Below are 144,179 nucleotides of genomic sequence, written 5' to 3' on the forward strand. Positions count from 1 at the left end.
AAAATGCACACACTGTATGTCATTGACATTGAGAATAAATATTTTGTTGTCAACCTTCTACTTGAGCTACCCCATTAGCTCCAATTAAGAATTCGAAAATGTTTTATGTTTTACAAAGATTTATAATAGTTTTGGTGCAATTTCCTATTGTGGCATCTCAATCCCTTAACTCCCTTAACTTATCAGTACAATCAGGCAATTGATCCAGTTATGGGATTAGGCTCAATTCTGATGAGCTGGTCCTGCGCAGAAATGATCACCAGCAATAACACACGCATGCCGGTTGAATATGTGTCCAACTTGATCTTGGCATGATCTGTGCTGACATGTTGTCAATGATAACCTTACAGCATCAAGCCTGCCGCAGTCTTTACCACCACCTACTGAAAGATCCAGGGCATGATGGGAAATGTCTGGATGTTGCCTAATTGAAAAGCTAATTGGCTCTTAGCTCCCTACATTTCTACCTATATGCATACTAAAGATATATTATGAATAAATGTTGTCTTCACCATAAGTATTTCAAAGATTAAATTGAATAGGCTGTAATTATTTATGTAACTTACCGGATATTCTTTGATGGCTGTTGGAAACTGTCTGACTTTACCTAACCTTAACCTGCTCTCCCCCCCCCCCCACAAGGCAAAGCTTATCTGCAACATGCATATTGATTCATCTGACCTAGAGAAAATACGGGCAGGGTTCGAAATGAAGGGGGTCTGTGGGGGGGTCCCGGATCCCCTATAAGTCATTAGGGACCCCCTATAAGAATTTATTTTCAAATTTTGGGGGGTCCCCGACAAATATTTTAAACATTAAAAATGATTGTGAAAAGGTCTTAAGTGAAGTTTTATATTTCTAACAATAATTAATTAATTTCCTAGCGCGATTGGGCAGCAATCAGGGCAGCCAATAGCATCACAGATTGTTGTTGTGGTCTATGGCGCAGACACGTAGGTTATTGTTGAACGAAGCATCACAAAGATTGAAATCCCTCATGAAAATCCTGTAAGTGCTTCGATTATGTTTATATCTCCATAATAGTTGCTTATTATCGTTAAATATTTGGAGTTGGTGTTCCTATATCAAAAGTTCCATTAACTGACTTAGATACCAAGTGTAACATAATGATTAGAAGAGTGCGTTGGTCAACGTTTCTTGCTGTATGTGTATAAAGCCAAACAACCTGCCAGCTAACAGCAGCACATTCACAAACATATTGCTGAAAATCTACAAAACGCATCACAAATCCATTGCAGCGTTCACGACTGTATAAGTGAGCACTACATCACAACCACGTATGGAAACATATATTCAAGAAAATATATTTATAAAAAGATCGGAACGATCGGGATTTGAACCCCGTGGGTCAAAACATCCTAAAGCCAACAAGCCCACTTCCCTACACAGTGAGCGATAGAGATTTACAGGTTTTCCTATGCGATACAGGTGCCTTAACGGCCGTTATCTACCGGTCGGAATAGCAACTCTGATTTCGGTGCCTTATTTAGATGCAGGAACAGTCTTTATAGACATCATTATTATTCAATCCAGCGGCTAGTTGTTTTACAAATCCTATTAACATAAGGGATGAGAAATGCCAGTTGTATTTGATCAAACCCTTTGAAGGTGCATGGTGCTGCCATAATGAGTACACCTGGTGGATTTAGGTAACTTAGTTAACTTCCTTGCTCAAGGAAAGAATGACCTGTTATCCACTTTGTCATGTCAGAGATTTATATAAGGTGCTGTAACTTTGTTGCTCCAGAATTAAAGGGTTACCTGTTTGATTATAACCAATCCACTTCTCCAGACACCACTACAATACTGGGACTAGCCTAAACCATGAAGAACATCCCAAGACCATTACCCCATCTTCAAAATATGTAAATATAATTTTGCCTGCAGTATAAAGTGTAGCAAGGTAGTCTTCAGTATTTTTTGTAGTTACTTTTTAGGGGACAGCCCAAGAGTCCTAAGTCATTTCGAACCCTGGATACGGGTATACTTTAGCTTACTGCCAACATACTGCATGAAGGGTTTTACAAACTTGTTTATTTAGACCGTGGTATTTAGTACATTAGCGTGTGATTTGGAACTTTCAGTGGTTAGGTTACAGTAATCACCACACAGGGTTAGAGAACTGTGTTCATTTATGAACCAAATGTTAATTATTGCACAGAAACAGGAAATGATCTAATGTTTCATCCACCCTGATCTCCTCCATGTGTGGAGTTTGTGTCAATATAATTACTTTAATTAATGTATCCCTCCTTTGCTACAGACAGTTGAGAGACAAAATGTATTGTCCAGATGAAAATAAATGTGGTTTTTAATTCAGTCCTGTACTGACCTCTGCTGCTGAAAATTAAATACGGCAAATGTGAAGGGCACAGCCAGTACTACAAACTGTAAAAGAAAATTTCCCAAGGGACAGAGACCGAGTGCACCTTCCGTGGCAACTTATGGAGTTGTGGGAATCTGTATGTTGAAGCATATGCAACACATGGTCAGCAAACATTTGAGCTAGTATTCACTAAATCTCACTTACATTTAGCTTACCTTTCTTTATGTTCCCTCTCCAAATGCCGGTTGAAGTTTGACGTGGTCCCAGCTGTCTCTGTAAGCGTTTCTTTGCAAAAACCCCAAAAATGTTGAGAGAAAGAAAAATGTTTGTCTGTCGCGTTGCTAAGGGACATAGACAGCAGATTTTGTATTTGTGCATACAGTGTGCACTGTTCTCGAATCTAAGATTCAATTCAATTCATTTTATTTTATTTTGTATAGCCCAAAATCGCAAATTACAAATTTGCCTCAGAGGGCTTTCTAAGATGACCGTGAATGGCAGCCTCGATGTTGCCTGCTCTTATTTTTTAAGCTTTTAGCAGTTTTTAGCTCTCAGCTCTCTGGTTGCATTCACCAGGGGAAAACTTTTGAACACTCATGCAAACTTTCAACTTAACTTAGAAGAGTATTTAGCCCGCTAGCCCCAGCCCCAGCTAACTTTTAAATTGATTGACGTGTCGGATTCTTCTCATCAACAAACTCTTAGGGATTGAAAATCCCAACAATTTAAATCGTTGTTGTTGGCGGTGTAATGGCAAAATATATTGATGCCATAATGTTTTATAAGATTAATGTCTAAAGCCAATCATGACCGTAATTCTGAGGAAGTTCCAAGACACCACCTGTGTGGGAAGTTTCTGAGCAGATGAATCGCAGAGCACCTCTCCTCTTTGATCCCATTTGTTTTTGCATAACACCGCTGCGTGGAGGAAGGAGAAGGTGTGAATCTCTTCGGACGTAGTCCTAGATCTAATCAAACATCTGTTGTAAGCACCTTGAGTTCTCTTCAGGTCAGGGACCTCCTTGCCTGTCTTAAACTCTATAGCATAACAAAACTAAGGTGTTAACCCTGTCGATGTATAAATATAGCCGTGTTCCTCTCAAACATTAAGAAGAAGCTTGCCTGTCAATGTATAGCTGTTGCAGACCTCTTCTTCCTTGCAAGAAATAAACGGAAAATGCAACTTTGATTCACAAGAGACTTTAAAACTGATTCCCGATTGCATGAGAAAAACAGCGGTGAGGGGAGATGCCACAGAGAAGAAGAAACATGATCTGGTGGAACGTACGGAGCATGCAGTGAGGAAGTCTTCAGGAGAATAAAGTAATTAAAAAAATGCCTATATTCTGTAATTTAAAGAAAAAATAAAAGGTTGTTTTCCAGGTCAGAAATTGGGTGGCAGACGTATCTTCTCTTTTTCTAACATAATTGTTCCGTCAGGCCGGATCTCAAGAACTCTTTCTCCTCTCAAGGTTTGGACCAGTGCACAGGGAGTCTATGACTCTTCTCAAAGTCCTCTGCCCTCATCCGTTACAGGATTAGATTGGTTTTGTGAGGCCAGGATCCTCTTGACTTGGAGGAGAGTGATGATATCAGTTTTACTAGAAAAACTGCACTGATGTTTTAAAAGAAATTGTTTACTCCTTCTAATAGCCCACTTTTCTTACTCTGTGCTACTGAAACAAATACGAATCAGGAGTCCCTGTTAGCCGTAAAAACAAAAGCAGCTTTCTATTAACCAAAATCAGTCGGCGATAATAGTTTAGATAAAAGCGCTAATAGATAACAATAATATATAGAATGCGGTCGCTCCCCAAGTAAAGGATGGAAGTTCTGAAAGTTGATGATGGAAATGTTAAGCATTTAAGGCAATGGGAAGTTTTGTTTTTATATGTTGAAGAGGCGCAGGAGCGCTAGGAGGGAGTAAGAAGAGATGGTGAAAAGTAAATAACAGGAGATATTACATTACATTACACAGAGGTGGAAAGTAAAGAATTACATTTACTCGCGTTACTGTAATTGAGGTTTTTTTTGTGTACTTCTACTTTTTAAAGTATTTTTTGTTTGAAGTATTGTACTTCGCTACATTTTAAATCATATCCATTACTGAGTAAAAAAAAATGCAAAGGAAAAAAAAAATCGCGTCACTGCACTGATTGAGTGATGAGCGGGAGAACGAACGCGCTAAACAAGAATGATGGAGACGGACAAAACAGACGCAAACCCAGCTGAAATCGAATAAAAATACGAAGTGTAGCAGCTAAACCGGAAGTACGTTCGGCACTGCGTTTGACACCGTCCTGACGGACCTTCTCCAGAACCCCTGGGAGCAGAGCATCCAGGGAGAACCACAGAGGACAAAGTGAAGTCTCTCTGGAGGTAAACAGGTCCACCTATGCCGTGCCGAGGTGTCACCAAAGGAGTTCCACCACAACGGGATGGAGTCTCCACAGGCCCCTGTCTCGACAGGGTGTCTGCCCCCTGGGCCAGAGCCCGCAGGCAGCGCCGAGTGACCTCGATCAGACGGCGCTGGTTTCCCCTCGGGGAGAAGCCATTGGCCCTGAGCCACCACTGCATCGGTCTCATGTGTATCAGGCAGCAGAGGATCACGTAGGATGCCGCTGCCAGGAGACCTAGCAGTCTCAGAAACTGTTTCGCAGTGGGTGGCTGGCCTAGCTTGACTGCAGGTAGGGTCGAAACTACTCGAACGGGAGACGGATGTGCCCGCGTAGTGGTCAAATCCCAAATAATGCCCAGGAAGGTGGTCCAATGCACTGGGGACAGTGCGCTTTTCCTGGCGTTGAGTCTCAACATCTTGGTGTTGGGCCGCTAAAATCAACCCGTCGTTTGTGTAGCTCACAATGCGGATGCCCTGGAGACGCACTGGCGCCAGAGTAGCATGCACACATTTGGTAAACATATGGGGTGAGAGGGCTAGGCCGAATGGGAGAACCATGTGGAGGTAAGCTTTGTCCCCAAAAGCGAACCTCCTGAACTCCCAGTACTCTGGAACGATGAGGTAGTGGCTGTAATAGTCAGACTCTCTGTCCGGAGCAAGAACTCGTTCTGAGGCTTCCTTCCACAGCAGGGTCTCTTCTCGCTCGGAGCCGCGGGGAGCGCGACTCAACGAGCTCCCCGGCGAAGAGGGCTCGGCGAGAGACGGGAGCGCCACAACAGGGCCCCTCGAGGGCTAGCTGAGAGTGCTCCACGCCCAAGCAGACGACGCATAGGGCGTGCGAGTCCCTGCCCGTAATAAAACGGGTGCACACTGCACATACCGCTCAGCCATTACTATGAGGAAAAACTTCACACGCACTAGATGAAGGCACAGAGATGAATGGTCCTGTCTTTCGGGTCCCATTATAGCTTCCTGGTCCTGGCGTCGCCCGCCAATGACGTACCAGCTCTCCATTGGTTAGATTTCACACGTGCTTCATGACGCGGTCACGCAGAGGCGTTCCCACCGTGTTTTTACGCAGCTTGAGTTCCCTGAGAGGGAACTACTTTTGCTGTGATAGAATTTGTTGAACCCAGTTGGTGGGGCGTTGCCCAAATCCCCCCTATACACCATCCGCCCCTGCTCGCACCCACAACGAGCCCACACCCTGTCTCTGGCTTTCTGGGGTTCTTGGCAGCGTGTTGTACATTCCCCTCCCCTCACTGGGTGCTGTACATGCTTAACAATGTACCTTCTTCTATTCTTTTTTAGAAATATGTTGGCAGATTTGTATTGCAGCCTATGGGGCTTGGGACAGACTAGGGCCCTTTCTCAATATGCGTTGTGTGGACCTTTGTTCTCGTGGACTCGTGAAACGTCATCAGTCGCAGCCCGAGTACTGTTGCAATTCTAAAGTCCGCATCTGGCCGAGAACGGTCATAATACCCGGATGTGACTCGCGCCGCCGATTTTACCGGGCATGCATCGGAGCAGGCTCGTCTGTTCTTGTGAGAGGCAACTTTTTGAACTTTTTCAGATGAGAATTTAGTTGTTAAAACAACCTTTCTGTTGGTTTATCAACAGTCAACATTCAGCCTTAGTAACAATCTGCTCCGTGGATGGAGATTTGAGGTGTAGTTAACTGACCGCAAGACTCCTCCAGCACCGGGCTGTCAGGTTGGTTCGCTGGTGCAGGCAGAACAGGAAGTAGGACCCAGGCGCAGGATTCTTACAGAGAGTGTTCTTTATTCAACACAACGGAAACAGGAACAGAGGCGTGCTCTAACGGACGGTTGACTAGACAACGACGCGACAAGGGACAACAGGCACACGGGGCTTAAATACACAAGGAAGGTGCAGGTGATTGGACACAAGTGGGAACACTCAGGCAATCACAGGACAGGAAGTGAAGCTCACCCAGAGACACGAGAGACAAGAAAGTACAAAATAAAACCGGCCCAAACCGTGACACCAGGCGGTCAGTTCATCTCAGCTCGGAGAGAGCAGCCTGTTCTCGGGAAGTCTTCTGTGAAATGCTCCGCTGGTTTTCACGTCTCCGTAGCGGTTATACGTGAGATATAACTATACTATAACTGGGCTGAGTCTTCATAACTTTTAATGTGGTGACTGATGTTGTTCACCGGTAACGTGTTTGAGGACAGAGTTTAGATTCATAACTTCATATATTAATGTAACTTTAACGTCTTGTCTGTATCCAGAGTGCAGCTTGATATTGTCTATCATTGTGCACTAAAACTAACAATGTCTTAATTAAAGGACATGAGGAGACCGTCATTGAGACTCTAAACCGGCAGCAGGACTTCAGCTTCAAAGAATCTCTGAAGCTCTGAATTTTAAAATTCCACATATAAATTATTTTATATTTCTCTGTATATTTAATTTCTGGTCAGCTGCTTACATATGCTTGAAAATGTAAATAAAATTGTAGCATCATTGATCCTTGCATCATAGATAATAAATACTTTGTTAATCACTAATGATGTCACCTATCAAACTGTAGCTTCCATGATCACTGTATCATAGATATTAAATACTATGACGTTAATCACTAAGCATCATGTCATCTATCTTACGGTATGTAGCCTCACTAATCACTATATTATATACATACATTACTATGAGGTTAATCACTATTAATGTAGAGGTTCAGGTACATCACCAATTTAATATAGTGATGTTTGTAATAGTGATGTTTGTGCATTTAACTGTACAATGACCACTAAACTGATCATCAGCATCTTGATGTTTGAGTAATATTTGTAGAATATGTTATTATCCAGTAAAATATTTACTATTTAATTGTTGTTACTGTACCCAACGTGCTCCTTTATGAAACCATAAAAAAATAAAGCTAATGCAGTGCTATGTAATACAACAGCCCTAATTTAAATGTTCACCTAACTAAAGTGTTTTTGTTTCTTCCGTCCAATATGATTACATATTAGATATACACCTGTCATTGTAATCCAGTAGAAGTTCAGCAGCTCCAGAACTACAGCTGCTCCTTTTCATCTGCTTTAAAAAGATGTTGGACTGTATAACAACTCTGATCTGATCCATTGAGATATTTTGCTTAATTATTTTATGACTGATTATATATATTTAATGATCAATATAATATATACCATTTCGAATTTTAAATAAAAATGAAACAAAAGCTTCATAATAGAAAAATTCTTAACATTCCAGAACTATATTAAAACGTATTAGCAAGACCAACTGACGTGGTGAAGTCATCAATCTCGGGCTCCTCATGCAAAAAGTAAATAACTGTGGGATTCCATACTCATATGAGTCCGACCAGCACAAGCACGGCATCGTTTTAATGACAGAAATGAAGCCTGAAAAGTGAGTATTGTGGCCGTAAGGAAAAAAGTGCCTTTTTTTTTTTACCGGATTCTGACTTTGCTCACACTCTAGGTTTCCGGAACATTATAAAGCTGCCCTCTAGCTCTCCACATAGAAACACATGTAAAACTAATGAAACATAATTAGTGATTATGAAAAAAGTGGAATAGACATCAACAAGCTGTTTTTTTAAAATAAAATTGTTAAGACTTGCCTCAACATTTTAAAGTTTAAATGGTATATCCAGCTTAAAGATTGGCGAAGCTGAAAAAGTTGAAAGTTCAAGAAGTTTAAGAAGATTTGAATACAAACTCGATTTGAAAACCACGTTAAAAAATGTATGACTTTAATTAACATAAATTAAATTATAAGAGCTAGAAAGCTGTACCCCTCTCCTGAATGAGCTGAACATTTTAATAATTGAACGGTTTTAATAGCTGAAAGTGTGAAGGAGTTGAAAGGGGGCGCAGAAGAAATAGAATAAGTTGAATAAAGATTCGAAGAATACTTGGAATGCATAACTGCAAACAAAAGGCCTCTCTTCTACAAAAGTGTCCAAAGGTAATAGAAATACATTGGTGGCAACAACCCATAACCTAGTCAACTAACAATAGTTTCTGCGTGTATGCATGTCTTACCTCAGTACCACTTCCCCCACCACAAATCTTAATGGACAAAGTCAGCCGTGAGCAAATAGAGAGAGGCTGTAAAATGGTGTCCTGTATCTCTTATTAGCTGAAATGGCCGTAGTGTGAGCCAATCCACAGGCTGCTCTTGAGGCAGGGCCAGCCAATCCTCAGGCAGGACTAACGGATGTGAGAGCAAGAGAGAAACACACATCTCTCTACACTTAACATAAAGTAAAATAAAATAAAAAATATACAAGATAAGATGTAAGAAGTTGAGCCAATTGCCTGCAGGGGATTGCACCGCAGATGACTCAGTTTTGCAGAAATCGGACTCCTCCGAGGCGTGGCTGGCAAACCAGGGAGGTGAGAACAATAAGGTCACCTAGCTGGAACCAGTGAAGAACACAAGTGTTAAGTTGGAAAATTCAGTTTGTGTCATACCTGTGTATGGATTTTGAGCTGGCTCCATCTGCAGCCCTTTTCCTTTACTCCCTTTATCAGTTGAATGATTTGTTGCATTTTGTATTTTTTTTCTATTTATTTGACTGCTATTATTAAGTGAATGGGTTTTTGATCTTTCACCATCATATTGGCATCGGAATTTCAAAGATGGTGTCAAGGGATGTAATTGGCTGCTGAGACTCATCAAAATTATTTCCGCATCAAATAGGCTGGATGGATTGATTAAGGGGAGATGTTGTTCTGGTCACCAACCTGTTGGGCATGGAATTATGCAGGCTTCATGCATACGTCTAGCCTACAGTAAATCACTAAGAAACCAGCTGGAGGCTGAAAAACATCCACTCAATTATACAAAGTCTACTCTTAAGGTATTTTTGAGATGCGTATAGGCTCTTTTAAACTAGGCTATTATGCTCTGCCATCAAAAAAATTTCATATTCAATTCATATGTAAGCACATCGCGTCGCTTTCCCTTTTGAAGCCACGTTAGGGGGCGTTTTCACTGTATTTTCCCCCTCTGCAGCATCAGTAGCACAGTGCCAGCCTCCAACCAGAATACGCGGCTCATGCCTGCTCTGTGGGGGGTTTCCAAAGGTTGGGAAGCTAGAGCACGTACAAGGACGGCTAATAACACCGACCAAAACAAAGCGCGCTGCCTGTCACCGGGGATCCGTCCGTATTCCGTGTAGAAGCACGTCCGACTAGTGCGAACGAGGACGACACAGGTAGAAACTTTGAAGGTTTTTCCTAAAAAAGATTCTAACGTATCCGGATTGACAGGGACGCATTACTTTCCATGTCGGATGTGATTACACACATGCAGAGGATTGGAGGCTAGCTACACAAAAAATAAGGGGGCGGGTGGGGGCTTGTTTAAACAAATAGGCCGTTACGGTCAATGTCTCTATAATAAAGGGACAAGCGAAAGTGACTCGAGGAATGTCCGTCGGATATTTTAGTTTAGCCAAACGGTGACGACCTGGCGTAGCTTGCTCTGACCCTTGGCTTCATGGTTTTGCTCCCGGCTGACATGAACCAAAGACATACATCTCCCCGTTTAACATAGTGCTGCTGCTCTACTATACAAATAACGGATACAGGAGTCGACATTAACGCCTGCGTAGCTACGTAGAGTGTAACGTTCGCTACAGTGTCGCTAGCTAGCTTACGTAGCCCGCGTTCACATTTCAGTCTCTTCAGAGTCTGCTCGTGCACCTTACGCCACTCGCATGCACGCACCGTGTCCTCCACCTTTACCGGTGGTGAGGTTCCGCTGTTCGTTAATGCCTACGTGGAAATAATGCGAGTTCCTGCCGGGTGCTGTAGGCCGCAGCCCGCTACAGCAGTCACTGCCGGGGCTGGTTTACATGCAAACGTCGGAGGGAATAGTGACCTTCCCTCCGCAACATATGTTAGCGGAGAGGAAAATACAATAAAAAAACGACTGGCCTTCATTATAGCACTCAGAGGTGTAGCCAGTGGACATATGTTGTTTGTCCTCCAAGCACGACAATGAGCATCTTTGAGTCTCCCAGCTCTCTGTATGAGGCGGGAGTTTGGATTAGGTTGATATTCCTTACAGTAAATATTTTTGACAAGTAATTAAAAGGTTGAAGAAATATAGGGAGGGAAACACCAGTGAAAAGGGTCTTTATCGTCTCATTTAATTTTACCCTCATAACTCATTTGTAAAAGCATATGCATGAATGCATCAGTGCAACCTAATTGTGATACAAATAAAGAAAATAAGCTTGTCCAGGCAAATGGGTTTGTGGAATCACTAGTTAATTTCCTTACTTTTTTTAGTGCAAACTTAATCATTTGCAATTCCATGGATGCAGAGCACTCAGACAATTTGCCCAATGAGCTACGCTGACATGATGGTTTTGGTCTAATTTGTACATTTTGAATGTTAAAAAGCTAACCTTCAATTAAAAAAGGTGTCTACAGTTTTACTCAAAATACTCTAAACAGAGAAAGGTCCATCTGAAAACTGTCTATGCTGTGTTCAGATAACTGATAACTAAAAATAAAACATGACTAATAACAAAATTCCATGTATCTCCATTGTATTAGGGTGGCAGCAAAACTAAAATGTCACTACAAATATGGACTGAAGCCACTTTCTTTTGGCCTTTCAGGAGGACTAATCTTTTCACAATAAGTATGTTAAACATGTAGCATGGGTTCTGTCAGTCATCCATCCATTTTCCACGGTTGCATTCTGTGTCCTTAGCAGGATGTCTGCCAGAGGAGGAAAGAAGAAGGCCACCAAGCTGTCCCGCTCAGCTAGGGCAGGAGTTATCTTCCCTGTGGGTAGGATGATGAGGTATTTGCGCACCGGCACGCACAAATACCGTATTGGTATGGGGGCACCTGTCTACATGGCAGCAGTCATCGAGTACCTGGCAGGTAGGGAAATCACATGATTTAATCATCATACATACCCACATCAGATGTGGCTTGAACGTACAATTCTAGCTGTAAATATATCAACTTTTGTTTAATGTTCTGTTGCAAGAGTTATGTGTTGAATGCACAATTCTACAGTTCTACTAAAGTGTGCAAAAACATCATTTACATCTGTTGTAAAGTTGCTTTTTAAAACAATTCAAGTAGTGTCAGTAGTAGTCGGGAAAACGGTTCAGCCGACTATAGGTTATATTCAAACTTTTCCACTATTATATTCTTGTTCCTGATGGATTGAGTGTAAAAAATTGAAAAGTAAACCGGTCAGAATACACGCTATGTTTGGTAGGGTGGCAAAATATCCAAAGGAATAAACTGAACATTTTGTGATAATTTAACTGTATTTACTTTGTCATATACGACAAAACATTGTTTTATCAAAAGCAGACATGTATGCAAACATTTCTAATACAAATTTGAATAATTACATGTTTTTCATAAAATGCATAGTATTCTTTCATTATGAGTTTAGAATTATTCTTTCATTGAACAACAAAAACATGAACTTTGAATAAAATAGTGTATTCCCTATGATCACCCCCAAATAGTTCCATTCTAAATGCAAAATTAATTAAGCTTTTGGTTTTAATGTTTTTTCCTGAATCCTTGGGTTTTCAGGTATCAGGAAAGTTGGTTTACAGTAGCTACCTACATCCTTTGCAAAGAAACATTGCATGTGCTGCATTCCATACATCTTTAAAATAACGTTTGGAATTATGTTTTTATTGCTCAGCCTTTCATCTGCAGTAATTATGTTCTTCTGCGACACCTTAGTTTTTTCCGATATGCGCTCTTTCCGCTAGTGAGAGCGGCTCAGGTGTGCATGTTTTGTTGTATCCATCGGGGTGGAACTGCCCTGTTAAATGGTAGGGGAAATTACTGGAGGTACCTTTGTGTGGGCATACACTTCTGTTCAAAAGTTTGGGGTCACCCAGAAAAATGTAGTGTTTTTCATGAAAACTCACACTTTTATTTATCAAATGAGTTGCAAAATGAATAGAAAATATAATCAAGAGTTTGAAAAGATTAGGAATAATGAATTTTATTTGAAATATTAATAAAGTTCTTCAAACGTTGCGTTCGTGAAAAAAAAACTCAATTACACATTGCAGCCATTTGGCATTCTTGCTATACTACACTCACAAACACACACATTCACAAACTCTCACACTCCGAAACCCCCCCACCCCCTCCTTGTGTTCACTTGAAGCTTATTCATTACATTTTTACTATCATTGCAGTGCAAGTTAATTAAATGTATACACCACATCTAAATACAGCTAAAAATGACCAAGTGCTATGAGATTAATTTGAAATGGCATTTGTAAATATATGCATTAGAGGCTTCTTAGTTAGCCGCGCTGGTTTAATGGATTACTGTGTCTCCCTTTACAGGCATAACAAACTACCGTTTAACCCACAGTATATGCGAAGCACACTAGACTACCGTGTATGACAGCATTAAAAAGTACAACACATACAAATATATTTGTCAACAATAACCAAAATGGGACAAAGTACGAATTATATTCAAGACAACAGATTTAAAAATGAATGGTCCAAAAAAGGCGAGTAGATAAAAACGTGTCTTTAGTTTAAAACTTTATTTACTACTATTTAGCCTACTGTATAAAAATAAACTTGGTATGGAAATTAACATGGCTTCAGTTTTCAGTAATCAATATGCTGGGTAATGACAAAGATGTTCAAAAACAACAACGTTTTGTGTTTACGTTTATGGCAGATGCAACTACAACTAGCTGCATCAAGACAACACAAATGTTAGATTTTTTTCCATTTTGTTTTCTCTTAAAGCTGAGATCTTGGAGTTGGCAGGAAATGCAGCGCGGGACAACAAGAAAGGCAGGATCACTCCCAGGCACATTAAGCTGGCTGTGGCCAATGACGAGGAGCTCAACCAGGTAAGAATACTCTTTAACTGGCTGACTGATACATTGGTGTTGACCTTCAGGTTGTCAAAAATGGGCAATCATTTGATACATCTGCCCAAGAAAACACCAATATGTACAAACCAGCCAGCTTCTCACACTCACATTCCAATGTGTTATATTAATAGATCATTATATTCCTACTAACCAGGTGTTTTTATTTTGTTTCTTCATTGTCTTGAATCCAAGAACCTAAGCCGGTAGTGAACAGAGTACCTGAGCAGTTAATAAACAGAGTTACCAAGCAGGTAGTGAACAGAGTGACCTCAACAGATGGTGAAGCGAGTACCTGAGCCTAAGCAGGTAGTGAAGCGAATACCTGAGCTTAAGCAGGTAGTGAAGTGAGTACTTGAGCCTAAGCAGGTAGTGAAGCGAGTACCTGAGCCTAAGCAGGTAGTGAAGCGAATACCTGAGCCTAAGCAGGTAGTGAAGTGAGTACTTGAGCCTAAGCAGCTAGTGAAGCGAGTACCTGAGCCTAAGCAGGTAGTGAAGCGAATACCTGAGCCTAAGCAGGTAGTGAAGTGAGTACTTGAGCCTAAGCAGCTAGTGAAGCGAGTACCTGAGCCTAAGCAGGTAGAGAAGTGAGTACTTGAGCCTAAGCAGGTAGTGAAGCGAGTACCTGAGCCACAGCAGGTAGTGAACAGAGTACCTCAGCAGGTAGTGAAGCGAGTACCTCAGAAGCAATCTAGTCTGTTTTATTCATGCAATATAAGTCAGTACAGTAGGGCGTCCACCTGAAAACAGACTGCTGCTGCCGCTGTTTTTTTTTTCTTCACATTTGAATATTAATTTTCACGTTTTAATATATATTCAAATATAGAATATTCGTTGACAGCCCTAATGATTTATCCTCGGCTACTCTGCTGGTTACACCAGTGACTCCCATCATTCCCAATGCATGCCGTACATTTGATTTATTTTGAGACTCTGAAATGTTAAACTTTAGTGTAACTGCTACCGTTTCCAGGAACGCTAAATATCCCAGGATTATTATCTATCTAATGGATGCAATGCAATTATTTTTTTACTCATCTCATGATAATGTTAAACTTTGTCACTGGAGTGCAAGGCACATTGGGTAGTGATGTTGTCAGGTGACAGCAAATGATGTGTGTAGCAGCTGATTTCTACATGCATGAAGGACACTTTGTTTAGCTTCAGCTGGGAACAACAATATACACTCACCAGCCACTTTATTAGGTACCCCATGCTAGTAACGGGTTGGACCCCCTTTTGCCTTCCGAACTGCCTCAATTCTTCGTGGCATAGATTCAACAAGGTGCTGGAAGCATTCCTCAGGGAGTTTGGTCCATATTGACATGATGGCATCACACAGTTGCCGCAGATTTGTCGGCTGCACATCCATGATGCGAATCTCCCGTTCCACCACATCCCAAAGATGCTCTATTGGATTGAGATCTGGTGATTGTGGAGGCCATTTGAGTACAGCGAACTCATTGTCATGTTCAAGAAACCAGTCTGAGATGATTCCAGCTTTATGACATGGCGCTTTATCCTGCTGAAAGTAGCCATCAGAAGTTGGGTACATTGTGGTCATAAAGGGATGGACATGGTCAGCAACAATACTCAGGTAGGCTGTGGCGTTGCAACGATGCTCAATTGGTACCAAGGGGCCCAAAGAGTGCCAAGAAAATATTCCCCACACCATGACACCACCACCACCAGCCTGAACCGTTGATACAAGGCAGGATGGATCCATGCTTTCATGTTGTAGACGCCAAATTCTGACCCTACCATCCGAATGTCGCAGCAGAAATCGAGACTCATCAGACCAGGCAACGTTTTTCCAATCTTCTATTGTCCAATTTCGATGAGCTTGTGCAAATTGTAGCCTCAGTTTCCTGTTCTTAGCTGAAAGGAGTGGCACCCGGTGTGGTCTTCTGCTGCTGTAGCCCATCTGCCTCAAAGTTCGACGTACTGTGCGTTCAGAGATGCTCTTATGCCCACCTTGGTTGTAACGGGTGGTTATTTGAGTCACTGTTGCCCTTCTATCAGCTCGAACCAGTCTGGCCATTCTCCTCTGACCTCTGGCATCAACAAGGCATTTCCGCCCACAGAACTGCCGCTCACTGGATGTTTTTTCTTTTTCGGACCATTCTCTGTAAACCCTAGAGATGGTTGTGCGTGAAAATCCCAGTAGATTAGCAGTTTCTGAAATACTCAGACCAGCCCTTCTGGCACCAACAATCATGCCACGTTCAAAGTCACTCAAATCACCTTTCTTCCCCATACTGATGCTCGGTTTGAACTGCAGGAGATTGTCTTGACAATGTCTACATGCCTAAATGCACTGAGTTGCCGCCATGTGATTGGCTGCTTAGAAATTAAGTGTTAACGAGCAGTTGGACAGGTGTACCTAATAAAGTGGCCGGTGAGTGTATGTTGTCACAACTCAGACAGGTCACCGTGTCTCACAGTCTTTCACGCTTTCTCCATCAGCTTCTGAGGGGGGTGACCATATCAAATGGAGGCGTCCTGCCTCGGATACACCCAGAGCTGCTCTCCAAGAAGAGGGGGGTCAGGGTAAAAACGGACAGCCAGGCATCGGTCCCTGAGAAGAAGGTTGAACGATCGAAGAGCAAGAAACCCATCAAATCCTTCAAAAAGGTTAAAGGCAAACGAGGACGAAAGCCAAAGGTCAGTTGACTCAACAGAATGGACAAAACACTCGGGGAGGCAGTGATTCCCCTAGGTTTACAACTTCAGGGGGGGTAGTAGAGGCGAGTCGGGCAAACGGTTATTTCAGACTTTTATAGTGGGGAGGGGGAGAATTAGATATGTAGCACATCATGCTCATTTAATTGTGGCAGCCAACATCGTGATTGCTATTAAAAATGGATTCATTTTGCAACCCTATAACAATAGTGAGACCTTAATTCGACAAAGTAACACATCTCAAGCTGACGTGTCCCTAACTTGTTTGAACTGTTCATCAATAAAAAAACATTGATCCCAAACTGATGCGGCTGCATCACCAACTCAAAAACACAGCCACGAAGGTAGAAGCCAAACTGCCATTTAGACGTGACATGCACTGTGTTTTGAACCTCCAGAACGGCTCAGAGCGCAGCAAAGAGGCAGAAAGAAGAGAGACAGAGACACACAGCATCAGAAAGACAGCATATAAGATAGACAAGCAATACACAAAGATGGACAGATTTGTGACTGGTAGCAAGTGCAAATCAGATGGCAACGTGGCCACCTCAACATTGGCCGAAAAAAATAAAAAAGCTAGCGAGTACAATGAGGCTCATCTGTCACTGGGCTACTATGGAAGTAAATCTGTGTCATCGGGGGTTGAAATAAAAAGGTGATTGAACTTCTAGCACTGAATATTTATGCATTGAAATTATGTACCTGAATGTTTTCCTGGGGGGGGGGGGGGGTCAGCGGCTTTAACAGAGCGTGCAGACGCATAAACCCGACAGGACATGCAGGAATAACCGCATGAGTTAGCTGAGTGCGGAAAGTGGTCGGTGGAAGGATCCTTTTTCTGAGCGGCACAAGTCGATCTCAGTTGGGTATTAAGCGGCATTCAAAGTCCACGTAACGTTAAATGAGTATTTTCATGACCATGGGTAAACTTTATTGAGGATCTGGCACAACACAGCGACCTGCAAGTAGCGCAGACTTACATAAAGGGATGTACGTCTTAATGCGAGGCTCTAGAATATATTTGTCGCTATTCACTTTTGACAAAAAGTAGCCAGGAGGGTTTGGAAAGTCACTGAACCAAACTATGAAGGAGCCTGCGTAGGCGATTATATCGAGAGTGATTTATCTCAGAATTTTGATTTTTTGAACCTTTATTTTTTTTTTACTGGCGGAAATGGGCTTCCATAGATATCTTAAAAGTTCTCATTATAATGCAATTAATTCAACAAAGAAGGAATGACTCATTTTTTGTTTTTTTGTTCGGGGGTGACAAATGATTGGGGAATCTGCTTGGGGCATCTGCTAAATCAAGAGCTAGTAAGAGTTAAACTAGAAATTGTGTAATGTTCCATCAAGAATATAAACAAAGGAGAGGCTTTGACAAAGCATTAGAGGCATCTTTTAATAAAGCAATAAGGTACGAGAGGCTGTACTATATCGTCCAATAATGTAATAGTTCAGGGGCGTGGTTAGGCCTGACGCGCAGAGGGCGGGCAACCCTCGAATACAAATACTACATTATTGAAGATAAAGTAGTGCCTCAAGTACTTTATTGCTTTTATAATAAGGTCAAAATCGAACCCGTTACTTTGAGTGTGCAGGGTCAATCTGAACAGCAACTGTAAATTATCACTCAATAATGCACCCTCTGTGACTCACTCGCAGCCAATGAGAAAGCTGCATTTCATCAAACCGTATTATAATCATCTTTATACACTATCAACAAGTACTCAGGTTGGATGCTCAAATGGCTTACATGTGTAACACACACACTGTTTTTTTCATCTGGCAAAGAGCACAAACAACGAGTCTGTACCAAACTCCACATTGGAAGACGGTCCTGGAGATGGATTCACCATCCTGTCAGCAAAGAGCCTGTTCCTTGGACAAAAGGTAACGTAAAGATATTTAATGGCCTGAAGCGGACATTGAAATTATCAGTTGGAATTTATTAAAAGCTCTTCAAGGTGACAATCTCAGCCTAATCTACAGCATTTTACCAGATGAACTAAGTACAGCAGCTGCTTCCTCTCACTTCGTTGTTGACTTTGTTAATCCACAGCTTTCACTAACGGAGAGTGAAATCAGCAAAATTGGAACAATCAAAGTGGAGGGTATAATTAACCCAACAAATGCGGAGATGGACCTCAAAGATGGTGTGGGTGAGGATGAGATGTTCATGTGTACTCTATTCCTTCTTCACAAGTTACAGCGCATTCCTTTTCCCAGCCAGCATTGTATTCACCTGGTGCTGTGCCATTTTCAGGCAACGCCCTGGAGAAGGCTGGAGGCCGAGAATTCCTCGAGGCAGTCAAGGAGCTGCGGAAAGCACAAGGGCCTTTGGAGGTGGCTTCGGGTACAGAACCTTCACACATGAAGAAAAACGGGTCCTCTCTCAAAGACACATTTTTAGAAGAATTTCCATCTGTAGTTTCCTCATTGCTGCTCATACCGTTGAGCGGTTCCTCCCTAAATCCGAAAATTACTGGTTCCATCCCTGGCTCTTCTAGAGCATGTAGAAGTGTCCTTGGGCAAGACACTCAATGCGGCCGGAGGCTCTACCATGATTGTGTGAATGTTTTGAATGATGACATGTTAGGCTGAAGTGCAAACATTTTCATCGATCTCTTAAAGGCAGACAACCATTCACTCCTCCATCTTCTTTTGTTTAAATTCATCAGTTGACCTGCATGTGTTTGGACTGTAGGATGATAACATGCAAACTCCACATACAGGCCCAGTCAGGCTTCTCTTGCTATGAGGCATTTACAAGAGATTACAACACTGCGCCGCCCTATTCACAGTGTGTAGCTGTAGCTAAATGACACTTGAGCTAACGTCATCATCTGTCAGCTAAACATTTGTGAAGAGAGAAAGCCAATGCAGTAAATTTATATTCATTCTCTCAGCACTGCTTAGTGTTATCAGAGGTCACAAGCAATCATTTTCAAACTATCCTTAACAAATGCCACATCACTGAATTTTAAAAAACAAATAGTTTGACAAGTCAATACCATAAATTAATAACAGTAGTATGCGCTATGCTCTTTGGATGATCCAAGTTCTGCATCTAAATGTTTAATTGCATTTGTCTGTTCACACCCTGCAGTGGCAGTGAGCCAGGCCAGTGGAATGGCAGCTCGTTTCATCATCCACTGTAATGTACCTCAGTGGGGTTCAGAGAAGTGTGAGGACCAGTTAGAGAAGACGGTGAAGAACTGCCTCTCGGCAGCAGAGGACAAGAAGCTCAAGTCTGTGGCGTTCCCTGCTCTTCCTGCTGGACGGTGAGCGTTACTCTGCGCTCATCTATTGATCCTCTCCCGAGAGTTTATAGACTGGGGTTGAAAATAAACATGTCCATGCACTGTCCATGCACTGTAAAACAGAGTTGTGTTAATTAGAACCCAGTATCTTCCAACTCTTCCAACGTGTAATGCAGTCAGGTTAGCACAGCAGCACTACGTAGAACATGCAGAGTGCTGTGATCAAAGATATTTTTCATCATCATTAATGAGATTCTTCTCTGTTGAGAAAATCATTATGTGTGCTCAAGTTTTTGATGAAAACTATCCATGGATTCAGTCAGAGGTTTTGGTGATCAGCTTTTGGAAAGAAGAGAGACAGAGACACAGGATCAGGAAGACCACAAAGACCTAAGAAACAAGCAATACACAAAGATGGACAGATTTGTGATGGGTAGCAAGCGCAAAACAGATGGCAACGCAACCACCTCAACATTGGCCGAAAAAAATGTAAAAGCTAGCGAGTACAATGAGGCTCATCTGTCACTGGGCTACTATGGAAGAAAATCAAGTACAAGTACAAAGCAAGTACAATGAGGCGTACCTGTACCTGGGTTCTGTTTCCTCCTTACTGACTGCCACTGAGTACAGCGGAGAGACACACTCCTGGGTGGGTTCCTATTCCTGAGCGACGAACGTGTCGGATAGAGCAGTCAATAGCCCCACGGCGTCTGCCATCCACACAGCGCTGTCATGCCTGCAGTTGGGCACGCAGCTGCCAGAGCCCCAGCTGGCAAGTGCCTTCTTCAGGCGCGTTCACTCCCTGCTACGTTTTCCGTTCCTCCCTTAGATGAATATAATAATAACCCATGCTGGAGAGACACCACAGCTCTGTCCCGCCATACATCAGATGAACGAGCCCTGGCGGCCAGGCAGGACGCAGCGAAATTCGGCCTTTCCCGTATGCCATCCATTGAACCAACCATTGCGTCCCTCATAGTTTCCCCTGAGGAGTTATTGAGGTCTGATGCTAGGTGCCCTTAACCCCAATGTAGGGTCACAGACAATTTTCTATTTAAGGCTTATGATGCCGCAGCCCACATGGGGGGTATTGTAAACTCCCTTTCCCACCTCATGCTTTCAGTCTCGGCTTCTCTCCAGCAGGCTCCTCTTGAAGTTCCACCACCAGCCTCAGGGACACCTCAGTGCAAGCATTTGCCCTAATGTTGAGGTGCGTGATGTCCACCTTAGTTCAGACCAGAAACAGGCTTGCACTTTGCAGGCGAAGGGGGTCCCGCTTTGGCCCCCGAAGGTCAGTCTCAGCCCACAGCTAGCCTCGGTAGCCGCTACCGGCCTGGGCATCCCACTACAAGGCCGGTCCGCTACCTGCACAATCCCTAACGCCCCCTAGACAACCTCCGACTGGCAATCGTCGCCCCCCCCCCCCCCCCCCAAAGCCTCCAGAGGCCGTATGGCCAGTAGATTATGTCTCTGGGCCGTTCGTCGGTCTTCTCTCCCAGCAGATAAGCTACTGGGCAGTTCATGCTTAGATCCCCTGGGTAAATTCCACCCTAACCCAAGGGTACAAGCTTCAATTCCGATGCCGGCCCCCAGCCTTAAACTGAGTCAGAGTTACCAACATTACCGACCTGGCAAGATCCCTAACCCTAAACAAGGAGTTGGCCGCGCTTCCGTCCATGGGTGCCATCGAGAGAGTGGACCCCCCGGCCACCAGTGGTATGGCTCTGGACACAGTCACCATGAGTGCCTGTCCGTCACCCCAGCGTGTGGACAACATTCTCCACAGCCTCTCCTCCTTCCAAGGGGATGCCCTACATTCTTTTTCTCCAGCTATTGGGCAAACTGGCAGTTGCCTCAGTTGTAGTTCCCTTAGACTTGCTGTCGCTACGCCCTCTGCAGAGATGGCTGAACAGCTTTCATCTGGAGGTCAAGGTCAAGGTGTACAGAAACAGGGCAGTTTTCGTTTCAAGAAAGTGCCGGCTCCCTATCTCCATTGAGGGAGAGGGCATATCTAACATCTGGGATCTCTTCGGCAGGATAGAAGTAAATCTATATGCCTCGGAAATGTCAACCCACTGCCCCCACTGGTTCTCACTGATGGAAAGGACCAGTCCTCTGGGTCAGGAGACTCTGGCTCACATGTGGCCAGAAGGGCTTCTTTACACCTTTCCACTGTTTCCTCTGATATTGCCACCGTACCTCAGAGTTCTCCAACATGGCCACAGACTCTAGCTGTTGCCCCCCCTATGGGCAGCCAGGACTTGGTCAACCCTACTACACAGGCTTTGTTGCACACTCTGTCGCCTCCCCAACAGAATGTCATACTTGATTTTCTGCAGTCCCTCCTGTATTGAGGCCGGGCTCCATCTACCCTGAAGGTGTACGTGGCTGCTATTTCAGGGCAGCACACTAAGGTCGACGACAAGACTGTAGGGAGCCACAGAGGAGTGTATTCACGTCATGGGCGGCCCTGAGAGGCGTGTCCGTGGAAGATATCTGTGCTGCGGCATCCTGGGCATAGTCAAGTACATTCACAAGACACTAGAAAGTGAACGTCGCCACCCCTCACCCACTGGGGAGGGTTCTTTGGCCCGATTCCTCTGCCTGAGTAGTACGAGGTGGGTACTTGTAATCATCGTTACTCTGTTGATACAAGTCATCCAGTGTGAAGCACTACCTCTGGCGGTCAGTAAGGATGAAATAGAACAAAACTTACGTATGAAACTACTATGAATCCTGGATGACCACCAGAGTTCTTAGTCACTCGGAATCCTGTGAACTCGCGAGAAAATTCCGTAGGAGTGATCCCAGGATGACACCGGAACTGCAGAGCAGGTCATCCGGGGTCACAGGTGACTTTGTTGGTATAAAGACTCGACCGGCGCAAGCACGAGACAGAAGATAATCCAGTGTGAAGCGCTGCCTCTGGAGGTCATCCAGGATTCATAGAACCGTAGTTACATACGTAACTTTTGCTTTGAAGCACTATGGTCGGTCAGGAAGGGAGACCCTGGTGTGTTGTGTGTCTTAAGATTCTGGCAGCTGAACGTAAGAAGCTTACTAATCAAAGAAACACCCCGATCACGTGAACAAGCCCCTTGAGTTTTTCAAGGTGGGAAAGGTTTTATGTTCTTTCATACTTTGAAACACTGGTGAAAAGCTTCCTGTTTGATGTGGAAATATTATTAAGTTAAGTTTTTGCACTATTTTCATATTTGAAATAGATTTACTTTTTACAAAATGTAATAAAAGTGGGTGATATGTATGAAAGCCCATTTCTGCCACAAAAAAGTGAAGGGTTAGGAAGTCGATATTATAGGATAAAGGTAAAATGATGAGAAGGCAGAAAGTCAAAAAGAATTTCGAATGAAAGTCGAAATGATAACTTTGCGTAGGCTCTCAGAGCGGAGAAACACTCTTTTGCCTTGTCATACAACGCTGCTACTCAGCCCTGTGGCAGGAGGCCTATTAACCTGTTGACCCCCATTGCCCAGATATTGGTACACAACCAGATTTCCAAAAAGTATGTCGGTAGCAAAGGAATCGGACAAAACAAAAAGTAAAATTAGGCAGTTACTTTTCTTCCGAGCTTCCTTAAAGGCATTGCAGAGCAGATGCACTTTTCTTTTTAGCTTTGTCAATAAAAGCTCAGGCCAGTATTTCCCTGTTGTTTGTCACTATTGGTTTGTGTGTGTGCACATCAAGGCGGAACTGTGCCGTGCGCGATACAGAGAGCTGTGGAGAATTGTAAATGCGCAACCCTGTAGAGACAGAAACCACATGCTGTCGTGTAAGGAAGATTAACAGGATAAGCCCCCCACCCCCCCCCAATTTAATGCTAGGGAAACACTGTCATCTCCTGCTGTGAGAATCATCTCACAACCTCAATCTTTCCCACAGGAACGGATTCCCCAAACAAACGGCCGCCCAGCTCATCCTCAAGGCCATCTCCAACCATTTTGTGTCGTCCAGCAGCTCCTCTCTGAAAAACATTTACTTTGTTCTGTTTGACAGCGAGAGCATCGGAATATATCTTCAGGAAATGGCCAAGCTGGACGCTAAGTGAGGATCATTGCTTAAAGAGGGTTTTCTAACTGTTGTTTGTTGCAGGTGGTGTATACTGGGGCAAGGGGTGGGAGGGGGGTTTGATGTGAAATCTATGTTAGTTAAAGACAAAAAAAAAATCTGTGTGAGTTCACATTTATGTCCTACTGTCCCTTGAGATTGTATCCTTTATAGGTTAGATCATTTCACTCCATACAGTTTGCCAATAGGGTCTGTTGTTTTGATGATGTTTTTACATTCCATGTACATTTAGAACTCCTGGCCTCTGTAGTTTCAGATATACTTAGTTTACTAAAAAAACTGTGGTTCTCAGTCTGATTTGAAATAAATTATCAGATGTTTTACACCAGAGACAGACTTGTTATCAGAAATCTCTTCTTTCAGATTCCATATGCAGACAATGTGTCTCACAATACTTTTGACTTCTCCACCTATTGATCTGCTAATCACAATGTAGATGCTCCGCATACACCCACCGGTCACTTTATCAGGTACATCTATTCAGTCGCTTATTTAACACAAATTGCTAATCATGTAAACGTGGTAACAACAACTTGCTGAAGTTCAAGCACCGAATGTGGAAGAAAGGAGATTAAGTTCTAGCATGCAAACGCTCCATTGCGTTGACTCTTACTGTGAAAATATACGTACTTCCGATTTAGCGGCTACGCTTCGTATTTTCGTTTTAAAGGCAAAACCCCAAAAGAAAGTACCGGAGTAAAAAGTTGTTTGTCTTACGTTTTACCAAGAGAAACCTGTGTTTTCATTGTCTTATTTTTACGGTAAAAGGGAATATCAAAAGGTACACGGAGCAGACTATTTTATGCTTGGGCGAGTTTGAATGTGCACTTCCTTGTTTAGATGCTGTCTCAGTTCAGCTAACTGTTAGCAGGCTAAAGCCGCGGAACTTCAGTGACCGATCTGCGTGGACAGTCCGTTACAGTAGTCTTCTCCAAACCAGTCTAAAGCCTAGTTTATGCTTCTGCGTTTTCAGGGAAACGCAAGGACGCACAGACGCAAGAGCCACTGGTGCGCCCCTCGCGTGCCATTTCACCCCATCTTGCGTGCGTCAACCCATTTTTCTAGACTAGCATCAAAAGATAGCAAGCCAAATTCCACCTTTCGTTTAGCCATTTTTGGGGAGAGGGAAGTTGACACAAGTGGTATGCAATACAGACTGAGGCGAATGCGCGACGACACAGAGTGCATTGTGGGATTTGTAGTATTATTGTGATGCGTGCGATATACCGGCGGGCCAGCTCTAATAGTAAATAGATTTGAGCATGCGGGCAAAAGATAATTCATTCACGGCCCAGATGTGGCCCGCGGGCCTTGAGTTTGACACATGTGCTCTAGGTCAGTGGTTCTCAACTGGTGGGTCGCGACCCACTGGTGGGACCCGTTTTTAGTGGGTCGCGGGCCGTTGCATGGGAAAATAAAAAAAATAAAGAATTAAGGGACTTTTTCTAATGCAGCGGAGTGTCGGTTTTTTTGCCGGCTCGTAAAGACGCTAGTCCCCTGAGGGCTGATGACTAACTGCTAGCACCCCCTCGACGACGTTGACACCGCTAGCACCCCCCGTTGACCGATCGATTTGGGTCGCGGCGTGTCATTAAGGGGAGATGGTGGGTCCCGGAGCCAGACCAGTTGAGAACCACTGCTCTAGGTTGTCTTGCAAAAAACGTTTTTTCAACTACGCAGAAGCATAAACTAGGCTTTAAATAATAAACTCCTTCCTTCTGAAGCCTCACGCATTGACCGCGAGACACGCCACATCTTGAGAAGGCGGTGTTAAACCGTCTTGGCCACCATACGTTCGTTCCTAAGCAACATAGATGCGCAAGCATATGTGAGGCTTTTGATAGAACTGCTCAGTGCAAGTGAAGGATGTGGCGGCACTGTTACGCCCGGCCTAGGGGAGCCGCAGCGCCGCATACACGTGTCTCCCCACCACCCGAATTAAGACCAATGCTGCAGCGTTCTCGTTCACAATGGTTATTTATTTCAGTTCGAGGAACTCTTCAGGGTGGGCGTGGCCCAAAACAGCAAACACTCTGTGCAGGTCCCCTACCTTTCTTAGAACACACAAAGAAACAAACCAAAGTGTCTTACCTATCTCCCTACCTAACAGGAGAAAACATGAACAAACAAAAGGGCTTCTCACCCCTACCAACCTCATTGCTAAACCCCCCAAATAATAATGTATTGCACAGATTGTAGGTTAAAGGGGTCTCTTTTGATGGGACAAGCAATTTCACAGTGGAAACAATAAGGGATCGTGAAGTTTCCGTTGGCCATGTCAGCCATTAGTTTGACAGATATAACTTGTACTTTCAATGTACTTTTTTTTGTGCGCTTTTCATTTTTACAAAATAAAACACGTTTTCCTGCATTAAATCCTTCCAAACAACATCTGTTCCTTGAAGAATGAGGTGCTGGAAATTATGTAAAGCTGACTAGCTTTCTTCAAACAACTTTTAGCGAGGACAGCACAATGGCTATTCAAAGTTTTCGTTGACTAAAAATAAGGATTAAAATGACTAAAACATTTTCGATTAAAGACTGAATCCAAAATAGTTGTCAAAATGAACACGGACTTACAAACCATCCAATCCCTGTGCACTGAGGAGTAAACAGCTTTGTTTATGACACATGACCTTCTGGCTTCATCAGTTCATAGCTGCTCCCAGGACCTCTTCAAGCACAAATTTTCAAAACACAAACTTTCTTTACATTATATTTATTACATATTAAAAAGTACAATAACCTTAATCTCTCTCTCATATATATATATATATATATATATAATGAACACACACACACACACACACACACATACATGATCATGTAACTTCCTGTTCATGCAGGACTCAGCAGCTGAGTCACAAAATAAACACACAGCTTAGAAAATGTGTCCCATTGGTGGCTCTGAAGGGCTGAAGTGTCCTGTAAGCAGCTGCAGTGAAAAGTAATTTTCTTCTTTCACAATGCAATAGCATTTGACACCACAGAGGATCCCAGGGCCGTGCTGAGCGGGTTGCTAAGCTCTCTACATCTACACCTTCCTCTACTTGTCATATTTGGCATTAAAAGGGTGAATTAGCTTCCATTAGTTTGTCAGGGTCCCTGTTATTGTATACAAGGCACAGTCAGCCAACAAGAGCAAATGGGAGCAAACAGCAGCGCTCAGTGTGACAAAACAACACTGAATACATACTGCGGAAATTAGAGCACTTGAGCATTTTTAGCATATTAATATATATATCGATAGATCTATCTATAGATAGTATAGATCTATCTATAGATAGATCTATACTTCTAATTACTTAACTGAAACCAAAGCAGTGGAAAACAACCAGTATTCAAGTCAATGGAGATGGCTGATTTTAAAAGTAAAACTATTCCAATGCAATAATTTCAGTAAATATTCATATTATTAATGACATCTAAAGTGAAGGGGTTAAGTCCCTGCTATCATCAGCCAAGAAGTCTAATACGATGAGTGTTGTTTTAGGCCACAGGGATTCATCATGAAAGGACTATTAACATGTGCAAATTACTTCAACACTGGCTACTGAACTATCTTTTGGAATGCTGCAGCTGTGACATGTGTGGCCCATGTGAGGGGCGTCATGTGCACACAGGGCCTCTGTGTTCAGTGGGATATGAACTCACCAGGGGCCAGGAATCAAAGCTTGTTGTTGGGGACAAAGAGATCATGCAGAATAGAGCAGGCCACCGTCTCTGTCACAAAGTGATGGTCAATAAATAAATTATTTTCTGTACCATTTTCAATCAGACACTGATGCAACGGCTCTGTTAACACCGGCTCTTGGAATCTTATTTTATCAACAATGTGCAGTGACTTCAATCCTAATAACATACCCACTGCCCCTGCATGCAATGTCTAGATTCATCTGAAGCACAGGTGTGAAACCTGCTGCTAGTGCTAGACTAAACTCCAGTTTTACACAAGTCATTTATAACACACTTATACACACATCATGTCACACATCTGACTAACATATTCTAAATACATTAACCTGTTGGTAATCACATGAGGAATATTCACACATGATCTTCACACACTGTCTTTAGGAGACACCAAGGCTGGAGCCTGAACAGACCTGTAGAAGTATGAGACCATGGTAGTTTATATCTATCAGTTCCTTCTCCAACCAGACTGCTGCTCTGGATGGTCCTTCATCACTATCAAAATACACTCTTCTCTCACATGTAGATCCATGGGCTGCCTGACTCATTTGTAGCCCCGGTTCCCCAGTTCTTTTCACTGCCTTACATACTACAAAATCTGAATTTTGCTTCTACTCTATTGGTCTAAAATATATATGATGCATTGAGTTTAAAAGACTGGAATCAGCCAATAAAATGGTCACCATTGGTTCTTATCTAGAGGTTAGTCAACTTCAATAAGATTTTTACTTCTAATACCTTTGATTGTATCATTCGATCCTGCATTTGTGGATATCTGGACATCCAGTTTGCACCGAACAATGTCACATGTTTTTCTCCTTTGAATGAAAAGTGGTATAATTGAGGTGGCACATCTATTTTGTCTTCTCAAACATATTACATAATTTACAGAACTTTGTGACAAGCTTGTGAAGCTGTAGTTGAAGTCAGTGGAATCAAGAAGGGGACTGGTCTGGACAGAGCTGGGGGCCAGGGTTGTGTGTGTGTGTGTGTGTGTGTGTATATATATATATATGTGTGTGTGTGTGTGTATATATATATGTGTGTGTGTAGGTAGGAGCCCCCCCCCCACACACACACAAACGGCTCTTTTACTTGACCTCGTCAGATGGGCTTGTAGGCCTGGGACCTGGAAGCAGTGGTACAGGGGACGTGGCCTCAATGAGGGCGGGGTTCAGGATGATTGGCAGCGACATGGGGGGGACTCCCACCTGCAGGGGGGATGCAAGGGGCTGCAGGATGAGGGGGGACTGGCTCAAAGGTGAGGGAGCCTCAAGAGGGGACGTTGTAAATGGCACAGAGGGAATCGAGGGTGGCACCGGAGACGAGCGATCAGATCCTAGAAAACACAGAGGAGAAATCAGAACCTAGCCGAGGAAGTTGTCCATACCTCATCGTTATACTGGCTACGGTACTCAGAAGGTCATGTGGCGCAGTCTCAGGACCTCTTGTACTAACGCTTTTGCGGCTGCTTCAGGCGTTATTTGTTTCGCAATGTGCCCTAAAAGCATGGTGAGGTATCTGCAAACAAGCCACAGTCGCGGGAACTGAAAGAGGCAAATTGCGCTTTATGTGTCATGCATATGCACTCACAGGCGCCTAATTATGTATTTCGCGGTACGTACAGCTACCACCCGTGAAAGCGCACCCTCATTTTGCAGTGAGAATTCTCTGCCTCTTAAAAGCAGGTGTAAACCAGAATGCGGGTTTCCTCACATATGCCTCATGGTGAAATCGCAGCAGTAATCAGAGCCAGACGGCGACATAGGCTAGGCAGACAGGCTGAAAGGATTTTTGCCGTAAGGATCACAATTTTTCAGTTGAGTGAACACGAAATTATTACGAGACAGTACATCTCCTACTCAGCGTTCACATTCCATTCCAGCAGTTGTTAAACTCCTCGCTACATTACAAATATTGGTGTCAGAAGGATTTCAAACGGTCATAGCATCAGCAGTGGGAATATCGCAGTCTGCATTGAGCCGTATCACAGCACAAGTACTTCACGCTTTGCTACAGCGCACTAGTCTATACATTTCCCCACCACTGATGCCAAAATAACATATCGTTCTCACAGAATTTTTGATTTTGCTCTTTTGACTGGCTGATCCATGATAGAAAGAGAGATGGAGGTTCATGCACATGCGGGTTTAATACTCGCAACGTACGATATAGTGGGCGGAGAAAGGCGCTGATTACCTGATGTCACGTAAACTAAAGTATCACAGTGTGCGCTTTCTGCTTGGGCCATGGTGCTGATAACGCTACATTTGCAAATGTACATACAGGAGGCCCTCAGGGTTCTATTACTCCCAACATGGTGTGTTGAGATGCGACTCTGCTGAAACCTGTCAGTGTTTTACCGTGGGCTGCGTCTGGTTGGGGTTGCTGGGGTGAAGCGGGCCGGCTCTGGGGCCGTGTCTCTGCAGGGTTAACTGAGGTTGGCTGAGCAAGTGGCAAAGATCCCTGAGGGGATAAAGGCCGACCTTCCGAGGTGGTCGGCTGCACAGGCTCTGCTGGAGGACTGGGTATTGGCTCTAAAACAAAGATGATTCATGAGAAACAACAGTGTCATTGCATAGAGCTGTTTCACCCCTACGGCACTGGATATCCGATGAGTACCTGGTATGACAGTCTGTTTGAAAAGCTCCTCCCGAAGGTGAGGCAGGAAGCACACTATCCGTTCCCAGGTTATCTCCCACAGGTCTGAGTATCCGGTCCTGGAGTCAGCACTATGGAAGATCCCCGCTGTGTCCATCACCAGCAGCATGTTCTTCAGGGACTCAGGGATGGCTTCCAACTACACAACCACAAGTGGAGGCAGCAAGACTCGGTCATTAAGTAACAGACCTGAATCCTAGGAAAACATCCTCCTTCTTCCACATTTGGTGATCTTTGCATTTCTGGATAACTTGAAGGGTTGAGGCTCCTGCAGCCCTGTTCACACCCAATGATTACGGAGTTCCCACTGCTAGAGTTACATTACAACACTAGATGTTAGTAGAACTATTCTTACCAACAAGTCACTGGAACCTGCATGCATGTACTTGTCCATGAAATCAAGAATTGTGAGCCACAGGGCAGCAAAGGTAGGCAGGGACAGCAGAGGAGACAGGTGCTGGAGGAAGACCTGCAGCAAAGGAAAACAAGTACACATGATGAGTCAGAGGATCTGCTCAGCTGTAGGATGGAAACTATTGTCCACATAGCCACCCTACACCTCACATTAGTAGTAGTAAAACACATTTCAGGTGTTCCCCTTTGTTTTAATTACTGCTCCTGAAGCTAACACTTGATCAGTTGAAATGTTTGGTAACAAAACATTTGAAAATAACTCAGCCTGCAGTTATTTAAAAAAATACATGTCTGTGTATTTCATTTTTCCTCCTTTATACTGTTCCTCCTGCTCAAACAGAAATATGTATATGTGTCTTTGATATTGCAATGCCAATGCACACAAAAAAGGGAACACAAATACAGCACCAAACTACAAGAAGAAGGGTCAAACAAGTTACACTTTTGTGTTTGTGTTAAAATGTGTGACAATTGATGTGAGTACATGTGATACTTGTTCTTGTGTGTGAGTATGTGCTGTGTGCTGTTTAAACCTTTGACAGGAGGGTGCAGGCTCTCATTCTGGTCTCCTCCATACCGCCGACATCAGCTGGGCTTATATTGTCAAGCAGCTTCGTCAGCAGTGGGAAAAGCACCTGCAAACGCAGACAGACACACACACATCAGGAAGTACTTCACATAAAAGCATTTGGATTATCATATTCACAGCACTAGCACATTTGATTGATAGCTTTCTTTCTTTCTGACCTTGTTGAAACAAGACTCCCACTCAGTGGCATCCAGTGTCTGCAGATCATGGACCAGCAGCGCCCTCTGGAGGTAGGTGAGGGCCTGCATACGGACTTGACGTCTGGCATCACAGCACAGCCAAGCTATGCCTTGAGTGGGCAACCATGCGACAAACATGAGCTGCATACATGTATCCGCCACCTTTCATCAATCCCTCTTAATCACTCCAAACGGAAGAACTAACATTGATAACACATTTTTGCTTTATGTGAGTTATGTGTGTTTATGATCTGAAATTCTGCAAAAAGTAAAACAGTCTCAAAAAGATTTCACATTCAAAACTGCACTTCAGTACTTTTTACATTAGATATATCTCTTCCTGCATATTGTGACAGTGGCCTACCTTGTAGCAGAGGACACCAGCAGCTGGTCCACAGAGTCTGGGAATCGGCCTCAATCTTCCTCCCGGCAGCCTCTAGGTGACTCTGCTCCTCTGCCCAGGAGCTATAGATGCTGGCAGCCCGAGTGTGCAGAGTGTGCATCAGGTCCAACAGCTGCACACACCAACAATAATGTTAACCATAACAGCAGAAATAAATAAACACTATTGCTGCTCTTTAATTGTTGTGTGAATTACACAAACATTGGGACTGCAAACAAGAGTTGTGTTCGGGTTCATGAAATCAACCGTCGCCACACACAACTTGAATTTCACCGACTCCTCCAGGAAGTGCGTCTGGATGGATGCGGCTTCCAGCTCTACTTCAGGCTGACCAGCAGCCGGTTTGATGACCTGTTGTGTCGGCTCGGTGCCAGCGTCTCTCGGTTAGACAACAACTAACTTACAAGCGTTCAGTCTCAGCTGCCTGTGTGTCTCTGGTGAGCGGCTGTTTCATAATGTGTCTTCACGCTGTGACAGCAGGACAGCGGTGATGACGAGTGGAGCATCTTAACGCTGATTGGCTTTTGCGACAGCGTCAGGCAAAAAAGTGATTTATTCGCTTCGCTCCTTTCACTTTTTCGTGTCCAACTCGCCACCCGTTTAAAATTCGCCTAATTAACGACCAGCTGTGTCTGTGAATTGACTTTGCATTAAATCTAGCGCAAATAATTTGCTTCACTTTTGGTGTGAACGCAGCATAACTGTCCTACAGGAGACTCATTTTTAACCCTGCTTTGTTTTGTGAAACACTATTATAATTAATATTACTATGGAACCCAGGGGGAGGGACCCAGAGACATGAACTAATCGGAATATGGTGTAAGGGTAGAGAGTTCTGTGGTACTTACATCCTGACTAACCTGTAATGCCACTGTGTGGTAGCTGGCCGGGACGCCCTCATCCTCCTCATCGTCGCTGTGAGAACGGGATGGACGCTGATTGGACGCCCTGCTACCACCTCGCCGCGTTCCCCCTCCTCCTTCTTTATCCCTTCCCCCTGCCTTCCTTCTTATCCGAGACTTAGAAGAGTCGTACTTGTGGCTCTTCTTCTTGTCGTGGTTGCGATAACCTGAGGAAGCAAATCATTGAAAGGGGAAACTAGAATTACTGCTTTGGGGTTGTATAGCTCTCTGTACCATACAGTCAAGGTAGTTTGGGTTTGTGAACAATAGGATCAGTTCATTATTTTTATGCTATCAAGACGTCAACATGAATGCAAATTAATGGGCCCGTCATTTTTTGTGTGGAATGAAAATTCCACTTTGATAGGTCTGTTACTCTTAATGCGGCTGTTCTGCATGTCTACCAACCCCTGGACATGGTGGAAAAAACAACGAGCATTTTTAATGCAAATAAAAACGACTAATAAAATAAAACGACTCCTTTGGCAGTTTCAGTGTATGCCGGTGTCATCAGACCAAATGGGAGTCACCCTTACATCGTCTTGGCCATCACTCTATCACACACCCAAACCCAGTTTCACACAATTCTGTACATTGCGTCCCAGGCTTAGAAGGCACAATAACTTAATAGAATACAGTGTTTCCTAGGTTTACACCTTGGGGGGAGGGGTAGGGTGGTGCGTACAGGTGGGACACAGACACTTATACCGTCTTTTTCCAGCGCAAGTTCTCTGTCCGCTGTGTGTCGGGACACTGGATTAATTTGATACATGAAGACAATGTCCCGGCTAGAAGTGGATAAAAGCTGTGGGTTTGTGCGCGGACGGCCTGGTCAACAGGGATTGAGCGCCGTCATCCCCCTGGTGTAACGCGTGCACTCACGCACTGAATGCAACCCCCAGTGGACTTTATAGGAATAGCAGCTACTTTTATAGAAATGCAATTTACGTTTTTCTATCATTTTTACACTTAGCAGTTAATAATGACCCTTGTGGTATTTTGACCAAAGTATGTTTTAGACATTAAATTTAGACCATGAACAATCACATCAACTTAAAAGGGCATAATATTGCTCCTTTAATCCAAATGTAATTGAAGAATACAAAAGGGACTTTACACATCCGGACTAGAGTTCATTGTTGGGGGTGGGGGGCGTGGATGACTACCTTTCCAGATAATTAAGTCTGTGCGTGTGTGTGTTTTAATGCGCATGTGCCTTTTAGTACATGTTAGTGCATACAAGCCTGCCTTTTAGTACATGTTAGTGCATATGAGCCTGCCTTTTAGTACATGCTAGTGCATATGAGCGTGCCTTTTAGTACAAAATAGTGCACGCGAGAGTGCCTTTTAGTACAAGTTAGTGCATGTGAGCATGCCAAATAGCTCCTATGGCATTTTAGACGTATTCCAATGTCTCACCTCCATTGAGGCTGGCCTCCACAAACACTCGTATGGCTCGGACACACAGCTCAAAGTTGTCAGGGGTGACGTGGGCAGCGTCCCGGACGATAAACGAGAGTGTCTCTACACACTTAATGAGAGACTTGGTATCGTGCTGGCCCAAGTCCTGACCCAATGTCAGACTATACTGGTTGACCAGTGGGTGATTCAACTGGGCTTTAGAGTTTACTTGAGTGGTCTTACTCATCTCCAGGTCGTCTTTCCCAACCTGGACAAAAGTACAAAATAAACACACATATGCATAAAAGTTTGATCAGAGAACTAAACCGATATCATTTTTTCTGAAGGTTAGAATATGTGATCATCAACCTGCCACTGAGGAAGTGTGAGTGACTGTGCATGTACAATATACACTATGTCTTGCTGCTCATAGGTAATCTGTTTGTGTGTGTAAGTATGCACAATGCCTTGCATAAGTATGGAATTCAAATAGACTTATTACACATTTTATCAACACAATGTACTTTGAAGATGCAAAATATTTTTGTTGTGACACAAACAATATTTGTTGGGTATTCACCCAAGTTGTTTTACAGTAAAGGGGATGAATACATATGCACTCAACACTAAATAATCAAAATAATTACAAACTTTCATGTAAACTTTCCCCCCGACTTCCTGATGTTGCACTATTTTGTTTTGGTCCATTACATAAAATCCCAAATAAATACCTTTGCGTCTGTAGTTACACCATGACAAAATGTGGAAAAGTGCAAGGGGAGGAATACTTGCAAGGCACTGTATGTGTGTATGTGTGTATTTGTGTATGCTCACCACAAGCCAACCACTGCTTGCTACATCCACATCTGTTGTGGAGCGAGGGATCCTGGTCTTGCTATGCTCGGTGTAGATCCCTGAGTCAGACGTGTAGCCTCGGTCTAAACTCACTTCACTAACATGATGGGAGGGTAGCTCACTGTCTGACTGGGCTCCTGGAGGCACAACGAACACCATTATATTCTTATTTTCTTGGCCACTTGAGACAATACTAAATGTACTTTAATAAGTTCAAAAGCCCACTGTTAACTCAAAACTCAAAATGTGAATACAGAACATTAACAGCATTGCATTGACAAACAAGAGGAATGTTCGAGACTACACAATTTCAATAGAAATAAATATTTCCAACCATCCCGGTGCCCAGTAGAGTCCTTGTTTACCTGAAATGTGCACTTTGTAATTTTATTTTGTACTGCACTGTTTGGCAATGTTGTTTTTCAGTAAAATAAAACATTTGCATAAAGCAAGCCAATCCACTTTTCCATTTTGATAAAAGCATTAAAATGGAAAAAAGAATAGGGACATTTAGAATAGATCAAAGTATGCGATTAATTGTGATTCACTTTGAATTAACTATGACATAAGTATGGTTAATTACATATTTTAATAGTTTGACAGGACTAATTTTTAGGGAACTTTATTTCCTACAGTACTAGAAATACACTAGTGGGAAGATGTTATCATCAAACTGTCGATCATCTGAATGAAGAACGGCAGTCTTCGGTGGTTATTTAAATCTAATCGGGTCAACCTGATGATTTAGAGAGAAATATTGCACCTGTGTCATTGTCAGTAGTGGGGGACGAGAGTTGGAAGGAGGCAGGAGGTTTCACTCCAGCCCCAATGCACTCCAGCAGGGAGAAAAGTGTGAACCAGTCGTTTGTACTGTGAATGTTGGCTGCATTAGTCTTCAGCAGCTCATGGAGGCCAAAGGCCACCTCCCTACTGACCCGGGACAACACAGGAGGTTTCATCATTAGCAGCAGTCGCAGCGAAAGGAGAACCTGCAGGTTCATGGAGAAAGAAGATCAGGCCTAGAATATATTCATAATTTTATTTACAAATATTACAAATACTCTACTAAGTGGAAATGTATTCATTCATTCTGCATGGACAATGCACACTCATCAACAGTTCTATTGTAAGTGCCAGATAGAATTATTAGCCAGAGAGGCTAATTTCCATCTGCTGTCATCGGCCAGATGTTTTTAAGTCAGCCTAAAATAAAAATAAAACATTAAAAGAAAAAAGAAAAATCTGAAAGAGGAAATTCAATTAAAATTAATAGACAAAAAACAATTGTGATAAATCAATTGGAAATGTGCATGTAAAAATAATATATCCTTTGTCCTGTCATAATGCTGTGTTATTCAGTGAATTTGGATATATAGTATTAAAATGTCAAACACCTCAGAACAAAGTTCACTGTTTGGGAACAGTCCAGAGATCTGAACACTTGAAACACCTGTTGTGTGAACTGCTCACACTCATTCATTGGCTAGCTTACTGAACACCATGCTCCACTCTGCTGTGTAAATTTTTATTTTTCCAACCAATAATAGAGCAGGAGGTGAGCACCAATCAACTCACATGCTTGCTCAAAAAGTAAATAAGAAAAAAGGAGATAAGAATCCACTGAACCAGTTGTGAGTCAAGGACTGAATAGAGTCAGCATCTGACAGACACTTAAAGTTCAAGGGCTGTACTTTCGATGTTAACCTACCTTTCAGTCTGACCCATGCTGACCTGAGAATATCATCTCAGCGAGTAACATCACAGTCAGCGGCTGTGTTTTAGTCCAGGTGCACTCGTGAGTGTGTGTTGGGAGTACCTGAGAGCTGATGTCTTCTCGCCGTAGCAGGCGGATTGCCAGCCTAAGGAGTCCCACCACAGCCCTCTCCACCAGGAAGCAGCTCTCATTGGGGTACACACAAAGATGGCAGAGATGGTCTCGCACCGTTTGCCACACACAGGACACACGGTCTCTACACACACACACACACACACACACACACACACACACACACACTTAGATAGCACCTGAGACTGCTGGGAAGATAGCATTGACATATTACTCATCCTACCGGTTCTCCAGAATAATACGCAGCAACATCTCCAAGCAGAAGGCAGCATCTTCCTCATCATAAGTATCTTCATCTGGTGTGACTGATATCAGAGCCTGGGAAGTATTTTGATGTGGTTGACTTTAGCATGGGACAAATGCCATTTATCCACACTTTCCTGAACTAACAAATACACAGCAAGACAAGAGCTATATGCAGTGCCTTGCATGAGTATGCAGTCCCCATGGTCTTTTCCCCATTTTGTACAGTTACAAACGAATTCACATAGAGCTAGACATTTTCCATTTGATCAACACAACATGCATAGTACTTTGAAGGTGCAAAATACCTTTTACTATAACACAAAATATTTAGAAAAGAAACAGTTGACATCTGTTGGATGCTGTAAGTATTCACCCCCGAGTCAATACTTGGTAGAACCTCCTTTCACTGCAATTACAGCTGCAGTCTTTTGGGGTTTGTCTCCACCAGCTTTGCACATTTAGAGATGAATACGTTTGTCTATTCTTCTTGGCCAAAAAGCTGAAGCTCAGTCAGATTGGATGGAGACCATCTGTAAACAGCAATTCTCAAATCTTCCCATAGATTCTCATTTAAATTGAGGAGTGGAGAGTTTGAGAACATTTGAAGAATAGAGGGTGCTGCAGTTATTTGTTGAAAATCTGCCTTTTTCGGCATATTCTCATCATTTCTTAAAGGTGTAAAAGACAAACTCCTCCCAGAGTTTAAACCAGATTCTTTTCAAATTCACGCAGTGTGAAAAATTTCATTTTGCCAGAAGAACTATTAAACTATGGGTGTAGGGAGCATTTTTTTAAAAAGCCATTCGCCATGAAAAATTGAAGTTGTTTAAACTCGACCATACTTCATCTAATCTGCTCCATATTTCTCATATAGCATGAACTTATCACCCTGTAGACATCCATATTCATTTTTAAACTTCATAGAGCCACCTGGTGGCAAAAAGAAGTTCAATGTTTTTCATTTTACACCCTGCTTCTCAAAAGGTTTATTTGATCCCTCTCAAAAGTTCTTACCAGAGAGTTAAGACCTTGATAATCGGTGGGGAGAGGGAGCAATGGCATCACTGAGAAAAACTAAACCCTTGTAACTCTACTCCACATTACCAGATTCTTTCTAGAGCCTCTGGGCCTGAAGAGAAATGCCACCTACAGGTAACCGGAAGTCAAAAAATGAAGAGGGCACTTGGAAGGTGGAACAGAGTCAGTACCTTTCCCACCGTGAATCCCTTCCATCACAGGCCTTCCTTGGTTTATAACAAGGCCAATTCCTCAGGGTGAAGCTTCCATGGTGCTGGTATCCCCCAGTACCAGACAAATGGGCCTTTTTAAGTGCTAAAATCAGTTTAGATAAAACATCTGAGCAGGGATCTTGTAAATAATTTCTACACCATTTGCAAACAGTTAAGGCACTCAGATATTCTCACATTGTGAATGGGGACTAGTCTTTAGGGTAAATTTCCAGAGGAACATTAATTCCCTATTAAGGCAAAGTAGGCTAAATAATAATACATTTTATTCAAAGACACTCTACAGTAAAACCAGCGCATTTAGCCCAGGAACACAGATATAGCAATATAACTAATAAATAAAACAATCATTAAAAGCATTTAAAAGGGTGTAGAACTTAAGTTATCCTAAGTAGATATTTTTAAATACTCCAACTATTTAAGGAGGATTCAGGACAGCGTATGACGGCAATTGCCCATTTTGGGGAACCACAGACCAACCTCAAAGGAGTGAATTAGAAATGGAGGACTGCGCTGGAAGCCGGGCCACTGGGCCCAGCTGCTGGAAGGACTTGGGTGAGGTAGCATGGGGCAGGGGAGACCGCCGTATCTCTCGTCTCGTCATGTTTGGACTCTTTCTTTTTTGTTCCTTATGCTGTTGATAGGTCTGGTTAAAATCTGTTTAAACCGTAGCAGCAACTTAATTGATATTAACGACCAATCTACCCATTCCCTTTTAATGTAGCGTTGTGCTTTTTTCCTTTAAGTTAAACCGGAGGAGGAATTATTACACACTTCTGCAGCGGCTTTCTTCTTGCCACGGATTTGTGGAGTACACAGCGAATAGTTGTCCTGTGAACAGATACTCCACCTCAGCTCCGGATCTTTGCAGCTCCTCCAGAGCTCCCATGAGCCTCGGTTGCTTCTCTGATTCATTACATGTCATTTAGCTGATCATTTTATCCAAAGGGTACATTTCAACCATGAGGATACAAACTCGGAAGAACAAGAAACAAATTTCATTAAATAAGCCAATTTACAACTTGCTATAAATAAGAGCCATTATAAGTACAATTTAAGTGGTATAATTTGTGTTTTTAGTCAAGGTATAGTCTGAAGAGGTGCGTCTTTTGTTTGATTTATCGTCTCCTTGCCCAGCTTGCCTTGTGAAAGCTATTGGTTGCACCAGATCATTATTAGGGGTTTTACAATAAAGGGAGGTGAATACATATGCACCCTTCAGATTTTTATGTAAATTATTTTGAAATCCATGTCAACTTCCCCCCAACTTCCAGATGTTGGACTATTTTTCCGTTGGTCTATTACATAAATTCCCAATGAAATAAATTTAAATCTGTCGTTATACCATGACAAAATGTAGAAAAGTCCATGGGGGGTTAATACTTATGCAAGGCACAGTAAATGAAAAGAATGTTGGTAAGAACTCATACAAACCTTCATTAACTCCTGTAGAGACTCCAGCTGAAGAAATTTACTCTCTGTGATCAGCTTCTCTGGGTCACATTGCTAGTAGGACAGACATAAATTGCAGTGATGTTGACAGAATCTTAGAATTGTGAAACTGTTGTGTAATTGGGAAATCTGAACAGGTGATTAAGTCATTTAACAAAACCACAGAATCCAATCCAATATATAGGATATTAGATTGTTTGTGAACACCGAGAAAAAAGGCCGAAAGATTAAACCCATTTAGACACAAGGAGAATTTTGTTTTCAGCAGCGCAATTTCTTTTCAGAAAGAACCCTTGATGTGTGGAATATATTTAACACCAGACAAAGTTTTCTTGGTCCGATCCAAGAAGGTTAGCTTCAACAAAGCAGAGCACATCACATCCACTCCTTAAACCCTTTCACCATAAAAATGTCAGCATTTCCAGACGGAATTCAAATTCACTCTGCGATATGGCTAAAAGCTCAAGACTTTGGTAAAGTAGTTAAAAGCAGTTCATTCTCTTTCTGACCTTCTACTGAACATCATCACTGCGATAGTTTTTAATGTTATTTTCTTCTTACGACTCTTCCAAAAAAAGCCAGAATCGTGGAGTACACGGCTGATGGTACACTGTGGTCATAAAGGGATGGACATGGTCAGCAAAAATACGCAGGTAGGCTGCAGCATTTAAACCATGCTCGATGGGTACCAAAGGGGCCAAAGTGTGCCAAGAAAATATCCCCCACACCATTACACCACCACTGGTAGCCTGAACCTTTAATACAAAGCAGGATGGATCCATGCTTTCATGTTTTTTGTGCCACTGAAATCAGACCAGGCAACGTTATTGCTATATATCCTATATTGTCCAGTTCTGGTTAATCTGTGTTAATCTTAGTGTCAGTTTCCTGTTATTGGCTGACAGGAGTGGCACTTCTGCTGAACTAGCCCATCATCTTCAGCGTTCCACGTGTTCTGCGTTCAGAGATTGTGTTCTGCATTCCTTGGATGTAACGAGTGCTTATTTGAGTCACTGCCTTTCATCTGGAACCCGTCTTCCCAGTCTCCTCTGACCTCTCGCATCAACAAGGCATTTTCGTCCACACAACTACTGCTCAAATGATATTTAGTCTTTTTGGGACCATTCTCTGTAAACTCTAGAGAAGGTTGTATGTGAGAATTTCAGTATATCTGCAGTTTGTGACATACTTGTGACCAGCCCGTCTGGCACCAAAAAACTTCAATTTTCAAAGTCCCTTCTTCCCCTTTCTGAAGGCCGGTTTGAACTCTAGCGAGTTGTCCTTACCACGTCTACATGCCTAAATGCATTGAGTTGCGTCCATGTGATTGGCTGATTAGCAATTTGGGTTAAACAGGTGTACCTATTAAAGTGGACAGCGAGTGTATATTTTGTTTATGTACACATTACACTTTTACATTTTTCACCATGTATGTTTACCTTTATGCAGAGGATGGCTGCCTGCTTGGCCTCCTGGTTTTCCGTGGACGGTCCTCTGAGTCCTGACTGCTCGGCTCCACTCAATGTAAACCAGTTAACAAAACTCAACACCGCCGACTCACCGCTGACATGGAACAAAGAACACAAAAAATACAATTCATATTATAGCTGTTGTCTTCTTCAAGGATATAAAGAGTATAAATAGTTATGAAATAAAGAAATGAATATGGCTGGAGAGTGATGACACAAACCAACAGCAGTGAAGCCATTTCTGGAAGAACATTCGAGTTTTACATTCTACATTTCCCAGTAGCTTCTAATGTGAACAGTTGAAATGTGCCCATACCGGTTAGAAGGCGTTTCTTCTCTTTGAAGAGATATCTTTCCACTGGGCTCCACAAAATCCTCCACCTGAAGCAACAAGCATAGTATTTTAGCAGTGAACAGTAGATGGCAGCACAACTTGTAGGAAGCACTCTATCTACAAGCAACTTGTAGTCCTTACCTCTACCATGGCTTTGGGCAGGAGCTCGGATCTGAACAGCTGTAGCATGGAGTCCATGATGTTCTTCCAGCCCTCCCTCAGGATGTCGCCGTGCCGATGGGCAAGGTCAAACACAGTTTTGGCTGCTGTCTGTGCTTTGTTATTGCTGCCAAACACTGTAGGAAGGTTTTCCACAGACTTCACAGGGAAGGGACACAAACACTCAGTTAACAGACATTCGGACACATTCGGATCTATAAGTACTAATAATGATTCAAGTACACAAGAGGATTTCGTTTGTCATTTAATTCACTCACTTACTGTAGGTGTTAGATATATTTCATTAGATACATCTTTTCATATTCATATTCTAAAATCATATTCTTGCCAATATCGCAAGGTTATCCCAGGAGGAGCGTGCTCTTATCACACCAAGTCATTCCTGTGATTACAGAGCCTCATGCATCATGTACCTTGCAGTTGCCTTCTACTGCCAAAGAGTTCTGTTGCACAAGCATTGTAGCAACCCAATATGACAATTTAATATGAGCTTGGTATAGTATTGAGGACATTCTGCCAACATACATGTGTATCTGTTTGTGCACTGCACGGTTCCCATGTAAAACATGTTTTGAAAGTAACCTGAAGTTTGATATACAAGTGATATATTGGTAAAACAACATGCTGCTGTGGTGTGCTTTCTCTGAGACGGCCTCACCTCACTACTTAGAGTGGTGAACTTGCAGAGGGAGATGATCAAATTGTCAAAAACATCACTGAAGCCATAGTGAGCTGCAATCATGGCACACTTCCTGCAACAACAGAAACACTTATGACAACATCTTACACACAGAATAACAGATTTAGGTGCTTTATATTTCAGTTATACAAGTCTGGTCTACTGTTAAATATGGGTGGATTTATTTCATACCATCGCACCCAAACTTAACTGGTTGATGCTAACTTCCCTGACCAATCTGCAGACTAGAAGAGAACAACTTCACTTAACAACAGCTAGTTTGGTGTGGATACTCAAGTAAACACGAGACAAAGGATTCCTCATTTTAGAAATAAGAAGCTGAGACATGTTCATCTAATCAGGCTCAGGATGGGCCTGATCCTCAGTATTTACACTGTGTGGTTGGTCGGACAACAGAGAAGACATGAAGGTTATATGAGGTTCAAAGCATCGCTTAAGGACGCTTGGAAACATGAGGAAGTGGCTCTACGGGAGCCTCGTGGTCGCAGCCATACCTGGAAGCTACAACTACTTTAATACTAGTAGTACTACAAATGCTATTACTAACACTACTTCTAGTATTCTAGTACTACTATTACTACGACTGATATAACTACTAGTATTACCACTGCTGTTAAAAATAAAACTACTACAATTATTCTTACAAATCTTACTATTACTACTACTACTACTAGTAGTACTAACATTAATACTACAGGGTTTATACACATTTTGACCAACGGATTTCCATGATTTGTCCATGACTTCAAACTTAATTTCAGTGTATACATAAGAAAGTGAGAAAATATTTAAACTAACAATGAGTAAAAGGTATACACAGTGTTTCCCCTACATTCAATTAGGGCCCAAGAAAGTATGTTTTTATGTTTACAATTATCCACTATGGATGAGGTTTTCCCGATACCAGTGCTAAAACATACCGGTGCAAAAGAGGGCCTGAACAAATACTTTTTTTAACTTCAAATTGTAGACAATATATGAACTGTTAAGAGTATACTACAGATTCTCTGTAAGAGCCGGAAGTGTATGTATTACTTCGTTGGAATTTTGGGAGTATTAATAATTTAATGTATGCTCATATTGAAAGCATTTATGTTGGATTGACACTCCTTGTGTGTCTCGATGTATAGATGTCATGAATGCAGCAGAGCTGCATGAGCACAAGAGCAAATTGTTTATCTACCGTGTGACAGAATATATTAATGCTTTGCTGCGTAAAAAAGAAGCGAAAATAATCAAACAATCTCCTGTTATTCGCGTAAGAAAATAAAGTCTAATAAGTGTCTGCAGCTCAATACGGCTCAAAGACAAACAACACTAAAGGAACAACGCTACACCCTCGGTCCATGTACCTTTTGATCTTTTGATTTCTAATCCAAAACGGTAAAACGGAAGTGTGTGGCCGTTTTCTCGTTTAGAAACAAAAAAGGAGTCCAAAAGACAACTTTTCACTCCGTTTATGCCTTTTGTGGGTTTTTCCATAAAACGAAAATACAAAGCGTAGCCGCTAAACCGAAATTACGTGGATTTTCACAGTAAAAATCCACGCAAACGTCTGCAATGACAGCGGTTACCAGGTTAACATGAAGAGAAAATTCATTAACGGATATAAATTAATGATCCGGGTCCGACGGGATGTGTTCGCAGCAGTAGTTGACTCGCTGCTCTTGGTTCTGATATTTATTGTCCACAGATTGTGTTGCTTCAGTGAGACGCAAAGTGAACGTGTTCACATCTCCAACAGTATGTGGCAGAATACGTGTATTTAAACCATAGTTCCCTATCAGGGAACTCGAGCTGCGTAAAAACGCTGTGGGAACGCCCCTGCGTGACCGCGTCATGAAGCACGTGTGAAACTTAACCAATGGCGAGCTGGTACGTCATAGCGGCGACGCCGGACCAGGGCGCTATAAAGGGACCCGAAGGGCAGGACCATTCATCTCTGTGCCTTCATCTAGTGTGTGTGAAGTTTTTCCACTTAGAAATGGCTGAGCGGTATGTGCAGTGTGCCCCCCCCTTGCATCCGGTTCATTACGAGACTCGCACGCCTTATGCGTTGTCTGCTTGGGCGTGGAGCACGCTCAGCTAGCCCTCGACACCACTCTCATGGTCTTCCAGCTCCGAGGAGGTGGACGTGGAGGCAGCGGAGGCTGATGCTTCATTCCCCCGCTGCCGCCCAGGAACTGCTGGAGGTTCTTACCCGTGCCGCTGACACTTCTCATCAGCTGGCCAGCGGATAGGCAGCAGCCTACTACAACAGGTAAGCTGCAAGAACGGTTTTTGCCTTCCCGCACAGTTCCTCCGCGCCGGTGTTTGCCGTTCTTCCCGGACGTACACGCTGAAGTGTCAGCGTCCTGGGGGAAGCCGGTGTCCGCTCGAGTGTACAACCCACGTACGGCTTTGTACTCTTCTCTAGCTGAGGCTAGGCGACTTGGCTATGTAAGCATGCCGGCAGCGGAGGGGGCCCTGGCCCTGCTGCCCACCAAGCCCGCGAGGACTACCTCGGCTCTGGTGGGCAAGGCTTATTCGGCGGCTGGGCAGGCGGCCTCCTGCCTGCATACGATGGCGCTCGTCCAGGCGTATCAGGCAGAGCTGCTTGCCGACGTGGCCGAGGGGAAGGAGATACTTCCGGAGGTAGTGTGTGAGCTGCGGCACACGGCTGACCTCGCGTTGAGGGCCACAAAGGAGACGGCTAAGTCCGTCGGCCGCTCCATGGGAGCCCTGGTGGCCACGGAGCGGCACCTGTGGCTGAGTCACTCCAGCCTCAAGGAGAAGGACAAATCATTCCTCCTTGATGCCCCTCTTTCCCCGGCAACCCTCTTCGGAGGTGCCTTTGGGGCCGTCGCGGACAAGCTCCACGCGGAGAGGCGGCAGGCGGAGGCTCTAGACTCCTTCCTTCCCCAACGACGCCGCGTCCGCGGGGCTGCTCGAGGGCAGCCGCTGCGAAGAAGGCTTCGTCTAAAAGACTCTGACGCCTTAGGGGAGAGTGATCCCCACCGGTGGGGCCAGGGCGTCACCGCATCCTTCGGTGCTCCCTTTCCCCCGGTACTCTCCGGGAGTCAGTCCGCTGTCCCCGCCGCCGCTTCGGGGCACGGCCGGTTCCAGCGAGTGCGAGCCCGAGGGCCGTTCGCCCCCTCCGAGGAGGACTCGGACGCTACCAGACCAGCGTCTCCCTGCCAGCGCACTGTTTCAGGGCACTGTGGGTTCAGGCCGGTGCCCCTAGGAGGTCCTTTTGGACAGCGAGCCCTCCCCCCATGTATCTCGATAGAGGACCCTGCCGATAGTCGACGGAGGCTGCGCCACCCTGTGTCCGTGGCGGCCCCCTCGGCTGGGTAGACCTCCAGCAGGCTTGTGTGTCGGAGCGAGAAGAGACCCGGCTGTGGTTGGAAGCCTCAGTACGAGCTCTTCCCCCAGACAGAGAGTCAGGCTATCACAGCCATTACCTCATTGTTCCACACTACCGGGAGTTCCGGAGGTTCGCTTTTGGGGACAAAGCTTACCGCCACTTTGTTCTTCCACTCGGCCTAGCCCTCTCACCCCAGATGTTTACCTAATGCGTGAATGCTGCCCTGGCGCCAGGGCGTCTCCAGGGCATCCGCATTTCGAGCTTTACAAGCAACGGGTTGATTTTAGCGCCATATGCACAGCGCATCACCCTGCTGGGGCTGAGGCGCAACGCCAGGAGAAGCGTGCTGTCCCCAGTGCACTGGACCACCTTCCCGGGCGTTACTTGGGATTCGACCATGACGCGGGCACATCCGTCTCCCGCTCGAGCAGTTTTAACAGGGGTTTTTTTAGGTTGAATTTTTTTTCAGTGTTTTAATGTTGAAAAACATTCAGGTACATAATTTCAATGCATAAATATTCAGTGCTAGAAATTCAATCACCTTTTTATTTCAACCCCCGATGGCACAGATTTACTTCCATAACACATTGGCTCAGTTGTCAGAATGTGTGACCCCACTGTAACTGCTTAATAAAGGAGTTAAACTTCAAAATATTGTTTGGGGTTATTTCATCTCCTCACATTACTCTGGACACATATTTTCTTATTTTCACAGAGCCAGTACCTCAGAGGTCACCATATCTGACAAGTAGCAGCCGTCAGAATGTGTGACCATGAGACTAATTGCGAGGAAAGGTTACCTCCCCTAAATATGTAGTTCATTCTTTTGCGCCGTTTGCGCAGGCGCTCTTATGTTTGCGTTGTCGCTCTTCTTCGCCTTCCATTGTCTAGCACGCACGAGCAGACGATGTGAAACAGCGCCCCCTGCGGTCACAGTTTCTGATGGGTCACAGATTTCGCAACTCATGACATGACCTTTCCATATGTAGCCAACCACGTTTAAATCTACACCTCCCTGGCACAGTGGATGATTCCTGAGCTACTGTTTTGGCCATCAAACTTTTCACTTAAGTTGCGTTCACACAACCACGGGGCGAACTATTTGCGCTGCGAGTATGAGAGCGTCCTGCTCATTTAAGCTTCTCTCTTTAAAACCATATGATTAGAAACGTATCTTAAATGAACCATATGAAAATGTAAATATATGAAATGTCCCTGCCTTTTCCAGGCCTGGAAATTAGCATTTTAAAATTCCATGACTTTTGCAGGTTTTTCATGACCGTACGAACCCTGCTACTAGCAGTATTATTACTTCTATTAATACTAGAACTATAAATACTACTATAAATAAAATTGTACTATTACGACAAGTATTACTACTACTATTACCATTACATCTGCTATTAACATAAATAAAACTACTTTTACTACTACTAAGAATGATGCTATTACTACTCCTTGTAGTAATACTACAAATTATATTACTGCTACTAACAGTACTACTACTAATATTTCTTCTTTATTGCTACTTCTAGTGCTAGAACAGTAACACAAATGCTAATACTACTACTTCTATTACCATCACTTTGAAAATTATATTTCTAAGAATACTACTACTGCTGCTATAACTACTACTATTATTACTGCTACTACAAATACTACTATGACTACCACTGCTAATTTGACTAATACTAGTTATTTCAACTGCTTGTACCACAATTACAGCCATTGCTCCTACTTCTAATACTTCTGTTCTTTCAACTACTAATGCTACTGCTACTATTACTACAAGGAATGAAATTAATGCTACAACAAATACTAATTTTGATCTAATTTGAGGATAAAACAGTTTAGCTTCCATCTTCTCCTGTATTGTAATTTCACTCTAAACTTCTTTAGATAATGTGGTTCAGCTTCCTTTTCTGCTGGTTATACATCACATATAGAACATTGTGCAGTTCAATGATTTGGGCTTTAAAGATTATTAATGCTGCTACTTTCTCATTTCTGTATTTTCAGCAATTCTTTTAAATTCATTTCAGGTTTTAGCATTCCAACGCATTGTCTGCGGGAAATGCATTTTCTCTTCAGTTTATTGTCCTTCCGTACAAAAGTTTGACGCACAACCTGTCCCGGAGCATCGTCATCAAAACATGCAGGGCTCATTTGGAATCTAGGGCATGATTTTTTCCCCTCCCTCTCTACTACTACTACTTCAGCATAGACTATTTCAATGGTGTATACCTGAAGCCAGTGATGGCCTTCTGGATGATATTCTCGTCTAGGCTCTTGTCAAAGACGTAGGAGAGGGCGGCGATGGTGGGACCCCAGGTCATGGTGAACAAGTCATGGTCGTAGCTCCCAGGTGGCAAGTGGAGGAAAACCCCTTCTGGTGTGGCACCGCGGTGAAGAAGCACACTCCATACATAGTTCTCCTTGACTATGCCCGACTGCTCATCTGGCATCACAATCTCCTCATTCCTGCACAGGACAAGTATCTCAGCTCAGGTCAGGTTCTGAATTAAGGCTCGGAGAACAACATTACCGGAAACAATCTAATATATATCACAATGGTATTTATTTTTCCCTCCAGATTTAGATTAGAACTGAAACAATTGGACAACTGATGACTTTGCACAAAGTGAATTTGCAAAATTGAGATGATTCATCAATCATTTCAGTTTCAGATTTATTTAACATAGCAGGCTTCAATTCTGATTTCTAGACGCCGTAATATTAAGATTTGATAAGGTTATAGAGTGACTGTGTTCGAGTACGTCCATAAAATCTTACATACATACTACTGTGTGGTGTCAGCTTACTTGATAGCATTGTAGAGATCCTCCAACATGTCCTGGTCAAAGTCTTTATTTCCATTTACACCTTTCAGATTTTTCTTGAATTGCTGTTTAAAGAAAAATAAACCATTTTGTGGTTGAATATTCTACCATATTTCTCTTCCGAAACTTTGTTCAAACACCGTACATTATTCTGGTAGACAAATACTAATTTCTCAACCATCAACTGTTCAGTGAATGGATATCAACACGTGAGTTTAGCTCAGACACAAAAGCTTCTGGCACTCAGTGTTTCGTTAACGGAGCATCCATCAACCAACAATTAAAAACACACTCGCTGAGTGTTACTTAATACACTTTTAATGCAGCATTAGGAAAACAGGGATTAGAGCCGAGAGCCTCCTGTAAATAAACAGTAGAGCCAGTGATGATTGATGACCTCGAGGCTCGGCTTCATGCCTTAATGAATCGGGGTCTGTCCTACTGGCAGGTAAAATGAGAGGAAACAGGAGCTTTCCTTCAGGGACGCAGAGAAATAAACAGCGGCAGAGAGACTCAAACAGTAGCATGCCTATCTATTTCTTTCTGACATGCTCATACAGTAGACAGGGGGACACACAGTCACATGTAGACATTCACTATGAGAGTAGCTGCTGGTACACAGGCTGCAGAATCCAGCAAAGTGCAGTATTTTATGGACAAGTTTGGGTAAGTAGTTTATAGACTTACCTTACTTCCACCTCACTGAACACAGGTCATATCATTGTCATATTCTCGAGAGCATGATCGGATTTACACACTGATGCTGGGCATACTTTCCGCATTTCAAAAATAACCCCGCTGCCTTGGCCAATACTACACATTGCAAGCTGTTAAGTAACTTCAGTGCTTGGCGCCACTTTTGTCCCTCTTAAAACTGTTACTGTGAGGAAGCTCGTTGTCTCAGCTAGGAGGTTAATAGTGCGTCATCAAAACACAATTGATCTTGAGGAATGTGTAGAGATCAAAACACTATACAACACCAGCTGTATGTATGCATAGAGAAAAGAATAAGATGAATAGCAGACCAAGTGTTGGTCATTAAGAACAGCCCACCCACAAACTGGGTGCAGGCTGCTCCACAGACTCTGTTAAATCTTCAGCCAGTCAAAGAGAGAAAAGAAAGACAGACAAACCACCTTTGCCCTTGCTCCCCCACTGCCTGTTTAGGATGAGTTCTCTTCTCAGACAAAACATCGCTGCTTACAGCTGATTGCGTTTTGATCAGAGAATTAGCAACTATGAATAAAAGTATTATTTGCATGTCTAAGGATTACTGAAAGAGGACTAATTTGTATTATATGTTTTAGTAAAAAGGTGAAATAAATCTTCATCTGATTATTTTACAGCCATAACAAATTGTTTACTATCAACCTTAGTTATTTAACCTTTAAAATGAATCTGTGTGTGCATGTATGAGACAGAGAGACATCACTCACCTCTATAGTCATGGGAATATTCTGCTTGCGGACATTGTGGTTATGCTGGTCAGTGTTCAGCATTATAACAGCGTAGGCCAAGGCAAAGCCTGCATCATTGGTCACGAAGGGGGAGCCGTTTACTTTCTACAAACACAAATACACAGGCCAGAGAAGGCAAGGGAACACAGGATTAACAGTGGGATTAAGTAGGACTCTTGGGGACTTAATTCACCAGGGAAGCTCCTAATAAGAGAGATAGGTTCCCTTTAAGTCAGCCATTAGGACTTGTTATTTAACGGCCACATGGTGTGCAGCCAAAGAAAGAAAACCAACTGTTTATCACAACGCTCTTATATAGGTGACCCTGAATCTACTGGACCTGTCCTGAAACGGGAAAATGACAATGCACTTATAGTGAGTGACTTATAGTGGATATTTTTAGAACCGGTACCTCATTAAAAAAGCATGCAACCAGAGCGCACTCAGTGTTCTGCTCCCTGACTAGCTGCCTGCACGCAATGACAGCTCTCGGGGCACGTAACACTGGTTCATCTGCAACCTCGCCGACGGTAAACGGCGCATCTGTAACTATTAGCTGTACGTTGACGTGCTGGTTTGTCATAAACAAAGTAAGCGGATTTTAACAGGTTTCACTAAGTTTAGCCGCTAGCAAGACGTCTCATTAGTGATGTTAGCAGCTGTTTATAACACGCTTGGACATTGATGCTAGTATCAAGTGCTCTAGCGTCGGCTTCTTTGAACACTACGGGGGGTGAACGCTACGTGCAGTGAATAGCATCACAGATGCGTCATTTACTGTCGGCGAGGTTGGAGATGTAGCTGTGTTGGATTGACAACAACTTTACTGAGTCAAACATCAAGCAAGTGCAACTCAAGACAGCAACTAAGTTACTGTATAGTCCAGTGGAAATATAAACATGCAAAATGACCTAAAATTTCATTCATGTGGGCCTGTATGATCATGACGTCAGAATGCACACAACATTTTAACAAATAATACACACTTGATGCAACTTTCATTGTCGTTTTCAAGGAGAATTTGCCCTTTAATTATGTGTCCATCTTTAATGTACCCAATCCACGTAGCTTTAGTGTTTTTTCCACTCAAACACACATCTGTAAAATTATGTAATTCATACTTGTGGAAATAACTATGTAGTCATATAGTCAGATACGGACAATAGGCCTACATAGCTGTGTATAATCAATCTTATGATTTTACCATGTTGTTATTAATATCTTGCAGTGGGCTAATACTAATATGAATGACATTTGTTAAGTGAGTAAAAAGCTGGGCAGGAACAGGCTGGTAAAAAGGGAACCTTACAGATGTTTTATTTATTACTATCATAGATAAATATTCCATTATTCCAATATACCATCTTATTTGTGGTATCGTATCGAAAGTATCGAGTATCGTAATATCATAATTCAGTCATAATTTTGGTATTGTGACAACCCTATGCAAAATCCCTGTTGAGACTATCTCTCCCCATTGCAGGTATGTAACATTTTGTTCTACAGTTTCCTGATGAGTCCAAGATTAACGAGAGTGTGGATGCTGTTTTTTGATGTGTCAACATTGAAACGCAGCAGGGTTTAGCCGCACAGCGTGTGTGTGTGTGTGTATGTATGTGTTATGACCCAGAGTGTCATAATAAAGTGCAGCTCACCTCCCTGCCTGAGGGGGTTGCTGTTATATTTTGCCTTGCTCTGTGTCTGCTCTAATTTGCAGTTGATTGGTCTGTGTATAAGAGGGATCCTGTGAGAGCCAGCCCGGCCTCTCTTTTGCCTGTCTCTCCAGCTTCCAACCGGGAGCCCTGCTGCACCTCGTGGACTTTTGGGGTGGTGGGGGGGGGGTATAGCAAGGAGGTTGGTAGGGGTGAGAAGCCTTTGTTTGTTTGTTCAGGTTTTCTCCTGTTTTTTGGGTAGGGAGATAGGTTAGACACTTGTATTTTTGTTTGTTTCTTTATGTGTCCTAGGGAAGGTAGGGGGACCTGCGCTTATTGTTTTATTCGTTGTTTTAGGCCATGCTCACCCTGAAATTCATGACCTTGAACTAAAATAAATACCCTGAACGAGAACACTGCGGCATTGGTCCTAATTTGGGGAGGTGGGGGGAGACTCTTGTGTATGCTACTTCCGGCTCCCCTAGGCCGGTCGTAACAGTATGTTTGTATGTCTTTGTCATGCTCTCACTATAACCCGCAGGGTCAATTCTGTGCCAGTGTTTGATTAAGGTTTGTGCACACACAGCGTGCGAGTGTACACACACAGATTGTTTACATGTTGTAAACCCTCAAATTTGTATTTTGGGCTATACAAATTAATTTTATTGAATGTGTTGACTCATTGATTTCATGTTTTCAAAAGTTCACTATTATAGGCTACATCTTAGCTACTGTTATATTCAGCCATAGATATGTAAGGACTATTAAAGCAACATGTAAATAATGATGTAACCTAGCCTGTTATCTCCATCAAGCATAAACCTGTGGAGCAGTTATATGTGACTGTGTGTGACCAACTGCTGACGGTTAATGGAGGTAACAGTGCACACACTGGTGTTCCTCCTCACCACCGAGCTGTGTTTTGGCAACATTTGTATCACCGTAAATTCTGGACTATTCTGGACCGCACCTAAATATAAGCCGCACCACCTAAATTTAGAACGAAAAAAAGATGTGTACAAATATAAGCCGCAGGTGTCCATGCAGCAGAAAAACGCAGAGTTGTCCGTGCAGGATTTCTTCACATTGCCGTCTCCAATGTCTCACCATTGATTCATTAATGGCGAGTTTACGTGCAGCCGCTCTGTTTTCATCTCCGACAGCCACATTGGTTGCCCTTAACTTGCACCTGTCTCGCTCTTGCGAGTTAGTCCGTAAAAAATGATACATTAGCCGCACCATTGTATAAGCCGCAGGGTTCAACGCGTGGGGAAAAAGTAGAGGCTTATAGTCCGAAATTCACGGTATACAACAACTCTGAGCCCCTTGCTTACAATAATCAGGTGGATTACTTCCAAAAGAATCTATTAACCGGGATATGATTTAAAAAAGAAGTTTGAAAAACTTCTTATGTCAGTGGTTCCCAATGTGTGGAATTGCAGTGGACAAATCATTAATAATCTCTAATAATCTGAAAGTGCTGATAAAATGTGCCTTACATGCCAGTTGTCTGTGAATGTTTCCAGGAGTCTCTGGATGACAGGAGCCTCTCCAGGGAGTCTAAAGGCTTCTAGGTAGAGCCGCAGAGCCTCATCGATGCGAAGCCCCTGGAAAGTGAACGTGCTGCAAAAATAGATCCATATTATAAATCATTTTCCCCTCACCCTTCAAACAAACACAATTGTAAAATATCACTTAAATCATAAACGAATGGTATATAATCCATGACATTTTAACATACTTGACGAAGCTGTCCAGGAGTTCCATGTTCTTGCGATCACTGACATACTCGCCGATCATCTTTTTGTCAAGTCGAGGGTTTTCTCTAAGCCACTGGGCCACCTGGTTGTTGTCCAAAGGACTGCTGAGCAGACCTTTCTCCTGCAGAAACTGGATACCCTTCTTGGGCTTCTGGTTAAACTGCTCTGTGCCAGTGATCAGGAGCTGGAAACATAATAAAAGGCAGTTTAAAGGAGTTAAACAAGTTTATAACTGGTTATGGTTGTGTAACGGTACAAGAATTTGACTCACCTTTTTCTTCGTTCTAATGTCCAACAACTCTTGGGAATTGGGTAAACATGACGAGAAACGTTGAGGCTTTTTTGGAGGTCTCTTCTCAGCTGAATAGAAAAAAAGTTTATGGTTTATTTAAGGTTCCATCTTAATGCTTAGGAAAACTCAAGTAAAAGTGTGCATATGATCAAAGTCTCACCAGAGTTTTCATCGCCTTGATCCTGTCTACCCAGTCTCATCTTCTCTGCCATGAGATGTCCACTAGTTGGTTGACACACTGATGAATTCTCAGCTGGTAGAAGACTCATATTATCAGTACTGCCCAGTCTATTAAGATCTGGAGAAAGAAACAAAATACTTTCTTTAAATACCTTTCAAAGGTCAACACTATCTGACGTTTGTGTTGCTTTAGATGTATTAATAATCATTAGTGTTAGTAGTAAATTGTACAGTGATGTATGCAGCAGCGTGTATACCAGCCATAGTGTCTGTTCCATTGATGGTGGAAGTGTCTCCATCTTCCAGCAGTGTTTCTGACTGGTCTTGTTGAGCAGTACTATTGAGCACCTTGAGCTGGCAGTGGGCTTCAGTGCTGTCAATGACTGTGAGCAGAGCCTCCAGTGACAGGAGGTGGGTGGTGTAGAGCTGCCCCGACACTGGGAACGCATTCTAATTGCAAAAAAGGGATGGCATTCACACTCAAAAAGTTTATTTAATGACACGTACAATGAACAGAACCCCAGATGAAAAGTAAAATAAAGAGTAGTCTTTTCCTGTCTTTCTACAGGTCTGATAGAGCTGACTGAAAAACAAAACAGACAAAAAAGATACACCCCCCCCCTCTCCCACAGCGGTAAACCCAGGGAAACCAAAATGATATATATATATATCAAAAATGTTACCGTCTACAGCCGGGAAGAAGAATATTTATAGTCTGGAGATTTCTAGCCTTTTGTCAATAAAAAGTTCAAATTAAATAAAAACCTGCAGACCTAAATTGGTTTAGAATTGTGGTAAAGAACACTTGAAATGAAGGAAGATAAGATATTACCGGAAGAAGATAAAGCAAAAACATTCACAGATTTTGCATTATTTCTTGCATTAATTGTTGCTAAAAAATGCAGTTTAACATTCATAAAGAAAAACATTACATGTAGAACACAGAATTCCCAATATAATAAAATGCTAAAAGTGATCCTATATGAGTGTTACCTTGGACAGCAGCTTTGTCAGGTCCTCAAACAGATTGGAGAAGTAGAAGTCACAGTCATAGTTGATGTACAGCTCCGTTACGAAGCTGGGAATCCTCCACAGCTGGACCAGCGCCTCCAAAGCCATCTCTTTCATCTCATAGGGCATTTTAATGTTCTCTGACGTGATGATGTCCATTAATTTCTTTAGGTACATCTGCCAGTTCAGCACAAATGGTGATGATGATTTTGAGTTCATCAGGATCAATTTTACTTTTAATATGTAGTGTGACCAAGCAAAAAAAAACTAATTTGATGAATAAAAAAAACATTACAAGCAACAAACTAGTTACATACTTACCTCAAGTTGAAACTTAAGATGTACTCTCATGCTTTCAAAAAGCAAGAAACAAACTCGTATGGAGGAAGCATACAGGTTTAAACGGTCTGCACCCAGCAACTGCAAAACAGACACAATTATGATAAAAGGATACATCAAGATGTTAAAAATGGAAAATAAGTCAAGCTTTCTTAGAATACACAATTAGTTTTTTTTCCATGATGGCAGTTAAGCCATTCACTGTAACTGTTTAATTGGGAATAAACCACTGAAATGATGGTCTGAATGGATTTAACAACACTTTTTCAGCTTACTATGTAATGACACACACCCGAGCAGTGTTGGTTCACGTAATATGTAACCAGGACCAAATATATGAAGGTTAAAAAAAAATTATGATTTCAAGCTTACATTAGTTTTATATTTAGTTTTATAAGGTTTTTAGTTATATAGTTTTCAGAAAATAAGTTCTCGAAGTTCTTGGCAGCGGCCAATTTTCTTACCATTATAAATTAGAAAACAAAAACACAGGTACATTTAAACATTAGTTCCCGCATTGTACAACATTGTACTTCACCTGGAAGAGATGTCGGCACAGCTCATCTTTGACCAGTCCAAGTAAAGACTGGTAGTTTGTGATGTGTGCTGACTCAAGAGCTACAGTCAGCAGCTGCAGGCCCATGTGCATCATAGCATCAGTGTTGTGGCGGTCATGTGGGTTGGTCAGGGAAATCAGGAAGCGAAAAAGCTCCCTTAGGCATGGCAGGCCATAAGGGATGATGGACGCTCCTACAGGACAAAAGGAGGACAAATGTTAGACAAGGACTACGGCTACAGCTACGTATTGATGGAAGGAAAAAGTAGAATGCACCAATATAAAACAAATGGAGCATCCTCACCATCTCTTTGAGTGGACTGTGTGAAACGCACTCCTCTGGGATTGACATAGTCCACGTCATGGATAGAGGTGCTGTCTGATTGCTCTGTAACGGAGTCTTTGTCTTCCAGAACCTCAGGAATGGACTCCACTGATGCCGACTGAGAATGTTCAACTTGCCTGTCCTCAGACTATAAACATACATTTATAGACAGAAATCATTGATTGTCATAAAAGTCACATATCAGTTCCAAAGAGAGAAAGATGGAGCTACTTCAATAAACCGATTTGACAACATTGCATACTATTCATTAAAGTGAACATCGAGATACAAAAATGTTGAAAATATATTCATCCAATAAGTACTATGTCTGTTGTGCTCGACCTGCTCCTGACCTGTGAATCCGGACAGCCAGGTTCAGGAAGTGTAGCAGCGGTGAAAGGGGTGGTGGCAGATGAGTTGCACTGTTCCAGATCAGAAAGGTCTTCCCTGGAGGTGGCTTTGGAACAGGTGTCCAGGCCACTGTCTGTGGTTGTGGGGCTGGAAACGGGTGAAGCACCACTGTCTGAAGCTGGATGCCCCGAGCTGGACAGGCCTTGCTCAATGAAAGGGACAACACCTTACGGGAAAGAGATGCAGTCATACAAGAATATAACATGATGCGTTTTCCCATTCTGAACAGCAATAAGTACGGTCCACCATAGATTCCTTATATACTGCCAGAAATATTGGACAAGGATCCACCAAGGGGCAAGGAAGGCATCTTTGTTTACGTTTGACCCCACCTGGACTTTTGAAAAAAAAAAAAAAAAGGATAGGCAACTGTGGAATTTCTGAAAGCTAAGAATGGGCTTACTACCTGAAAGGTTGTTACTACTGAGGGTGCTGGACTGGGTTGAATCCATCTGACCAGAAAGACTTCGGACCATGTGGCAAGGCGCCCTGGGCGAGCGTTTCTGTTTCTTCCATTTGGATGACTCACTCATCCCTCCAGCACGCATCTTCAACTGGAGGAAACAGGGTGGATCAGTGAGTAGGGCCTCTTCAAACTCGCTGTATGACTGGACCTTCATTACAGATTAAGGCCATGACCGAAGAGGAGGATGTGTTTCTTTTTTCCTCAGAAAATAAGACTGTAGCGTTGTTTGTGGATAGACTGTCAGCTAAAAGGGAGCAATCACACAAATGTCATGTGGTATGACAATGTTAAAGTTTGCTTTTTAGCTTTATCTAAAAACAAACCAGTGTTCTCCAGCACCGTACATCCATCAAATTGTATTTCCTTGTGCTGGGGATTACACCTGCATGTGTGAACACAACTGTAAAAAGCCCAGAGATTTTGAAGAGGAAGAAGAATTGCTTTTTGAGACTTAAATTGTCCCTTCTAAATTTGATCATGTTATCAGAGTGCAATGCTAAACAGGTGGCGAACAGTATGAAATGAAACAGTTGTATATTTAGCCCCCAACTACATTACTGAGGCTATACACTGAATTGTCCCAGATCTGCTTCAATTAACATTTTGAATTAAAGCTGCAAGCAGCATTGGTCGGGCCCTAGCACGCACGTCAGGGGTACTTGCCAGACTCGGTTTGAGGCTGCCATGCATTTCTGTGACTATCAGAAGCGGCCTGCACATGTTTACCCCATACTTCTTGTGTGTGAGTAGCCATGTCATTTGGTCAGATCTTAAAATGTGTTTCTCGGAGTATAATCATTATTGTAAGCCGGTAATGATTGGCCAAAAACAAGTGTGTGAGAATTTGCTTTTGCATTTGTAAAATCAAAATCAACCGTTTGTGCAGGCAGCTTCTAAAATCCCTGCTCAGTGAAATTAAGTGGGGAAAGACTTCATAAAAACCCTTACACTAATAGATTTAAGGCGAAAGGTGAGATGTTGTATGTTGTAGAATCTAGAATATGAACGATGCTGGGTGAAAACTGATTTGTTTTAAGAAACCTCATTCAATTATTTTATATTACAGCCTGGATCTAGAACAAGAAAAACAAATAGTTGAAAATCCGGCCCGCTGACACCCCTACTTCAGACTGAATTTAACAAATCTGAAGTTGATCTGATCAATTCCCTATGAGGAGCTTTTTGAAGTACGGAGCCTGAAAGTGGCCAAAAAAATGTCAGTAAAAATTCAAAATGCCTCTTTAGAGCATGGCCCCAAATAACTTAGCATCACAAAGCATCTTAGTGGAAAGTAGTAGGTGAACTGCCTCATCATAATCTAGAGTGTTTGATTCTGATTCAACAACTTTTTTTATGGTGAAGAATGGATCCAACGGAAAAGTCCTTTCATGAAACAACAAACCTTTCACAATAAATCTCTCTAGATTGTACTGCAAAAGTTGATCTGATAAACTCCCCATAGGAGTTTGTTACTACAGTAGCCCTGAAGTGCAAAGCAACATTACAAAGAATTAAACACTTTTACAAAGCTCGAGACAAATTAACCTTTTGGAAAACAAATTAACATTTTCTAAAACACATTTACATCTTAGAAAACAAATTTACATCTTAGAAAACAAATTTATATCTTAGATAACCAATTTACATCTTAGATAACCAATTTACATCTTAGAAAACAAATTTACATTTTAGAAAACAAATTTACATTTTAGAAAACAAATTAACAAGACGCTAAACACTTTTACCAATCCCAAAACAAATTTACAAAGGACAGATTCTTCACGGAAAGAGAATGTACCAAATACCGGAAGTGACGGAAGTGTTGAGCGCGGTGATTTCATTGGTTGTGGAGTTTATGGCGACAAAGACGGCCGAGGGATGTTTTGCCCGTTTTGTGGCAAACACATGAACAGCTTGACGCGGTTTTGCGTTACGTGTGGTCGGTGTTTGGAGTTTTTAAAGGACGCGGACCAGACGGAAACACCAGACGTACTGCATCATTGCGTTCAATATTTTAACGAGGGTCACTCGTAACCGTGGACATGATGTCAAGTCTACACGGTGTAAACATTAGCATGAGGACTCTTAAAAGTAAACTGAACGAAGCCGGGTTGTACCGCAGAAAGGATTATTCCTCGCCAAACGCCGTTGTTACGTGCCTGATGCGATAAGCAAACTTTGCAATTCTCCCTTCATACTGATGTTGCTAATTAAAGTGATTGCTTAATCCCCGGGGTATGATAGCATTTCACGTCTGTAAAGCACTTTTTTAACCATGTGGATGTGATGTGTAAATAACGAACAAGCATCGCGAAAAAACACTGATAAATATGTATGAAGTGTTTTATGCTACGGCACCAAAAAACAGTTGTCTTGGTTCCACCTGAACCAAAAGGTTTCCTAGCCACTTACGGTGTACAATTTTGTCATTAAATAAAGAAAAATCGGGGTGATCCCTCATGTTCGGGTGGCTGACCGCGTAGCGCAGACGTCTTGAAGTGTGTTATCATTTTGCTCTCCGGGGTTCGAATCCAGATTGCAGCGATCTTTCATTAAACATATTTTTTTCTAAATTACTTTCTTAAGTGTCTGTGATGCCACTGTATGACAGTCCGGACAGAATATCACCCTGAACCGAATGGTTTTCTTGCCACTGACGATGTGCAATTTTATAATAAGTATTGTAATGAGATGGGACACTTGGAAGCTCGGTTGGCCGATGGCGTAGCGCCGCCGTCTTGTAAAGTGTTGCTCTTTTGCTCGACTAATAAATGTATTTTCTTTTATGTTTTATCTACCGAGGCAGACAACATGTGGCGCTGTCGGATCAAAACCAACACGCAGGCGTAGCCAAACCAGTAGGCACGTAACACCGGCGTTTGGCGAGGAATAATCCTTTCTGCGGTACAACCCGGCTTCGTTCAGTTTACTTTTAAGAGTCCTCAAGCATGTTTACACCGTGTAGACTTGACATCATGTCCACGGTTACATCGTACGAGTGACCCTCGTTAAAATATTGAACGCAATGATGCAGTACGTCTGGTGTTTAAAAACTCCAAACACCGACCACACATAACGCAAAACCGCGTCAAGCTGTTCATGTGTTTGCCAAAAAACGGGCAAAACATCCCTCGGCCGTCTTTGTCGCCATAAACTCCACAACCAATGAAAATTTTGGTACATTCCCTTTCCGTGAAGAATCTGTCATTTGTAAATTTGTTTCGGGATTGGTAAAAGTGTTGTTAATTTGCGTCTTGTTAATTTGCTTTTCTAAAATGTAAATGTGTTTTATAAAATGTTAATTTGTTTTATAAAATGTAAATGTGTTTTCAACAATGTAAATGTGTTTTCTAAAATGTTAATTTGTCTCGAGCTTTGTAAAAGGGTTTTATTCTTTGTAAGGTTGCTTTGCACCTCAGGGCCACCGTATGTTACAGTACAGAACCTGAAAATACACAGTAAAATTCATACTAAATTAAAAATGGCCAACTTCCTGTACATCTAGGTAAAATGTACAGTGATGGCTGCATTGTCAAAATTCTGTATGGGGCACTTTTGAGCGAAATTTGCGCTGTGAGGTATTAAAATGATGTCAGATAACTAAAATGATAACTTTAAAGGTTTGGTAATGTCTTCCACGTTGCCGCCCGTTGACGTATCCTCACAACCTTCACCATGGAGTATCATTGTCTTAAAGATCTCCATGACAAGTTTTAGGAGGATTTAGTAGATGGAAAATCAGACTGGGACTGCCCAACAAGGTTGGGGAATGAGAGCTGGAAATGTGGGGGGGGGGGGGGGGGGGGGGGGGGGGGGGGGGGTTGGTGTTAGATCACCATAACTTTGATAGAAAAGTAGCTCACCAGCCATAAATGTGTGGGCAAGGTTCATGGGAAGAGCTTGCCCAGCCTAAATACTGAAAGTCATCCTCCTTACCTGCACTCGTTTGTTTTTCCACAAGATATTGTAAGCCTCAAAAGAGAAGGGGATCGAGACGGCGCCCATGATTAGTGATCGGTAACATGTCAGCAGTGGGACAAACAACAGACACCGGAACATGCACTTTCCGTGGAGAAGGGGAGGCCACAGACACAGCCTCTATGGGCTCTAACACCTAGAGAGTGTGCAGCCAGCTAGTGAGCCGTGTGAGTGACAGATCATGCAGAAAGTAAAAACTGCTGCAGCAACTGCTTCCACCTTCAGCAATAAAGGAGTCATCCAGACAACAGTTATAACAGGGAAATCAACCCTCAGAGTCAGTATTTCTTGGAACTGTCCTAATCACTGCATGGGAGTCAGTTCAATCAGATTTCTTTGAGATGCTTAGAAACACGTTCTGTGCTACTCAAACCGAAGGTTCCCAAACCAGGACTGAAATGAACGAATAGAAAGTGATTAGAAAAGCCTGCATTGTAATTGAAGAGACAAGAGCAGGAAGACTAATCTGTGTGAACTTTAAATTTTACTTAAAATGTTGAAGAGTAAAGCGATTACTACAGATTACTGTATGCATGTTACTGATTGGTATTTCAGACACATTTTCAATTCAGTTAATTGAAGCTACAATATAGAATATCATAGCAAAACAGACAGAAAATAAACAATGTCAAAATGACAATGAGAAACAACCAGACAATAAAATTAGCAACAAAGCAAAAATACAGCGAGCACGAAACAATTTTTTTAAAGAACATTTAAGTCTTCTTACCTTCTTCATGCTCGCACCCACAAAACACTTGGCCTCCTCTTTGAACTGTGGAAGTCTGGAAGAATAAGAAAGACCCAGCTCAGTTATTGAAAAACCGCATTTGAGGAAAAAACTTCTGAAATAATTCCATTGTGTCATCGAAGTCGCATTTCTTTAGGTGCAGGGAAATGCAAATAATGAGTTTCAAACAAAAATGTTATTCATGATATAGCTTGGAATGCACGTAAACAGCTGGATAGGATCCTTCAATATCGTGCTGATATGATTGGATGTGGATGCAGCATTACCTGCTGGTGTGTTAGGTGAAGCCTAATGTAGCACACCTGTGGATGTCAATGACCATTCCATTCTTGATGCACTTTAGGGTCCACATATTATCAGACTAGCTACAAATAATTTTACTGCAAATTGTGATCATTGCTTTTTATCAATTAGAGTAGTCTAGCTGTTATGCTCCGCTGATTCAATGTTGTACCCCTTTCTTTTGTTTTTTATCTTCTCCTTTTAACAATCCCAAAGAAAAGAAGCAATAGAAAAGGAATGCAGAACATGTGCTAAGCTGAGAGGCTGCTTGAGATCCAATATCACGGTGGGAATCTCAACATTTTAAACCTGCGCCGTAAATAAACTCGTCCAGCATTTGATGAGCAATGTTGGCTGCTGTTTGTGGGCACCCACCACTGGGTTTCTGTGGACACTAAAGCTTTGCTGGAAAAGGGGATGTCACTGCCATTCAGTCACACACAGTCCTACACGATTGCACAACCCCCCGCCTGACATTAACTCAGCGTTAATAGAGTGTTGTCTTGTTAGCACGGTTATTGGCTGATCTGTGGGTCCAACAGATTAACATGCATAATACTTCAAGCAGGCATTCTAAGACTGCTTCTGAGGAGCTGAACAGAACTGCTGTTCATCATTCTCCTGTAGGAGGGTCGGGGGGAGACCCTCTCACATCTATATTACCCAGGGTCTGGGTGGACAATTGTGGGTCTGGGGGTTGAACATTAGTTAAAATATTTAGGATGTGTGACTAGATTCAGAAGGAAGTAATAAAAAGCCCAAACTAAATTGACATCTTCCTGTTTCTGACTGGCTGTCTGGCTTCTCCATTCCATGCTCGCACAGTAAATTCTAGAATAACCGACATGGGACGAAGCAAGAAATATATACAAGACAACAGATAAAAAAAAATGAATAGTCCAAAAAGGGCAAGTAAATAAGAACGTGTCTTTAGAACGTGCTAACTGCTTTGCTGCTGTTATTAGCGAGCTAACGCTAGCTTGAACAGCCAGATGACGAGTAAACAGCATCAGAAGAGCTGCTGAAGGCTCCTTACGTTTCTCACGTCAAATTGGGACAACGTTGTGCTCTTGTGCCATGTTACGTTGACTTTGCATATTATGCAATTGACGCGCTTTTTTAAAGTTTATTCAAAGTGAAAAAAATGAAATGAAGAATGATGAAAAAAAACTTTTGGATCTGCACGATTCACACAAGTGACCCAAACTGACGTGAAAAAAGGGAGAGGCGCCGAAAAGACTGCTGTTTGCATCCCTGTCTTCTTTCTGATTGCTGGCTGTCTGGAGTCCCTGGCAAAGCTTGTTCTGTATGTATGCGTGTTTGTGTGCGTTTCTCAGTATTTATGGGGCTAGGAGCTGTGCTGCTGAAGCAAAGCCCGGCTTCACCTATATGCAAATCTGACTGAATGTGACTGGCACTCTGTTGTGTGGGCGGGCTGACGTGGAGAGAGGAGCTCTTATGCTAAACTAAATCAGTTCAACTTTGAGTGCAATTAAAGATGCTCCTTCACAAAGAAGAAGAACGGCAAATACTTCCTGTCTTCCATACGAGGTTAAGAGTTGGAGCGGTATGACCACACTGTGACCAAGTCATCAAAATAATCAATTATTTGGCACAATATTGAGATCGTGATTATTTATTACGATTATTCATTAATTTTAGGAACAACTTATTTTCTTTGCGCTTACACTTCCATTTTTGTGCTACATTCTGGCAAGTACACATCTTTGCACAAGTGCATCTTGTGCATCTTGTTGAAGGAAAATATTAAATAGTATCAACACTTTTTACCCAAAATGAAATCAACAGAGCACTGCTTTCACTTCCACATTGTGCTACATTCCAGCGTTCCAATGTGTACGCCTTTGCATATAAAAATACGTACAGTTCATATTCACCTGAAGCAAAATATTTAAAAAAACATTTTAACCTAAAGGTCACACAAATAATGTAATTTATCTATAAAGTATTTATTGGACACATGTCTTGGGCCAAATTAAATGTGATTGCATCCGTTATTTCAGGAGAAATGTGATTGTGTTCAAAATAATTGGTGGACTATTGGTCAAACATTGTGCCTGTACCCCTGGCTGTCACCGGAGAGGCATGAAAAAACACTGTCCCAATCCCTTCAAGAGTGTACTCATTTAGAAACTGGAGAACCCATGTCCCTCCACCACAGACCTATTCCTTTACCTGGAGAACAGCAGCTGCACCATATCTACCAGTGTATGTTCAGCCGATTTCCTCAGGAGCTCTGCACACACAAAGAAAGACATAAGAACCAAACAAAATAAGGGAGAAGGTTCATCTATTTTGATAACTCGTTCAGTAGTCAATACAAGCTATAGCTTCTGGACCAGAAGCAGGGGAAGAGTCAACAGCGTGTCAAATGGAACATGGCTCATGAAGGCTGTTCGGAATATTTGTCATTTGTATTATCAATCGTTGAAAATACATCAGACCACATTCATCCAAATATAAATTAAGTGTGTAGTAATTGATTAAGAACTAACTCATTTCCTGCTGAAAATGCGTTGGAATAAGAATTGTTTACAGGAATAAGTTAAAATAAATTTCGAAAGAGTTTAAAAAAAACATTAAAAAGCTGAAATTAATTTAAAGAAAATGCTGAAAATATAAAAATGAAAAATGCTTAAAGGAATTACAGCTAAAGTGAATTAAAAAAAATACAAATGAAATTACTTTAGGATTGTGGTGGGGGGGCGCATTTAAAATGAATGCCATATGCCATTTATATAAAGCTTTAATCAACGTATAGAAATAAGAAAATTGAAAATGCTGTAAAACCAATTGGATGAAATATTGGAGGAATTTTGAATGAATTATAAGGAGTTGGTAAAACAAACCAGGTGGGAAACAGACGTTCAGCCATGAGAAGGCAGTTAATGAATAGTAGGTAGGTAGAAGTAAAGGTCATTACTGAAAGTGAGATCGTTGATATGATTGTAGGTGAAGTTAAACAATCCACCACTGGCGTGCGAGTCTCATAGAAATGAATATCATATCAGAAAGAGCGGTCGGTAAGGGTTTGTTGAGACTCACCACTTAGGCGCATCTCAAAGCAGATCCTGAAGCAGGACTGCATGATCTCACAAACCGACTCGTTGGTCAGATGGGCTCCAACGGGGGTGAGCAGCAGAGTCCTCAAGACCTGAAAAAAGGTGTAAAATCATCAGCTAAATTTAAGAAGAAATTATGAGGAGGAGGTTCAAACTAATAGTACGCTTGAACTGGCAATTTAAACACTAGTACCAACATGCAAAAAGGAAGGTGGTACTAGGGCTGTACGATTTTTTTGTTGCACGATAATTTTGAAATCTGGAGGCCCAGGCGGTACTGTGAAGCATCCAAATAGAAACATCCTGGTTTCTTCATTATACGAGTCCTTCATTTTCGGATGGAAAAACAATGGCTCCTTACGTTCCTCACCTGAAAACGGGACAACTTGGTGCTCCCGACACTTCTTTGTTGTTGCAGCCCTACTTCCAATAAGTTCATTTCAACCGTAGAAACCAACCGTCAAATAAGTCATGCAGCTTAATAAAGCATGAAAGGAGTATTATACATGAAGTATTAAGAGTAGTGTTTTGAATAACAGGCTGTGAATAATTAAATGCATCTCTTTTTATTTTTATTTCCATTAATGATCAATTCATTGAAGTAATTTTATTTTGTAATAATGTGATTCATTTGAGAGGACAGGATTGAGATGCTACAGGAAATGGACATCCCCCTATATTGCATTATCTATTTATTTGATATTCTAATTATTTTTTATTAATTTGGTATATGTTCTTGTGCTATAGATATATTATGTACATGTGTAGGTAAGTGAGAACGAGTTATGCTCACACAGGCACTGAGGTCAGCTAAGGGGTCCTTGTTTGGAGTCAAGCGGGAGATGCTTTCGTGTACTTGGAGAAGTAAGGAAGAAGTGCGGTAGAAAAAGAGTGAAAAAGTTTACCTGTAACTTGGCGCTGATGCGCACTTCTCACCATGTTCACCAAGGAATAAAGTATTCTTCTTAAACTAACGCACGCCTGGATGTCACATATGTCCAAGTGTGCTACACATTGTTTATCAAAATAGCTTCTACAGGGGTAGAAATACCGTTTGTTTTATGATGAGCAATTTAAACCACACATGCCATGGAGATAGCATGGACCCTAGTAGTCGGCTCTCTGTGGTTACTAGTAGCAAACACATCTTACCTGCAGAATCTTCATGAGAACCACTTCATCGCTGGCAGGGTCCGTTCCCACAAATCTAGCGTGTGTGACTGCGTCTGCCATGTTCTCAATGGCTTCTGCTGCTGCTTCATGGTTAGCGTCTGCAAACACAAAAAAAACAAGCTTTACAAAGTTTTGCTGAAGGCAGCAGCAGTCTGCATTAATTATGATTCTGACAAATGTATCTTAATTTTATTTTTGTCAAACTGGCAACAATTCATATATTCAAAGCTGTCACAAAAATATACAGACATTAAAACGGAACACATAAAGAAGATTTGATCAGTGTAGTTTTTGGTTGCTTTTGTTAGTTGGAAGATTGTAAATGTTAATGTGTCATATCAAAGTGTGTCATATTTTCCTGCTGTATGTCAATAGTTGTGACCAGAAGTTCCAGGTTTGTGTTCAAGGAGACCCAGAAAGAGAAGTGGAGGAAGAGGATTAAACGGAAAAATGATTATTGAAATATTGTTGAAGGTAAATAATGATAGGGTTATTCTTCTTAAAATTTGTATTATTTAATCATTTACCACTTTGTGGCAATTTGTGCCATTTGTTAGGCCCATGCTCACTAAGGATTGTGTATGCGTGGGTTCTCTGGAAAGAGCTGTCTTGAAATGCAAGTGAACTCAAGAAAATCCAGTGTTACAAATGCAAACCAGAGCCCAATTTGAAGGACAAAACAACACATTGTGGAATCTTACAAGTCCCCGCAGACTAGAAAAAGATGGATGTGCCCCCAATTTGTCACAAACTGGCTCCTGCACATCAATTTCTCAAAATGACTCAGTGAATGATGTTAAAGCGAAAATATTTATTGTCATGAAAAATCCCCCAAAAATAGTTCCAAATAATAACTTGTAGCGCTAGTGCTTATAGCAATCAGTTCTACCGGGACAGACCAGTGCCTGTGGGATGAGTGCAAACGGACCACTTTTGGACTCATAGTGCCCGGAACATGTGTGCAGAATTTTGTTTTTTTGTATTATTGTGTGCCAAATTGTTGCATTTGCATTTTGTCATGTACCAAATTTCCAAAATGTAAATATTACGAATAGTTTTCAATTAATCTCGAACATAGGTGTAGGTTTTTTTTCCCCAAATGAACCCAGAAAAATGACAAAAAAATGTAATACAGACAAAATGTCCTGTCAGTACTTAGGGCGATTCCTCGGGGAAAGCCATTAAGCCATTTGCATGAGATGGACAGCAGTGTTAGCCAAGCAGAATCAGCAGAGCAGCGAAGTACGGGCTGGCGAACAATAGGCTGACGCCTAACCCTTGAGCCTTCCACCAAAGAACAGAAGCTTCTCGAAGCCCCCAGTGCTCGGACTGAAAGCTTCTGTCTCATATTTGGGATAGCAAACACTATTCATGGCAAACTGCTCAGGGAAGGGAAATTGTACAACTATTTTTTGTCTGAAACGGATTTCTGTTGATGTTTTTAGGCTGTAGCCTGCTGAGGTGCATATATATTGAACTGTCTTCTTTCTGTAGAGATGTTGTTGGTGTGTTTAGTGCTGAGGTACAAATTGTTCAACCTGCTATGTTATCCAATTCTCATTATACGAGTTATGATATTTGGTTATTTAGTTGTTTATACAGCAGTTTTTAAAGCTGTGGGGGAGCATGTAAATATGGCTTGTTTACACCTGTAGTAGCATTTTCTTTCATGATTAGTATATGGTAAGAAGCTGTTAGCTTTAAGCTAAACCCACAGATCCAAATCTGGTCTAACTGACAAATGAAAGCGCCCTCACATCAGACACTTCAAAATTTACAGCTGAAACTTTTGGTTTCATAAATCATTCAGAAAGAAATGACTTAAAACGTTCTAATAAATTCTGGCAAATTGAGGTTATTATTTGTCATCTGCTAATATTACATAAACATCTTTATGAGAATAAGAATAATCAGAACAACAATTCAGCCCTGAGTTTATGGAAGAGCAGAGCTTGTGGATGGATAGGTATGTGTATGGTAGCTCCTCTCATATGTGAATGATGACATGTAGTGTTAAAGAGATTTGAATGGTCAGAAGAATAGAAAAGTGGTGTTTCTAGCATTTATAAGAATATTACACTACGAGTTAACCCCACTTCAGAGGCTCAATATCTGCAGTTTCCACATAATGGTAGGCTTCTCCTTTCCACCATCTCATTGATGTCCAATCAATTTGGAATCATTTGGAATCATTTTGGTTAAGTAGTTTTTTATTTGTGTATGCCAAACAAGATGACTCTATGGACATTTTCAGTAAGGGTCTAAAGATAATGATAATATATTGTTTTTTTCAATGAAAGGATGAGAACATTTTATTGTATCACACACAGGTGTGTAATACAATGAACTCAATGAAAACTACAGTGCTTATTTGCTGATGGCGCCATGATTCATTTGTATATAACTGATAGTTTTATTTGTTTTTTCACTCCAAGTGAAAAAACCTTCAAAGCACAAAAAACAAAACCAGATGTGGCTTTTTTGGGGTGGGCAGGCTGGGACAAATTGGCAGTCAGAGCAACAGCAGGCAGTGTTTTTGAAACCCGAGCGGCTGGCCAGCTCAGTGGCTGGAGCCCGCCTGCTCTCCTTTCTTATCGCTCTGAGGAGCATCAACTCATTAACCAATAAGCAAATGGGAGAAAGAAAGGAGCGGAAGGTACGAGAGCAGGGGTATGAGAACGCAGTTGGTCAACGCAAAAAAGATGATCAGCTCGATGTTTGAGTGGAACTGAACATGTGACGTTAGATCCACAATGTGACTTTGGTGATTGACAAGCGTAAAAGAGTACATCGGTCCCCGGTTAATGGCCCTCACCTAGTGTATGCTAGGTGGGGGCCATTGAGACCGAGCAATGTCAGTAACCCTACACTGAGGGGAGAAGGAGAGGAGCGGGGGGGGGGGGGACAAAACAAGCATGAATGCAGCCAATGTCCATCCAAAGAAACCGGAGCCACGACAGCTCCAGCAGAACCGAATCTCAGAAGTGATATGAAACACTAATCCCTCTGTTGGCACACAGTCTATACAAGCGGGGTCCAAATGAAGGAGGGGAGGGGGGTTGTTGAAATAACACTGCAGAAAGGAGAAGCTCAGTATCTGTGTGTGTGTGTGTGTGTGTGGGGGGGGGGGGGGGTCAATAGGGGTTTGAACCAGCTGCCATATGAAGCTGAGTGAGTGAGAGTGAGCAGAAAGAGCAGGGTGGCGCACAAAAAGCTGCCAGGATGCACTCTGAGGGCCAAAGCATCTTTAGAAAGCAAACAAAGAGGCCGCTGCTTTTTTCCATCGCCAGAGGAGAACACGAGTTTGTTCACCTGTTCTTTTTCTGAATAACAAAAGATCCCCTTACAACCAGGCTGCTCCGCGCTCCTCTTTAGCCGCACAGTGTCACAATTGTAAATACATGGAATGCATCTATTTAAAGGACTTTGTTCTCTTGATGTAAGTGTTGCTCTTCTTTCATGTACCTCTTCAAAGGTCACGCAACAAACATTATCTCATGGATGTGATTGGTTCACCAGGACAAATCCATAAAAAGCAATGACATTACTAAACTAGAAAATGCATTTCCTGCTGAAAATGCATTGGAATACGTAAAGCTGAAAGTAATTTCAGAAAAATGAAATTAGTTCTAAACATCGCTGAAAGAATAGAAATAGAAGCTCAAATGAATTTAAAAATTGCTGAAAATACAGAAATGAGAAAAGCTGAAATTCCTTCTCAACATTGCTGAAATAGAAAAAGGAAAAGCTGAAATTAATTTTAGAGAACTGCAAAAAATACCGAAATGGGAGAAGCTGATATGAATTTGAAAATACAGAAATACGTTGTGAATTAAAAAAAGTATTTTTGTAGTAAAAGGTTTAGTACTTGTTATAGTTGCAATTGTGGCAGTAGCAGTAAAAGATGCAAGTACAACTTGTACTAGTATTTGAAAGAGCAGTTCGTATTTTAACAAAACAGCTTCATTCTGTGCTTTATGGTTGAGGAATAAATAATCATTGAGGCTTTAATTTTGAAATAATTAAAGCCCCCCCCCACCCTTAATTGGGTAAGGGTGGGGGGGGGGGTGCATACCACCAGAAATGACCTTCATGTGTGTGAATAAGAACTCAGCATTTTCTTTGCTCGGAGACGCCATCTCCACAGAGCACCGTGATACGTGCCTGTGTAGTTGACCTCCTGCTTGCAAGCAATAAATGGACTTTCTGCAACTTTGATCATTCATCAATACTCTGTTTTATTAGACAAATCATTCTCTTCTACCGAGCTTATTGAAATATTCCACAACAGGTGGGAGACAATGTTTGTCATTCAAACTATATGGACTTGGTAAAATGGATTTCTAGAGGGACCCCATTGACTTCCATAGTATTTTTTTTTCTACTATGGAAGTCAATGGGCTCCATCAACTGTCTGATTACCGACATTACCGTCCATGGCACTTACAGTAGTAACAGTAGATATGCATATCTACAGGGACCGCAAGGATAGTGTACTGGTTGGTGGTTGTGTCCGACCAATTGTGGTGGGCCGGTCTGAGCAAAAATGCCAGGGCCCTTTTTTTGTGTGTGTCAACTGACATTTAAAAACACGTAGTACTGATATTAGTCATTGGCGCTGTATGCGTCCATCTTTATTTCACAAAACGGCGCACCTCTATGACATCAACACATGACTTAACTTAACCGGAAGTATCCAGGGGCGTTTTTAACAGGACCAGCACGAAGCTCTCAGTAAATTTCTACACCATTTGCAAACTTTTGAGGCATTCGCCAACCATGCAAAATGTTTTTAGATTTTATCTTCACCTGTTGCCAGGATCTTCTCCCGTCTTGTTTGTTCTGTGCACATGGGCAGGTGCCACTGTGTATAGTAGGTCCTGTCATTAGTGTATTAGGGTGAGAGATATCATGTAGTATTAAAACGTTCTCTCTCCCAACCCAATTCCATTATTTCTAAATAAAAGCCTCAAACTCAACTATAGGTACACCACAATTGCTTTCAAATAATAGTACAACTAGTACTTCTACTGCTAGTTCCACAATTACAACTATAACTAGTACTAAACCGTAAATTACTACAATTACAAATTACAGCAATGTTTAAATTAATTTCAGCTTTTATTTTGTATTTTTTCAAATTCATAGAAGCTCTTTCTTTCAAGTTCATTTCAGCTTTTCTCATTTCTGTATTTTCAGCAATTTTTAAAATGTATTTCAGCTTTTTCTATTCTTTCAGCAATGTTTAGAATTTTTAGTAGCGGTTGTAGTACTATTCGAAAGAGCAATAAATATTCAATGAGAGATGGGGGAGATGGAGGTTCTGAAATGTCCTCTGTAAGTCTTGTTAGGTTGCACTAATCAGCTAATATGGCTCACCTGTCAAAGACAGGGCCGCGCTATGGAAAAATGCTGCTTTTGAGCAAGTAATAACTAACTTCATCTAAAAAAAAGAAACCAGGGAAGGGCCCTACATTGTTTCAATTCTTTCAAACGCAATGAGATGTCTTTTGGGAAAATCGCCCAATGTAGATTATGATTCATTTGTGCTTCTCGTTCTTTTAAATTTCACATGATAGAGGTACTTAGTATTCTATTTCTAATAGGTTAAGCTAGCACTGATGACATCATTGAAGTAATTTCTCTGACTAAGGGCCTCTTGTACGAATGCTTTTACGCACACATGTGATGCATATGCATTCACAGGAGGGTCAAGTGGGTTTCACATAAAGACATGGGAGAGGATGCGTAAAGTGTGCCTAACACTAACCCTGTACAGAAACCACCCGTGAAAGTGCATTTCCGTCTTGCGGTCAAAATTCTCCGCCCCCTAAAAGCAGGTGTAAACCAGAATGTGGGTTTCCTTACATACTGTATGGCTCCTGGTGAAATAACAGCAGTAATCATAGCCAGACGGCGACATAGGCCAAGGAGACGAACTGAAAGGGATTTTACCATAAGCATCACACTTTTTGAGTGAAGACAAAGTCATTACGTGTTACAGATTAAGCAGCCATGCAAAATGACAGTTACTGGAAGAAATTAAAGACTATGCATCTCCCTCTCAACATTTACATTCCATTCCAGCAGTTCCATTCCTCGCTATATTACAATCATTAGCATCAAACAGTCATAGCATCATCAGTGGGAATATCACAGTCTAGACTCAGCCGTATCACAGCACAAGTACTTCAAGTGACGCTAATGGAAAAATCCACTTTGTCACTGAATTTTTGCTTTTTGACTTTGACCGATCCATGATAGAGAGAGACGGAGGGCCATTCACTTGCAAGTTTAAATGCTTGGATAGTGCTGAATAGTGGGAAAAGAAATATGCAAGTTTCTAACGCACTAAAGGACAGGCTTATGTTCACCATAACACAAGAGATGATTTGGAGGCGGTTCTCTCACCGCTGCCTTAGAGGAGTCACGGTGAGATGTATACAAACCGTAACCACCGGCCAACATTAACACACAATCCGTCCTTCTCTGAAAGCATCCAGGTGGAGACACGAATCATTCAGCTAGTATCACAATGAGGAGCGATAACATGTCTGTTTGCAGTGGCACGCCCAACAGCTTGTGTCCCAATGCAGGTAAGAGTGATGAGGTTTAAGACAATCTAGATCCAGAAGAGTCATTGAGGAAAAGAGTTCATAGAAGACTTGCCAGTAGAGGGCAGTACTTGACAAGGCCTGGGTTATTGTACTTTTTCTACTCAGTTATCCTGAGGACATATGTATATACAGCCATGCGCCACGACTAGTGCTTATGCAAACAATGTGCTGAGGAATATATTATGTTGTCATTTAAAGTTTTATGCAATGATTTGCATTATTGCTTTGAACTCGAATTATGGGAGCAAAAAGATGAAAAATACAAGCCAACATTTTTGTTTTAACACATTTCCTTATTGTATGAATTATTAAGTTGTTTGAAGGCCCTGAATGGGTGCTATTTCATTGGGATTTTATGTACTGGACCAACACAAAATAGTCCATTATCTGGAAGTCGGGGGAAAGTTTACATGAAAGGATTTACATAAAAAATCTGAAAAGGTGTTGAGTGCATATGTATTCACCCACTTTTTTGTAAAACCCTTAACAAAGATCTAGTGGGACCAATTGCCTTTTCAGGTCACATTATTGGTAAATAGATAAATAAAACAATAAATAAAATCCATTGTCAAAAAATATGGCATAACCACAAACCTACCAAGAGAAGGCCGCACCTAAATCGACCAGCCGGACAAGGAGAAGATGAATCAGAGTAGCAACCAAGAGGCTCATGGGAACTCTGAATTTACAGCCTTGTACTTCACAAATCTGGCCTTAATGGAAGAGTGGCAAGAAGGAAGCCGCTGTTAAAAGCGGACCATCAGAAATCCCGTTTGGAGTTTTTCACAAGCCATGTGGGAGATACAGCAATTATGGTGCTCTGGTCAGAATACACTCATTAGGATATCCAAATACAGACCATCAACATGCATACAACATTATTTTATTGATATTAAAAATATTTTAAGGAGGTGGAGCATTCAAAGATTATTCATTTTTGAATAAAAATATTATGAGGTGATGTTTATACGACACTAGTTTGAGTCTGTGGATAAGAGAAGACACTTACACAACAGAAAACCCTAATTTGCTTTTCTGTGTCTCCATAACAACACATATGTCAGTGTTCATATCTGGTATAACATATGGGGGCGCTGCAGGTAGGTCTGTAACTGTCCTCCAGCACATCCTCCATTAGTTGTGTCTAGCAAGTCCCTCACAGATTATTGTAAACCAATGTTTGGAACACGTTCATGGAAAAAGAACTGTTAATTTTCATTTCACATTTTTTACATTACACCCTGTTGGTTATTGTCCCTCAGTACAACCAGTGTCTCAAACTTTTCACTGGCAGTGCAGTCTTTAAATTTCTATACATTTTGATGTCTATTAAAGAAATGGTCAAAGCGAATACTGTCAATAATTCATCAAAAAATCTCCCGATCTAAATGTTTTATATTGTTGAAACAGTTGTCATAATCTCATTTGAATGGTGCTTTGAATTACTCATGCTTTTTCATTTAAAAGGTAATTTTGCATGACTAGGAAGTGGGCAGTCTGTCATAGCATCGTTAGGTTTTGTGTGAAACGCATCAGTGGACTACATCGTCATTCATCGTCACTCCACCATAGCCTTGGTTGGTTATCTAGCTAGGTAACGCTATATTATGCGCTAGCTTATGCGTCAGCTGGAAAGAGAAAAAAAGATGAGCATCCTGGTACCAAACACACAGGATGACACAGAATTTAACCATGACCAGACTCTACCTTGACTAAAACACTAGCAAACCGTAGCACTAACAAATGGTAGCACTTAAATTGTACTTATAATGGCACTTTTCTATAACATGTTTTGAAACAGCTTATTTGATGAAAAATGAACTTTCTTGTTACTTGTCCTTCTGAGTTTGTATCTCTATGTGGAAATGGACTTATTGTAAGTTGCTTTGGATAAAAGCGTCAGCTGAATGACATGTAATGTAATGTAACCAATCATTTGGTAAAATGCCATTGACAACTGTACATATTTGATCAGAAATAAGGTCCCTGGATGGTCCACCAGCCTCTCTATGGCTGATGATTATTTCTTACCTATAAGGCCATAGCAAAGGAACTTGTTGACAGATGTGAGGGCAAGGCCTGTGATTGGTCCTGTGGTGTCCTCGGAGCGGACCACCTCGAGGAATGGCCTTAGAAAAACGTTTGGCTCCACATCACAGAGTTCTGAAGAAAGAAGCACACACACACAGTACACAGAGTACATGGAAGCCCTTTTTCCATTTCCGTTCTGGCATTTGGGACAAGGAGCAAAAAGAGGTCCTAAAAACGCAAGGAGTATTGTCCGACACATTTCTGCATGGTAAGAACACACAAGTAGTCTGGGAGTATACCAAGGATTGCCTTAGAAAAAGAAAGGTGCAACAATGAGTCTATGGGTGGCCAAAGCAGGCCATCCAACCAGAGAGTATAAGTCACAGTGTTGAGTCAGGGGTTTACAATTTGTAATGAACCGCAGTAAAGCATGGAAAGCTGTGTCCACCATATGACAGTTTGCAGAGGCATGCACATAAAAAAGATCACAATAGTCCAACACAGGTAAAAAAGTAGCAGCAACTACAAAATATAGTAGAATAATAATATAAATATATATACATGCATATATCAATAATGTGTTGATATGGCAGCCTTTAAAGACCACCCATAAGCCCTAGACAGCCATGGAATGGCGAGTTGAGGGGGACCACCGGGGGACAGTGATGGGAGCACTGCGCCGCCTCATTTCTAGTTTTGGTTATAAGATCTGGAGCCTTTTATGTGCTCACAAAGTCATGGTAGTTTAGCTTTGAGATGAGATAAATGAACGTGCATCGATACAATACTGGGTGCTGTAAGTGTGAATATTCACCCATGCACACACAGAGTTGAGTTCCTTTTCCGTCATGATTGACAGCTGAAATATTCTATGGCAGTCATTCTCTGTATGGGTTTGTTTATGTTCATGTTCAACGTGTTTAACCTGATCCAAGCCATATATCAATGACTGCTTTCATAAAAAATATGAATATAGCGGTTTAATATTGTACTGTACACACAAAAAAAAACATAAGTCGCCACGGCAGACAGCAATATGAGGATTCTTCTTAATGACTTGTTCAACATTGGTGCTTCTCAACTTCCTATCCTGCCTATTCATCATGTAAGTATATTCCTAAACTGTTTAGAATATACAAAATAGTTTGAAAAGTGTTACAAATGAGAGTACATATTTTACAGCCAGATTAAAATAAGTCAGAAGCGGATTATAATCATTGACATTGGTGTCCATAAGTATCCAGCAGGTCGTGTTGTGATCAATTCCCAAAGGAGGGAGGCCTTCGCTGGCCATTATTTTCTGGGAAACTACTCACTTCAATGGGCCATCTCTTGCTTTGGAGAATTCAGAGCAAAAGGGGGTCAAGAGGGGGAGGCAAAAATACAAAACAGGTAAAACAACAACGGGAAAATGATTAGAATCACGCATGGTGCTGTGAAATTATAAGTCCAAGAAGTGCTTGCTGGAGCAATACCACAATCATGGATTTCTTAGGAGCAGCTCCACTTCAGACAAGATAAGAACAACTTGGACTTCAAAAGTGCCTCTGAGAGCTTCCAACCATTTTATAAAAGTGCACATGTGACTTTAGCGTATGATATTCAATACTCCTACAGCTTACTTAGATTACTTACTTAGAAAAATACAGAATCATTTTTAGACCTTGCTTTCAAAGTAAACCGCTTTCTTGACTATTTTTTCATATGGTGTTTAATTTGGTTGATGTTAAATCTGTTAAATGTTTTTTCTGAGTGCAACAAGGACAACAAATAAACACACAATCTTTACAAGATAATCAAAACCTGGAGGTATGAATCCAGCAGAGTAAATAACCATCAGAGATACGTTAAGAGGCAGTGACACCATGTCGGTTTGACCAATCCATCAGCTGCCAGATAACTTTAAAAAGAGCTTTTGGTGTGCCATCACTTTACAGTGTTGTAAGGCGGGAAGGAGGGTGCTCAAATGAATCTGTCAATAGATCCTGATGAAGACTTCATCAGAGGTGATCACCCTCTAAGTGCTATGGCTGCATTCCCAAAGACCACAGATTGGAAAACTCAATTGTGTTGTATTGATCCAGCTGGCCATCAGTGAACAGGGGGCTGACACGAGTGGTCTGTCAGTGGCCACCACCAATCTTCTTAAATAAAGTCTAAATACGGGATCAGTACCGCCACTCAATCTCTGGAGCTTGTGGAGTAGAGTGTTGCAGGCATGGTGAGGCAATCATTCTTTAACCAGGTTAACCTCTGGCTGACATTGACCAAAATAAAAACTGAGAAGAGAAAAAAGGCAGGATTAAATGGGCTCAACCAGGCGTGCATGTTGCCATCTAAGGGCTGAGTCTGCTGGGTATTGGTTCTGATATTAGAGTGCATACAAGTCCAACTCCAGGTCAGTTTAATTGGTACAAAAAAGCGGTTTGTGAAATGAACACGTTACGATTCACCATGAAGCCAATCTTATGTACCTTTACTTCCGGAGGTCCATCTCTCCGTTGGGCAATGCAGTGAGTATCCAGCCAAGTGTGGATTACCTCTCCAAATGATCCCAGCAACGAGAGAGAGCACCTTGGGATAAGGCCATCTTTAACACATGCACATCTATTGGCACTGGAGCAGAAAAGGCTTAGAACAGAGGGATCAGGGAGTTGCAGCGGCTTCACATTGTCCAGACAACAGGAGGAGAAACAACAAATGGAAGGAGTGTATGCATTTATACATGCAGACCGATCTGCGCTCTTAACCCTAACACTGACCCTCAGCTGACAAGATTGGTCAAAGCTAAATGACACCTTCTATAAAAAGGTGCAACAGAAGCAGGGGGACGGGAGTCAAAGAGCAGGGAAGGGGAATTCTCCCCCTTTGACTGACGCAGAGGCCCAAAACCAAACACTGATGGTTATTGATCTGGACAACTTCAGCTGCTAACATTAAGAGTCAGGGTCCTTGGCTACAATGCCGAGGAGAGAAACAACACTAACAAGAGCAGCAAGGCTAAATGAAATCCAAGGAGAATTCTGCTGTTCATCTGCACGACAGTATTCTTCTCCATCTGTCGGGAAAAGACTGATGAATGTCAGCTTTCTTCGGCCCTTGGCCCCCATCCTACTTTCATTCATTCATTCTTCTTCTCTGCTCTGGCCCCTGTTTTCTCCAGAATGAAACAGGGGCAATTAGGATGAAACAATGCTATGGCGTTCCATGCTGTTTTTTCATTTGACCACAGTGGTATTTTAAAGATGCTTGGAACAATGCCTCTGCACAACCTAAACAGGCAATTTGAAAGCCCTGGAGAAATTAAAACTTTCTAAAATGCTGCTTGGGAGAATGGCTGTTATGGCCACTTCAAGGGAGCATCTCCTAAAGGGCTCCATGGAATATGGTTAGAATTTGTATTTACAGGAACACGGTTACTGGGCTGTTAAACAAGCAGGGAACCAAGAGCCTTACAAGGACTCATTAATTATGTCTTCACATAGCTTCTTCAGAAAGTAACAAATCTTATTTTATCTAATTTAAGAGACATTCTAACTTATTGAGGTTCTATTATTCTGATGCTGTTTGAGTTTTTTTGTTATTGAATACGCATGTTTGTAAAGCCAAGCAGTTCATCAAAATTAAAAAATTGGAATTCTAACAAATTAAATCAATATGTATACAGTGGAATATTGGCAGAGCAGTTAGTAATTACAGCTTAAAGATGTACGAGCTGTTAAAGAATGTTAGCCTCCCACTAGAATTGTTGATTTACTGAACCATTCATCTTTTTGTCAGACTCAATCAACATTACAATGTTACCATAACAATTTTATTTTGTATAGGCCAAAATAGCAGACTACAAAAAGCCTTGGAGGGCTTTACGGTCTGAACAGATGCAACATCCTCTGTCCTGAAACCCTCACATCGGCACAGGAAGAACTCCCCCAAAAAAAACCTTTGATGGGATGATGGGAAGAAAAAATGGAAGAAACCTTACGGGGAACAGCAGAGGAGGGATCCTTTTCCCGGCAAGGACTGACTGCAATGAATGTCATGTATACAGAATGTAAAGATAACAAAACTGTTGAATGAGAAAATGACCAGCCATGGTCATTCTTTAATGCTGGGGCAGCATCTACTCAATAAAAACAGTTTAATTAAAAGCAAATCAATGCAGCCTTAATGAAGAGCTCTACATTTCACCCACATTGTCATTTCAGCATTGGCTTTTTTGTGGTTAAACATAATGCTGCTAAAAATAATAGTTCTGTGGCTCTGTAAAACATTTCATTGAAAGATGCGGCGGAGGTGGAACACCAGAGCCACAGAACAATTATTTTCAGCAGCATTGTGTTTAACCACAAAAAAGAAATATTATAATATATATATACACACACAAGTAGGTGCAGTCAAACAGCATTACTTCATCACCAAACCGTGCATGGGTCAGAGCCTGCCAGCCATTGTGCTGCTCTGCACCTGTTACCCTGTACATAAAATGTATTTTCTATGCTGCATACTTTGCACAGAGGCCACATTATTCTAGAGAGGAGCTGGCCAAGCCCCAAAGTCCACTTAATGAGTTCCACAGCCTGCTGTCCACTCATGATGGATGGACATACTTTACGCTCAGTTTACTTATAAATAACGGATGTTTTATGAGGCACAAATCAAACGTGGGGAACACAGATTTGTGCTGTGTAGCTTTATTTATGTAACAGTTATTTTGTATTTAATATTGTTGTCCTTCATGGAAGCCGACAAACATCAACTTTGACACTTCTTCAAATGTCCTGCCTTGCAAGTGCCGCAGTCAAATCCAACTCATTCCATATCAATGCATACGTTTTTGCTTCTAGTGTTGCAGTAGTGACGTGCCCTTTAGATGAGGCAGGCTCATCTTATCACCTCTATTTCCAGAAAAACAAACCGTGGAGGGCAAGATGCACAATTTCCATCCCACCCCCTAATCATGTACCCTTGCCAATATCGGCATGTATTTTAGTTAAGATGTCGGGCGGGAACAATGGAAAGCGGGTGAGGACAAGATTAGGAGGAACACATTGGGGTATAGAGCTAGAGGTTGGGTACAGCAGAGGGTTAAGCTGCAGATGGCATCATCAGCAAAGCAACATTAAGGTAGAATTTGCTAAATGAAACTTAAGAATGCAGTTACACAATTTACACAAATGTAATCAATGTGGTCATTTTGGCCGACATAACCCCCAGATCTTAGCCACGGATATTGAACTGGATACAGAAATTATGACTAAACCCACTATCAAAGCGAAACATGGACACATAGAAGTGTCAATGCATCATTTTGTTGAGGAGTAGTAATCTGGATGCGCACCCTCTGTCCGCTGGGGCAAGCGTGCGCGCATACAGATGGATGTCTGCTTACACGGACATGTGCGCACCGCTGCAAGGAGTGGACAATTATAGATGTGAAAAGAAAATTCCAGACTTTCATGGTGGGGTAAGGGTAGCGCCCCCCTTTTTCAATGGTAGCGGAAACACTGGTGTGACTTTACTCATTTAGTAAGTCCGGGTCATAACTTTAATAGACCAGTCATCCAGAACAAGAATACAAAGGGGCATCAAAGAAAAACCCAATGCATAGGTATAGCGGGCGATGGGAGGGAACAGGAGAGAGAGGACAAAGCAGTGAACAAAAGCCAAAGCTGTGGTGTGGGGGATTGGGGAGTAAGTGTCCTTATGCGTTTCACCTGCTGCACTCCTTCAGCTCCCCACTAATGGCATTCCCCTGGGGCCGGAGGGATTCCAGAAACCACACAGTGTACAGGCTGGGTCTACGGTGTTCACACGGGACACAAAGCTCCACCGCCACAGAGGCTCACGCTACAACTTCCCTCTGCCACCATGAACAAGCTGGTCTAGTGCTCTGAACAGTTACATAAAATGCTTTTTTAAATTTAAATAGCTGCTTTTTTTACATCGAGATTGAGTCATTGTTACAACTTTAAAAAAAAAATGAATAACCCAAAGAAACGCTCAACAGGGTAAAACACCACAACAGTTTGTGACAAACAATTTGTAACACTAATAATTGTACATTTATAAAATCACCCCGCCAAACTGCATGCTGCTATTACAACAAGAAGAAACAGGGGCAATGCAGGAGTGAAAAGATGCAACATAACTTGTGCCCTAGAAAGGAGCTGTGTGCTTTTGGGGTTTTGAAAAAAAAGAAGAAAACGTTAGATCAGGATACAATTTATTGCAGCGTTGGTCGGGACACTGGTATTGCCCCTGTTGGCAACACTAGCAGCTAACAACCTAACAAGCTAACTCATCGGGCAGTTGCGAGCGAGTTGGCCAGCGAGCGGTGAATAGCTGTTCAGGTGGCCTGCGGCCCTTTTCGGGATCTAATAAACTTGTATGAACAAGTTTATTTGAAAAAACAGCTGTTCACAGCTCTTTTTTAATCGCTTGCAAGCTAGTTGCAGTCAGCGGATAACAGCTGTTCAAGTTGGCTGGCGTCCTTCAATGAATAAATGTTTAGTCCAATTTTTTTTTTTACAAAACATTGTGATATAAATATTTGGCCATCTCACCCAGCACCACAAACAAGTGTTGGCTCTTAGAAACAGCCAGCATCCTGGGATTGCTGTGCCGTACGTCTTGAGTTTACAGAACTATGTAATCAAATAGACAAATAAGCCCTTAAGTTAAGAGTCCATGTGTGCATTGAGGTCTAGAAAACATGTTTAATGGTCAAATTGTATAATTCAAAGTCTAAGTTTAGATGGAACTGTATTATTAAGACACAATGTTCCTTTTATACCCAAAAAGCATTGACAGCAAATCCTCTGTGTGCATTTAATAAATGGCAGCAGTTTAAGCTTGGTCTAAACCCAATAGCTTGTGCTCACCAACAGATAGTCAGACAGTTCCCAAAGGAGGTTTTTGCATGCTGATCAGTACTAAAGAAGAGGCCTGGCTGTAGATCCATCTCCAGGACTGAATGCTGTTTAGCCCATGTTAATAAAAAGTCTCCCTACATGCAGCACCTCAACTCGTGTTCTGTATCATCAACATGTATTTGTATCATCAACACCCAAATAAAGTGAATATGAGAGTGACAATTCACAGCTGAAGGCCTGATCCACACAAACTGATGTATTTCTAGCAGCAAAGAATGCTGAGAAGGACAGCTCACGTGAACTAATATTACAATTTTACCCTTCATTCGTGTACCTGCTATAGCAGTAAAAACATATGTGAAAAGGAGAATGGAAAAAAAGCTTCTTTTTTTTAATATGTGTAATAACTACACATATTTGCTCATCTACAAGGCAGAACACAGGGTGGAACATGGTGAACTAACAACTCTTCCTGCTGTCCTCGTGCACTTTGCTCTCAACTCTCCATCATTTGACGGCTGTGTTTGAAGTGCCAACAATCCAGACAGGCCAGGACCTTTTCCAGACCACTGTCTTTTAGGGACACAGTGGTGGTCCTCTGCAGGTAGATGTTGAGATGGAAGCAGCCTAGCAGCTAGCAACATGTTACAGGCACTATCAGTCCTAAAGTGGTCCGTCTGCCCTCATCCCCGTTCTGTTTGTCACGTGGAGGAGTTCATCTGCACAGTTCTCTTGTTCGTTTAACTTCCAATGCAGAAGACTCTCTTCAACTACCGCCTCGATCTCTCCGATCGAACTGACTGCAGCATGCAGCGGTTTCACCAGTCAACACATACCGGCAGTAAACAAAGTTGCGTAAATATTTTAGTGCGTTAATCTCGGCCAAAATAAGATCATAGATTAACGCTCTCAGCCCGAATTTGTAACTGGTGTGTCCCGGTAGAATTTATCACAATAAGCGTGTGATTATCTGAAACTAATTATTTTGGATTTTTCATGACAATAAATATTTTCTCTTTAACATCATTCACTCAATGATGTCAATTTGTCAATTTGAGAACTTGATGTGCAGGAGTCAGGTCATGACAAATTGGGGACACGATTCCAGAACATGTCGCTTCATCCTTCAGATTCGGCTCTGGCCTGTATTTGTGATGCACTTGATATTGTAGAGGTCACTTGGATTTCATGGTTCCCAGAGAACACACGCATGCACAAACCTTAGTGTCATGTAAGCTCCCCATATTCAACAAGTCACCTTCTCCATGGCAACACATGGTCACTTTCAAACAACATAGGCTTACAGGGGACATTTGTGACAGCCGATACCACACAAGCTTCATGGCGGGGTGACATTAAAGCCTATTAGGGTTATCTCCATTGGGGCACTGAATTGCCACGCTCAGGAGGGGTTGGAGATGTCCCGGGCCGGCTTAGCAGACCATGGTGACAAGTGTCATAAATGACTCCCCTGTGGGCCTTCATGTCTGCCATACTAGAAACAGCTTCAGGGAAACTCAGGAGGAACAGGAGTGGATTTAACTCTCCATAGTGCCTGAAGTCTGACCACCCCCCCCCCCATCCACAAAGTCACCCTGTTGCAATAGCCCTTCATCTATTGATAAAGGCATCAGCACGAAATTGACCAGGCATTTTCTTGTGTTTGCTTTCTTAATTTCTACACCCACGTACATATTCTAACAGAAGTGGTAGATAACTTCCAAAAAAGATTCCTCTTCAGCAAAATCCAAGTGTCAACTCGAAAGAGGAGGCTGAGTGCTTGAAGAGGGAACGAAATGAGCCACTCCACTGCTGTTCACATGGCAGCTCACTTTCACTGATGTATAAAGTGCACTTCCCTAGGGCTTGCGGTTTGTCATAAAACATCTCTCAGCACATCATTTAACCAAACTTGAGAGGCAAAAAGGAAAGAAAAGGAATACAAACATTTGCTAAAGGGGTGTTGGAGTCTAATACTGAGTGTTTGCCAGGAGTAGAGTAATTCTAAACCATACCAAGTGGCTCCACAAAGATACTGTGGCGTAATGTTAGACAGCTGACCAAATGGGATGGGATCCAGGGAGACCATTATCTTTATGTATTCAAGACTACATTTTGCTACTGCTTGCACTACGCTCTCTTTTGGAAATGTTTTGGAAGTGTTGTGTAAAAAAGAACTTTCAAGTTAACGAATAACAGTATTTGGTTTCCAGTTATTTGGAATTACACTACAGACTACAAAGATTATCTCCAGACCCCAAAATGGTGGGCCTCACACTCTCCAATGTCCTACACTTCAAAAAAGTGTCACTATAATAGATTCACAGTGGATTAAGATAAAATAATTGCAAAAGTGCTGTTTTTCCTGTTTTTAAATCTTTTTGGCCGTTAGCTCTTTCCAACATAAAGTTGGTTTCTGCAGTGTAATGTGTCTCCCTCACACCGAGCTCGTTCTGCATACGCAAGGCTGCGTCTATCCAATCCCACTGGCATCACGGCCATGGAATGCTGAAGTCCACATTTTTCCCATTCAGCAAGGAAAAACGGCCTTTCAAAGCCAATCAGCTAGAAATGTTGCTTTGTTTTTATTTTCGACTGAACTTCCTGGAACCTATTATGGAGCTGTCAGGGATGTATATTTAGCTATGGCAACACAGGGCCTCCTCACCCCCTTGCGCCACTGGTCATGTCACCTCTCATAAACAGAAAAACAATTGGTTATCCCTTTTGTCACCTTTAAAGAAAATGGCAGGGCAGTGCGTCTGTGGCTATAAGTGACAAATACCGTCTGGGTGGCTAAACACAGCAGATGGATGTATGATGAATATAGTCAATATACGTCATATAATCTGACTTCAGAAAAGGCATTTCTACAAATTCATTGATACTTGGATAATATACCAACTATCTTGATGAGATTCTCTTACAAACCGACCAACGGTCGAACAATGGCCACATGAATCTATTGAGAGCAGACTAGATTTAGTCTCTATCTTGGAGTCCACTGGCAGTTTAGTGGAGGGACATAATAAAAACATTGTGTAGCCTCACGCAAAAATAATGCTGGCTCTCTGTGCTGTTGTAATATATATATATATATATATATATATATATCAATAAAGCCGGTTAGTACTAGTGTATCATGTATTACTTCTCTGAAATTAATACTAAGACGAGCAGCACTAACAATATAATCTGGGTGTCTTACCTTATGAGGTGTAGTAATTACTTGCATGTATATTGGTTTCAATGGGGGGACCACTGAATTGTGCCCATTCCCAATACTTGATAGTCAATCCAGGCGTAATTATAACTATAACTTAACAATAAATCAAAATTCCTTGCTTTATTATATCAATAAACGACAGATGTGTCCTTTTCTCAAAATACTTCAGTCCCTGTAGGGAAATGTACAAAAGTTACAGTTGATGTTTACTCAGAATACACACAGTATGAAGTGTAGACCAATATATCCTTCTCTTTAAGCTTCGAGAAATTTAGTTTCGAGTCCTGGATTAGTTCGAAAATAAGAGTGTAAAAACTACTTTGCCTATTTGGACAATGTCAATTTTTGTCAGGATAAAGGGTAACTCTTTGTTCTGAATCAAGTTTATAGGTAAAATGAAATAAATCAATATAACACACACAAAAAACCTGTCAAATTTTGTGCATTGCCTGAAATAAAATTACTAACAGCCTTCTAAGGCCTATAAAACATTCACGGCTAAAACCACATCTACATGATGGTGGAGTAGAATTCATCAAAGACTTCAACAAAGAATTCAATTCAATGTAAGTCTTTGTAAGATTTTGCTGACAAATGGAATTGTCTTAATGTACAATCTGATATATAATATACTGTATATATATAATATATATATATATATATATATGCATTCCACAAAATATGTTGTCTGGATTGTATTTACGGTAATGTAAATAGTAGATACATGTGAATAAATGTCTAATGTGGTGTTATGGAATGCCATTATTTAATATTTTAAAATGTCCAAATGCACTCCAGAAATGTTTGCAGAGACCCTCACCTCCTGAAGAAAGCTCAGCTGATCGCCTAGGTTCACCTCTCTCCAAACCTTGTAAGTTTGTTTATTTATTATAATTATTGTGTTGCTAGTAATAGTTTTAGTTTTAGTCGACGTAGCAGTCGATAAACGATATTAATAAAGCTATAATCTGTAATAGTTCAAGATTATGTAAATACACTCAAAATATGACCTCACACTTGCATTCATTGTAAACGACTTTCAACCTGATTCTCGATCGTTTCATCATTTTAAAGAACTTCACTGATTGTGGTTATACTCTGTGCTTGAATACAGCTGCAGGTGAAGGGACATCTAGGATCACACCTAACACTGCAGCCAGTGAAACACAGAGCATGCTGCAGGTGAGTGTATTTAATAATCTACATTTTACTTCACACTTAAAAGCTTACAAAACAATAATATATTTACACCATATTTACACATTGTTTCTCCATTAAACACCACTGATCTTATTTTAGATGTATTTACTGGCTGTCGTATTATGACCAGATCAGTGATAAATCTCAACATATGAACAATGTATCTGTATTAATAGATGAACATCAATTGTATGTATTTGCATTCAGGTGAAGGAGCAACAGACACAACCCGCCCTGACTCTACACTAAGCCTGCAGACACTTTATCCCCCACAACAAGTTCTGACCATGAGTCCGTCAGGGGAAAGAGATTGATCCTGCTGACTGGTCAACCCTGTCTGACAGAGTGAGGACTGAATTAGTCAGTAGAGGACCATATCATACCATTCCAGATTTCACCTTTCCCAAACGACCGGATGGATGATGTTGCCATCACAACTATTTAAACTATTTATTGTTTGTTTATAGCACATTTGTATGCCTACATTGTATAGTATTTCAAATTCAAGGGTAGAATATATAAACGAGGGGCAAATAAAGCCAGATAGCTAATTCATTTGTTGTTGGAGTTTGTAAAGCTCCAAAGTTAGTAAAAATGAAAATGTTCTGAGACCATTAAAATTGCCTGTAGTACATTTAAAGTATAGATATAAATGTACAGTATACTACATACAACATAGTGTACCTATAATGTATATCAGAATGATAACATGGAATGGTATGGATGTGGGTCAAAGTGGCCTTAGATGGAAGGTGGGAGGGGGCGCTAATCTTAGTATCGCCTAGGGCAGCCAATGGGCTAGTGCCGGCCCTGTCTATAGCCCTTGCTTCCCTCTTTCACCCCATTGTGTATGGAATGCCGTTTTAGTCAAAATTAAATAAATGAACAAATACACGGTAATGCATAATGACACTGCATTTCATAATAAATAAATGAATAAAAACACTGTAATGCATAATGACACTGCATTTCATAATAAATAAATGAATAAAAACACGGTAATGCATAATGACACTGCATTTCATAATAAATAAATGAATAAAAACACGGTAATGCATAATGACACTGCATTTCATAATAAATAAATGAATAAAAACACAGTAATGCATAATGACACTGCATTTCATAATAAATAAATGAATAAAAACACGGTAATGCATAATGGCACCGTAATGCATAATGACACAGTATTTCATTTCACGTTCTTATATGCAAATCAGGGGGCGTGGCTATCTATCACATTCAGAACAGACGACAGAGCCGTGTGCCGTCGACACCGCTAGCGAACGCGGAAGCACCCCCCCGATCGAATTGGGTCGCCGCTTGTCATTAAGGGGTAAAGGTGGGTCCCGAAGCCAGACAAGTTGAGAACTACTGGGCTAAGGGACGTGAGAGTGTTGACATAATGGAAGACATCGGTGGGCTAGCACGTGAGATAGCATGCTAGCATTAGCGGATCAAATCGATCAACATGGGTTATCTGCAGATACTATTTTGACACATATTGAGGGTTTTCTGGAAGTACTAGGGCTTTCGGTTCCGACTTCGGCAGCTCTAGACAAACGGCCCACCAGTTGAGAAACACTGCCTTAGCCAGCCCTTTTTGCACACGTCTCCGTTGTCTGTTCTGAATGTGATAGATAGCCACGCCCCCTGATTTGCATATAAGAACGTGAAATGAAATAATGTGTCATTATGCATTACGGTGCCATTATGCATTACCGTGTTTTTATTCATTTATTTATTATGAAATGCAGTGTCATTATGCATTACCGTGTATTTGTTCATTTATTTAATTTTGACTAAAACGGCATTCCATAATTGTGTCCTAAGTAAGGTCTTACTGACCACCTGCCCTCTTGACCCCATATCTCCTCCAACCCTCAAAAAGAAAAAACACACATCTGAGGAAAACAACTACAGACCGGTCTGTCTTCTTCCCTTTCAGTCCAAAACTCTTGAAAGGGCTATCTTTCAGCAATTCTCTTATCTCTACCGTAACAACCTTCTTGATACACACCAGTCAGGCTTTAAGGCAGGCCAGTCCACAGAGACTGCTCTCTGTTGTAGACGCTCTACAAATCAGGAGAATACATCCCCATCTCACTCAGAAAGCAGCGCAGGTACTGATTCAGGCTCTTGTCATCTCCTGCCTCGACGATTGTAACCATAGATATATATTTAAAAGTAAAGAAAGTCAACACAATTTCTAAAAGTGCCAAAATTGTTCAGGATGTGCATACAATGGCGGATGCAAGTCTCTCGCAAAAACAAAAAAAAAACGGATTAAATTGGGCCGAACCGTTTGCCCAACTACTATCCACTCACTCACGTTGTAAACCTAGAGGAAACACTACCTCGGCTAGCTCTTCAGTGTGCTTGTCCTTTGTAGGCATGTTGCTACGCTGAACAAATGTTACAAATGCACCGTTGTGTGGACATTGTTGGACTAATTTGCATATCAGATATTAATGTTGTTGGAAATGGGTTTGGAGTATTTTCAAATGGATTAGTGCAGATTGTAGCAAAGACTCCAATGTTTCGAACCGTGTGAAGCATTGATATTTGTTTTTTATGTGCACACAATATTCCTGTTGGAAGTTGGTTCTAGCTCAGTTTGGCATAAAAAAAAGGGGATATATGATACAACAGGTCTTGAAGAGTATGACCTGAGAGCGTTAATCTATGTGATTAATGAGTTTTAGGTTAATACGATAAAATATTTTATTGCAGTTAACAACTTTGTTTACTTCTGGTCTTCCGGAAATGAAACCACCACTAGATCGGAGAGAGCGAGACGGTAGTTGAAAATAGAGAAAGCTTTTTGCTTTGGAAGTAACGTGAAACAAACAGAGGCAGGACATACAGAGGAGAAATGCAGAGGAATTCCTCCACGTGTCAAACAGAAGGGGGATGAGGGGCAAATGGACCACTTTAGGCACCGCCATGCTAAGTTAGCAGGCAGTTTTGCTGACAGCACAACTTTTCGTCTGTTTCCTTTGCTTCATTATCTGGTGTTCAGTTTGGATTATTATAAATGATAACATGCAAAGTAACTAGTGATAAAAGTGGTTTAACAAAGTACATGTACAAAGTTAAATAAAATATTCAAATCCAGTACCTTGAATTTGTACTTGAGTACATTACTTAAGCAAATATATACTGAATTGTATTAAAAAAATTCCATACTTTTCTCCAGTCTGAACATTCATGCAAGGCCAAAATATTTAGGATTTCAACTAAGACTCCTTTAACCTCAGATGTCTAGGTGCCATATGAATAAACCTTGGTCCAAACCACATCTCTGTATGCCCACAAGCTGTGAAAAAACAGTGGGCCAAAAAGGGCGTGAACATGGTTGTATGTATTGGCGGTTCTATTTTGCTTGCAGGGAAATCAACACCTTGTTTTTGTCTCAGGTTGTTAGCACGTCTCGTCGTCAGCTTTAGCGGGCCATACTGGCCTGCTGGGCGGTCTCCCCCTGAATCTGCCGCTGGTTCCACTCTATTTTAGAAGGGGTGCGTCAATATGTTCAAAGTAATCCTGATTAATGTGTCACCTCTTTTTCATTCAATATTTGTGCTATAAAAAATAGACAGTTGTTTAATCAGCCCTCAAACATGCCCAGCAGCTGGACTGTCATATACCCAGCAGTACCTCCATCCACTATGCGTCAACAAGACATTTTTGACCCATGTCACCTTTACGGCACACACGTATTTCAAAGCCCCAGCTGCGGCCCAGAAATAGGGTGGCTTTTTTTAATTCTGGGTGTTCACTCAAGAGGCGAGTGCCTTGTGCCAGTGTCCTGTTCCAAACGCCAACAGTAGGGGATGACAACCGGATGGATGTGGTGCAGTTAGTCAAGTGACTTCACTCAAAGCAGCCTTGCTATTTTCAATAAGCTGGTATATTATGGGCGTTGAGTTCATCAACGTAAATGATGGCAACATAAATTTCAGAACTTTTTTCCAACCAAAAAATTAAATTTGACCACAAAAACTATGGCTATATGTATTTCTGTGTATTATAGTTTCAGAAAAATTTGGGGAAATAAGTAAGAATTTAAAGGAGAAACATTAGTCGGTTGGTTTACAAATATTATATTATAAAATATAAAACTGTTTTTACTTTAACAAAAGGAAAAGTCATTCTTCATCCATGTTTTCTGAGGGCAGAAGGGTGTGTTTGGGAGAGACAGCTCATGTCTTTGATAAAGGGTCAATTATATTCAACAATTAATATCAATATATATAATAATAATATCTGCATTTTCACAATTATCTTGCCTATATCTTCCCTGTGTCCGGAGGAGATACACCATGTTACATGAGAGTCGCAACGCTCAAGTCTTCCCGTTCATCCATAGTAGTTGACGTAGTAGACGTTGGCGCGGACCTTGGAAGACCTTGGAATTATCTTTTGGAATAAAAAATAATAACATTTACAAAACAAACAAAGAGCATGAAGTGAAAAGATAAATCTCAAAGAAACAACAACAACAACAATCTGCCAAAATAAAAAATACAACTACACAAAAGGAAAGGTGCGCATACTTTGTAATGAGACAGACATGACAATATATTCAATATATTAGTCAGGCACAAGAGAGCATGCATGCAACTGTGAAAATCCCAGCTAGAGTCCAATGTGCGTTGCAATGCTTAGCTAATTGGATATGTGTATTACAATATCCATGGTCACAGCACCCTTATGGAGTATGAAATAACAAGCAGCTGTGTGTGTCAGGAGATCCCACATGTGTATGTGTGCTTGGTTTATCAGCTGTGTGTGTGAGAGCGATGGTTGCTGAGAAGGTTTATTAACCAAGTCCATCAAGGCAGTGTGGGATTCACACAGAGACACTGAAGGCTTAAGGATGTGAGCGCCACACAAGCAAGACAGCAAGACGGTGCCTCTCCAAAATACTAATATGGCCCCTTATTTTCAACCACAATACCAATAACCCCCCCCCCCCTCCCCACTGTCAATGCCGCTATACCGGCACTGCTTCCACATCTTAGATTTGACCATCTTTGTGGTAATCCTCAGGAGATTATCAATACTAGCCTCAATTTTTTAATACTAACTTTCCATTGTGATTTGCGCTGCAGAACATTGTATGTCTATGATTAGCAGGATGCTGTAAAGCCCAATTTACAGGACTTTACCCTATATAACCGTCAATATGGAATCACAGGGCTTTGTCTAAAGTGCAATGGATTTCAATAACTATTTTAGTCTGTTCTCACAAACACATTTTACCCCCAGCATGGCAACATACCAGACATCAGAATGGTGGCTACGTCATTACCTGCTCATGACTTATGCTCTGTCCACATAATACAGCTCTATGGAAAGTCAAACTTTAGTTCTGCAACATTAGCATTGTTTGCCTTATTTATGTTGGATTGTGTTCCAGTAATAACCTGTGACGCCAAGCTACATAAACAAAAGGGGCATTTCACGCAAGCAAGATTCACATAAGATTAATTTTGAAAAAAATATTGCTAAAGTCTAAATATAAAAAATACAAGCTGATTTTGGTTATATGATACGGTTATTTTAATAAGATGTTATTCAAAGTTCAAAAATTGAAGCCTAATTGTTTGCAGCAGGATGTGCTGCTATCAAACCAGTTCGGTCTTATTAAGGGGAAGTAAGGAACCAATGTTGACTTGCTTCTGGTGTGGGGGCCAAGGGTTATGATTAATCTGAAAAAACAGGCAGACATTTGACTTTGACTCCACACAAACTCAACTAATGGGCATTTTACAGGAGTGAGACAATGGCATCCAACATAATTTTTACTACTATTTCCAAAGGCTAGGATCTAGGTTGTTGTGTTGAACAGTGAGCACTATGTACGCTAAGGTTTAGAATGATGTAAAAATATTTCCCCAACTGCAAAACAATTTTATTCATAATACACCCTGCATCTGCCAAGCTACTTGTTCCTCCTTCACTGAGAGAAAAACACTAGTCAAGATTCCGACTCTATGCTGTCCTTGCTCATAAATTGTGGAACCAGCTGTCTGATGACATCAGGACGGCAGAGCCTTTACATCTTCCGCCGCAAACTAAAGACACCTCTTTACATTGTCAATACCAGAATGTAAAGTCATTCTTGAAAATTGGCCACCGCATGCAGACCACCAGTCTGTTTATAGAGCAGAACTCCCGTGATGAGTCGTGCCAGCGGTGCAGATACATCTCAAGCCCTCCCTACCACCCCCCATCCATTTTATAAATGTCCAGAATGAGTGATTTAACCAACAGTTAACTCCAAGCTGAGGATCTCAGCAGTGAGGCGAGTGTGGGTCACAATCTGTCTCAATGTCCACCTCATAAGCATAAGCTTAACAGAATATTAAAACAGAATTTATGTTGTGCAGAGTGACACAGTAAATGTTGACCCTGATATATGTGGTCAACATGGCGTCGCAGATGGCTGCTACAGTGATTCGGTGCTCTTTTATTTTTTTTGTTAAATGTTAAATGCATTGATACATTCCAAATATTGTTCTTCTAATCTTTATTCCGACATCTTATTGTTGGAATGCAGTCATGCTTTTTAAACATGGTTTCCAATGGATGACATTTTCAGATCCTCTCTAAACTTCAACTTTTTCAGCTAGAGACACCATTTAACTTAAAATGTTGACACAGGTCAAAACAACAGCTTGTTGATATCTATTCTACTTTTTTCATAATCACTAATTATGTTTCATTAGTTTTAGGGTCCCTTTTAAAGTTAGAGTGAGTTTTGCAAAGCCTTGAGTGTGGACAAAGTCAGAATCCGGTAAAAAAAAAAAAAAAGCGACTTTTATCTTCACGGCCACAATATTCACTTTTCAGGCTTCATTTCTAGAAAAAAACGATGCCATGCTTAAGCTGGTCGGATCGTATGAGTATGGAATCCCACAGTTATTTACTTTTTGCGTGAGGAGCCCGATAGTGAGACAAAGTCTGTCCCGAGCCCCATAGGCTTCAATACAAATCTGCCGACATTAAAAAAAACAAAACAACAGAAGGTACATGTTTTGTAAACTGCAAGTTAAGCAGTTTTAAAACACAGAGACATGAAACTCATGCATTCGGTAGAGTCTTGGGTCTCTTATTTTTTGGCTACCCCAAATAGTTTTGCTCCAGACGGCATTTGTTTGAGGTGTGGATTCTCAGTAACTCACTCTGTCTGCCGCTGTGAGCTCGTTAGTGACCAGCTGGTTCGTTTGTGAGCGCTACCTAAGTGTTCGATGGCCATAAAGACCGTAGCTCAGGAATCATCGACTGTGCAGGGACGTGTAGGTTTAACCGTGGTTAGCTAACGGTACATATGGACGTGCATATCGTGAGTTGGGACAGAGACCCGGGACGAGCAGAATGTAAGTAACTTGGGAGAGCGCCAACAAGCCGTGCTAATGGAAGCAGAGATCAGTGCTAGCTAGCTAACGAAGTATGCCGGTGTCTCATACGGAGGCGGTGGCCGACACGTGCTGCTCGGCATGTAGCCTCTTTAGCAATCGCCCTCTGATAGGGTTCCTGTAGTAGTAAAGGTGGGAGTCTGACCACCTGGTGACGTGGTGCAGCCAGAACAACCTGGAGCTCAATGCCCTGAAGACAGTGGAGATGGTTGTGGACTTCAGGAAGTTCGGAGCCCCACCTCCCCCCTCACCCTGTGTGACTCCCCCGTCACCACTGTGGATTCCTTCAGTTTCCTGGGCTCCATCATCACCCAGGACCTCAAGTGGGAGCTGAACATCAGCTCCATCACCAAGAAGGCCCAGCCGAGGATGTTCTTTCCGAGGCAGCTGAAGAAATTCAACCTGCCAGAGACGATGGTGCACTTCTACACGGCCATCATTGAGTTCATCCTCTGCTCCTCCATCACCGTCTGGTACGCTGCAGCCACAGTCAAGGACAAGGGCAGGCTGCATCCACTTTCTGTTAGCTGGTGCACTTTCTTTATTTTATCTTTGTTTCTTAACTTACTAACCCATAGCTTACTAACCCATAGCATATACACTCACCTAAAGGATTATTAGGAACACCATACTAATACTGTGTTTGACCCCCTTTTGCCTTCAGAAGTGCCTTAATTCTACGGAACATTGATTCAACAAGGTGCTGAAAGCATTCTTTAGAAATGTTGGCCCATATTGATAGGATAGCATCTTGCAATTAATGGGGATTTGTTGGATGCACATCCAGGGCACGAAGCTCCTGTTCCACCACATCCCAAAGATGCTCTATTGGGTGGAGATCTGGTGGGGGCCATTTTAGTACAGTTGTAATGTAATGTTCAAGAAACCAATCTGAAATGATGTGAGCTTTGTGACATGGTGCATTATCCTGCTGGAAGTAGCCATCAGAGGATGGGTACATGGTGGCCATAAAGGGATGGACATGGTCAGAAACAATGCTCAGGTAGGCCGTGGCATTTAAACGAGGCCCAATTGGCACTAAGGGGCCTGAAGTGTGCCAAGAAAACATCCCCCACACCATTACACCCCCACCACCAGCAGTCTGCACAGTGGTAACAAGGCTGATGGATCCATGTTCTCTAATTCTGTTTACGCCAAATTCTGACTCTACCATCTGAATGTCTCAACAGAAATCGAGACTTATCAGACCAGGCAACATTTTTCCAGTCTTCAACTGTATTCTGGTGAGCTCTTGTAAATTGTAGCCTCTTTTTCCTATTTCTAGTGGAGATGAGTGGTACCCGGTGGGGTCTTTTGCTGTTGTAGTCAAAATCTATGTATATCCGTCATATTGTGGCAATAAACAATTCCTGATTCACCATCGAGTCACAGCTGACAACACAGACACAAACCTGAACTAGTCCGTCTGACCCAGTGGGAAAGGAAAATCATTTTCTAAACAAAATCTAGACCTAAAACTACGACAAGTATGGTCATCAAAGACAGTTTAGTGTGTTTTCTCTTCAAGTCAGTTGGACTTGAAGAGAAAACATGTAGAAGAGAATAATTAAGAGGGCGGAAACGTATCTTACGTTGGTCAAAGTATGCTCCATGCACAACACACTAATGGGGAATCAAACTTGGAACCTTTAGTTCTGCTCTCCAGCAGGATTTGCTTGGCAGCTCACCAGGTTGATTTGCACGCGAGTCCATCACAATATGGTGAGCTCAAATGAAATGCTGAATCTGGAAGAACAACCTGATATTTCCAATCAACTTCACTTGCAATAGCAAGAGAGAGAGGGAGAGCATTGTGTATAATACGAGCACGGTTTGCCGGCACAGCTTTACAATTGTAGGGGAATCCCTCTTCAACACTCACTAAATAAATTAAATGCAACAGATTTGATTTTCATCTACTGTACAAAACCATGGCTCCAGTATGCTATTGAAGTCTGAGTGAGTTTTAAGTTACGCAGTAAATTGTGATGATGCAAGAAGCGCTAATGATTGACTGACCAATAGAAGATTCAAAATGGAAATTTCAAAAAAGGTTTTTTTGCACGTTGGAAGATTTAATCATTTGTTGTGTCCAGGCTTGGGCGGCAGCCTGCCAACTACAACCTCCTCATCTCTCGGGTCTCATCAGGTTTGTTTGTTTTGCTCACATCTTGCCCACTGTTCCTGTCAGCACATACATATCCTCCGCGGCACCCTAATTTCTTCCATCTCACCCCATGCTCTGTTCAAGCCCGAGGCTGTACGCCCTCCCACCAGACAGACACCCAAGCCGGCATGATTAATAGCCCTCTGCTGGGACACTCCATCCACTCAGCACATTGGGGAGAGCCTCTGAAACAGTACGACAGTTGCATCCCCTTTTCGCACCGGGCCTAAGCCCTCCCTGTCAGTCTCCGGTTAGGGGACTGATAACTGGCTAGATTTACAGCTACTAACCAGTACTAGGTGGCAGCCTGTCTGTGGAGGGGGGCAACACCTATTAATCATGGCCTTTTTAATGGGGGCTTTTACCGGAAGGCTCAAGGCAGTCCACTATATAACACCTGTTTAATCCAAGGTGCCGGCTAACCCTTACGCTAACCCCCCCATCAACCATCAATTATTTCAAGTATTTACCAGGCCATGGGATTTAGTTTTATTCATTCAAGAGTAACAGGTGACCTGAATCTTGCCCTCATAATCAGGTGAAGGTATAAATAGTCAAATGAATTCGAAACCACTGTTTTCATCTGCAAATGCATCAATCTCAGTGCAGATAAAAGGTGATTTAAAAAAGGTTTGCTTTCCATTTCATAACAGTACTACTCAAATCAGTTGGTTGGCAGAAAAGTAACCACCAAATATTCTAGTAGTTCAACAGTTAATTGTATACCAATCAACATTTGCAACATACCAGACATCAGGATGGTGGCTACATCATTACCTGGCCATGACTTATGCTCTGTCCACATAAAACAGCTCTATGGAAAGTCAAACTATAGTTCTGCAACATTAGCATTGTTTGCCTTATTTATGTTGGATTGTATTCCAGTAATAACTTGTAAAGCCAAGCTTTGGGGCTGGAGCTTGTTCGGGTTGTTATAGTTATTACTATAAGTTCGCTGCCTGTTCCCTTGCAATCGTTAAGGCTGGAGAATGATTCTGCATCTGCGTCTGTCTAGTGTCGAGGGACATGTTTCAATTCATGGTTCAAAAAGGCTTGCGTGTGTTGCAAAGCAATTCACTGCCAGATCACTAGGTGGAGTAACGTTTTTTGTTGATGACGACCTAGAGACTGACGTTTTTGTGCGTGGAAGTCGTTGGTTTGTTTATCTATTTATCAAACTTTTTTGCCCCCTGCATCGCCACTGCTGTTTTTTAATTGCCTTTTTTTCACGAGTGTGCTTCTACTCAAACATGTGCAACGACCTATCACTAGGATTTGTTTTATCATTAACTGCAAACCGTTTACTCCCCCGTGATTTCGCTTCTTTCATCCTGGTTGTTGTTTGTTTACATGCCGCCGCCAGGCTACGTGCAGGAGGCACAGCGGACACTCGCCGACCCGATTCAGCGTTTGGAGCGGACCAACCCGGATAAACCTCCGCCATGAACTTCCCAAGTACAAACATCTTATGAAATGCCCTACATGAGAATAAAAGTGCGGATGGACGGATTTAAGCTAGGGAATTGGCTATTTGGCCAATTAATGTTAACAATATTTGTTTCAATCACTGAATAAAGCCTGCCATATTTGGAACAAGAATTGCGACTTTAAATTGCTTGCACAAAACTCTTGATCAGCGTTTATTGTTGTCGTTCATTTAAACCGCTATGCGCAGAGAGTGCGACAGTGCGGGGCAGAGAGAGAGAGAGAGAGAAAAAAAAAAGACTGCGTGTCTTGGCTATTAGTTAATTTACATATTTTTGTGTAGGTAATATGTTGTTAAATATGTTTAAATTTAAAAGAAATTACCTATACAAGTAGTTATGTCTCGTATTAATTTGTCCTGTTCGTGACATGCCTAATGTGCAACCAGATATTCGAATATGTTTGAATATATTTTTTTGAGCAATTTTGACAGCCCTACCAGTTTTATTGACTTAAGCCATATTTTGGAGCTCAAACAATTAATTGTCACCTTAAAGTACAGAAATTCAGAAAAAAGACTCGAGTGGTCCTCCAGGCAAAAATACCACCGCTTCAAGGTTTCTACACGTGAATGTGGGGAAAAGCTGAATATCTTTGGCTTTTAGACTATTTGTAATTCAAGCCATCAAAATGTATATGAGAACACCGTATTTCATTATTGTATGTAAGTGTACGGATCAGATAATTGAGTCACGAGGATGCAATCAAGCAGACTGCTCAGTAATGGAAAAATCATCCGTTTGATATTTTCCCTCGGAGCGTTCATAAATGTTATACCATTAATTGATCAAGATACTATGCAGAGCCAACATCAAGCCTCGGACAATATGACAAGACATTAATCTGAGTAATAACTAAGCCCACCAAATGTATCGCGTTTGACCATGCAATCAAAATAACAGACAGCAGGACTACATTTAAGCCGCAATCTCAAGCTTAAAGCTACAGGACACGCGGCACACGTGTAAGGAATTGCCATGAGGTGGGTTCTCACTGCTCTGAATCCCTCCATGAGTCAACATATTTGCATAAGTGGCTGGGCGACATGAATTATGGTTCCTCCTCCTCAACATTTGCCAGCTGCCTTCTGCCACATCAATTGGGAGTGATATATGTTTGAAGATCAAGTGGCAGTGGAGAGGGAGGGGTCACATGGTGTAAGACCACCACCAGAACCTAGGGGCTGGGACTGCAACCCCGGAGCCCCACCAGCGCCTGCCTGACCACAGCTGGGGACCAAGACAACACATACTCACGCCTGACCTTGAAATAACACCGACATAGATGGCATGTGTGGATTCTCTCCTGGTGACTGACGTGACAGTAAATTGTGATGAATTAGGGAGGTTGTTTGTTATGGATGGATAACGCTATGTGAAAACAAAAAGGGAACATTTTCATAACACAAGTATTATACTGGTGCCACTTTTGAAATCCATCAAATTAATGAATAAGTTCACACGTGGTTAAAAATAAATATTTTTTTGTCATAATTAACCTGTTCCATGCCAAATTTGCTCTGCTTTGTGCTTTGCAATGGGAAATGCAGGGTAATTATTGAAAAGGTCAGCTGGGAAGTAATCAAATCATCCACCACCATATTCACACTACAAATCCACGCCATGCCCCCTGATATCTACCCCTGGTGCTGTGCTGGTGATTCGAGTCAATTAGAGGTGTGCTTGTGAATTTCGTTAGTGTTTGGATGAAAAGAAGAAAGCTGTCAGTCAAAAGGCCGTTCTGGCTTTGTATCTGGGGGTCTGTAAGGGGATCTAAACCAGTATTGGTATGAATAAAAATGAAGGGATTTAGGAGAAGACGGTTTCTTCTGCAAAGTTGTCAAAAATTTGACCTTCGCTGCAGCAGAGGGGGTTGAAGGGGAAAGGAGGGTCGACAAGAAGAATTGAAGATTTAAAAAAGCTGAGGCTCAGAGACTTTTGGATAAAAAGGTGCCACTTAAAAAACAGAATAGGTGACCAGGAGAGGAAATCATTAATGTATGAAGTCACACTGAAAGATGGTTATCCAGGCTCTTATTTAACAAGGTATGGCCAAGCAACAAAACACAACTTAAGAATAATTCAACAAGAGATGGGGACCGATTTGTCTGCAGTGGCAATCCTACAGGAGAGACATGATTTATATTCTGAGGAACATTTTGCCATTCCTCGTTTCTCCGGGCCCTCTAATGAGGCTAGGGATGGGGCATTACATGCAGGCTTAATCCAAACCGGCCATTTAAAGCTTCCTGGGAATGATCACCCTGACTGACTGAACATGGTGGAGCTGAAGCATCACAACACATGGCCAATTGTTGGCCCAGCTTCTTCAACTGTGCTCTCATTGTTCAGCAGTCCAGATCGGAGGACCTAACATTTTGGAAGGAAAAGAGACAAGACTTCCTTTCCCAGAACAATTTATCTCTCTTCTTGACAAGACTCCCTGCTATATTTACCTAACTAAAATTGCAGATGATATACTTCCAGCTGCACAACCCTCCAGCGCTGTGGCACATGGCCCTGTCAATCACAGCAGTTACAGCAGAGCAGGACCACCAGTGCAGTGAGACCCTCAACCAGGCAGAAAGCGATGGAGAAATATGGAAAGAAGAAAGAATAGGAGAGAAACCTTGTGGGGACTTATTCTGATTATGTTTGCTGGTTGGCTTTAGTTGTTAGAGGCAGCAGAGGTACATACCAGAGTGAAGGGAATTACTGGGCTTTCATTAAGCAGACGGCTCTGTGAAGCCTCAGAGCAGCAGCAAAACATGGCCCACCTGAAACATTCCCTACCAAACACGTAGCTGTATTTCTGTACGAGAGATCTATCGGGTTGTTATGCTGCTACAAAAACAAAACAAATTGATCAGTCTGTCAGGCAGAGAAACGAGCTCTACTGTGGATATTTGATCTCCATTGTGTCTTTCATCAGGGCATGGATGTAACATTTCAGAGACAGGGTGCAAAGGGGATTTGAGCTTAGGATGCAACAAGGCTTTCAAACATTGTTGACATGGATTCTCTACTTCATGGGCGGAGGGAGGAATTGAGGTTAATATTGGACTTCTACTCTGGTCAAATCAAGTAAGTGTAATGGAATAGGTTTAAGTAAAAGTAACAGGACCATGGGCCCTTGTTGATTTCAGGGCTCAGAAAGGGTTTTGGGAGAGAAGTCAAGAGGGTTAACCAGTGTGGTGGGTTCCTCCTCCGCCAGCAGTGCCTGTCCATCACAGAGCAGCAGCAGTCCCTGGAGAAAGGCAGCAGCGGTGGGGGCTCAGTCTGTGCAGCTCCATATGTGTTTAATCTTTCCCATTGCGCACAACCTCTACAAGTGAAGATTTAGGGGTGCAGGTCTGTAGGACCTGCCAGGATTTCTTATTGTAAAGGCATGACAACATGCAGGATGGTCCTGCTTGGGTCTCTCACCACAACGGGTGTTGTCAGACACCACCACTGCATTACACCCTGTTTTTTCACCATTATTTCTATTTACCCCACTTATGTTCTCAGGGCCTCATATACTAATGCTTTTGCTCCCACTTTAGGCATATTTGTTTCTAAAGTATTATTCAGAAGTAAAAACATATAGTATCAATGCAGTCCAGAGTTACCAGTTCTGCTATCTGTACTTTGAGATTTAGATGTCATTGTCTCATCCGGTCTCTGCCTTTGTCTCCGGCTCAGTGCCAGCGTGACACAGCATTGATGAAGCATAATCACTGACATTATCGATTAGCTGAGAATGGATTTGTGCGATTTTGGAATTTGTATTGATCCCCAAGAAAGATGAATAAATGTAGATTATTTTCTTGAATCAATTTTGAACAGGTCAAGAACATTACAACAGGGGTAATCTGGGATGAAAAAGGTGTCAACGATCCGAAATCCCCTCGGGGGCTATCAAGTAAGGGTACTGTTGGCGGTGGAAACGCAGACCCGACCCGTAACGTACCGCTCGGTGGAAACGCACCATTAAATTGCAGCTAAAGTTGTGTTTTCTGGATTTTATATAAAAGGTACATTTGTTGTTTTCTTAATTAGATTTCTCAAAGGTTACCAAGAAATAGACACTGTACTATCCGATAACAGTTAATGTAACCAGCAAAAATGGTTAATGTGATTTGCGAGGCGTCTGTCAGCAAACTGTCTGACATTAGCACGTTAGACAGCTTAACATTCTTGCAGTGTACCAACGTCCCACCTGTCTATTACAGCATCGAGGCAGCTACAGACCCGAAGATGATATGAGACATGAGCCAAAACAACCAAGCTTAAAAAAATATTTATGACAGCTTGCGTTCACAGATTACTTGGAGGAATTGCAGATCTACATGAATCACACAAATGACCTAATTTGGATCCAAAACTGCAGATTTCGGCAAAAGGTGACAAGTTTGCACCCATGTACAATAACTGCTAACTTGCTTCCCCTGTGGTAACATCATTGTTGTGATGCTGGTCATATTGGGCTCTTATTTCTACTTGTCTGTGTCTTTTCATTTCAGATCTGAGTGGGTATTAGTATTAGTGTTGTGTCTCGTAGTTATGCTTCATATGGTCTCTGAACATATGAGACAAACTAGTAGGCCTTGGAAATGAACATAGTCTTTCCACTCGTGATTAAAGGTTCTGGTCTCATTGACCACTTTTCTCTTCTTAGAGAATGACATATGAAAGAACTACAAATTTCACAGTTGTGTGTCTTGTCAGATTTCTCTCCTCTGTTTACATCCCTCTCAGGCTGCGATGCTTGAATACTATTCAATATTTGATTGACTAAGTGGCATCAAATGAGGATTTACAACGCATGTAATCGGTTCCAATTAATCCATCCGCTACATGTCCAGAGTCCAGATACAACGGACAAAACCGTAGACAAGCAGCATTAAGTACGAATATTACTATTAATGTGAAGCCCATGCAGAAAATGGCCTTTAAACGGGCATTCTTTCTAATGGCAGGACTGTCTATCAAGAGGAAGTCCTCATCAGGATGGAAGAATGGCACGGGAGGTTTCACTGCAGCCATTTCAACAAAGCACGTTCCGCTGGACAGAGACTTGCAATATCCAGGGGACGGCTCACGGTAATAGTATTAATCATTAATGCGTTTGACTGAAGAGAATTGCTGATCTGCCGAAATAATGCTGCCTCTGTTTAGCTGGCAAGCATTGTTGTTATTATTTAGCAAGCAAGTGCAAGCCTAGCACAAATATAGAATATATTTGATATCTAATTTGAGAGCCATTTGTGATTAAATATTTGTGTGCATTTGATTCAAGCCCTGACCTCTACAAATTAATCATCTTTTCTTCCCCAAACTATCTTTATTATACTGGCCCTTTAAGATTGTTCGCCCTCTAACCCTCTGTCTTAACTTGCCGAATTTTTACCAAGTTATGTCAAAAGTTAATTGGAAGACTGTTAGTTTCCACTGTGTAATCTTTAATTAATATGACAAAATCCAACTTAAAGTATGTTTTGACTTTCGAAAATTAACTACTTGGTGAACCTTACACTAACACTGTTGGGTAGATCTGGTCTCGGCTGGTGTGAAAACTGTCAGTCAAACTTATTGGTTTGCCTTCTTCAAACTTGTACGGATCACATCACCTTCCGCCCAACCTCCATCAGCTCCACATACCTTTGATATTGTTGAGGATTTCTTTGAGGTGGCCAAAGCTGTTCAGTAATGGGTCCTGTTCTTCATCCTGAGATGAGAAAATGATAAGAACATAATGGAAGTGTGGAATTAAAAAAGACACATCACATTGAGAGAAGTTAAATTTAATTCATCACTTCAATGCTCAGTCTAAGGACATATTAGGTTGAGTATGATCTATAAAACCTAATCTCAAAAATACCTACTGCACTAAGGATGTTCTCCAACAATAGGATTGAAACACTTATTTTTGAGTCAAGATTTTAGCCATCTGGACCTATATTTGATCCAGAAAACAATGATCCAACATGATAGATGCAAAGTGTTCATAATAGTTCATAAATACACATCAGATTTTTAAATCCCCATATCACTGTATCCAAGAACAGCCATATGTGCTAAAAGGTATCGTGCATTCAAATTGAATTTATAACTGTCCCAGATCTTCTCAGATAAAATGATCAAATACAAGTGTTGTGTTTAACTTACCAGTGGCGTGTGCGTATTCCATCTGGAGTTTCTCTTGATAGCTCCAACAACTGTGCCAATTTCTCCCTGGACGATGTAGATGTTCTTGTCCACCATGCTGCTTTTCTAAGAGAAAAAACGTGCATGGTACAGTTGAGTTTTGGCAGAACCTTACCCAAATCACATCCCCTCTATAGAACTGAACAGTTGACAAGAGTCAAGGGCGACTGTGGATAAATGGGGAGCACGGTGGTCCTCCAATCAGTGGATTGGCAGGTCGATCCCAGGCCCGGCTAACCCGCATGTGGATGTGTCCTCGGGCAAGACACTTAACCCAACATTGCTCCTGTAGCTGTGACTACAGTGTGTAAATGTTAGTTACTGATGGGCAGGTGACACTGTATGTCATCAGTGTATGAATGGGTGAATGATGACTTGATCTGTTGAAGCACGTTAAGTGGTCGGAAGACTAGAAAGGCGGTATACAAGTACAGTCTATTTACCATTAAGAAGACATAAAGTTTCACAGTTTCCAGGCATAAAACTCAGTTCATGTTATAAATTACATGTATAATCACAGATATCCCCTGCCGGCATAATAAGAACAACAGTTGGCAGAGATGATAACGGGATGATGCACTAAATAGGAAGAATACCATTTTCTACTACTATTTAATCTGTGATATCAGTCAGCCTGTTGAAGTTAGTGTTATCTTTTGTAGGGGGTCAGAATGCTTTTTGATTGGACAGGCCACTGATGCCGGGTGTGAATTTAAGATTTAAATAAGAAAGGACATGAATCATTACTACATCTTGACTGAAAGAGCTTCTCTTAACATGTGATGAACGTTAGAAACATCCTTGTTTGGTACAGATCACCGCTAATATAGTAGTCCTTCAATAGGTTTTTCAATAAAAATGAGACTATAATATCCTCTAATACTGAAAAGCATATACAAATTGCAATTTGAACGGTTTACCTTTGGATTATTGCAAGAAGATTCATTGTATTTGTAACTTCCATTATCAATTACAGAAATCACAATTCTACAAGTATATAATCTAATAACCAAACAGCACATTTCCATTTTTCACATTGACAATGCCTAAAACCAATAAGGATAACCAAACAGAACCAAAATGACATCCTGTTCATATTTGACAAGCAGCACACCTCAAAATGGTTGGATTAACCTTTTTCCTTGTGTCATGAAAGCCATGGCAGATAATACTGTTACTTTTCAGGAAGATTTAGGGATATAGAGAGTAGGTGGTGGAGGATACTTTTTAAATTCATGGTAAACATTATATTCAAAAATGTGAGAGGGTGGAGGTTTGACAGTTCGAGGAAAGGACGCGGAAAAAAAGAAAGAAATAGGCTTATGGATGATAAGACTGGGATATATACAAGTGTGTGCTGTTGATTCAATTTTTTCAAACCACCACTTCCAATCTTAATCACTGTTCGGTATTATATTTCCCAAAATAATACTGCTGCAGGGCATACAGTAATCACAGTAGACTCAAGTAAAAACAAGTGAGTATAACAAATTGGAAAAATACCCTAGATGGCTATACATTATCGCATTACATTATTTTTGTAAAACCAATAGTAAGAAACAATGAAAAAGTTCTGCATGGTTCCTGTGAAATTGTAAAGCCAATACGAACCCATATGTTGCATGTCTGCGTATACACAGACGTAAATAAGGCTGTTTCCAAAAACTTGACATCTACGGTCAAGCTGGTAAAGAACCAATTAATGACTAGACGTCGTTCCTCCCTTCTCTAACGTTGTAATGATAGAAACTAACGTTAGCTCCTTAGGACAGTTTTAACATATTATACAAGTGCGACATAATAGAGCGAGATGAGAAAATCAATAAGTCAATTCAAATCAGTCAACGTTAGCTCTCAGTTAAGCAAGGAGGATGCTTGCTAGCTAGCTAGCTAGCTAGCCAGCCAGCTGATCAAATTAGCAAACGTTATCTAAAAGAGTGGTGTCCAACTTACTAATAGGCAAAGCTAACAGGTTAGCTCTTCACCACACTAAGAGGTCGAACGACTGCTCGGGTACAAACAAAAACAGAATGCAATGACATACGACTACTGACAGTATCTAACGTTAATTAATATGCAAGTCATCAGCGGACAGAAGGGTTTAAGAAATGACAATAAATCAGGGTTAGGGTTTCTATATTACCTGCCCAGAAACCTCACAGCTAACTGCTTAGCTAGCGTGTCATCTGGCTAAGGATGTCTTACGTGTTTGCACTCGTAGACAAGAGTCGATTGACGTTAGTTTCTTTATTTGAACTGTTGATAAATAAACAATTAGGCATTTATCTTTTACTAGAAATAAATACATTACCTGTGTGTGGCAGCTATTCCAACGATGGAGTCCTGCTGTAGCTAATGCTAACCTAGTGAGGCAAGCTAGCCGGCCGACAGTTAATGAAGATGACCAAAGTTAAATTCACTACAAAAGTACAAACTAAAAATGTCGGACATTCAACTGCGTACTAACGTAATATTTCAAAACTCCACTTACGTGTTCACTATTCAATAAAATGCCCCATAAGTGAACACATTGAACACCTTCCTGAGCTGTCAATCTGGTTTTGGTAAACACACTGACGTGGAAAGGCTGTGCAGTCTCAACCTAGCCTGATGATGACGATGATGATGAGTTTTGATTGGCAGGCCACCAAACGCACTACTTTACGTGTAACATATAGCTTTAGAATACAACAACATATCAGAAAATGAAATTATAAGGTGTGTTAGTATCTGTGCATTTGTGTTGTCGTATGGAGCCTGTTAGGAATTCCCTAAATTCAATATATCACTTCGTGTTACAGAGAAATAAGGGCGGGACAAATTAGAGTGCTGGTTGCGCCTGTTTGATGACGTAGGTACGGGTTGTAGCTTCATTGAAGAGACAGGGGTCATACTGGGCCACATATGTTTGGGGCTACAAGTTTTCTTGGGAGTATCCATCCACTAGGCCAGATACTTCAATGGTTTACATTTTTCATTACTGCAGGGTACTGGCGAAATACAACTTATCAAGCTTCAAATACAAATGTACAAATGTGTGCATGGTCTATACAATTCTAAAAGGTTTGGCCCCTGTCTACAGTTGCTTAGTAAATTCTATTAGATCCTCCAGAATATCATCCGTACGAGACTGCACCATTCCCTTCCACTGCACATCTTCTTCTGTAGAAAGCACTAATAACTGAATAACTTCAACCTCTGAATGGTTTGCATACTGTTCTTTGATGCTATTGGATCTTTCTGTGACGCCAGAACTAACTGAAGAATATTCAACAGAACCTGGTCTTCACTACTGTCTTAGGCGCTACTTCGTCTTTTTACAGGCCTTTTTGGAGGGAGATATCTTTGGCATGTGACAGAGTATTTCACCCAACCTGCTCTTGTATTATGTTTACTTAGCATTATCCATGCCAATAATAAACAATCGGCCACATGCCTCCAATATATGATCAAGGTTGATCAGTATTCAGCAAACAAATGAGCAGAGCTGGATGGTTAAGAACGTGAGGTGCATCTGGAGTCACCAGAATGTTGCTGCATGAGACCAATAGCTTGAACAATGACAAGAACCTTTTAGCATGTACTTGGTACTACGTTATGAGTGGCCAATAATAAATGTGTGTGCTAAAATTAGTGTTTTTAGGCTGTATTGTGCTTATTGAGTGGAATGATGGGTATTAGTACAAGCATTTTGCCTCAGTTTTGGGTCAACCTCACACAAATTACAAAAGAAAAAAAGGTTCTCACTTGGGTGAATGATGGCCATTTTGAAAATGCATTTCCTGCGAAAAATGCGTTGGAATGCTGAAAGCATAAAGGAATTCTGAACTAATATTGAAAATATAGGGATGAGAAAAGCTTAAATTCCTTGCTGAAACTACAGAAATAAGAAGCGCTTGAATTAATATTTAAACATGGCTATGTGTTATATTAGTAGTAGTAGTCGTTATGTGACAACTCGAATAGTAACTTCCTGTTTTATTCTTGTAACCACTTTACTTCCTGTCTTTGTTTAGTTTCCCGCCCTTTTTTCCACCCCACAGCTGAGTTCAGTTTAACATCATCCTACCTCTATTTACGCCACAATCACCCACTAATCCATGTCAGGTTATCTATCGTCCTACCCTGAGTTGTAGGGTTCAAGCCAGTGTTCCTAGTGGTCGTTTTTGGTCGTTTTTTTTTTTTTATAACCAGGCCTTTTTTTTCCCCTCTGCGGCGTGTAAAGTCCACTTCTTATGGAAGCCCATTTCCGCCACAAAAAAAAAAGAAGGGTGAGAAAGTCGAAATTATGACTTAAGAAAGTCGAAATTATGACTTAAAAAGTCGAAATTATGACTTAAGATATGCGCATGCGCAGCTTCCAAAGGTCAAACGGTTTTCTAGCCTTACTTATTTGACAAGTACAAAAAACAGCCATAAAGCCTCTAAGCTCCAGTAGCCGATGGCGTAAGGCATCCGTCCTGGATATGTTGTTATTTTGCTCGACATGGTTCGAATCCAGGTTGTGGCGATCTTTCATTAATATATATTTTCTTAAATGACCGTCTTAAATGTCTGTGATGCACGTCACTGTATGACCGTCTGAACATAAAATCCTCTTATGTCCAAATGTTTCGGTGGTTCCAGGCTGCAGCCTCGCGAAAAAAGTATCGATACACATGTTTGGAAGTGTTCCATGATACGCCACCAAACCAGTTGTCTTGGCTCACCCTGAACCAAAAGGTTTTCTTGCCACTGACGATGTGCAACTTTATAAGACGTATTGAAATCAGTAGCGGCATTTGACAGCTCGGTTGGCCGACGGCGTAGCGCCGCTGTCTTATAAAGTGTTTCTGTTTTGCTCGACTGCATGGGTCGAATCCAGGTTGCGGCGATCTTTTAATAAATGTATGTTCTTGTATGTTCTGTATTTCTTTATACGTGGCAGTGATGTAGTGCTCACTTATACAATCGTAATCGCTGCATTGGATATGGGATGCATTTTGAACATTTTCAGCAATATGTTTGCGAATGTGTGACGGATCAGGTGACCGAGGCAGACAACCTCTGCCGCTGTCGGGGCAAAACAAACACGCACGCGTAGCCAAACCAGTAGGTTCAAAAACCAGTAGCTATGTTGATGTTGCTGTAACGTCATCCCCCTTTGAGGAATACAGAAAACACATTGCTGATTACTAACAGTATTAATTTCCGTGTATGAATCAACATCACAAAGGATAGCGTATACATTGCAAAACCAGCGACGTTGTGACCGCGTCACGGAAGCTGCGCATGCGCATATCTTAAGTCATAATTTCGACTTTTTAAGTCATAATTTCGACTTTTTTAAGTCATAATTCCGACTTTCTTAAGTCATAATTTCGACTTTCTTAAGTCATAATTTCGACTTTCTTAAGTCATAATTTCGACTTTCTAACCCTTCTTTTTTTTTTTGTGGCGGAAATGGGCTTCCATAACTTCTGCCTGTGCTTTTTTTTTAAAGTTTTATAAAGCCTTGACTTTTGCGAGTAAAAAACCTGAACCTGGAAATAAGTATTTTGTTGTTTTATTAAACTGCGCTTGAGACTCAGTCTTGATCCCTTACAAGTTATAGTTTTCATAGCAGTATAAATACAAGTAGTACTTTGTGTTATTGTAGTATGAGTAGAAATATCAGTTGCAGTGTCACTACCTAGAAATACTAGTAGTAGTAGTAGTAGTGTTAGTAATAGCAGTGGTATTATCAGTTGTAATAGTTATAGTTATAATTGTTACATTACATTACATGTCATTTAGCTGACGCTTTTATCCAAAGCGACGTACAATAAGTGCATTTAATTGTATTCCAGTGGTGGTAGGAGGGACAAGCAAGGGGTTTGCAAAGTGTCAGACTGGATTTGAATTGTGAAATGGGTTTTCTAACTGAGTGAAATGACCCGGAAGTAGTGGAAGTATTCGCCATAATAAGAGCTATTTGAATCCTGTAATGCCAAGGAAAGGAGCTTTGATGCTTCCTTCCTTTAGCATAGGGACCTCTGGACCATTCTTTACAAAAGGAGAACATTTCTTGGAACAACAATATTTAAATAGTGACAGTAATAGTAACAATTGGCCGATCATAACCGAGAAACCTAAATAGATCATGTGAGTTACCATTAGCATATCTAATTTACCTTGTTAATAAAGTATTACTTTGAACCTGGTTGTTTTATGTTGTCTACATGACTCCGCACTGTAACAACACATGAAGGCATCTAAGCAGGGCTGGACTGGGACAAAAAAAGGGCCCTGGCATTTTTGCTCAGACCGGCCCACCACAATCGGTCGGACACAACCACCAACCAGTACACTATCCTTGCGGTCCATGTAGATATGCATATCTACTGTTCCGTTCCCAAAAACCCATACAAAGCTGAGAACTACTGTAAGTGCCATGGACCAGTTTACAATTGCAAGTATAGGTTACTTTGTTTTAAAGGGATAGTTCACCCAAAAATGAAAATTGTGTCATCATTTACTCACCATCACGTTGTTCCAAACCTATGATTATGATTTTTTTATTCTGCTAAGCACAAAGAAAGATATTTTAAAGAATGTCGGTAATCAGACAGTTGATGGACCCCATTGACTTCAATAGTAGAAGAAAAAAAATATGGAAGTCAATGGGGTCCATCAACTGTCTGATTACTGACATTATTCAAAATATATTTCTTCTTGTTTAGCAGAATAAAGAAATTTATACAGGTTTGAAACAACTTGGGGGTGAGTAAATGATTACACAATTTTTATTTTTGGGTGAACTATCCCTTTAAAGAGCACAAACCCCTCTTTAATATGACACCAAACAACATTTACCTCGACTTGTTGAGATACTTCCCATAAAAAACCTATACAAACAAATTACTCACACAAAACGTCCTGATAATATATATATATATATACAGGTATATATACAATTTTGAGTATTCACTTGCCGTAAAATTGCAAATTGATGATATTGGAAAATCAGAAGAAACATTAGAAAATATCTAGTTAGTTGAATATACAGCTTTCAAAATGCAAAGCGGGTTTTCCCCATTTCCCCCTACCTAGAATCCACACCTCAATCACAATTTCCGAGACCCAGACTCTACCAAATGCAGAGATAAACTTTATGACTATGTAAGTCTGCTGTAATCCATATTCGCATTTGGACATCCAGCACAATATTCCATCGATCCATCGATCCAAAAATGAACCATGAAGAGTGACAATTGTGGCAATGCCAGTAAAATAGAAATATTTTTTAACCAAATGCTGAAGCTGCTCTCCACTAACCTACCATATGCACACCCATGTAAATCTCAGAAACAAGAAACTCATGAAACATAATCAGTGATTATGTCAAAAATATTTTACATTTCTTTTTAAGTTTAAATGGTGGCTGTAACTGAAAAAATGAGGAATTTGAAAGTTGAAGATGTTTAAGAGGATGTGAAAAAAGAACTCCATTGGAAAACAATGCTGAATAAATTATGAATATAGATTTAAATTAACTCAAGCAAAACAGGTAGAAAATCCTGTTGTTGTTGGAATGCCTAAATGCATTCCAAGAAATATATCCATGCTATTTTTATCATTGATACAGTGGGTCTGCACCTCTGAAGCAATAGCAACTTCCCTTGCTTTGTTTGTTATTCACATATTTATCGATATTTGTTCACCAAACCCATATTCATCAAAGCAATAGCAACGTTCAAAAGATCTGCTTTAATAAAGCTGTTGCATATTATGATTTGATCCACCATATCTCTGTACTGTCACTGTTCAGCTGCATATGAAACAGCTGGATTTATCTTGATTATATTTTCTTCCTCCAAACTGAAAATATTTATGTGATCTGGTGTCTTTGACCAGAGTCAGCACATCATTAATTACAGACTAGAGAATAAGAGAAATTACATTTGTTTAATTTGACCCGTCTCATTATTTAAAATACAAAAGAGCAAAATGATACAATTGCAGCACCAGGATCCAGATGAGGGTTCTCCATCCATCCATCCATCTTCAACTGCTTATCTGGGGTCGGGTCACGGGGTCAACAGCTCCAGCACCGGACCCCAAACTTCCCTTTCCCGGGTTTTCTACCAGCTCTGACTAGGGGATCCCAAGGTGTTCCCAGGCCAGTATAGAGATTTAATCTCTCTGCCCAGTCCTGGGTCTTCCCCTGGGCCTCTTCCCAGCTGGACATGCCTGGAACACCTCCCATCCTTACCAGATGCCCAAACCACCTCAATTGGCTCCTTTCAACACAAAGGAGCAGCAGCTCTACTCCTCACGAATGGCTGAGCCTCTCACCATATCTCTGAGGAAACACATTTCGGCCACTTGTACCCGTGACCTAGTTCTTTCGGTCATGACCATTGGTGATGGTAGAAATGAAGATTGACTCCAAGATTGAAAGCTTTGCCTTCCGACTCAGCTCTCTTTTCATCACAACGGTGTGGTCAAGCGAGTGCAATACTGTCCCCGCTGCTCCGATTCTCCGGCCAAGCTGACCCTCCATCTTCCCCTCACTCATGAACAAGATCCCGAGGTTCTTGAACTGCTTCGATGGGGGTAAGGACACATTCCCTACCCGGGGTAGGCAATCCATCGGTTTCCTGCTGAGAACCATGGCCTCAGATTTGAGGTAATAATCCTCATCTCAACCACTTCACACTCGGCTGGCAACCTCCAGTGAGAGTTGGAGGCCACAGACCGAGGATGCCATCAGGACCACATCATCTGCCTCGAACTGTAGACCCTCCTCTCACCGACTAGGCCTCAATATACTGTCCATGAAAACCACAAACATATTGGTGATTCGCGCACCGGAAACGCCTCCGACTTACTGTCGAGCACCCAAACACAGCTCTCGCTTTTGGCGTACAGGGATTGGATGGCCCAAGTAAGGACCCCCTCACTCCTTTCTCCCGCAGCACCTCCCACACTCGAGGGCCCTGGTCGTACGCCTTCTCCAGGTCCACAAAACACATGTAGACTGGATAAGCATACTCCCAGGCCCCCTTCAATATTCTTGAAAGAGTAAAGAGCTGGTCTGTCAACGACGACCATGATGAAAATCGCAATGTTCCTCTTCAATCCTTGGTTTGACTATTGGGCGAACCCTCCTCCAGCATCTTGCTAGTAGTCTTTTTGGTGGCTGAGTAGTGTAGGGAGGCTGAGTAGTGTGATATCTCTGTAATTGGCACACACTCTCTGGTCCCCCTTTTTGAAGAGAGGCACTGTCCCAGACTTCCACGCACTGTTGAAGAGTGTGTCATCCAAGACAGTCCCCCAACACCCATTGCTTTTAGCATCTCTGGACAAATCTCATCAATCCCGAGGGCTTAGCCACTGCTCACTGTACACGGCTTTGATGGTTCCCCATTTCCCCCTTCTCAGGTGCCGGATGGTCTTCTAGAAGCGTTTTGGTGCCGACGGAATGTGTTTCTCCATAGTTACTCCAAACTCCTCCCATACTCGCTGCTTTGCCTCCATCACGGCAGAGGCTGCTGCCCTTTGTGCCTGTTGGTACAGTGCAACTTCCTCCGGAGTCCCACGGGATATCATCCTTCTTTAGTCGGACGGATTCCCTGACCACCGGTGTCCACCACAGGGTTGGAGGGTTACCGCCCCTTGATGCACCTAAGACCTTGAGGCCACAACTCACTTCAGCAATGGAAGTTTTGAACATACACCACTCTGGTTTAATGTCCTCTACCTCCCCAGGAATGTGAGAGAAGCTCTGTCGGAAGTATCAGTTAAGAAATCGATTGGACCAGGGCCTCCTCCAGACATTGCTGGTTAACCCGCACTACACGCTTGGGTTTACTGGGGTCTGTCCTGAGTCTTCCCCCATACTCTGACCCAGCTCACTACCAGATGGCGATCAGTTGACAGCTCTGCCCCATGGATGCAGGACTCCATTCAGGGTCTCCAAAAAGGCTGAAAACTCTGAGCTGCTGTTTGGTGCATATTCACAGACAGTCAGAGTTCCCGCCCCTTATCTTTTTTTATTCTCACATTGCACCAATTCGCCAAGTCAAATTTCTTTATGTGTAACATATTATATGGCAATAAAAACAGTGTAAATTACTATAAGTATCATTATCTATCAAAGTAGACTGGTAAAAATAACTTGCCATGAACATACACTGCCTTTGGAACCAGTCCCTAATTAGAGTCAATAACAGCTCTTTGTGTGCACAATTAATTGTAATGCAATTCAAGGTATTGCATCGCATGCACAATTCCAAGCCTAAACTTTCAAAAATCACCTATAATATAGCTGCAACAGATGACACAATTTACTAGCTAATCTTACACGCATGTTGTGGTCCTGCCCCTCAATTGACAAATTACTGGGTGACAAAGTCTTATCAGAGTCACTAAATCTAAATCTCGTACCCAATGCTCGGATGTGATATTTTAATTTACACATATTACGAGTATATAATCCACGTTTCAACAGAAATATTGACTATTTGTAAAATGTATTTTAAATTTAATAAACAACAAAAAATGTATACATTTTTTTCTTTATTTTTTCTGTCGCTCATAGTGGGGCCACGCCTCTTTGCGGTAGCACATCATTAAAAACATTAGCACTAATCTCTTTCACTGATTCCAGTCAAACTAGAACTCTATACTGAGAGTCAACCTTTATCTTGATGAAGATTTGTGCATTATCTGTAATTTGGTTTTCATCTTTCTGTAAATGAAGTGTATGTTTGTTGGACTACTTTTGCTGCATCAAGATCAAAAGATGGCAATGAAATTTAACTAGTTGGACAGTCAGTCGCTAAAAAACGTGCACCAATTACAATGTTTTATTAATGGTGCTAGAGTGCAACCAATCTTAACTGCAGCCCAATCACATGAACACATTTAACGCTTAAAGAAAAAAAAAAGTCCTCTCCTCTTCCCAATGTTCTCCCTTAAAACATTCACTATCGCCTGACCTGAATAATTCTGAAAGCAGTTTATCAGTGCTGGCATGCAGCAAGGGCTTTTTTACACACACCAGGTGTTCCAGTAAAACAAATACACCTGCATTTGTGATTTGGTCATTTTCATACCTAATCTGCTCTGTTGGTGGATTTTGGAAGTCTAAGAGTTCCAGCATCACCAGCAAAGGTCACTAAAAGATGACAAATGTTAGCATTGTCCACACTAACGTCAACGTTAAAGTCCACAGCTGTTAAAAATGTCTAAACTGAGGCTGATGGAAATCAAATTAATTCTGTAGGAATTTAGTCAACGCTATTGTAAAAATGGAAATGTTTGACAGAATTTATATTAGAATTCAGAATAGGAAGATGGTAGAAAGGTAGAAAGGGGTAATACTTTGCAACACTTGAACTTGCATTTGCAGTTCTTTCAATCGATTGGGTTTGGATCTCCACTGCTTTTTGTTGAATTACGTTTCTTTCTACAGTTACACTATAACGGTCATTCATGAAAAAACAATTACATTTTAAAAGAACCAAGTCCCAAGCCTTTTGCAGATCTAAACCCCAAAACTGGAGACTGGGGAGAAGGCTATGGAGAGAGTGTGTGTAAACAGAGAGCCAACGGTAAAGGGAAATGAGGACTGTGCGTTTGTGTTTATTGTGTTCGTGTGTACTGTGTGAGTTCCATGTGCACAAAGAGACAGGGAGAGAGAGAGGGAGAGAGTAGGGGGCCGTCCTTTCTACAGTGGACCTGTCACGCACAATATTTAGCATGACCCCCCGCCCCCCCCCCACACACACACACACACACCGCCACCCCCTCTCTTTACTCGGTGTGGGGATCAAGCCTCACAACTCCACAGCCTTCATGTCTGACAGGGGGAATGAGAAGAAAGAAGAAACTCACTGACTGACGCCTTTTCTGAATCTGACGCAGCAGGGAACTTTTTGTCCATGTCACCAGCAAACCTGAGACCAGGACACCTCTATCAGCCTGTAGCGCAACTGTTTGCCTTTTCCACGGATTAATTTAACCACACCAGGATTCGATGTAAGTGAAAATAACCTTACCTTTCTCTATTCTCTTTTTTATTTAATTGTTTATTCAATTTGATCTCCCTTTAGTTCATCCAGCGCTTTTTGTATTGTGCGTAAAAATTGACAAAATCTATATGAGTAAATCAGGGGCTGTTATGGTGCATTTTGGAAGCTTTCCATAATAACAGAACCAATGAAACGCGTTTCAGAGCTCCCGGTGGAGCTCAGAAGAAATAGAAAAGGCCTTCGGAACAGCTGGATTTTACTCGAGAGGATTAGTGTTGCTGATGAGGGGCAACACGCCAGGCATCGATATTTTCAAACTGAGTGTTGTCCTATTCAGGCCAAATAACCACCCTGATTACACAATATTAAAATACATTTCAAACTCATTTCAAAGATGATCGCGGTCTGCGAAGCTATCATCTGGACCTCCATATATGTAACACTTTTATTGACCTGTAAGGCCGACATGTTCAGTCTCTCCGTGCATGTGAGGAAGACACGTTGCTGCGTGAAGCAGACGGAAGCATATTTGCACCACTAAACTGTGAGATTATATTTAGGCCTACAGTTGGCTGTGTTTTTGATCCACATTTCTAAGACTTCCGTTTTGAAATATTTGGGAGGTCAAAAATATTTGGAGATGTGTGGGGAAATGGATAGTGCCAGCTGACCGCCGGGGCCACAGAGCGCGCGGACAGAAAAACAAACCTGTACCCCCACGACCAGCAGCCACGCGCATAAACGCAATATCCACAACTTCAATCTTATTTAGTCTTATAATAAAAAATAGATACAATAAACACAATGGATAATAAAAACAACAACAGTACAAATATAAATAAATTGTATTTGTAGAACAAATACAACGATTATAAAAACAATATGATATAATAATATGAATAAAAATATATATTTTGACACCTCAGCTCGGCCAGGTATTTTTTAAACGATCTATATGTCAGTCATCATTATTGATAGTATAAATAGATCCTAATTGCGGCCCGTTGTCAGGCCGAGGCTAAAACATGTAACGCGTGAATAACCTTCTGCATTACTCGTTGGACAAATTAACTTTAAATGTGGAAATCGAAATGTCAAATAAATATCGGAAACCAATGCAGGAGTTTTTATTTAATTTCATCTTAAAAATATAAAAAGGACTTAATAGGTGTTTTTACGGTTTAGCTCAATGGGCGTTTTATAAGGCAACTTTCCATGTTTTTTCTCAAAGCTCAAACTGTTCATTTTCTTTCATTTTAAAAGAAAAAAAGGGGATTTAAAGATTTTCTTCCATGAAGCACCATGTCCGATATGCATCTGTCCCCCGGCAGGATATATGAAAATAAGAATTGTTATATGGAGCCTTACGTTTGGTAGAATGTTGATTTATTTTGGAGTGGTCATTGGCCCCCAAAGGCCTCCGTGAGGTCAGACTGAAGGCTACGGCCCGCAGACTGCGAGGCTGCGGCTCATCATTGCGCATCACTTCAAACATATTTATCATTAGCGAAAAGTCCACCTTATGCTTTTAGACTCAACCCGTATAATGTAAAAAAGAAAGAAGAAAGAATCATTTCACAGCGTTTAGAAAAGCTAAAACCCTCTAGACTGTGCAGAAAACGTCTCGAACATTCAAATGCGTATCATTTCGAAAGGTACTATTCCCTTAAAACTATTAACTGTTAAAGAGAAAAGTCATATTCTCACAATATTGTCACTTAAATTTACGTTGATACAATCAACAATCAATCTATGAGTTAAATGATACGAAGCTGTTAAAACATGCTCCCTCTCTAGTTAAAATCATAAGAAAATGTTGTTATACACTGACGGACTGTTATAATCATTGAAATATTTGTTTTGGTTAGCAGTGATGAATTGTTCAATTGCACGGCTGTGTGTTAATCACTGTTGTGGACTTGTCCACACAGACAATCATGTCCCCGCTGCCTGCAGGCCGCCCTCGGCCTCTCTCTCAGTCATATGCAAATGACTGGCAGAAATTAACATCTACAAACATTGGACTGAAATTCGATCTGCCGTCTCATCGAGGAGGCCCTTAATAAGTTCTCAGACCGCAAAGTGACACACATCTTAATCAACTCTTAATCCCACGAATTAATTCTCAACGCGTTTATGAATAATTCCGGGTCTAATGCTCACACTGCGTGGAAATGCGAGCAATCTGCCTCGCGCACGGCCAGATGGACCCGGCAATATCCCCAAAAAGGCGAGGACTTTGGCTCCATTCATTTTTTATTATTATCATCACCATATATGTATTTTAATGAGTACTATGTCACCAGGCGGCTGCTTATGCAAACTCTCACCTTGCTGCTCATTTATGAACAAGAGGCCTCTGCGTCCTGGCAGTGTTTGATCGTAGCGTGGAGGCGGCGATACGCGATGTCAGGTGGATGTGTGGGCTGCTGCTCCAGGAAATAGACTGGGACCGGCAGTATCACGTGTGTTTTATATTTTCATGAACTTCACCTGAACATCAGCGCAGCCACCATCACAGCATCCACCTGACAGTCAACTCCTGACCTCTTTAGCTCCGTGATAGCTTGATGGCCATGTTGAGCTCACTAGGAAGGGAGACGGGCTCTTGATTGGAAATGTAGTAATTTGGACCCCTGATGGTGTGTGCGCACGCGTGCCTGCGCAGGGTTGGGGGGGGGGGGGGGGGGGTTTATTAACATCTTGTTCTGGACAAAATTACTGGCTTGCATGCAGCCGGCCCACATTTACACCACGCCAACTGACTCCGATTTGGAATTCTGACCATGGAGGGTCTCAGATGTTAAATTCAAGAGAAATGGCTCAACACGCATCTACAGCCAAAGGTAACACTGCTCCAAATAAACATGACATGGTCCGCATCTTTATTTCAAAGAGGAAAAAGTTACATAAGTCACTTGTGTGTTGACTACTTGCTGTATTTGTGCGGAGTTGTTTGACTTTGAAAAAAGCGTTATTCAGCTTTAGTTTATTCAAAAGAACAGAGAGCATGGTGACCTTTCTTGAGAGAAGTCAAAATGATCCTATGTTGATATCATGATGGCTGGTTATGTTTGCCGGATCTGTAATTTGCCTGGAACATTTTATCATCATGTTGCTCATCAGATGTGGTTCTCCCAAATGTCAGATCAGAAAAACACAATATGAGACAAATGTAAACAACCATCCTCATAAAAAACAAATGCGTAAAGATAGGGCAACGTATAAACTTGAATTCAAATAATAAGTCACAATTTACCTGCTATCTTTTATAAATCCCAAAATAGATTATTAGCTGTAATTGAGTCATTCGACTAAACAAAAGAGCAAGAACAGAAATGATATTTGAGGGCGTGTCAACGAGGGGGGAAAGTGATCTTTCTGACCCACAAATCCATATCAGAGGTTCATTAATCTGATGCCACAATACAGAAGCAGGGTACTTATCTCTCTCTTCTGGTAGACTTGAGCTTATCCGTGGTCTCGCATCTCTTTTCCCAGGGATGCAGCCGTGGCATTTGGCTGAAAGCAGAATATCCATTTTCTTGTCTCCTGATCTTTTGTGAAATGCGTTGATTGTTCTCACACATGCAAAATAAAAAACATATGTATTTCTATGGAAAATGTCACTGCATTAGCAGTGACAAATAGAAGAATATGCATTAGGTTGTTTGGAATAATTTTGAAAGAATATGCGGACCCACCTTTTACCCGTCCTTTATTGGTAACAAGGTGCTAATTCTTTAATCTGAAGATGCAAGTCGACTTTAGAGGAGAATTATGCAACTCTGTCAGTGACAGACACAATACGAAGAGAGGCTGAGGAAGAGTTTAGAGAAACAGTCACAGACATGACAAAGCAACCTTTATTTGATGAGTTCTTTTGGTCTAGGGACTTACCATTGAGAAAGAGCCATGTCAAGCTTTTAGTTTGAAAGGCACAACTCCTTACTGGGCATTAGATGTTATCAGCTTGTCAGTCTTGAAAGATTCTATGCTTTTGAACTAGCCTAGCATTTATTTTTCATTGTCTCTGCACATGTATATATGTTTATTCATAGTTTTATTATTTTGTCATAGATAGCTACTGACTGTTAATAAGAGATATGATTTTGACATAGCTCTATCCAAACATTATCAGGAATCAGGAATGAGGAATCGTTGAATCGTTGCCATTATACAGTATGTTAGACATGCATGGAATTTGACTTGGCGGTTGGTGCATAAGGAAGACGATAATGGACAACAGACAACGTAGTGCAGAAATAAGGTAGAAATATAATAAAATATAGTGAAATATATGCTATGGGTTAGTATGCTAAAGCTATGGGTTAGTTAAGAAATAAAGATAAAATTAAAAATAAAAATAAAGATAACAGAAAGTGACAAGTAAAAGTGACAAAGTGAATGAACATGGGAGTGAGAGTCAGTCAGGGGGGGCCCCGGGCTCTGTTGATGAGCCCGGCTGCCGAAGGGAAGAAACTGTACGTGTGGGGGGAGGTCTTAGTCCTGATGGACCTCAGCCTCCTGCCGGATGGAAGGGGCACAAACAGTGTATGCCCCTTAACGCCTATTATCTCTACTAACAACTCGGATTTTGACAAAGAATATTTCAAATTGATCTGAGAAGAAATAAAAGGACACTCTGTCACCGACTAACACCTCTTATTAAGTATTTCCTTAAGACTCAGAGGAGGAAGATTCAGCCTCCTCTCTTACAGTAGTGTGGCTGAAATAAAGTGGGATTTTCAGAGAGCACTCAGGGAAATAAAGTTGTCTCAACTATTTCAAATGGTGATAGAGAGTTCGGTTCAAGAGTTTGTCCAAGTCAACAGCGTGCGGTTGTTGGTGGTGCCATGCCATGCTCTGAACGTAAACCCAGGACAGGTCATATGTTACTGGCACATAAAAGACTGTCATGTCAGTTTATCTGTTACTGGTAAATAAATAAATATAACACAAACAAACCTTCAAATTTTGCCTGAAATAAAATCACTAAGAGCTCTATTAGTCCTATAAAACACGTAGATACCAGGCTAAAAAGTATCTACTTGATAGCCCAGTGTGTGGACAGTAAGAATGGAAAGTTCACGTTGATATACTGAAAACTACTCTAGAGGAGTCTTTAATGCAATGGCGGCTGCACATATCTTGCATATATATTCATAATTTTGTTCAAAACGTCATAGTTTCTACTGTGGTTTCGACAAGTTTCGTTTGAGAGAAATTATACTTATATCAACGTCTTCCGCATTGTCTCGGCCAGGGATTTAGTGTCTTCATTTTTTGTTAGCATTTCTTCGCTGAGGAAATGTACATATAGCACCGCTGTGTGAACATTTTCTGGACTACTTTGCATATATATTTTATAACTTGTTGGAGTCTTGTTTGGAGTTTTTTCGAACAGATTACTTTTAGTAATTACTTTTAGTAGTACTTTTAGTAAAGATTCTAATGTTTAAAACAATTTGAAGCATTCAAATATTTATTTGTGATGTGTACAAAGTATTCCTGTTGGAAGTTGGTTCTGCTTGGTTCTAAACCCAATGGGAGATGCTTGAGAGCAACAACCCCAATTCAAAGTCACGGTTTGATTCTCATTGCCTTTTTAAAATCTACCATTACATGGATTCATTGTCCACAGCAGCCTGGACTTTTTGTTTTACTCACTATATGTTCTGGAAAGGAAAATAAAGAAAGTAGACCATGCTGAGTCCAGGTGGGTCAGACATTCATTTCAAAGCGGCTTAACTCCTTCCGGTTTTATTTGACTAATTTTAATACTTTGCCTGCTGAATAAGTTAAATGGGATTTCCCAAGTATAAGACAAAAGTCACATCCTGAGAACACTTTCTTTTTGGGGCAATACTATTGTTTGGATCAAACATGTTCAACATATTGAATTAAATATTCAAATTATTATGTATTTCCTCCCCACACTCAATACCCTTGGGTAGAGTCTTAACATTTTCGAGGGGTTAACTGCTCTTGGATGAATAAACCATCTACTATTGTTGAGCTCCAATGACTAAGAGTTCTGACTTTTTGAGTAACATTTGGCTTGGAAAAAAAGCATTTTGTGTTGTGCAGCAATTACTCAATTGCTCTCCCCCACGTAGCTCAAAATAGAGTCAGTTGGAGGCAGCTCTTGTTATAGCCGCTTATATCAGGCTTATGTAAAGGGATCAGGATTACAACACACCAGGGGTGAACGCAAAGATCAAAGAGAAAATGGAAAAAATAGAACGCATTGCTAAAGTAAACAAATACACACAAACCCACATCAAAAGGAGCGTCCACTGATTTAATACACTGATATTTTCCCCCAAAAGGAAACTCAACAAATACAAAGTCTCCAGAGAGATGGGCTGTAAATTCGGTTGGGACATGATGAGTTGTTCAGCAAAAAATGTCTTTTGTTGCATTTCCTCTTTTTAGAAAAGTAACGGAAAATTAAGATATTGTAATATTTTGTTTTGTTTCAAAATAAAGAAAGAAGAAAAACGGTTCTTGTCTGTGTTGATACAGTAGAGTGGTTTGTTGTGGCTCCCGTGAGTAGAAGGAGTCCTCTCCTCTCTGATGTGACAGTGAAAGAGTCTTCTGTGCTGTAGGAGACCGGTCAGAAAATAAGGCCAGCATTAGTTACAAGCTGTTTTGAAAAAAAAGGTTCTCATGTCCCTCAGAATGTTACACAAACAAAAGACTTGGTTTATAACAAGTACTTTCCTGATTAAGTGAGTAAATGTTAAATATTTAAATACGATCTAAATTGCTATATACAATAGGTTGTTAACCTCATATTTTGAATGTTAGAGGTAAATTATTACTGATTAAGGGGGAACCTTGGAGTTCAGTTAAAGTCCTAATTATGATGAATGCAAATTAATTGTCAAGGCTATCAAGGCCCAACGTTGCATCCTTACTCGGGTTTGTAGCTGTACATTTGTGAGTCACTGTTTAAGGAGGAAGCCCGACATGTGTCTGTCTGTGTGTCTGTGTGCAGAGCCTGGTTATGGATTTTAACCTGCTGACGGACAGCGAAGCCCGCAGCCCGGCGCTGTCGCTCTCCGACTCTGGGACCCCGCAGCACGAGCAGGGATGTAAAGGCCAGGACAACAGTGGTGAGTTCTCCCCAAAGCTCGTCATGCATTTTTGGGCAGCAAATCACACACAAGTAGCTTCCAGCGCACCACTGGACCACAACACATGATTCATATAAAAAGAGAATTTACTCAAAATAACACACACTAGAAGTTTCAGATCATAAAATAGAAATGACTATGAGACATATAATGACACCAATCACAGTTATCACGATACAATAATGTTAGCAACAACAACAATAAATAAATAGGACACTACTAATACTAATAACAATCATCTTCATCATGTTAGGAGATTTTGACAAAATTGCTTCAAGAAGTTATGGATACAGACTGGCTGCAAACTGGGTAACACGGAGGATCCAGGAGACAGCCACTCCCGCGATGCAAAGATTCATTCTCATTGGCGGGCAGTTAGGGATCCGGAAGTCAGAGCCTCCAGGAAAAGGTGGCCCCTTCCTCGGCTGGCGAACTGTAGTATCATAAACCCAATGGACTCTGAATAATACAAATAATTGCAAAGAAGAAATGCTATTTCTCCAGAGATGACTTACTTTGCTGATTTAGTACAATTTCAATTCAAGATTAAATTACCTCTCTCTGCTGCTATGGGATGAATAAAATAATAAGAAAATAAGGGCATCACAAACCTGGACAAACCTGCTGCTTCCATGACTGAGAAAGAAACCAAAATAATCATCATTAGACAAACAAATATTAACATATATCTTTTTCACAGATACATTCCTACTTTGCTTCCTCTTTGGCTGTAAACTTTACTGTGCGGTTTGAAACATAAGAAAGTGTAATGATGTTATGAATATCAAGTAATCACCTGTATTTTGTGAGCTCTATCTCTAACCACTTCATATAGTGTAAAACATTTTAACCCCGCCATCTGGCCTCATCTCTATCTATTGGTGTGTATGTGTGTGTGTAACCCAATCATATTGCTAAACTGTGTGTGTTGGAAATGTTGTCCTAACCAACTGTCAAACACAAACTATTTAGGAAAGTAATGTGGTGTAAAATGCTTGGGTGTGTCTCCTGCCGCAAGTACCTTCTTAAGGTCTTCCAAGGTCTGTCGTTTTGCAGTAAAACTCCTTTGCTGCCTGTATATCTTTTCTCTGATGAAGCCTGACATTTTTATACAAATGTCAAATTGATGATATGAAAAATGGCCAAGATAGTGAATCCCCTCTATTGACATCAATTTACATTGACATGTGGAATAAGAAAACTGAAGACCTATAAATATTTTAAATAATGCAATTATTATTAGTTTTAATAATTATAATTATTACAAAATAATCAGAAAAGTTGGATTTGTGTACTACATTTCTATAATTATTATCTTATAGTTTGGTTAAAAACATTTTTTAAGGTTAATATGTGTTAATTTTATTCCACTGAGGATTTATCCCCTTAGAATGTACAGCTGTCGGTTTGGCAAACCAAATATAGGTTTATTTTTACTGTGGGTATTCACAGTTGTCTGAGAGTGGTGACGGGCTATCAATTACTATATAAATACATAGTGTCCAGTATTGTTCCAGAGGGAACACTATTTCTGAATTCTACATGATGAATGCTTTTAAAAGTTATTAGTATTAAAATCAATTTTTTTTAAATGAATTCGTAAAGAACACAAAATGCAATGTTATATCTGGAAGGGGTAATACATGCCAAGCCGAGCCCATAAGAGGAACAACAAGCTTTGAGACACATTGTACACTTTGGACAAACAGTAGAATTACTGGATTGATAACGCATTGCCATTGGGGCCAGGAAGACTGGAGATGTGGATGACAACGAAGCTGAGGCGGGGCCAAACGAGAGCTATTGCTCTTCAACTTTAAGGGGCCTTGATGAAGAACTGCACCTACTGGTATTTTTGAATATGAATATTTTTTACCCCACTGAATAACGCTCAGTGTCTCCATCGCTGTATCTCGCACATCCATGCCCTGAGCGACCGTGACACAGGCCTGGACACATGGAGTATCTAACACTCATGAGGATTTTATTCTGTCATATTGCTCATAAAAACTGTGACCTGGAATATCCTGTATGCATGTCATGGTCCATAATTATGCAGCTTTTTTATTCTATGAATCTGAATTTAGTGGTTTTCCAGAACCAAACAGCCTGTTGCAGTTGTTTTCCAGATTAAAGTTCTCTGAATGGCTGACCTGAAACAGCTCTGTCATGTCTTCGTATTATCAGTCAGATTGCTTCTATTGTTGGTCAGCGCCTCACTCTAAAAAGGTCTGCCCTTTCCTCAATATTGTGTTATAGACTTTGGCCTTAAGTGACAGCTTACCCAGTGTCAGTTTACTGCCAGATAACAGCCTGTGTCTGGCCCTTATTGGTTTTGCCGACGGCTCTTCGAAGCCCCTTTTTAAACACGCTGATTATTTCGAACTGCTCCGAGAGCTAAGCCCTCGCCAAACAGAGCCCAACTTGCCCCAGTCACAAATGCCTGATCCACAGGATTAACTGGCCGACTCATTTCACTTCTTTCTGTGAGGTCCTCAAATTGCAGCAGTCCGATCTAGCAGAGAGAAGCCCTGGCAGACATAACATGGATGTGTGGTCTTTTAAACTCACTGCACTGGGGGCCAAATGCAATCACTCACTGCGCCTACACTTCTTTGACCATAATGCAGTGTTTGGAACCATTCTCTCTTGGCAATGTTAAACACTCTTGTCATTTTCCAGCCTGTGGGATGGAGCGATTTCAAATGAGGTTTGATCTGACAATGATATCCAGCGGGTTTCAGCAGTGATGGTACTGATGCTGCCCTGGCTGAAAGGTGACAGAATAATGTGCTCTTTCCCAATGTGTAGATAGTTTTTTGCTTTTCTCTGGAGAATTGAGCCATTTAGGCCGGTTCATTTGTGCTCCAGTGGTCTGTGTTTGGATGCTTCTTCCTCCATTTTCTAAAGTTGTGTGCAATAGCTGTTTTTAATGCAATGCTTTAAGGCTTTCAATCTTTTGCTAACATTTTATTTTACAGGTCCCATAATTTCCATATATTCCCAGAGAGCGGTAGTGATATGAAATTAGGAAATATGGTGACAATGTTTGAACATATCTGTGTCCATCTAATGAAGTCCAAAGAAAATACAGTACTTTAATTACGTACTTCATAGATTCAAAAGTGAAGGATTGCAAACGATAACTATAATAGTTTAAATACCAAACATTTTGTATGATCAAGTCAACAATTATGCTTTTGCCCAGCACAAAGATGCCAATTTGGCTGGACCAAGGTGCAGATTTCTAACACACAGAAATCCTGTGATTAATTGTGATTCGGCGCATTGTTACATACATACAATATGAACAAAATTGGATTTTTTTTTTTAATTCATTAATGGGCGATTGATTGCTATTAATTATTTTCCCGTGATTAATTGCAGCTAATGACTTTCTATATGAGATGATATGTATATATATATTGTGGCAATCCTGGGGGAGAGGACTTCCACATCTCAGTTGAAGGACACAAGCCGGACTCGGGGTACAGTTTGAACACAGTTTATTCAGATTACTTGGCTGTGTAGGAGGATAAGCTCCACGCCCTGTTGCTCCTCCGTATTCCGTCGTCGTCCTGTCCCAGGTCATACATGGGTGGTCCTCTTCCAAAGTAATTCGATACACAGCCGGAGGTCGTCAGCCAGTCCAGGTCAATCCATGCAATCTTATCCTGCGTTAACTTCTCTGTTATCTATCTCTCTCCATTTCCTCCTTGTTCAGTTCCTTGTTGCCCTTCTTATGCTTCCCCTCTCTAATTGTTGGAATGCATTCCAAGTATTGTTCTTCGAATCTTTATTCTACTTATTATATTTCTTCCGCGCCCCCTTTCAACTCCTTCACACTTTAAGCTATTCAAACCGTTCAAATATTAAAATGTTGAGCTCTTTCAGGAGAGGGGTGCTATGACTTTTCAGCTTTACAGCTCTCATGATTGAATTTATATTAATTAAAATCATCAATCTTTTTAACATGGTTTCCAATGGATTACATTTTCAAATCCTCTCAAAACCTCTTCAAATTTCAACTTCAGCTTTTCCAATCTTTCAGCTAGAGAAACCATTTAAATTTATAATAAGCACGTCGAAAGTTGGGGACGGACCGGCCGGCGTTAGAGGGGGAGGGGGTCCGCTGGTGGGCGAAACTGCGCACTGAGGAGTTAACAATTGTAATCATGATAGGGGCTGTAGTATTTGTGTGTGTCCACTGACATTTAATTGTCCAAGTAAAACACGTAGTACTAATTTTAGTCGTTGGCGCTGTATGCATCTTTATTATTTCACACAACCACGCACCTCTGTGACATCATCAACACATGACGGTTAACTTAACCAGGGGCGTTTTTAACGGGACCAGCACGAAGCTCTCAGTAAATTTCTACACCATTTGCAAACTTTTGAGGCACTCAGCAATCATGCAAAATGTTTTTATATTTTATCTTGACCTGTTGCCAGGATCTTCTCCTGTCTTGTTTGTTCTGTGCACATGGGCAGGTGCCACTGTGTATGGTAGGTCCTGTCATCAGTGTATTAATGGGTGAGAGATGTCATGTAGTATTAAAGCGCTTTGAGTGATCAGAAGACTAGAAAAGCGCTGTACAAGTCCATTTATCAAGTTCATTAAGTTTGAATGTTAAAACATTCTCTCTCCCAACCCGCCCCCTCACCCAATTCCATTATTTCAAAATAAAAGTCTCAATGATTATCTCTACCTCAACCATAGTACTTACTTCTTCTACTGCTAGTTCCACAGTTACAACTAGTACTAAACCTTATATTACTACAAAAAATGTATTTTTGAATTCTCAGCTTTTCTTCTTTCTATTCTTTCAGCTTTTATTATTTCTGTGTTTTCAAATTCATAGAAGCATTTCCCATTTCTGTTTTTTTGCAATTCTTTCAAGTTCATTTCAGCTTTTCTCATTTCTGTATTTTCAGCAATTTTTAAATGTATTTCAGCTTTTTCTATTCTTTCAGCAATGTTTAGAATAATTTCAGCTTGTTTCATTTCTGTACTTTAAGCAACTTTTTGAAATTATTTTCAGCTTTCTGCATTCCAATGCATTTTCTAGTTGCTCAATTGCTTACCCTCTCGCCCTGTTAGGCCGGAACTCTCTGACATGGCCCGGGGGTGGAGCCATCCAGTCGAAATATACCTCCCCGCCAACACCTACCCACTCACTTCTCCCTGTAATCTACCACAATATATATATAGCATTAGCCACTCCTCTCGTTCTCGAGTACGCATTCTAAACCATGGCCGAATCACGATTGAATGTAAGCACGTTTCTTACGACCACCTTACCTACATTACATCATCCATCCTCCGGCCCGGAGATGCCATTGCACATTTCCCTTCAGACGAACATTCTCTCTGGGTAGGAGTCACCAGTCACACCATTTGTAGCCACCCATGCTAGTTGGAGCCACGAGCACCAAGATGCTAGTTCACAGCCATAATTCCCACCCCTTTTTCCATATTAACATAACATCGAAGAAAAATAAACTTTTCCAGCTAGCGTTAGCAGGAGCACCCGGCACCGGGAGGCCAGGCCCCGGCATTTCCTACTACCACAGCAGCTAGAAGGGACAGTGAATCCTCAAGCATCTGTGGATGGCACATTTACTCCCACATTATTGAGATGTCTGATGTGTAGTTACAATATGTTATATATATATATAATATATATGTTCGCTACAATATGTTGGGTTCAAGTAAATGTGTATTTAAAGACAATAAATACAGTTCTGATTTAAATTTGTTTAAAAAAATTGGTTGAAAAATAAATAAATATACAAAAATGGTCTTATCCACCAAACATTTTGCGACCCTAGTGTTTCCCACACATAGACTGATCTGTGGCGCACCAGATTAAACACCGGCCGCCACACATGCGATTATTTTTTTTTTACCGCTATTGAAATCACGCACTGTATTTGTTCAGCTGCATTTCCTTTCCCTGCTCTCTCTCCGTCTCTGTCACTCACGCGTCTACGGCGGCAAATCACTGTCAAAATTGAGTGCAAATCAGGTTGATGCGCACGTGTGAATCAAACATCCGCGGGCAAATGTCCATCTTGCGATCTACCATGGTGACTGGCTTCGACCCCGTACTGTCAAAAAGAACAACAGCGAGCGCGTAGCAAGCACCTTCGAGCGCGAGCAGAGATTAGCCTCGCGAGCAAGGAAGTTCACGTTGTGGGAGCGAGCAAATATCATGTGTGACACAGACTTTTTGCTTGCGAGAGACTCCATCAAGGGACCATCTCCTGAGGCCTTCGATCAACGATCCATTCATTCACGTTAAATACATTCAGTGGATGGCGTGGTCCTTACTAGTATGTTCATATTTTACATTATCTTCAATCCTCAACATAGAAAGCAAAATATAAGTAATTGTAATCAAATTATTGAATATGCAATACCAGTTAAAGGTTTGGACTAATTTAATTTAATTTTACATGCTCAAATAAAAGAAGTTCACTTGCATTGAACACTTCCCAAATAAGGTAAAATTACGTGTAACACATGTCATAAGATGTCACCCAGTTTTTAAAATCACATGAGGCTTTTGTAGAGAAAGCTGTGATTTGTGTTGATAACTTTAGTTATAGTACCAAATATGGGTGACTGGAGGGAGATGTATTACCAGTACTAAGCATCGAACTGCCCAAAGAATACTGGTTTGTGTGAGAGGGGGGCAACCCCTTCTTTAAGATGTGATATCGATTTTATTTTCTTTTGTGTAAAATTCTATTGAATGTCACCCATCTTCCTATCTAAGCCGCTCTTCCCAGTGTCTTTTTCAAATCTATAGTCCTAATGTGTGTCTGCAGATACTGAGAAATGCCACCACAACCAGCTGGATGACTCCAGCGCCGAGGACAGTTCTCTGAAGAAGAAGCAGCGGCGGCAGAGGACTCACTTTACGAGCCAACAGCTCCAGGAGCTGGAGGCCACCTTTCAGAGGAACCGCTACCCCGACATGAGCACCAGAGAGGAGATTGCAGTGTGGACAAACCTCACCGAGGCCCGGGTCAGGGTGAGTAAATACACAAATCTGCTTGTTAATGCAGTGAATATCAGTGATCAGGTGATCTTATTAGGGAAATCTGTAGAACCACTACTGGTAAGGCCACCTTCAAACAAAGCCCTCTGGTTCAAGTAAGTTGAAAAATCCAGTCTGGGATTTGTTTGCCTCAACAGCACATCTCACCAACAATTTCTCCCACTAGTAATCCAATATTGTCCCACCTACCTTCAATGTCTCACATGTTGTCCTACATGTCGGTACATTATCTCACTGGTGCAAGGTTTCACTGGTACATTGTTTCACCAGTACTACTACACAGACTTACTAACACATTGTTTTTCTTGTACAAACCCCCAAAAAATATTCAAAAAGTACAAACCATTCATGGTTTCAATAGGTTAACTTCCAACTGCTGCTATTTTTTTTTAAATGTCATTGTTGTTGGGTAAGTTAGTAATCGCTGTAAAGCGGTCTAGTAAAAAGCTAGTGTACATTTAATAATAATATTGCGTTGTATTTGTCTGGTCCCAAGATAGCCATGTCAACTAAAAAGTTGTTCATTTGTTTGTTTCATTAAATCTGGCTTTTCAGAGTTCTCTTTTTAGTAGTCCCTTAGAGGGGGATATACTGTATAGTTGGAAGCGTTCAACTATACATTTATTCATCCGTTCAAAACACTGATGGACAACAACCAACAACTGGAGATTCTTTTCACGGCGTGGATTCAGTTCCAGGCTTATTTTGTAGTTTCTTGCCTCTGGTGTCCCTGGGTGAACTTCACTTCCTGCCCTGGTGTATTTTCCCCTGTGAGTGTGATTATCAACCGTGTTTCTGATTGTTGCCCACTGTGTCCAATCACGTGCACCTTCCCAGTGTATTTAAACTATGTGTGTCCCTTTGCTCCCAGTCGTTAGTGTATGTCGGTGAGTCTCATTCAATAGTTTGTTTGATTTTCCTTGTGTCTCGATAACTGTTTGTCCCAGGGGGTTTTTGTAATGGTTTTTAGAAATCGGCGAGTCTGCCGTTTGAGCCCTCGCTGTCTCTTATCCCTGAATTTCCCTGTGACAAGTTTGCTGTGGGGTTCAGTAAGAGTTTCTTCAGTGTCCAGGATCAAGTAATTACATTTAGCAACCATTCTGCATGATCTAAACATAACCATTTTGTTTGTATTATATTTTGATGTAGGCACAATCATATTTAATAAACCAGTTTCCATTTTTTTTGGACAAATATTGTTTTCTCCACATTACATTAACAACAAAGAGACAAAGAAAAACATGGCACATCTAAAGTTACATAAGCGCAAGTATAGGTATCAGTGGCGTGTTTGTTGTTGGACGTTACTGGAGCACTATATCATCAGAAAACAATCCTATTTTATTCTCAGTATCATTCATTTTGATCCCAGTTATCTCACTATTGACTCTAATTGCCATTGCTAACGGTTCAATAGCCAGGACGAAAAGGAAGAGGAGACAAGGGGCATCCTTGTCTGGTACCTCTACAAAGAGAGAGCTGTTTTGATACAATATAGTTGGTCATTACTGAAGCACTTGAGTTATGATATAGGAGTTTGATCCAGCTAAGGAAGTAATTTCCTACTCCAAAGCCTCCTTTCATACTGTCTATGGCGTTTGACAACTCAGACTTTACAATTGGGGAGTTAAGTTTATGTTTTGCAGTCTCACTAAAGAGCAGTATTTCCAATTTAATTAGGAAGTTGTGTGTGTGAGATGTCTGGACTTTCTGATGCGTACAATTTAGAATAAAATGTCTGAAAAGTGTTGTTTATTTCTTGTGGGTTATTAATTAGTGTACCTTTCTCAGACTCAATTTCTAGTATTAATCTTACATTCTGCATTGACTTCAAAAGCACTCAGCCGCCCCGAAGACTCCACGAAAGACTTCTTAGTAGTCTTTGTTCTGCTTGTCTTCGTGCGGCGGATTTTCGCTAACGCTTCACCTAGTCTCCAGTTAAATACTCCCTCGTTAGTGGAAGTCGGCTACGGCTGCGCTGACCACTCCCCCGTCGTTAGTAAACAACAGGTTGATTGCCCTCAGCCGAAACTCGTCCAAATGCAAAGCGGCAAGCAATTTGACACCCTAATAAGTGGACAACAACAACAACAACAACTGGCAGTCAAGTTAGCTTAAAACAAGAAACGGTAACAGATAAAGCAGTAGCAGTCAAGTTTCACTTAAAAACAGCAGAAGCAACAACAAGTTTAGCAGACTAGTTTGGTTAAAGAAAATATACTCAATCCGATTTCAAGTCTCCTGGAAGTCTGAAGATCTGGTAGAAGAGATGCACACGCTGACATGAGTCAGCCCTCAGTTTTCATTGATCAGAACAGATTATGTAATACAAAGAGGGTTAAAAAATTTAAGTTTAGGTAAAATTACGTTCTACCAAAGCTTCAGTTCATTCAAACCCTAAATGTCAAAGGTGCAGCAGAGTGTGCCCACACCCAGGGATTTGGTCATTGTAGCTATAAGAAGCAGGAGGACACACATTCCGATGGATGACAATACAATCCCTGGACTGCCTTACAAGCAATGGATCAAATTATTGTTGGCTGGATGAAAGGTCACATAGCACACAATCTTGGTTCTTGTTTTGAAAGGACAACAGACTACACATGGTCTTGTCAGTAATGCCTTTCTAACCCCAACTCATGCCCAAAACACCTCACCCGTAACCATGATTCATGACATTTGCGAGAGCTGTTATAGACCTTTTTCACAACTTCCGTATTTGTTACCGGAAATACGCAATCGTTGTGGTAATCTACTTCTTGTCTGGTTGTCACGATACCAAAATGATGACTTCAATACTATACCTGCCAAAATATTACGATACTCGATACTTTCGATACAATACCACAAATAAGATACTGGAAAATGTATCTATGATAGTAGTAAATAAAACATCTGTAAGGTTCCCTTTTTACCAGCTTGTTCCTGCTCAGCTTTTTGAAAACTTTTGAAACAGATGCCATTCATATTAGTATTGTCCCACAGCAAGATATTAATGAAAACAACATGGTAAAATCATAGCATTGATCATACACAGCTATGTAGGCCTATTGTCTGTATCTGACTATATGACTACATAGTTATTTCCATAAGTATGAATTACATCATTTTACAGATGCGTATGAGGTGGAAAAAACCCTAAAGCTATGTGGGTTGGGTACATTAAAGATACATAATTAAGGAGACACATAATTAAAGGGCAATTTCTCCCCTTTATTAAAAAACGACCATGAAAATTGCATCAAGTGTGTATTATTTGGTGCAATTTTGTGAGCATTCTGACCTCATGATCATATAGGCCCACCCGAGTAAAATTGTAGGTTATTTTGCATGTATTTCTTACTATACAGTAACTTATTTGTTGTCTTGCTTTGTCTTGTGTTGTACTTGCTTGATGTTCTACTGTTAGGAAAGTTGTTGTCAAGCCAACACAGGTACAGGCTGCCATATCTCACGATTTCCCATGGTATTGTAATGAAAGTATCGAGTATCGTAATATTTTGGCAGGTATAGTATCAAAGTCAAAATTTTGGTATCGTGACAACCCTAGTCTGTAGTCGGGACCCTGAATAACCTTGACATTCAGTCTTTTCCTCAACCCGTCCAACCGCATTGACTCTGAGTCACGTTAAAGATTGGGTAGCTTCTGTTCTCTGGCGTGGGGTTTCCCTTGCTGTCCCTGAGTGCGATGGAAAACTGTCATGCACTTTATAGTCATATTAATGGTCAACAGCATTCTATTACTATAATAACAAGATTGGATGATACACAGCAGTATGCCAAGTGAGCTGAGAGACACGGCTGAGTATCAACACAGGAAAGTGTTGATTTACGAGGATTTAAGACAAAAAATGTAATAGCAAATTATGTGAATGTAAAACAAACACAGACAGATGTGATGAGATTATTTTCAGATACTCCTTCAAAGCAAAGGTTTGCCCACAACTTTACACAGAAAGGAACTTTTTACAGTTTTAATTTCTTAAAACTCAATTTAGATATTCCACTACAGCATTAATCCAATTCACATCCACAAAATATAGGACCATAAAATGACATTTTTTAAGATTGCCCTTCCCTGACATTTCTTTCATTGGGATCTCACTATTCAAATAAGTCTCAATGATTGGTTTTAATAAGCTTCGTCTCATAATGACTACTTGAAGATACACTTGAACTTACTTTCTGGGATCGTAATGTCTTTCAAGAAATCTGAATATATGCACACAATATTACTGTAAGTATTTAAGAGGGGTTAAGCTACTCTAGATGTGTTTTAGAATTATACTTGACTCGCGGAACTTTCTAATAGTTAGGAAAAAAATAACTCAGTCACTCTATTTTGCTCTTGTGTGCAAAACTTTATTAAAGGTGAAGCTGTGAAAACCTTTAATAATTGACAATTGGGAAAAAATAATCACTCTACCTAGTGAAGCATCAGCAGCATGTCAGCATTCAAATGAATCTTCCCAGCAGCTCCTTTGGAGTCTGTATTGAATGTATTGTTTTTCTCTGGTTTGAGGTGAACGTTGCTCAGTTTAGAAAAGACTATTACTTTTCTAACCAAAACACACCCACACAGTCCTTTACAGTGACTAAAGAGTCAGAATTTTGAAATTCTGTAATGAAAAAAAGTTTTTTTTAGCCTTGAATTGTTCATGTTTGTGACTGTTCATTTAAATAATTTCTGATTTTGCCTTCCGTAGGTATGGTTCAAGAATCGCCGTGCTAAGTGGAGAAAGCGAGAGAGGAACCAACAGGCAGAGTTATGCAAAAATGGCTTTGGTTCCCAGTTCAATGGACTCATGCAGCCCTATGATGACATGTACACAGGCTACTCCTACAACAACTGGGCCACCAAGAGCCTAGCAAGCAGCCCGCTCTCTGCCAAGAGCTTTCCATTCTTTAACTCAATGAATGTAAGCCCCCTATCATCCCAGCCCATGTTCTCTCCCCAAAGCTCAATCCCCTCCATGAACATGGCCTCGAGCATGGTGCCTTCAGCGGTGGCCGGGGTTCCCTCAACGGGGCTTAACAACTTGGGCAACCTCAACAATCTCAACAGTCCCACAGCGCTCAACTCCGTAGCGGTGACCTCGGCCACATGCCCCTATGCCACCACAGCCAGTCCCTACATGTACAGAGACACCTGCAACTCTAGCCTGGCCAGTCTGCGGCTCAAGGCCAAGCAGCACACCAACTTTGCTTATCCGACAGCGCAGAACCCTGTGTCCAACCTGAGCCCCTGCCAATATGCTGTTGACCGGCCGGTATGAAGAAGATGCTCCAATGAAGACCCCTGACCTAATTTACCAGCTGTAAGTCATTTATTACCCCACTTCCCGACTCTTTACATCATCTCTCAACTGCTAGATGTGCTGCAGACGAGCACATCAAGTTTTGATGGTGTGTAATGGGTGTTATCTTACAAAACTGAAACGACAAACAGACATGCCCAGATGGACCACCGCAATTCAATTCATTTTTTCCAGTTTGTGAGTCTGTGTCGGTGAACTGACCAACTGCTTTAAAGGATTTCGAAAGATTATAACCATATCATTTTTTCCCTTTTTTAACTGCATGATAGGAGTAAATGTAGAAACCAAGTGTAAAAAAACATGGATGCTTCAACATCTTGGCCCAAAATCATCAAAAGGGATCTTTTCTGCCATTGCAGGTAAAGGGACCTGTGGTTGTAATGTACGAGAAATGGAGAATGTATATATTGGACTTTTTTGTTTTGTATGTGCCGAAAAAATATATGAAAAGTAGTAGATGAGAAAAGATGAGAAAAGCATGTTTTTCAAAAGCAAAGACCATAAATCTGTGTACAATGAGCACATCCTTTTAGGAACTTTGTTGTGACTTATTCTCCCCATGGAAGGTCAAACTTCATCTTGGATGGACAAGAGGAGGGCAGTCCTGACCACAATGTCAAGCATACCACATAAAGAATATCACATTCGTCAAGTCAATTTCTGAAAAGCCATTGAGTATATAGATTTGTGTGGTGTTTTGCAAAAAAAAGGAGTCCTTGACTGTAAAAATGTATGTAAGAGTGCAGTTGTCATAACATCTTTTTCCTGGTATAGCCTGCTTTGTCTCATTAAAGAACCAATTAAAATATTTGTTTTTATCAACTACAAATTATTTTTGACATTGAACAGAACATGTCTTTTTGTATTTGATATAGCCATATATGCCATTGTACACTTGGGTTACATACTCCAAAACACAATTCTCCCACAACAATGAGCACAATGCCATAGAAACCATGACTCACTTCCATGGCAACCCCCTTTCAACGCTGAGGGTAGTGGGATGGAGGAAGAGAGGTGCGGAGATATAGATGTTCCTGATGGCTGCTCACTGATATGTTTGACCTACACTCCGGGCGCTAACCGCGGGCTATCCAGTAACACGGCAGGAATTTACAGAGGCCAAGTCTGAAGCAGGGCCCACATGACATTAGGACCCCAAGGAGCGAGATGTCCTAACAGGGCCGCAAACGGAGGGGTTAGCAGCACATCAATCCCCCATAATCCCCTGCAACTGTTAACTATGCTGACATTTACATTGTTTTTCCTTTATTCGCTAATAATACCACACAAATCCTGAAGCAGTATAACTACTGATAAATAAAAATATTTTAAACTATTGTTATTCTTATAGTGATCATGTGACACGAAGAAGACATGGAAAAGGAGAGGACAAAACAAAACCAACATGATTCTGAAAAAGACAAATCAAAGTGCAGTCAAACGAAACTTTTGTTACTATTTCTTTTTTTTATAACCTCATCAATAGTTTGCTTTGAAATTATTAATAAATTACCCGGCATGAAAGTCTCAAGGCTGTATCAAAGCCCTCTCTCTTGGTTATGGTTGACAGTTACACAAATATTATCAAAATATGTATAAGATAATTTTTTCAAAAGATGCTAATTATAATGTATACATCTTTGCAGTTAATACTTACACATTTTCAGAAGGAAATGGACAAAAATTAGCTCAATGTTATCAGCTATGACCAACACACCAAAAAAACCTCAATCCCAGCCTGACCGCCACCCTTACGGACTCACACACTTTAAAGGTGCCTTCTCTCTGACTCTGTGAGGGTTTAATTCTGTCCCATTGTCACGTCGCTGAGTGTTTGAGGCTCTCTCGCAGACATTTTGAGCCCTTTATGAATCCTTTCCGTAAATCAGCTTTGGATGATGACTTTGCCCCACAAGACATTGCAATGAGACATTAAGACAGAGTAATCGGTTAAAGGATGGAAAAGTAAAAAAACGTAAACAAAGAGGACGCACACGTGTGTTCAGACTTGTCATAATAATATACATGTATATACACTTAAAACATTAAGGATAACAAATATTTAAAAAAACACATGGTACCAATCGATATTTACTAATTTCTTCATGTATTTAATTCATCATTCGTTCATCATTCGTCATTCAAGCTATATGGAAATAACTGTAAAAGTATGAACTAAATACCCCTGATTCTAAATCATATTTTACACGGTGTCATGGTGACGTAGTTGACAATCCTGTTCATTGATCAAGGTTCTCCCTCTCTCCCTGTGGTTACTCAATCCAATGATTAGGGGAGAGCACATTCACAGCCAACCATACAGAGGCACTGTTTCTGTAAGCCAATTACATCGTTGCTGTCAATTGTTTGTCCTGCTCATTATTGGATTACACCAACTTCCTTCACCACCACCACAGCCAGGGTCAGGATACGCCTTATCCACACCTTAACCTTGGATTATCCTACAGCAGGATGGTCCATGCTCCAAAGACTTTGCACAATTCCTATTTGTACATGTTTAATGATTTATTGTTGAATACCTCTCCCAATTGCCCTGCAAATATTGGTGGGAAAGCTCCAAAGGGTATAGCAAACATTTTGAAACAGGCTGATCTTTCATGGCCCGCTGCGAGTTTAGTTGTTGTAATGTGTTGCAATTAGGTTTGTATATTTCTTGCATAGTGGGGAAACACCTACTCGAATGTGTATATTATACATATGATAATAATATAAAAATATAACATTGGAATGCAATTCAGTTAATTTATTATGGGTTTGCAGGGCGAGGATACAAACTTTCTATTCCTCTAACATTATATATATATAGAGCGAGAGTCGCGCTTAGAGTAGAGAGGGTGTGCTGAGAACCACAAGGTTGGCGGCTCGAACTCTGACTGCTCCATGTCCCTGTTGAAGTGTCCCTGAGCTACCCATAAAATGTCAGGTTTCAATCACATTCAAAATAGATGGTGCTGACCAGAAATGTTATTAATCTGTCATGTTGATGAATGAACGCATCAAGAAATTACAATTCTAATGCTTTCAGGGTTTAGATCAAATGTATCACTTCTTAATTCGAGTGGTTCTGTGTTGTATCCCAGAGAGCCAGCCAGGAGCTTTACAAATGTTATTGCTGATCCGAGAGCAGCTTGTATCCTGGTGGACCAGACACAAACCTGTTTGGCTGTCACAGTATGTGCTCTTCACTGCCCCATAACACTAAAGGATCAATATTTTTTTCCATTCTTTTTTTCTTTACAAAATTGAATGCAAACACCAGGATAATGTTTAATATAGGTTGATATGTAGTATTACGTACTTTACATGTTTAGATCATGTTATTTGTATTTAAAATGTAATTGGCGTAGTTTTGGCGTAATACCTATTTCGGTATGCCTGTAATACCTCCCTAACCTTCTTCCCACCCCGTTGACGCATTCCAAACCCCACCCTTCAAACTTTTTTTTTCTTTTTAATTATTTTTTCCTTTCTACCTTTTTTTGTGCCTGGGAGCCACGGCGGATCCTTTGACATAACTCCCCCACAACCCATCAAACTGCCTAGTTGGAGCAACTTACAATCTTCACGTCTCACAAACTAAAACGTTAAACGCATGCAGGGGGTGTCACAAGGCTGGGTGCAGGTTGAAGGCAGGCAGGCAGGCAGGACTCAAACGCAGGATTCAGGTTTTCCAGAAGGTGCTATTTATTCACCACAAAAACGAACAGAAGCCAACGGACATGCACCAACGAGGACTGACGAGGACAATGACGCGACAAGGGACAACAGGCACACAGGGCTTAAATACACAAGGGAGGTGCAGGTGATTGGACACAGGTGGAAGCAATCAGGCAATCACAGGACAGGACAGGAAGTGAAGTTACCCAGGAAGACAAGAGACATGAAAACTACCAAAATAAGACAAGCAGACCCAAACCGTGACAGGGGGTGGCGTGGTCCTTGCTAGTGAATTTAGGTGAAAACAAATTGATAATTCATTGTCTAATGGTAGGCCTGTGTGTCAACGTTTTAAAATGCTATGACTGAAATCAGTGTAAATGAATCTGCAGAACACTAACGTTAGTCATTAAACATAATGTACAGATGTTTGAATCGCTTTTCTCATTAAAAGGAAAAACTGGCAATCTCCTTTTTGGGTTTTATGGCCTGTCTTACTAGATTCAGAGCTTGCTGGGCTAATGCTGCTAGCTACAGTCATGGGAAAAGGGTTGGTTTTTTATGTCTAATAATTAAAAAATTGCTAGTTTCTCGACACTCCCAACCCTACTTTTACCTGTAGACATGATGCTGATTAACATCTGAAAAAAGTGACCAAGCAAATCTTGAAAAACTCACAAGAGATGACAGTGTCAATGCTTCTACAATCCTACATGTCTTACCCACCATCATCAAAGGTGACGGCGTATATTTTTCTACATATATGAAAAGACCAAAGAAAGTTTGTCACGGTTTGGTTCTCCTTCCTGTTTTATTTTGTAGTTTCATGTCTCTTGTGTCCCTGGGTTAGCTTCACTTCCTCCCTTGTCCTGTGATCGCCTGGACCTCCGACGCTGTTCCCACCCCGTTCAGCAGGAGCCACCTGGCGGCCGCGTCCCGGAGCCGCTGCCCGTAGGCGAATGGCCTGTCCTCCGTTCCCAGTCTGGCACTCCGGAATCGCCGCCGGGGGTCCTCGGGTAGCAGCCCCAGCCGGTCGACTACAGCCTTCCGTACCGCCGGGTAATCCCGCCGGGCCGCTGGGGGCAGCCCCATGGCGGCCGTCTGTGCCTCCCCGGTCAGCAGCGGGAGCAGCCTAACGGCCCATTCCCCCACCGGCCATCCACACGCCTCTGCCGTTGCCTCGAAGGCCTCTAAAAACACCTGGGCGTCGTCCTCCGCCGTCATGCGGATGGAGGGTCTGACTCGCCAAAAAAGAAACTATTATACTAAAATATTTGAATGCACACACACATACCGTTTGTCTTGTTACTCAAACATCAAGAGGCTGATAATCAGTATAGTGGTCCTCGTACAGCAAGCTGCTGACCACAAAGATCAAAGATCTTACAGAGAACTATACAATAATTCATATGTGGATTTTTATTATTCATTATTAATATAATTCAGAGCTTCAGATTTTCTTTGAAGGTGAAGTTCTGCTGCCGATTTAGAGTCTCGATGACGGTCTCCTCATGTCCTTTAATTAAAACATCGTTAGTTTTAATGCACAATGATGGACAATAAACAAGCTGCACTCTGCGGATACAGACAATACGTTAAAGTTACATTTATAAATGACGTTATGAATCTAAACTCTGTCCTCAAACAGACGTAACCGGTGAACAACATCAGTCCACATTAAAACTTATGAAAACTCGTTATAGAACAGTTAAATCTCATGTATAACCGCTGTAGACGTGATAAGACGTGAAAACCGGCGGAGCATTTCACAGAATACTCTCCGAAAACAGGCTGCTCTGTGCGGGCTGAGATGAGCTGACCGCCCGGTGCTGGAGGGTCTGACGGTCCGTTAACTACACCTCACATCTCCATCCACGGAGCAGATTGTTACGAAGGCTGAATGTTGTTGACAAACATTTGCTTTAACAACAAACTTCAGTCATTAAATTACATTACGTTACTTAAATAAAGTAGTATTTAAAAACTTTGACATAAAGTTTCCTCTGTCGTTGTTGCCTGTTGCTGAGGTGAAATGCATTCTGGGATATTTGGCTCTCGCAAGAACAGACGAGCCTGCTCCAATGCATGCCCGGTAAAATGGGCGGGGCGAGTCACATCCGGGCATTATGACCGTTCTCGGCCAGATGCGCACTTTAGAATTGGAACAGTACTCGGGCTGCGACTGATGACGTTTCACGAGTCCACGAGAACAAATGTCCACACAAGAACGCATATTGAGAAAGGGCCCAACTTTGTTTTCGGTCCCAGGAGCTACCAGAAGGTGTGCCTCGAGCTCCGGGACCTCCTCAACCCGAGGAGAAGAAGCCCGGGGGTTAATTTGTTTTGGGATTGGTAAAAGTGTTTAGCGTCTTGTTAATTTGTTTTCTAAAATGTAAATTTGTTTTATAAAATGTTAATGCGTTTTCTAAGATGTAAATGTGTTTTCTAAAATGTAAATGTGTTTTCTAAAATGTAAATGTGTTTTCCAAAATGTTAATTTGTCTCGAGCTTTGTAAAAGTCTTTCATTCTTTGTAATGTTGCTTTGCTCTTCAGGGCCACCGTACAAAATACTACAACACATCAACTATGTTGACAAACAATCAATCCAACCTTGTAATTTATCCAACTGACGGATTGTAGGAGATTTATTCTGTTGTACTTTATTAGTCTTAGGATCTAAGATTATATGCATAATAATTAAACAGTTTTACTTTTGGAGGTAATGAAGCAAACAAGTCCTGAAGAGACGGCAGATTGCAGCCGATCGCCCTCTTCTCCAGCATGTTTGGTTAATTGTAGGTAAGTAAATCTTCATTTTTGGGCAGATAAAGAAACAAACAAGGTTCTTCCAGCCAAATTCCCTCCAGTAAGCAGAACAGGAAGTAGAAAACGTGGTTTTGCACAGTTTCCTATTGATGATCGGGCATTTTTAGGCATCTAATTCTCCCAAAATTTATTTTATTTGCTCCTATAGCCTTTGCAATTCCCTGGTAATCTTTTTATATCACTGATTTGGAGCTTCCTTTCATATACACTTTCATTAAGTTCCATCATTCCCCTTTTATTCATTTCTTTTCAAGTATCTGAAAAAAATCATACTTTTCCAAGTGGTATTTTATTAGGTTGAAACTGGGAAAATGCAGAGACGTATTTTTGTTTATTTTTATCTGGAAATGTGTTTTATTCTATTATTGTACAGAAAGATATACATTTATTTGTCTAGTACTTGATTCTTACACTATACTGTTTGGTTCTTTAAAATCTGTGTCATATGCAAGCCAGTTTTATGTGGTGGAGGTGGAGATACTTTATAAAATCCAACCAGGAATTAAGGCTATATAAAACAATAAGATTAAATTGATCTCAGTGAAAGTGAAAAAGTGTATGTACATGTAGAATGTGAAGAATCAGTCAGTGAGGGCCCCGGGCTCTGTTGATAAGCCTGACTGCCGACGGGAAGAAACTGTGTGGTGGGAGGTCTTAGTCCTGATGGTTCTCAGCCTCCTGCCGGATCGAAGTGGCACAAACAGTTTATGTTCGGGGTGGGAGGGGTTGGCTACAATCTTATTAGCCCGCTTCCGAGTCCTGGAAGTGAACAAGTCCTGGAGAGACGGCAGATTGCAGCCAATCACCCTTTCTGCATAGTGGATGACACCCTGCAGCCTGCCCTTGCCCTTGACTGTGGCTGCAGCGTACCAGACGGTGATGGAGGAGCAGAGGATGGACGCGATGAATGGCCGTGTAGAAATGCACCATCATCGTCTCTGGCAGGTTGAATTTCTTCAGCTGCCTCAGGAAGAACATCCTCTGTTGGGCCATCTTGGTGATGGAGCTGATGTTCAGCTCCCACTTGAGGTCCTGGGTGATGATGGAGCCCAGGAAACTGAAGGAATCCACAGTGTTGACGGGGGAGTCACACAGGGTAAGGGGGGTAGGTGGGGGTGCGTACTTCCTGAAGTCCACAACCATCTACACTGTCTTCAGGGCGTTGAGCTCCAGGTGTTTATGGCTGCACCAAGTCACCAGGTTGTCAGACTCCCACCTGTAGGCGGACTCATTCCCACCAGAGATTAGTCCAAGGGTGGTGTCATCTGCAAACTTCAGGAGCCTGGCGGACTGGTGACCGGAGGTGCAGCTGTTGGTGTACACGGAGAAGAGCAGAGGATAAAGAACGCAGCCTTGGGGGGAACCGGTGCCGACATGTTTCCCCAGATTGACGTGCTGCTTCCTGTCGGACAGGAAGTCAGTGATCGACTTGCAGGTGGAGTCAGGCACGTGTAGCTGGGAGAGTTTGTTCTGCAGCAGAGATGGTGTTGAAGGCAGAGCTGAAATCCAGAAACAGGATCCTGGCGTAGGTTCCTGGGCAGGTTCCAGATGCTGAAGGACGGAAGTGGAGGGCCATGTTGACAGCATCGTCTACAGACCTGTTGGTTCTGTAGGCGAACTGCAGGGGGTCCAGGGGTCGGTGAGGGTCTTCAGATGGGACAGGACTATCCGTTCAAAAGATTTCATGAATACAGTGGTCAGGGCGACGGGCCTGTAGTCATTCGGTCCTGTGATCCTGGGCTTCTTGGGTTTTGAAGCAGGCTGTAACGTGGCATGTCACCAAGCACAATGCTTCAGGGTGTGGGGTGAGACTGAGTCTGGACCGGCTGCTTTACGGGGGTTCTGTTTTTTACAGAACCAGTTGACGTCTCTCTCCAGAATAGAGTGGGTCGTTGATGGTGAGGGGGGTGGGGGAGGGGAGGGTACTGCAGAGGTGTGAGCCCCTGATGGGTCGGGGGGAGGGAGGGGTGGTGGAGTTGTGGGGGATGGAGTCAGGACATTGTCTTTCAAATCTGCAGTATAACTCATTCAGCTTGTCTGCCAGACGGAGGTCATTCGTGGAATGTGGGGTTTTCGGCTTGTAGTTTGTGAGGTGTTTAAAGCCTCTCCAAACTGAAGCAGTCACTTGCTGAGAAATGTTGAAGTTTCTCAGAGTATAGTCGTTTAGCTTCTCCCACCTCCTTCCAAGACCTGTATTTTGACTCTTTGTCACCACTCCTAAATGCCTGATCCTTGTCTGAGTTCCGCTGTTAACCAGGGTTTGTTGTTGTTATAATCTCACCCTGGTGCATGTTGGTACACAGCTGTCCTTACAGAAGCCGATGTTACAGCCTCTATGAACTCATCCAGATTGTCAGTAGCAGTCCTGAAAACATCCCAGTCTGTGCAGTCCAAACACGCCCGAAGGTCCTCTAGCGCCTCGCTGGCCCACTTCTTGGATTCCCTCAGCACAGGTTTGCAGAGCTTTAGCTTCTGCCTGTATGCAGGAATCAGGTGGACCATGACGTGGTCGGAGTGTCCCATCGCAGCATGAGGGACGGCACAAGCCCTGCTAACTGTAGTGTAGCAATGATCCAGCGTGTTCTCCTGTCTGGTTGGGCATTTAATAAACTGTTTGAATTCAGGAAGTTCATGGCTGATGTTTCTTTGTTAAAGTCCCCGAGGACAATAACCAAGGAGACCTGGTTGGACGGCCCCTTTTCCTTTCCTCCGGCGTCTCACCGCGACATCTTTGACTAGAATGTCAAGTAATTCCACAGAGGAAAGAAGAAC

General features: G+C 41.5%; 3 protein-coding genes across 11 annotated transcripts; 2 read left to right on the top strand and 1 right to left on the bottom strand.

Annotated features, from left to right (window-relative positions):
• Positions 1–8,962: 8,962 nt before the first annotated feature.
• Positions 8,963–24,017, top strand: LOC119214280 (core histone macro-H2A.2). 5 transcript variants are annotated; one of them, XM_037465955.2, is made up of 10 exons: positions 9,734–9,969; positions 11,481–11,656; positions 13,529–13,635; positions 16,123–16,320; positions 18,133–18,231; positions 18,401–18,500; positions 18,605–18,694; positions 19,448–19,622; positions 23,307–23,391; positions 23,502–23,642. In XM_037465955.2, the coding sequence occupies exons 2-9, from the start codon at positions 11,485–11,487 to the stop codon at positions 23,350–23,352; spliced, it is 987 nt and encodes a 328-aa protein (XP_037321852.1). In that variant the 5' UTR covers positions 9,734–9,969; positions 11,481–11,484; the 3' UTR covers positions 23,353–23,391; positions 23,502–23,642. The 5 variants fall into 5 exon arrangements, with proteins under 5 accessions (XP_037321850.1, XP_037321851.1, XP_037321852.1 ...); XM_037465953.2 differs by lacking the exons at positions 9,734–9,969; positions 23,307–23,391 and adding an exon at positions 8,963–9,145 and having other exon boundaries at positions 23,502–24,017; XM_037465954.2 differs by lacking the exons at positions 9,734–9,969; positions 23,307–23,391 and adding an exon at positions 8,963–9,145 and having other exon boundaries at positions 11,484–11,656; positions 23,502–24,017.
• A 1,641-nt stretch (positions 24,018–25,658) lies between these two features.
• gbf1 (golgi brefeldin A resistant guanine nucleotide exchange factor 1) lies at positions 25,659–105,988 on the bottom strand. Of its 5 annotated transcripts, XM_062566635.1 has the most exons (41): positions 105,862–105,988; positions 105,682–105,746; positions 103,332–103,436; positions 102,825–102,891; positions 74,809–74,940; positions 66,140–66,258; positions 64,971–65,079; positions 64,101–64,161; positions 61,602–61,656; positions 56,834–56,981; positions 56,370–56,593; positions 55,996–56,164; positions 55,674–55,885; positions 55,118–55,216; positions 54,779–54,973; positions 54,043–54,235; positions 53,766–53,903; positions 53,585–53,673; positions 53,295–53,497; positions 53,053–53,176; positions 49,881–50,006; positions 48,427–48,509; positions 47,849–48,085; positions 42,217–42,310; positions 41,520–41,696; positions 41,361–41,425; positions 41,015–41,138; positions 39,558–39,629; positions 36,854–36,948; positions 36,601–36,754; positions 35,548–35,773; positions 34,764–34,921; positions 33,948–34,197; positions 32,475–32,695; positions 31,588–31,738; positions 31,203–31,333; positions 30,989–31,090; positions 30,397–30,510; positions 30,003–30,180; positions 29,744–29,917; positions 25,660–28,719 (listed from the first exon to the last, which is right to left on the bottom strand). In XM_062566635.1, the coding sequence occupies exons 3-41, from the start codon at positions 103,425–103,427 to the stop codon at positions 28,472–28,474; spliced, it is 5,613 nt and encodes a 1,870-aa protein (XP_062422619.1). In that variant the 5' UTR covers positions 103,428–103,436; positions 105,682–105,746; positions 105,862–105,988; the 3' UTR covers positions 25,660–28,471. The 5 variants fall into 5 exon arrangements, with proteins under 5 accessions (XP_062422620.1, XP_062422619.1, XP_037320808.2 ...); XM_062566636.1 differs by having other exon boundaries at positions 25,659–28,719; positions 29,867–29,917; positions 105,682–105,975; XM_037464911.2 differs by having other exon boundaries at positions 32,487–32,695; positions 105,682–105,975.
• Positions 105,989–115,173: 9,185 nt separating this feature from the next.
• pitx3 (paired-like homeodomain 3) lies at positions 115,174–135,721 on the top strand. The gene is made up of 4 exons (XM_037464785.2): positions 115,174–115,376; positions 122,373–122,490; positions 129,349–129,554; positions 134,288–135,721. The coding sequence occupies exons 2-4, from the start codon at positions 122,382–122,384 to the stop codon at positions 134,855–134,857; spliced, it is 885 nt and encodes a 294-aa protein (XP_037320682.1). The 5' UTR covers positions 115,174–115,376; positions 122,373–122,381; the 3' UTR covers positions 134,858–135,721.
• Positions 135,722–144,179: the final 8,458 nt, after the last annotated feature.

Source organism: Pungitius pungitius, chromosome 13 (assembly GCF_949316345.1).
Source record: "Pungitius pungitius chromosome 13, fPunPun2.1, whole genome shotgun sequence".
NCBI lineage: Eukaryota > Metazoa > Chordata > Actinopteri > Perciformes > Gasterosteidae > Pungitius > Pungitius pungitius.

Coding starts and splice junctions, on each gene's coding strand:
- pitx3 (XM_037464785.2), top strand. CDS start 122,382: ATGGATTTTAACCTGCTGACGGACAGCGAAGCCCGCAGCCCGGCGCTG. Junction 122,491..129,348: donor TAAAGGCCAGGACAACAGTG/GTGAGTTCTCCC, acceptor GTGTGTCTGCAG/ATACTGAGAAATGCCACCAC. Junction 129,555..134,287: donor TCACCGAGGCCCGGGTCAGG/GTGAGTAAATAC, acceptor TGCCTTCCGTAG/GTATGGTTCAAGAATCGCCG.
- gbf1 (XM_062566635.1), bottom strand. CDS start 103,427: ATGGTGGACAAGAACATCTACATCGTCCAGGGAGAAATTGGCACAGTT. Junction 48,510..49,880: donor ATATTCCCATGACTATAGAG/GTGAGTGATGTC, acceptor TTCTTTAAACAG/CAATTCAAGAAAAATCTGAA. Junction 41,697..42,216: donor TCACCACTCTAAGTAGTGAG/GTGAGGCCGTCT, acceptor TTCCCTGTGAAG/TCTGTGGAAAACCTTCCTAC.
- LOC119214280 (XM_037465953.2), top strand. CDS start 11,485: ATGTCTGCCAGAGGAGGAAAGAAGAAGGCCACCAAGCTGTCCCGCTCA. Junction 13,636..16,122: donor ATGACGAGGAGCTCAACCAG/GTAAGAATACTC, acceptor TTTCTCCATCAG/CTTCTGAGGGGGGTGACCAT. Junction 18,501..18,604: donor GGACCTCAAAGATGGTGTGG/GTGAGGATGAGA, acceptor TGCCATTTTCAG/GCAACGCCCTGGAGAAGGCT.